This window comes from Oncorhynchus gorbuscha, linkage group LG03 (genome assembly GCF_021184085.1).
Source record: "Oncorhynchus gorbuscha isolate QuinsamMale2020 ecotype Even-year linkage group LG03, OgorEven_v1.0, whole genome shotgun sequence".
Classification (NCBI taxonomy): domain Eukaryota; kingdom Metazoa; phylum Chordata; class Actinopteri; order Salmoniformes; family Salmonidae; genus Oncorhynchus; species Oncorhynchus gorbuscha.
Window position 1 is genome coordinate 6,729,113 of NC_060175.1, and position 144,179 is coordinate 6,873,291.

Sequence of the window (144,179 nt, forward strand, 5' to 3'; positions counted from 1 at the left end):
CCCTGGTCATCCTTACTGCCTCTGATCTGGAGGACACACTAAACAGAGAACATCCCTGGTCATCCCTACTGCCTCTAATCTGGAGGACTCACTAAACAGAGAACATCCCTGGTCATCCCTACTGCCTCTGATCTGGAGGACTCACTAAACAGAGAACATCCCTAGTCATCCCTACTGCCTCTGATCTGGTGGACTCACTAAACAGAGAACATCCCTGGTCCATCCCTACTGCCTCTGATCTGGAGGACTCACTAAACAGAGAACATCCCTGGTCATCTACTGCCTCTGATCTGGAGGACTCACTAAACAGAGAACATCCCTGGTCATCCCTACTGCCTCTGATCTGGAGGACTCACTAAACAGAGAACATCCCTGGTCATCCCTACTGCCTCTGATCTGGAGGACTCACTAAACAGAGAACATCCCTGGTCATCCCTACTGCCTCTGATCTGGAGGACTCACTAAACAGAGAACATCCCTGGTCATCCCTACTGCCTCTGATCTGGAGGATTCACTAAACAGAGAACATCCCTGGTCATCCCTACTGCCTCTGATCTGGAGGACACATTAAAGAGAGAACATCCCTGGTCATCCCTACTGCCTCTGATCTGGAGGACTCACTAAACAGAGAACATCCCTGGTCATCCCTACTGCCTCTGATCTGGAGGACTCACTAAACAGAGAACATCCCTGGTCATCCCTACTGCCTCTGATCTGGAGGACTCACTAAACAGAGAACATCCCTGGTCATCCCTACTGCCTCTGATCTGGAGAACTCACTAAACAGAGAACATCCCTGGTCATCCCTACTGCCTCTGATCTGGAGGACTCACTAAACAGAGAACATCCCTGGTCCATCCCTACTGCCTCTGATCTGGAGAACTCACTAAACAGAGACCATCCCTGGTCATCCCTACTGCCTCTGATCTGGAGGACTCACTAAACAGAGAACATCCCTGGTCATCTCTACTGCCTCTGATCTGGAGGACTCACTAAACAGAGAACATCCCTGGTCCATCCCTACTGCCTCTGATCTGGAGAACTCACTAAACAGAGAACATCCCTGGTCTTCCCTACTGCCTCTGATCTGGTGGACTCACTAAACAGAGAACATCCCTGGTCCATCCCTATTGCCTCTGATCTGGAGAACTCACTAAACAGAGAACATCCCTGGTCTTCGCTACTGCCTCTGATCTGGTGGACTCACTAAACAGAGAACATCCCTGGTCATCTCTACTGCCTCTGATCTGGAGAACTCACTAAACAGAGAACATCCCTGGTCATCTCTACTGCCTCTGATCTGGAGAACTCACTAAACAGAGAACATCCCTGGTCATCTCTACTGCCTCTGATCTGGGGGACTCACTAAACAGAGAACATCCCTGGTCATCTACTGTCTCTGATCTGGAGGACTCACTAAACAGAGAACATCCCTGGTCATCTCTACTGCCTCTGATCTGGAGAACTCACTAAACAGAGAACATCCCTGGTCATCCCTACTGCCTCTGATCTGGAGGACTCACTAAACAGAGAACATCCCTGGTCATCTCTACTGCCTCTGATCTGGAGGACTCACTAAACAGAGAACATCCCTGGTCATCCCTACTGCCTCTGATCTGGAGAACTCACTAAACAGAGAACATCCCTGGTCATCTCTACTGCCTCTGATCTGGAGAACTCACTAAACAGAGAACATCCCTGGTCATCTACTGTCTCTGATCTGGTAGACTCACTAAACAGAGAACATCCCTGGTCATCTACTGTCTCTGATCTGGAGAACTCACTAAACAGAGAACATCCCTGGTCATCTCTACTGCCTCTGATCTGGAGAACTCACTAAACAGAGAACATCCCTGGTCATCTCTACTGCCTCTGATCTGGAGAACTCACTAAACAGAGAACATCCCTAGTCATCCCTACTGCCTCTGATCTGGTGGACTCACTAAACAGAGAACATCCCTGGTCCATCCCTACTGCCTCTGATCTGGAGGACTCACTAAACAGAGAACATCCCTGGTCCATCCCTACTGCCTCTGATCTGGAGGACTCACTAAACAGAGAACATCCCTGGTCATCTACTGCCTCTGATCTGGAGGACTCACTAAACAGAGAACATCCCTGGTCATCCCTACTGCCTCTGATCTGGAGGACTCACTAAACAGAGAACATCCCTGGTCATCCCTACTGCCTCTGATCTGGAGGACACTAAACAGAGAACATCCCTGGTCCATCCCTACTGCCTCTGATCTGGAGGACTCACTAAACAGAGAACATCCCTGGTCATCCCTACTGCCTCTGATCTGGAGGACACACTAAACAGAGAACATCCCTGGTCATCCTTACTGCCTCTGATCTGGAGGACACACTAAACAGAGAACATCCCTGGTCATCCCTACTGCCTCTAATCTGGAGGACTCACTAAACAGAGAACATCCCTGGTCATCCCTACTGCCTCTGATCTGGAGGACTCACTAAACAGAGAACATCCCTAGTCATCCCTACTGCCTCTGATCTGGTGGACTCACTAAACAGAGAACATCCCTGGTCCATCCCTACTGCCTCTGATCTGGAGGACTCACTAAACAGAGAACATCCCTGGTCATCTACTGCCTCTGATCTGGAGGACTCACTAAACAGAGAACATCCCTGGTCATCCCTACTGCCTCTGATCTGGAGGACTCACTAAACAGAGAACATCCCTGGTCATCCCTACTGCCTCTGATCTGGAGGACTCACTAAACAGAGAACATCCCTGGTCATCCCTACTGCCTCTGATCTGGAGGACTCACTAAACAGAGAACATCCCTGGTCATCCCTACTGCCTCTGATCTGGAGGATTCACTAAACAGAGAACATCCCTGGTCATCCCTACTGCCTCTGATCTGGAGGACACATTAAAGAGAGAACATCCCTGGTCATCCCTACTGCCTCTGATCTGGAGGACTCACTAAACAGAGAACATCCCTGGTCATCCCTACTGCCTCTGATCTGGAGGACTCACTAAACAGAGAACATCCCTGGTCATCCCTACTGCCTCTGATCTGGAGGACTCACTAAACAGAGAACATCCCTGGTCATCCCTACTGCCTCTGATCTGGAGAACTCACTAAACAGAGAACATCCCTGGTCATCCCTACTGCCTCTGATCTGGAGGACTCACTAAACAGAGAACATCCCTGGTCCATCCCTACTGCCTCTGATCTGGAGAACTCACTAAACAGAGACCATCCCTGGTCATCCCTACTGCCTCTGATCTGGAGGACTCACTAAACAGAGAACATCCCTGGTCATCTCTACTGCCTCTGATCTGGAGGACTCACTAAACAGAGAACATCCCTGGTCCATCCCTACTGCCTCTGATCTGGAGAACTCACTAAACAGAGAACATCCCTGGTCTTCCCTACTGCCTCTGATCTGGTGGACTCACTAAACAGAGAACATCCCTGGTCCATCCCTACTGCCTCTGATCTGGAGAACTCACTAAACAGAGAACATCCCTGGTCTTCGCTACTGCCTCTGATCTGGAGGACTCACTAAACAGAGAACATCCCTGGTCATCCCTACTGCCTCTGATCTGGAGGACTCACTAAACAGAGAACATCCCTGGTCATCCCTACTGCCTCTGATCTGGAGGACTCACTAAACAGAGAACATCCCTGGTCATCCCTACTGCCTCTGATCTGGAGGACTCACTAAACAGAGAACATCCCTGGTCATCCCTACTGCCTCTGATCTGGAGGATTCACTAAACAGAGAACATCCCTGGTCATCCCTACTGCCTCTGATCTGGAGGACACATTAAAGAGAGAACATCCCTGGTCATCCCTACTGCCTCTGATCTGGAGGACTCACTAAACAGAGAACATCCCTGGTCATCCCTACTGCCTCTGATCTGGAGGACTCACTAAACAGAGAACATCCCTGGTCATCCCTACTGCCTCTGATCTGGAGGACTCACTAAACAGAGAACATCCCTGGTCATCCCTACTGCCTCTGATCTGGAGAACTCACTAAACAGAGAACATCCCTGGTCATCCCTACTGCCTCTGATCTGGAGGACTCACTAAACAGAGAACATCCCTGGTCCATCCCTACTGCCTCTGATCTGGAGAACTCACTAAACAGAGACCATCCCTGGTCATCCCTACTGCCTCTGATCTGGAGGACTCACTAAACAGAGAACATCCCTGGTCATCTCTACTGCCTCTGATCTGGAGGACTCACTAAACAGAGAACATCCCTGGTCCATCCCTACTGCCTCTGATCTGGAGAACTCACTAAACAGAGAACATCCCTGGTCTTCCCTACTGCCTCTGATCTGGTGGACTCACTAAACAGAGAACATCCCTGGTCCATCCCTACTGCCTCTGATCTGGAGAACTCACTAAACAGAGAACATCCCTGGTCTTCGCTACTGCCTCTGATCTGGTGGACTCACTAAACAGAGAACATCCCTGGTCATCTCTACTGCCTCTGATCTGGAGAACTCACTAAACAGAGAACATCCCTGGTCATCTCTACTGCCTCTGATCTGGAGAACTCACTAAACAGAGAACATCCCTGGTCATCTCTACTGCCTCTGATCTGGGGGACTCACTAAACAGAGAACATCCCTGGTCATCTCTACTACCTCTGATCTGGAGGACTCACTAAACAGAGAACATCCCTGGTCATCTACTGTCTCTGATCTGGAGGACTCACTAAACAGAGAACATCCCTGGTCATCTCTACTGCCTCTGATCTGGAGAACTCACTAAACAGAGAACATCCCTGGTCATCCCTACTGCCTCTGATCTGGAGGACTCACTAAACAGAGAACATCCCTGGTCATCTCTACTGCCTCTGATCTGGAGGACTCACTAAACAGAGAACATCCCTGGTCATCCCTACTGCCTCTGATCTGGAGAACTCACTAAACAGAGAACATCCCTGGTCATTTCTACTGCCTCTGATCTGGAGAACTCACTAAACAGAGAACATCCCTGGTCATCTACTGTCTCTGATCTGGTAGACTCACTAAACAGAGAACATCCCTGGTCATCTACTGTCTCTGATCTGGAGAACTCACTAAACAGAGAACATCCCTGGTCATCTCTACTGCCTCTGATCTGGAGAACTCACTAAACAGAGAACATCCCTGGTCATCTCTACTGCCTCTGATCTGGAGAACTCACTAAACAGAGAACATCCCTAGTCATCCCTACTGCCTCTGATCTGGTGGACTCACTAAACAGAGAACATCCCTGGTCCATCCCTACTGCCTCTGATCTGGAGGACTCACTAAACAGAGAACATCCCTGGTCCATCCCTACTGCCTCTGATCTGGAGGACTCACTAAACAGAGAACATCCCTGGTCATCTACTGCCTCTGATCTGGAGGACTCACTAAACAGAGAACATCCCTGGTCATCCCTACTGCCTCTGATCTGGAGGACTCACTAAACAGAGAACATCCCTGGTCATCCCTACTGCCTCTGATCTGGAGGACTCACTAAACAGAGAACATCCCTGGTCATCCCTACTGCCTCTGATCTGGAGGACTCACTAAACAGAGAACATCCCTGGTCATCCCTACTGCCTCTGATCTGGAGGACACATTAAAGAGAGAACATCCCTGGTCATCCCTACTGCCTCTGATCTGGAGGACTCACTAAACAGAGAACATCCCTGGTCATCCCTACTGCCTCTGATGTGGAGGACTCACTAAACATAGAACATCCCTGGTCATCCTTACTGCCTCTGATCTGGTGGACTCACTAAACAGAGAACATCCCTGGTCATCCCTACTGCCTCTGATCTGGAGGACACTAAACAGAGAACATCCCTGGTCCATCCCTACTGCCTCTGATCTGGAGGACTCACTAAACAGAGAACATCCCTGGTCATCCTTACTGCCTCTGATCTGGAGGACACACTAAACAGAGAACATCCCTGGTCATCCCTACTGCCTCTAATCTGGAGGACTCACTAAACAGAGAACATCCCTGGTCATCCCTACTGCCTCTGATCTGGAGGACTCACTAAACAGAGAACATCCCTGGTCCATCCCTACTGCCTCTGATCTGGGGGACTCACTAAACAGAGAACATCCCTGGTCCATCCCTACTGCCTCTGATCTGGAGGACTCACTAAACAGAGAACATCCCTGGTCATCCCTACTGCCTCTGATCTGGAGGACTCACTAAACAGAGAACATCCCTGGTCATCCCTACTGCTTCTGATCTGGAGGACTCACTAAACAGAGAACATCCCTGGTCCATCCCTACTGCCTCTGATCTGGAGAACTCACTAAACAGAGAACATCCCTGGTCATCCCTACTGCCTCTGATCTGGAGGACTCACTAAACAGAGAACATCCCTGGTCCATCCCTACTGCCTCTGATCTGGAGAACTCACTAAACAGAGACCATCCCTGGTCATCCCTACTGCCTCTGATCTGGAGGACTCACTAAACAGAGAACATCCCTGGTCATCTCTACTGCCTCTGATCTGGAGGACTCACTAAACAGAGAACATCCCTGGTCCATCCCTACTGCCTCTGATCTGGAGAACTCACTAAACAGAGAACATCCCTGGTCTTCCCTACTGCCTCTGATCTGGTGGACTCACTAAACAGAGAACATCCCTGGTCCATCCCTACTGCCTCTGATCTGGAGAACTCACTAAACAGAGAACATCCCTGGTCTTCCCTACTGCCTCTGATCTGGTGGACTCACTAAACAGAGAACATCCCTGGTCATCTCTACTGCCTCTGTTCTGGAGAACTCACTAAACAGAGAACATCCCTGGTCATCTCTACTGCCTCTGATCTGGAGGACTCACTAAACAGAGAACATCCCTGGTCCATCCCTACTGCCTCTGATCTGGAGAACTCACTAAACAGAGACCATCCCTGGTCATCCCTACTGCCTCTGATCTGGAGGACTCACTAAACAGAGAACATCCCTGGTCATCTCTACTGCCTCTGATCTGGAGGACTCACTAAACAGAGAACATCCCTGGTCCATCCCTACTGCCTCTGATCTGGAGAACTCACTAAACAGAGAACATCCCTGGTCTTCCCTACTGCCTCTGATCTGGTGGACTCACTAAACAGAGAACATCCCTGGTCCATCCCTACTGCCTCTGATCTGGAGAACTCACTAAACAGAGAACATCCCTGGTCTTCCCTACTGCCTCTGATCTGGTGGACTCACTAAACAGAGAACATCCCTGGTCATCTCTACTGCCTCTGTTCTGGAGAACTCACTAAACAGAGAACATCCCTGGTCATCTCTACTGCCTCTGATCTGGAGAACTCACTAAACAGAGAACATCCCTGGTCATCTCTACTGCCTCTGATCTGGGGGACTCACTAAACAGAGAACATCCCTGGTCATCTCTACTGCCTCTGATCTGGAGAACTCACTAAACAGAGAACATCCCTGGTCTTCCCTACTGCCTCTGATCTGGTGGACTCACTAAACAGAGAACATCCCTGGTCATCTCTACTGCCTCTGATCTGGAGAACTCACTAAACAGAGAACATCCCTGGTCATCTCTACTGCCTCTGATCTGGAGAACTCACTAAACAGAGAACATCCCTGGTCATCTCTACTGCCTCTGATCTGGGGGACTCACTAAACAGAGAACATCCCTGGTCATCTCTACTACCTCTGATCTGGAGGACTCACTAAACAGAGAACATCCCTGGTCATCTACTGTCTCTGATCTGGAGGACTCACTAAACAGAGAACATCCCTGGTCATCTCTACTGCCTCTGATCTGGAGAACTCACTAAACAGAGAACATCCCTGGTCATCCCTACTGCCTCTGATCTGGAGGACTCACTAAACAGAGAACATCCCTGGTCATCCCTACTGCCTCTGATCTGGAGGACTCACTAAACAGAGAACATCCCTGGTCATCTACTGCCTCTGATCTGGAGGACTCACTAAACAGAGAACATCCCTGGTCATCCCTACTGCCTCTGATCTGGTGGACTCACTAAACAGAGAACATCCCTGGTCATCCCTACTGCCTCTGATCTGGAGAACTCACTAAACAGAGAACATCCCTGGTCATCCCTACTGCCTCCGATCTGGAGGACTCACTAAACAGAGAACATCCCTGGTCATCTCTACTGCCTCTGATCTGGAGAACTCACTAAACAGAGAACATCCCTGGTCATCTCTACTGCCTCTGATCTGGAGAACTCACTAAACAGACAACATCCCTGGTCATCTACTGCCTCTGATCTGGAGAACTCACTAAACAGAGAACATCCCTGGTCATCTCTACTGCCTCTGATCTGGTAGACTCACTAAACAGAGAACATCCCTGGTCATCTACTGTCTCTGATCTGGAGAACTCACTAAACAGAGAACATCCCTGGTCATCCCTACTGCCTCCGATCTGGAGGACTCACTAAACAGAGAACATCCCTGGTCATCTCTACTGCCTCTGATCTGGAGAACTCACTAAACAGAGAACATCCCTGGTCATCTCTACTGCCTCTGATCTGGAGAACTCACTAAACAGACAACATCCCTGGTCATCTACTGCCTCTGATCTGGAGAACTCACTAAACAGAGAACATCCCTGGTCATCTCTACTGCCTCTGATCTGGTAGACTCACTAAACAGAGAACATCCCTGGTCATCTACTGTCTCTGATCTGGAGAACTCACTAAACAGAGAACATCCCTGGTCATCTCTACTGCCTCTGATCTGGTAGACTCACTAAACAGAGAACATCCCTGGTCATCTACTGCCTCTGATCTGGAGGACTCACTAAACAGAGAACATCCCTGGTCATCCCTACTGCCTCTGATCTGGTGGACTCACTAAACAGAGAACATCCCTGGTCATCCCTACTGCTTCTGATCTGGAGAACTCACTAAACAGAGAACATCCCTGGTCATCTACTGTCTCTGATCTGGAGAACTCACTAAACAGAGAACATCCCTGGTCATCTACTGTCTCTGATCTGGAGAACTCACTAAACAGAGAACATCTCTACTGCCTCTGATCTGGAGGACTCACTAAACAGAGAACATCCCTGGTCCATCCCTACTGCCTCTGATCTGGAGAACTCACTAAACAGAGAACATCCCTGGTCTTCCCTACTGCCTCTGATCTGGTGGACTCACTAAACAGAGAACATCCCTGGTCCATCCCTACTGCCTCTGATCTGGAGAACTCACTAAACAGAGAACATCCCTGGTCTTCCCTACTGCCTCTGATCTGGTGGACTCACTAAACAGAGAACATCCCTGGTCATCTCTACTGCCTCTGATCTGGAGAACTCACTAAACAGAGAACATCCCTGGTCATCTCTACTGCCTCTGATCTGGAGAACTCACAAAACAGAGAACATCCCTGGTCATCTCTACTGCCTCTGATCTGGGGGACTCACTAAACAGAGAACATCCCTGGTCATCTCTACTACCTCTGATCTGGAGGACTCACTAAACAGAGAACATCCCTGGTCATCTACTGTCTCTGATCTGGAGGACTCACTAAACAGAGAACATCCCTGGTCATCTCTACTGCCTCTGATCTGGAGAACTCACTAAACAGAGAACATCCCTGGTCATCTCTACTGCCTCTGATCTGGGGAACTCACTAAACAGAGAACATCCCTGGTCATCTACTGCCTCTGATCTGGAGAACTCACTAAACAGAGAACATCCCTGGTCATCTCTACTGCCTCTGATCTGGTAGACTCACTAAACAGAGAACATCCCTGGTCATCTACTGTCTCTGATCTGGAGAACTCACTAAACAGAGAACATCCCTGGTCATCTCTACTGCCTCTGATCTGGTAGACTCACTAAACAGAGAACATCCCTGGTCATCTACTGCCTCTGATCTGGAGGACTCACTAAACAGAGAACATCCCTGGTCATCCCTACTGCCTCTGATCTGGTGGACTCACTAAACAGATAACATCCCTGGTCATCTACTGTCTCTGATCTGGAGAACTCACTAAACAGAGAACATCTCTACTGCCTCTGATCTGGAGGACTCACTAAACAGAGAACATCCCTGGTCATCCCTACTGCCTCTGATCTGGAGGACTCACTAAACAGAGAACATCCCTGGTCATCCCTACTGCCTCTGATCTGGAGGACTCACTAAACAGAGAACATCCCTGGTCATCCCTACTACCTCTGATCTGGAGGACTCACTAAACAGAGAACATCCCTGGTCATCCCTACTGCCTCTGATCTGGAGGACTCACTAAACAGAGAACATCCCTGGTCATCTCTACTGCCTCTGATCTGGAGAACTCACTAAACAGAGAACATCCCTGGTCATCTCTACTGCCTCTGATCTGGAGAACTCACTAAACAGAGAACATCCCTGGTCATCTACTGTCTCTGATCTGGTAGACTCACTAAACAGAGAACATCCCTGGTCATCTACTGTCTCTGATCTGGAGAACTCACTAAACAGAGAACATCCCTGGTCATCTACTGTCTCTGATCTGGAGAACTCACTAAACAGATAACATCCCTGGTCATCTACTGTCTCTGATCTGGAGAACTCACTAAACAGAGAACATCTCTACTGCCTCTGATCTGGAGGACTCACTAAACAGAGAACATCCCTGGTCATCCCTACTGCCTCTGATCTGGAGGACTCACTAAACAGAGAACATCCCTGGTCATCCCTACTGCCTCTGATCTGGAGGACTCACTAAACAGAGAACATCCCTGGTCATCCCTACTACCTCTGATCTGGAGGACTCACTAAACAGAGAACATCCCTGGTCATCCATACTGCCTCTGATCTGGAGGACTCACTAAACAGAGAACATCCCTGGTCATCTCTACTGCCTCTGATCTGGAGAACTCACTAAACAGAGAACATCCCTGGTCATCTCTACTGCCTCTGATCTGGAGAACTCACTAAACAGAGAACATCCCTGGTCATCTACTGTCTCTGATCTGGTAGACTCACTAAACAGAGAACATCCCTGGTCATCTACTGTCTCTGATCTGGAGAACTCACTAAACAGAGAACATCTCTGGTCATCTACTGTCTCTGATCTGGAGAACTCACTAAACAGAGAACATCCCTGGTCATCTACTGTCTCTGATCTGGAGAACTCACTAAACAGAGAACATCCCTGGTCATCCCTACTGCCTCTGATCTGGTGGACTCACTAAACAGAGAACATCCCTGGTCATCTCTACTGCCTCTGATCTGGAGAACTCACTAAACAGAGAACATCCCTGGTCATCCCTACTGCCTCTGATCTGGTGGACTCACTAAACAGAGAACATCCCTGGTCATCTCTACTGCCTCTGATCTGGAGAACTCACTAAACAGAGAACATCCCTGGTCATCTACTGCCTCTGATCTGGAGAACTCACTAAACAGAGAACATCCCTGGTCCATCCCTACTGCCTCTGATCTGGAGAACTCACTAAACAGAGAACATCCCTGGTCTTCCCTACTGCCTCTGATCTGGTGGACTCACTAAACAGAGAACATCCCTGGTCATCTCTACTGCCTCTGATCTGGAGAACTCACTAAACAGAGAACATCCCTGGTCATCTCTACTGCCTCTGATCTGGAGAACTCACTAAACAGAGAACATCCCTGGTCATCTCTACTGCCTCTGATCTGGAGAACTCACTAAACAGAGAACATCCCTGGTCATCTCTACTGCCTCTGATCTGGAGAACTCACTAAACAGAGAACATCCCTGGTCATCTACTGCCTCTGATCTGGAGAACTCACTAAACAGAGAACATCCCTGGTCATCTCTACTGCCTCTGATCTGGTAGACTCACTAAACAGAGAACATCCCTGGTCATCTACTGTCTCTGATCTGGAGAACTCACTAAACAGAGAACATCCCTGGTCATCTCTACTGCCTCTGATCTGGTAGACTCACTAAACAGAGAACATCCCTGGTCATCTACTGCCTCTGATCTGGAGGACTCACTAAACAGAGAACATCCCTGGTCATCTCTACTGCCTCTGATCTGGTAGACTCACTAAACAGAGAACATCCCTGGTCATCTACTGCCTCTGATCTGGAGGACTCACTAAACAGAGAACATCCCTGGTCATCCCTACTGCCTCTGATCTGGTGGACTCACTAAACAGATAACATCCCTGGTCATCTACTGTCTCTGATCTGGAGAACTCACTAAACAGAGAACATCTCTACTGCCTCTGATCTGGAGGACTCACTAAACAGAGAACATCCCTGGTCATCCCTACTGCCTCTGATCTGGAGGACTCACTAAACAGAGAACATCCCTGGTCATCCCTACTGCCTCTGATCTGGAGGACTCACTAAACAGAGAACATCCCTGGTCATCCCTACTACCTCTGATCTGGAGGACTCACTAAACAGAGAACATCCCTGGTCATCCCTACTGCCTCTGATCTGGAGGACTCACTAAACAGAGAACATCCCTGGTCATCTCTACTGCCTCTGATCTGGAGAACTCACTAAACAGAGAACATCCCTGGTCATCTCTACTGCCTCTGATCTGGAGAACTCACTAAACAGAGAACATCCCTGGTCATCTACTGTCTCTGATCTGGTAGACTCACTAAACAGAGAACATCCCTGGTCATCTACTGTCTCTGATCTGGAGAACTCACTAAACAGAGAACATCCCTGGTCATCTACTGTCTCTGATCTGGAGAACTCACTAAACAGATAACATCCCTGGTCATCTACTGTCTCTGATCTGGAGAACTCACTAAACAGAGAACATCTCTACTGCCTCTGATCTGGAGGACTCACTAAACAGAGAACATCCCTGGTCATCCCTACTGCTCTGATCTGGAGGACTCACTAAACAGAGAACATCCCTGGTCATCCCTACTGCCTCTGATCTGGAGGACTCACTAAACAGAGAACATCCCTGGTCATCCCTACTACCTCTGATCTGGAGGACTCACTAAACAGAGAACATCCCTGGTCATCCCTACTGCCTCTGATCTGGAGGACTCACTAAACAGAGAACATCCCTGGTCATCCCTACTGCCTCTGATCTGGAGGACTCACTAAACAGAGAACATCCCTGGTCATCTCTACTGCCTCTGATCTGGAGAACTCACTAAACAGAGAACATCCCTGGTCATCTCTACTGCCTCTGATCTGGAGAACTCACTAAACAGAGAACATCCCTGGTCATCTACTGTCTCTGATCTGGTAGACTCACTAAACAGAGAACATCCCTGGTCATCTACTGTCTCTGATCTGGAGAACTCACTAAACAGAGAACATCCCTGGTCATCTACTGTCTCTGATCTGGAGAACTCACTAAACAGATAACATCCCTGGTCATCTACTGTCTCTGATCTGGAGAACTCACTAAACAGAGAACATCTCTACTGCCTCTGATCTGGAGGACTCACTAAACAGAGAACATCCCTGGTCATCCCTACTGCCTCTGATCTGGAGGACTCACTAAACAGAGAACATCCCTGGTCATCCCTACTGCCTCTGATCTGGAGGACTCACTAAACAGAGAACATCCCTGGTCATCCCTACTACCTCTGATCTGGAGGACTCACTAAACAGAGAACATCCCTGGTCATCCATACTGCCTCTGATCTGGAGGACTCACTAAACAGAGAACATCCCTGGTCATCTCTACTGCCTCTGATCTGGAGAACTCACTAAACAGAGAACATCCCTGGTCATCTCTACTGCCTCTGATCTGGAGAACTCACTAAACAGAGAACATCCCTGGTCATCTACTGTCTCTGATCTGGTAGACTCACTAAACAGAGAACATCCCTGGTCATCTACTGTCTCTGATCTGGAGAACTCACTAAACAGAGAACATCCCTGGTCATCTACTGTCTCTGATCTGGAGAACTCACTAAACAGAGAACATCCCTGGTCATCTACTGTCTCTGATCTGGAGAACTCACTAAACAGAGAACATCCCTGGTCATCCCTACTGCCTCTGATCTGGAGGACTCACTAAACAGAGAACATCCCTGGTCATCTCTACTGCCTCTGATCTGGAGAACTCACTAAACAGAGAACATCCCTGGTCATCCCTACTGCCTCTGATCTGGTAGACTCACTAAACAGAGAACATCCCTGGTCATCTACTGTCTCTGATCTGGAGAACTCACTAAACAGAGAACATCCCTGGTCATCTACTGTCTCTGATCTGGAGAACTCACTAAACAGATAACATCCCTGGTCATCTACTGTCTCTGATCTGGAGAACTCACTAAACAGAGAACATCTCTACTGCCTCTGATCTGGAGGACTCACTAAACAGAGAACATCCCTGGTCATCCCTACTGCCTCTGATCTGGAGGACTCACTAAACAGAGAACATCCCTGGTCATCCCTACTGCCTCTGATCTGGAGGACTCACTAAACAGAGAACATCCCTGGTCATCCCTACTACCTCTGATCTGGAGGACTCACTAAACAGAGAACATCCCTGGTCATCCATACTGCCTCTGATCTGGAGGACTCACTAAACAGAGAACATCCCTGGTCATCTCTACTGCCTCTGATCTGGAGAACTCACTAAACAGAGAACATCCCTGGTCATCTCTACTGCCTCTGATCTGGAGAACTCACTAAACAGAGAACATCCCTGGTCATCTACTGTCTCTGATCTGGTAGACTCACTAAACAGAGAACATCCCTGGTCATCTACTGTCTCTGATCTGGAGAACTCACTAAACAGAGAACATCCCTGGTCATCTACTGTCTCTGATCTGGAGAACTCACTAAACAGAGAACATCCCTGGTCATCTACTGTCTCTGATCTGGAGAACTCACTAAACAGAGAACATCCCTGGTCATCCCTACTGCCTCTGATCTGGTGGACTCACTAAACAGAGAACATCCCTGGTCATCTCTACTGCCTCTGATCTGGAGAACTCACTAAACAGAGAACATCCCTGGTCATCCCTACTGCCTCTGATCTGGTGGACTCACTAAACAGAGAACATCCCTGGTCATCTCTACTGCCTCTGATCTGGAGAACTCACTAAACAGAGAACATCCCTGGTCATCTACTGCCTCTGATCTGGAGAACTCACTAAACAGAGAACATCCCTGGTCCATCCCTACTGCCTCTGATCTGGAGAACTCACTAAACAGAGAACATCCCTGGTCTTCCCTACTGCCTCTGATCTGGTGGACTCACTAAACAGAGAACATCCCTGGTCATCTCTACTGCCTCTGATCTGGAGAACTCACTAAACAGAGAACATCCCTGGTCATCTCTACTGCCTCTGATCTGGAGAACTCACTAAACAGAGAACATCCCTGGTCATCTCTACTGCCTCTGATCTGGGGGACTCACTAAACAGAGAACATCCCTGGTCATCTCTACTACCTCTGATCTGGAGGACTCACTAAACAGAGAACATCCCTGGTCATCTACTGTCTCTGATCTGGAGGACTCACTAAACAGAGAACATCCCTGGTCATCTACTGCCTCTGATCTGGAGAACTCACTAAACAGAGAACATCCCTGGTCATCTCTACTGCCTCTGATCTGGTGAACTCACTAAACAGAGAACATCCCTGGTCATCTACTGCCTCTGATCTGGAGAACTCACTAAACAGAGAACATCCCTGGTCATCTCTACTGCCTCTGATCTGGTAGACTCACTAAACAGAGAACATCCCTGGTCATCTACTGTCTCTGATCTGGAGAACTCACTAAACAGAGAACATCCCTGGTCATCTCTACTGCCTCTGATCTGGTAGACTCACTAAACAGAGAACATCCCTGGTCATCTACTGCCTCTGATCTGGAGGACTCACTAAACAGAGAACATCCCTGGTCATCCCTACTGCCTCTGATCTGGTGGACTCACTAAACAGATAACATCCCTGGTCATCTACTGTCTCTGATCTGGAGAACTCACTAAACAGAGAACATCTCTACTGCCTCTGATCTGGAGGACTCACTAAACAGAGAACATCCCTGGTCATCCCTACTGCCTCTGATCTGGAGGACTCACTAAACAGAGAACATCCCTGGTCATCCCTACTGCCTCTGATCTGGAGGACTCACTAAACAGAGAACATCCCTGGTCATCCCTACTACCTCTGATCTGGAGGACTCACTAAACAGAGAACATCCCTGGTCATCCCTACTGCCTCTGATCTGGAGGACTCACTAAACAGAGAACATCCCTGGTCATCTCTACTGCCTCTGATCTGGAGAACTCACTAAACAGAGAACATCCCTGGTCATCTCTACTGCCTCTGATCTGGAGAACTCACTAAACAGAGAACATCCCTGGTCATCTACTGTCTCTGATCTGGTAGACTCACTAAACAGAGAACATCCCTGGTCATCTACTGTCTCTGATCTGGAGAACTCACTAAACAGAGAACATCCCTGGTCATCTACTGTCTCTGATCTGGAGAACTCACTAAACAGATAACATCCCTGGTCATCTACTGTTTCTGATCTGGAGAACTCACTAAACAGAGAACATCTCTACTGCCTCTGATCTGGAGGACTCACTAAACAGAGAACATCCCTGGTCATCCCTACTGCCTCTGATCTGGAGGACTCACTAAACAGAGAACATCCCTGGTCATCCCTACTGCCTCTGATCTGGAGGACTCACTAAACAGAGAACATCCCTGGTCATCCCTACTACCTCTGATCTGGAGGACTCACTAAACAGAGAACATCCCTGGTCATCCATACTGCCTCTGATCTGGAGGACTCACTAAACAGAGAACATCCCTGGTCATCTCTACTGCCTCTGATCTGGAGAACTCACTAAACAGAGAACATCCCTGGTCATCTCTACTGCCTCTGATCTGGAGAACTCACTAAACAGAGAACATCCCTGGTCATCTACTGTCTCTGATCTGGTAGACTCACTAAACAGAGAACATCCCTGGTCATCTACTGTCTCTGATCTGGAGAACTCACTAAACAGAGAACATCCCTGGTCATCTACTGTCTCTGATCTGGAGAACTCACTAAACAGAGAACATCCCTGGTCATCTACTGTCTCTGATCTGGAGAACTCACTAAACAGAGAACATCCCTGGTCATCCCTACTGCCTCTGATCTGGTGGACTCACTAAACAGAGAACATCCCTGGTCATCTCTACTGCCTCTGATCTGGAGAACTCACTAAACAGAGAACATCCCTGGTCATCCCTACTGCCTCTGATCTGGTGGACTCACTAAACAGAGAACATCCCTGGTCATCTCTACTGCCTCTGATCTGGAGAACTCACTAAACAGAGAACATCCCTGGTCATCTACTGCCTCTGATCTGGAGAACTCACTAAACAGAGAACATCCTGGTCCATCCCTACTGCCTCTGATCTGGAGAACTCACTAAACAGAGAACATCCCTGGTCTTCCCTACTGCCTCTGATCTGGTGGACTCACTAAACAGAGAACATCCCTGGTCATCTCTACTGCCTCTGATCTGGAGAACTCACTAAACAGAGAACATCCCTGGTCATCTCTACTGCCTCTGATCTGGAGAACTCACTAAACAGAGAACATCCCTGGTCATCTCTACTGCCTCTGATCTGGGGGACTCACTAAACAGAGAACATCCCTGGTCATCTCTACTACCTCTGATCTGGAGGACTCACTAAACAGAGAACATCCCTGGTCATCTACTGTCTCTGATCTGGAGGACTCACTAAACAGAGAACATCCCTGGTCATCTCTACTGCCTCTGATCTGGAGAACTCACTAAACAGAGAACATCCCTGGTCATCTCTACTGCCTCTGATCTGGAGAACTCACTAAACAGAGAACATCCCTGGTCATCTACTGTCTCTGATCTGGTAGACTCACTAAACAGAGAACATCCCTGGTCATCTACTGTCTCTGATCTGGAGAACTCACTAAACAGAGAACATCCCTGGTCATCTACTGTCTCTGATCTGGAGAACTCACTAAACAGAGAACATCCCTGGTCATCTACTGTCTCTGATCTGGAGAACTCACTAAACAGAGAACATCCCTGGTCATCCCTACTGCCTCTGATCTGGTGGACTCACTAAACAGAGAACATCCCTGGTCATCTCTACTGCCTCTGATCTGGAGAACTCACTAAACAGAGAACATCCCTGGTCATCCCTACTGCCTCTGATCTGGTGGACTCACTAAACAGAGAACATCCCTGGTCATCTCTACTGCCTCTGATCTGGAGAACTCACTAAACAGAGAACATCCCTGGTCATCTACTGCCTCTGATCTGGAGAACTCACTAAACAGAGAACATCCCTGGTCCATCCCTACTGCCTCTGATCTGGAGAACTCACTAAACAGAGAACATCCCTGGTCTTCCCTACTGCCTCTGATCTGGTGGACTCACTAAACAGAGAACATCCCTGGTCATCTCTACTGCCTCTGATCTGGAGAACTCACTAAACAGAGAACATCCCTGGTCATCTCTACTGCCTCTGATCTGGAGAACTCACTAAACAGAGAACATCCCTGGTCATCTCTACTGCCTCTGATCTGGGGGACTCACTAAACAGAGAACATCCCTGGTCATCTCTACTACCTCTGATCTGGAGGACTCACTAAACAGAGAACATCCCTGGTCATCTACTGTCTCTGATCTGGAGGACTCACTAAACAGAGAACATCCCTGGTCATCTACTGCCTCTGATCTGGAGAACTCACTAAACAGAGAACATCCCTGGTCATCTCTACTGCCTCTGATCTGGTGAACTCACTAAACAGAGAACATCCCTGGTCATCTACTGCCTCTGATCTGGAGAACTCACTAAACAGAGAACATCCCTGGTCATCTCTACTGCCTCTGATCTGGTAGACTCACTAAACAGAGAACATCCCTGGTCATCTACTGTCTCTGATCTGGAGAACTCACTAAACAGAGAACATCCCTGGTCATCTCTACTGCCTCTGATCTGGTAGACTCACTAAACAGAGAACATCCCTGGTCATCTACTGCCTCTGATCTGGAGGACTCACTAAACAGAGAACATCCCTGGTCATCCCTACTGCCTCTGATCTGGTGGACTCACTAAACAGATAACATCCCTGGTCATCTACTGTCTCTGATCTGGAGAACTCACTAAACAGAGAACATCTCTACTGCCTCTGATCTGGAGGACTCACTAAACAGAGAACATCCCTGGTCATCCCTACTGCCTCTGATCTGGAGGACTCACTAAACAGAGAACATCCCTGGTCATCCCTACTGCCTCTGATGTGGAGGACTCACTAAACAGAGAACATCCCTGGTCATCCCTACTACCTCTGATCTGGAGGACTCACTAAACAGAGAACATCCCTGGTCATCCCTACTGCCTCTGATCTGGAGGACTCACTAAACAGAGAACATCCCTGGTCATCTCTACTGCCTCTGATCTGGAGAACTCACTAAACAGAGAACATCCCTGGTCATCTCTACTGCCTCTGATCTGGAGAACTCACTAAACAGAGAACATCCCTGGTCATCTACTGTCTCTGATCTGGTAGACTCACTAAACAGAGAACATCCCTGGTCATCTACTGTCTCTGATCTGGAGAACTCACTAAACAGAGAACATCCCTGGTCATCTACTGTCTCTGATCTGGAGAACTCACTAAACAGATAACATCCCTGGTCATCTACTGTTTCTGATCTGGAGAACTCACTAAACAGAGAACATCTCTACTGCCTCTGATCTGGAGGACTCACTAAACAGAGAACATCCCTGGTCATCCCTACTGCCTCTGATCTGGAGGACTCACTAAACAGAGAACATCCCTGGTCATCCCTACTGCCTCTGATCTGGAGGACTCACTAAACAGAGAACATCCCTGGTCATCCCTACTACCTCTGATCTGGAGGACTCACTAAACAGAGAACATCCCTGGTCATCCATACTGCCTCTGATCTGGAGGACTCACTAAACAGAGAACATCCCTGGTCATCTCTACTGCCTCTGATCTGGAGAACTCACTAAACAGAGAACATCCCTGGTCATCTCTACTGCCTCTGATCTGGAGAACTCACTAAACAGAGAACATCCCTGGTCATCTACTGTCTCTGATCTGGTAGACTCACTAAACAGAGAACATCCCTGGTCATCTACTGTCTCTGATCTGGAGAACTCACTAAACAGAGAACATCCCTGGTCATCTACTGTCTCTGATCTGGAGAACTCACTAAACAGAGAACATCCCTGGTCATCTACTGTCTCTGATCTGGAGAACTCACTAAACAGAGAACATCCCTGGTCATCCCTACTGCCTCTGATCTGGTGGACTCACTAAACAGAGAACATCCCTGGTCATCTCTACTGCCTCTGATCTGGAGAACTCACTAAACAGAGAACATCCCTGGTCATCCCTACTGCCTCTGATCTGGTGGACTCACTAAACAGAGAACATCCCTGGTCATCTCTACTGCCTCTGATCTGGAGAACTCACTAAACAGAGAACATCCCTGGTCATCTACTGCCTCTGATCTGGAGAACTCACTAAACAGAGAACATCCCTGGTCCATCCCTACTGCCTCTGATCTGGAGAACTCACTAAACAGAGAACATCCCTGGTCTTCCCTACTGCCTCTGATCTGGTGGACTCACTAAACAGAGAACATCCCTGGTCATCTCTACTGCCTCTGATCTGGAGAACTCACTAAACAGAGAACATCCCTGGTCATCTCTACTGCCTCTGATCTGGAGAACTCACTAAACAGAGAACATCCCTGGTCATCTCTACTGCCTCTGATCTGGGGGACTCACTAAACAGAGAACATCCCTGGTCATCTCTACTACCTCTGATCTGGAGGACTCACTAAACAGAGAACATCCCTGGTCATCTACTGTCTCTGATCTGGAGGACTCACTAAACAGAGAACATCCCTGGTCATCTCTACTGCCTCTGATCTGGAGAACTCACTAAACAGAGAACATCCCTGGTCATCTCTACTGCCTCTGATCTGGAGAACTCACTAAACAGAGAACATCCCTGGTCATCTACTGCCTCTGATCTGGAGAACTCACTAAACAGAGAACATCCCTGGTCATCTCTACTGCCTCTGATCTGGTAGACTCACTAAACAGAGAACATCCCTGGTCATCTACTGTCTCTGATCTGGAGAACTCACTAAACAGAGAACATCCCTGGTCATCTCTACTGCCTCTGATCTGGTAGACTCACTAAACAGAGAACATCCCTGGTCATCTACTGCCTCTGATCTGGAGGACTCACTAAACAGAGAACATCCCTGGTCATCCCTACTTCCTCTGATCTGGTGGACTCACTAAACAGATAACATCCCTGGTCATCTACTGTCTCTGATCTGGAGAACTCACTAAACAGAGAACATCTCTACTGCCTCTGATCTGGAGGACTCACTAAACAGAGAACATCCCTGGTCATCCCTACTGCCTCTGATCTGGAGGACTCACTAAACAGAGAACATCCCTGGTCATCCCTACTGCCTCTGATCTGGAGGACTCACTAAACAGAGAACATCCCTGGTCATCCCTACTACCTCTGATCTGGAGGACTCACTAAACAGAGAACATCCCTGGTCATCCCTACTGCCTCTGATCTGGAGGACTCACTAAACAGAGAACATCCCTGGTCATCTCTACTGCCTCTGATCTGGAGGACTCACTAAACAGAGAACATCCCTGGTCATCTCTACTGCCTCTGATCTGGAGAACTCACTAAACAGAGAACATCCCTGGTCATCTACTGTCTCTGATCTGGTAGACTCACTAAACAGAGAACATCCCTGGTCATCTACTGTCTCTGATCTGGAGAACTCACTAAACAGAGAACATCCCTGGTCATCTACTGTCTCTGATCTGGAGAACTCACTAAACAGATAACATCCCTGGTCATCTACTGTCTCTGATCTGGAGAACTCACTAAACAGAGAACATCTCTACTGCCTCTGATCTGGAGGACTCACTAAACAGAGAACATCCCTGGTCATCCCTACTGCCTCTGATCTGGAGGACTCACTAAACAGAGAACATCCCTGGTCATCCCTACTGCCTCTGATCTGGAGGACTCACTAAACAGAGAACATCCCTGGTCATCCCTACTACCTCTGATCTGGAGGACTCACTAAACAGAGAACATCCCTGGTCATCCATACTGCCTCTGATCTGGAGGACTCACTAAACAGAGAACATCCCTGGTCATCTCTACTGCCTCTGATCTGGAGAACTCACTAAACAGAGAACATCCCTGGTCATCTCTACTGCCTCTGATCTGGAGAACTCACTAAACAGAGAACATCCCTGGTCATCTACTGTCTCTGATCTGGTAGACTCACTAAACAGAGAACATCCCTGGTCATCTACTGTCTCTGATCTGGAGAACTCACTAAACAGAGAACATCCCTGGTCATCTACTGTCTCTGATCTGGAGAACTCACTAAACAGAGAACATCCCTGGTCATCTACTGTCTCTGATCTGGAGAACTCACTAAACAGAGAACATCCCTGGTCATCCCTACTGCCTCTGATCTGGTGGACTCACTAAACAGAGAACATCCCTGGTCATCTCTACTGCCTCTGATCTGGAGAACTCACTAAACAGAGAACATCCCTGGTCATCCCTACTGCCTCTGATCTGGTGGACTCACTAAACAGAGAACATCCCTGGTCATCTCTACTGCCTCTGATCTGGAGAACTCACTAAACAGAGAACATCCCTGGTCATCTACTGCCTCTGATCTGGAGAACTCACTAAACAGAGAACACCCCTGGTCCATCCCTACTGCCTCTGATCTGGAGAACTCACTAAACAGAGAACATCCCTGGTCTTCCCTACTGCCTCTGATCTGGTGGACTCACTAAACAGAGAACATCCCTGGTCATCTCTACTGCCTCTGATCTGGAGAACTCACTAAACAGAGAACATCCCTGGTCATCTCTACTGCCTCTGATCTGGAGAACTCACTAAACAGAGAACATCCCTGGTCATCTCTACTGCCTCTGATCTGGGGGACTCACTAAACAGAGAACATCCCTGGTCATCTACTGTCTCTGATCTGGAGAACTCACTAAACAGAGAACATCCCTGGTCATCTACTGTCTCTGATCTGGAGAACTCACTAAACAGAGAACATCCCTGGTCATCTACTGTCTCTGATCTGGAGAACTCACTAAACAGAGAACATCCCTGGTCATCCCTACTGCCTCTGATCTGGTGGACTCACTAAACAGAGAACATCCCTGGTCATCTCTACTGCCTCTGATCTGGAGAACTCACTAAACAGAGAACATCCCTGGTCATCCCTACTGCCTCTGATCTGGTGGACTCACTAAACAGAGAACATCCCTGGTCATCTCTACTGCCTCTGATCTGGAGAACTCACTAAACAGAGAACATCCCTGGTCATCTACTGCCTCTGATCTGGAGAACTCACTAAACAGAGAACATCCCTGGTCATCTCTACTGCCTCTGATCTGGTAGACTCACTAAACAGAGAACATCCCTGGTCATCTACTGTCTCTGATCTGGAGAACTCACTAAACAGAGAACATCCCTGGTCATCCCTACTGCCTCTGATCTGGAGGACTCACTAAACAGAGAACATCCCTGGTCATCTACTGCCTCTGATCTGGAGGACTCACTAAACAGAGAACATCCCTGGTCATCCCTACTTCCTCTGATCTGGTGGACTCACTAAACAGATAACATCCCTGGTCATCTACTGTCTCTGATCTGGAGAACTCACTAAACAGAGAACATCTCTACTGCCTCTGATCTGGAGGACTCACTAAACAGAGAACATCCCTGGTCATCCCTACTGCCTCTGATCTGGAGGACTCACTAAACAGAGAACATCCCTGGTCATCCCTACTGCCTCTGATCTGGAGGACTCACTAAACAGAGAACATCCCTGGTCATCCCTACTACCTCTGATCTGGAGGACTCACTAAACAGAGAACATCCCTGGTCATCCCTACTGCCTCTGATCTGGAGGACTCACTAAACAGAGAACATCCCTGGTCATCTCTACTGCCTCTGATCTGGAGGACTCACTAAACAGAGAACATCCCTGGTCATCTCTACTGCCTCTGATCTGGAGAACTCACTAAACAGAGAACATCCCTGGTCATCTACTGTCTCTGATCTGGTAGACTCACTAAACAGAGAACATCCCTGGTCATCTACTGTCTCTGATCTGGAGAACTCACTAAACAGAGAACATCCCTGGTCATCTACTGTCTCTGATCTGGAGAACTCACTAAACAGATAACATCCCTGGTCATCTACTGTCTCTGATCTGGAGAACTCACTAAACAGAGAACATCTCTACTGCCTCTGATCTGGAGGACTCACTAAACAGAGAACATCCCTGGTCATCCCTACTGCCTCTGATCTGGAGGACTCACTAAACAGAGAACATCCCTGGTCATCCCTACTGCCTCTGATCTGGAGGACTCACTAAACAGAGAACATCCCTGGTCATCCCTACTACCTCTGATCTGGAGGACTCACTAAACAGAGAACATCCCTGGTCATCCATACTGCCTCTGATCTGGAGGACTCACTAAACAGAGAACATCCCTGGTCATCTCTACTGCCTCTGATCTGGAGAACTCACTAAACAGAGAACATCCCTGGTCATCTCTACTGCCTCTGATCTGGAGAACTCACTAAACAGAGAACATCCCTGGTCATCTACTGTCTCTGATCTGGTAGACTCACTAAACAGAGAACATCCCTGGTCATCTACTGTCTCTGATCTGGAGAACTCACTAAACAGAGAACATCCCTGGTCATCTACTGTCTCTGATCTGGAGAACTCACTAAACAGAGAACATCCCTGGTCATCTACTGTCTCTGATCTGGAGAACTCACTAAACAGAGAACATCCCTGGTCATCCCTACTGCCTCTGATCTGGTGGACTCACTAAACAGAGAACATCCCTGGTCATCTCTACTGCCTCTGATCTGGAGAACTCACTAAACAGAGAACATCCCTGGTCATCCCTACTGCCTCTGATCTGGTGGACTCACTAAACAGAGAACATCCCTGGTCATCTCTACTGCCTCTGATCTGGAGAACTCACTAAACAGAGAACATCCCTGGTCATCTACTGCCTCTGATCTGGAGAACTCACTAAACAGAGAACACCCCTGGTCCATCCCTACTGCCTCTGATCTGGAGAACTCACTAAACAGAGAACATCCCTGGTCTTCCCTACTGCCTCTGATCTGGTGGACTCACTAAACAGAGAACATCCCTGGTCATCTCTACTGCCTCTGATCTGGAGAACTCACTAAACAGAGAACATCCCTGGTCATCTCTACTGCCTCTGATCTGGAGAACTCACTAAACAGAGAACATCCCTGGTCATCTCTACTGCCTCTGATCTGGGGGACTCACTAAACAGAGAACATCCCTGGTCATCTACTGTCTCTGATCTGGAGAACTCACTAAACAGAGAACATCCCTGGTCATCTACTGTCTCTGATCTGGAGAACTCACTAAACAGAGAACATCCCTGGTCATCTACTGTCTCTGATCTGGAGAACTCACTAAACAGAGAACATCCCTGGTCATCCCTACTGCCTCTGATCTGGTGGACTCACTAAACAGAGAACATCCCTGGTCATCTCTACTGCCTCTGATCTGGAGAACTCACTAAACAGAGAACATCCCTGGTCATCCCTACTGCCTCTGATCTGGTGGACTCACTAAACAGAGAACATCCCTGGTCATCTCTACTGCCTCTGATCTGGAGAACTCACTAAACAGAGAACATCCCTGGTCATCTACTGCCTCTGATCTGGAGAACTCACTAAACAGAGAACATCCCTGGTCATCTCTACTGCCTCTGATCTGGTAGACTCACTAAACAGAGAACATCCCTGGTCATCTACTGTCTCTGATCTGGAGAACTCACTAAACAGAGAACATCCCTGGTCATCCCTACTGCCTCTGATCTGGAGGACTCACTAAACAGAGAACATCCCTGGTCATCCCTACTGCCTCTGATCTGGTGGACTCACTAAACAGAGAACATCCCTGGTCATCCCTACTGCCTCTGATCTGGAGAACTCACTAAACAGAGAACATCCCTGGTCATCTCTACTGCCTCTGATCTGGAGGACTCACTAAACAGAGAACATCCCTGGTCATCCCTACTGCCTCTGATCTGGTGGACTCACTAAACAGAGAACATCCCTGGTCATCCCTACTGCCTCTGATCTGGAGAACTCACTAAACAGAGAACATCCCTGGTCATCTCTACTGCCTCTGATCTGGAGGACTCACTAAACAGAGAACATCCCTGGTCATCTCTACTGCCTCTGATCTGGAGAACTCACTAAACAGAGAACATCCCAGGTCATCCCTACTGCCTCTGATCTGGTGGACTCACTAAACAGAGAACATCCCTGGTCATCCCTACTGCCTCTGATCTGGTGGACTCACTAAACAGATAACATCCCTGGTCATCTACTGTCTCTGATCTGGAGAACTCACTAAACAGAGAACATCTCTACTGTCTCTGATCTGGAGGACTCACTAAACAGAGAACATCCCTGGTCATCCCTACTGCCTCTGATCTGGAGGACTCACTAAACAGAGAACATCCCTGGTCATCCCTACTGCCTCTGATCTGGAGGACTCACTAAACAGAGAACATCCCTGGTCATCCCTACTACCTCTGATCTGGAGGACTCACTAAACAGAGAACATCCCTGGTCATCCCTACTGCCTCTGATCTGGAGGACTCACTAAACAGAGAACATCCCTGGTCATCTCTACTGCCTCTGATCTGGAGAACTCACTAAACAGAGAACATCCCTGGTCATCTCTACTGCCTCTGATCTGGAGAACTCACTAAACAGAGAACATCCCTGGTCATCTACTGTCTCTGATCTGGTAGACTCACTAAACAGAGAACATCCCTGGTCATCTACTGTCTCTGATCTGGAGAACTCACTAAACAGAGAACATCCCTGGTCATCTACTGTCTCTGATCTGGAGAACTCACTAAACAGATAACATCCCTGGTCATCTACTGTCTCTGATCTGGAGAACTCACTAAACAGAGAACATCTCTACTGCCTCTGATCTGGAGGACTCACTAAACAGAGAACATCCCTGGTCATCCCTACTGCCTCTGATCTGGAGGACTCACTAAACAGAGAACATCCCTGGTCATCCCTACTGCCTCTGATCTGGAGGACTCACTAAACAGAGAACATCCCTGGTCATCCCTACTACCTCTGATCTGGAGGACTCACTAAACAGAGAACATCCCTGGTCATCCCTACTGCCTCTGATCTGGTGGACTCACTAAACAGATAACATCCCTGGTCATCTACTGTCTCTGATCTGGAGAACTCACTAAACAGAGAACATCTCTACTGCCTCTGATCTGGAGGACTCACTAAACAGAGAACATCCCTGGTCATCCCTACTGCCTCTGATCTGGAGGACTCACTAAACAGAGAACATCCCTGGTCATCCCTACTGCCTCTGATCTGGAGGACTCACTAAACAGAGAACATCCCTGGTCATCCCTACTACCTCTGATCTGGAGGACTCACTAAACAGAGAACATCCCTGGTCATCCCTACTGCCTCTGATCTGGAGGACTCACTAAACAGAGAACATCCCTGGTCATCTCTACTGCCTCTGATCTGGAGAACTCACTAAACAGAGAACATCCCTGGTCATCTCTACTACCTCTGATCTGGAGGACTCACTAAACAGAGAACATCCCTGGTCATCTACTGTCTCTGATCTGGAGGACTCACTAAACAGAGAACATCCCTGGTCATCTCTACTGCCTCTGATCTGGAGAACTCACTAAACAGAGAACATCCCTGGTCATCTCTACTGCCTCTGATCTGGAGAACTCACTAAACAGAGAACATCCCTGGTCATCTACTGCCTCTGATCTGGAGAACTCACTAAACAGAGAACATCCCTGGTCATCTCTACTGCCTCTGATCTGGTAGACTCACTAAACAGAGAACATCCCTGGTCATCTACTGTCTCTGATCTGGAGAACTCACTAAACAGAGAACATCCCTGGTCATCTCTACTGCCTCTGATCTGGTAGACTCACTAAACAGAGAACATCCCTGGTCATCTACTGCCTCTGATCTGGAGGACTCACTAAACAGAGAACATCCCTGGTCATCCCTACTTCCTCTGATCTGGTGGACTCACTAAACAGATAACATCCCTGGTCATCTACTGTCTCTGATCTGGAGAACTCACTAAACAGAGAACATCTCTACTGCCTCTGATCTGGAGGACTCACTAAACAGAGAACATCCCTGGTCATCCCTACTGCCTCTGATCTGGAGGACTCACTAAACAGAGAACATCCCTGGTCATCCCTACTGCCTCTGATCTGGAGGACTCACTAAACAGAGAACATCCCTGGTCATCCCTACTACCTCTGATCTGGAGGACTCACTAAACAGAGAACATCCCTGGTCATCCCTACTGCCTCTGATCTGGAGGACTCACTAAACAGAGAACATCCCTGGTCATCTCTACTGCCTCTGATCTGGAGGACTCACTAAACAGAGAACATCCCTGGTCATCTCTACTGCCTCTGATCTGGAGAACTCACTAAACAGAGAACATCCCTGGTCATCTACTGTCTCTGATCTGGTAGACTCACTAAACAGAGAACATCCCTGGTCATCTACTGTCTCTGATCTGGAGAACTCACTAAACAGAGAACATCCCTGGTCATCTACTGTCTCTGATCTGGAGAACTCACTAAACAGATAACATCCCTGGTCATCTACTGTCTCTGATCTGGAGAACTCACTAAACAGAGAACATCTCTACTGCCTCTGATCTGGAGGACTCACTAAACAGAGAACATCCCTGGTCATCCCTACTGCCTCTGATCTGGAGGACTCACTAAACAGAGAACATCCCTGGTCATCCCTACTGCCTCTGATCTGGAGGACTCACTAAACAGAGAACATCCCTGGTCATCCCTACTACCTCTGATCTGGAGGACTCACTAAACAGAGAACATCCCTGGTCATCCATACTGCCTCTGATCTGGAGGACTCACTAAACAGAGAACATCCCTGGTCATCTCTACTGCCTCTGATCTGGAGAACTCACTAAACAGAGAACATCCCTGGTCATCTCTACTGCCTCTGATCTGGAGAACTCACTAAACAGAGAACATCCCTGGTCATCTACTGTCTCTGATCTGGTAGACTCACTAAACAGAGAACATCCCTGGTCATCTACTGTCTCTGATCTGGAGAACTCACTAAACAGAGAACATCCCTGGTCATCTACTGTCTCTGATCTGGAGAACTCACTAAACAGAGAACATCCCTGGTCATCTACTGTCTCTGATCTGGAGAACTCACTAAACAGAGAACATCCCTGGTCATCCCTACTGCCTCTGATCTGGTGGACTCACTAAACAGAGAACATCCCTGGTCATCTCTACTGCCTCTGATCTGGAGAACTCACTAAACAGAGAACATCCCTGGTCATCCCTACTGCCTCTGATCTGGTGGACTCACTAAACAGAGAACATCCCTGGTCATCTCTACTGCCTCTGATCTGGAGAACTCACTAAACAGAGAACATCCCTGGTCATCTACTGCCTCTGATCTGGAGAACTCACTAAACAGAGAACATCCCTGGTCATCTCTACTGCCTCTGATCTGGTAGACTCACTAAACAGAGAACATCCCTGGTCATCTACTGTCTCTGATCTGGAGAACTCACTAAACAGAGAACATCCCTGGTCATCCCTACTGCCTCTGATCTGGAGGACTCACTAAACAGAGAACATCCCTGGTCATCCCTACTGCCTCTGATCTGGTGGACTCACTAAACAGAGAACATCCCTGGTCATCCCTACTGCCTCTGATCTGGAGAACTCACTAAACAGAGAACATCCCTGGTCATCTCTACTGCCTCTGATCTGGAGGACTCACTAAACAGAGAACATCCCTGGTCATCTCTACTGCCTCTGATCTGGAGAACTCACTAAACAGAGAACATCCCAGGTCATCCCTACTGCCTCTGATCTGGTGGACTCACTAAACAGAGAACATCCCTGGTCATCCCTACTGCCTCTGATCTGGTGGACTCACTAAACAGAGAACATCCCTGGTCATCCCTACTGCCTCTGATCTGGAGGACTCACTAAACAGAGAACATCCCTGGTCATCCCTACTGCCTCTGATCTGGAGAACTCACTAAACAGAGAACATCCCTGGTCCATCCCTACTGCCTCTGATCTGGAGGACTCACTAAACAGAGAACATCCCTGGTCATCCCTACTGCCTCTGATCTGGTGGACTCACTAAACAGAGAACATCCCTGGTCATCTACTGCCTCTGATCTGGAGGACTCACTAAACAGAGAACATCCCTGGTCATCCCTACTGCCTCTGATCTGGAGGACTCACTAAACAGAGAACATCCCTGGTCATCTACTGCCTCTGATCTGGTGGACTCACTAAACAGAGAACATCCCTGGTCATCTACTGCCTCTGATCTGGAGGACTCACTAAACAGAGAACATCCCTGGTCATCCCTACTGCCTCTGATTTGACAGACTCACTAAACAGAGAACATCCCTGGTCATCCCTACTGCCTCTGATTTGACAGACTCACTAAACAGAGAACATCCCTGGTCCATCCCTACTGCCTCTGATCTGGAGAACTCACTAAACAGAGAACATCCCTGGTCCATCCCTACTGCCTCTGATCTGGAGGACTCACTAAACAGAGAACATCCCTGGTCATCCCTACTGCCTCTGATCTGGAGGACTCACTAAACAGAGAACATCCCTGGTCATCCCTACTGCTTCTGATCTGGAGGACTCACTAAACAGAGAACATCCCTGGTCCATCCCTACTGCCTCTGATCTGGAGGACTCACTAAACAGAGAACATCCCTGGTCATCCCTACTGCTTCTGATCTGGAGGACTCACTAAACAGAGAACATCCCTGGTCCATCCCTACTGCCTCTGATCTGGAGAACTCACTAAACACAAATACTTTGCTTGTAAATGATGTCTGAGTGATGGAGTGTGCCTCTGGCTATCGGTAAATAAAAAAATTAATAATTAAATGCCGTCTGGTTTGCTTAATGTAAGGAATTTGAAATGGTTTATACTTTTACTTTTGATACTTAAGCACATTTGAGCAATTTACTTATAGACTATTACTCAATTAGTATTTTACTGGGTGATTTTCATTTTTACTTGAGTCATTTTCAATGAAGGTATCATTACTTTTACTCAAGTATAAAAATGGAGTACTTTTTCCACCACTACCCATTGCTGACAGGTCCCGTCAATATCCAGCAACTTCTCACAGCCATTGAAGAGGAGTGGGAGAACATTCCACAGGCCACAGTCAACAGCCTGATCAACTCTATTAGTGAATTTGATTTGAGCCACACCCGTTACTGACAGGTGTATAACATCGAGCACGCAGCCATGCAATCTCCATAGACAAACATTAGCAATAAAAATGACCTAACTAAAGATCTCAGTGACTGTCAAGGTGGCACAGTCATAGGATATCACCTTTCCAACAACCCAGTCCATCATGTTTCTGCCCTGCTCGAGCTGCCCCGGCCGACTGTCAGCGCTGTTATTGGCCACACAAGCTCACAGAACGGGACCGCCTAGTGCTATAGCGCCTAAAAATCGCCTGTCCTCGGTTGCAATACTCACTACAGAGTTCCAAAATGCCTCAGGAAGCAACATCAGCACAATAACTGTTTGTCGGGAGCTTCATGAAATGGGTTTCCATTGCCGAGCAGCCTGTGTGCAAGCCTAAGATCACCATGTGCCGCAATTGGACTCTGGAGCAGTGGAAACGCTTCACCATCTGGCAGTCCGACAGACGAATCTGGGTTTGGTGGATGCCAGGAGAACACTACCTGCCCCAATGTATAGTGCTAACTGTAAAGTTTGGTGGAGGAGGAATAATAGCCTGGGGCTGATTTTCATAATATCTATGTAGTTAATATCTATGTAGAGTTAATATCCATGTAGTTAATAACCATTCATAATATCCATGTAGTTAATTAACAATTCCGCGCGAGCGTTACGTAACTCAAAAAAACATGTCCTGCTTCAGTACTAGCCGATACGTCACATTTAGGTAGCTTGTCAATGATAAAGCAAAATAAAAATACAATATAAAAAATATAAAAAACGGATTACTACCAGGATGTTGAGCGTCTCCGTTATCTATGTATGCCTGGTCCTGTATGCAAGCAACAATCTTGTTAGTATGTAAATTAATTTACCTTGATAGTATGTTAACACAGTCCAATGTGTTTCCGTGACTGTTATAGTTTACATGTTTGTTTTTTCTCCCAGCAGGGCTTTTAATAAAACACAAGACGGTGCGGTTCACTGCGTCTAGCAGTATGACCAGGCAAAGTTTGAGACTAACTATATGATATAATATGGCCGGGGTCCGACATTTGCTAAATTAGCTAACAAAATATCTGATGAAGTTTATGCTAAACAATGCTGATCCTGGTGTCAGATTCATGTTGGCTGAATTTCTATAGCCAGTGATGAGAAACAGACCCTTCCACTGTAAACGAGCTGATAAACTTTACGATTCGGTAACAACACATGTCTAAGACAAAACAGTCACCTTGTAAAGGTTCAAACTCTGCTTGCAGTGGAAAAGGAAGTCCCGTCAAACGGTGAAATCTGGTTGAAAGGAGGGAAATTGGCTAGTAAAATGAGTATATTTAAGGACCGCGTTAAGTTAGCGTGTGTAGGTGTATATTTAGCGGCTGTAGGCGTTAACTTGACATGTGCAGGACCGCTTGCAGGCGTTTGTTCAGTACATGTTGAATTTAGCGCCCGCAATATTTGGTTAAAAACGTTAACGCTATTAGATGTTTGGACCATATCCAGCAGCCCTAACGTGTGGGAGAGGGTTGTCAGCTAAATATTTAGCAGTATGCGACAAAATAACATTTCATTTCACCTACATCACAAATGCCATCTAGTTTAGGAGTGAAGTTGTGGAATTATAGCTTTAAAAAAAAAAGACTGGTACACGGACTAGGAAATTGTGACTTTCTAGCTTGATTAACGTTTTTGTTAACATTTTCTATCAAAACATTTATATCTGTCGATTTGTGTAGGAGATAAGCGCTGTCGCCAGGGGGCGACGGTGGCCATTTTTAGAGCAGAATAACCCCCTGCACCCTATATAAATCTATGGGGATGTCAAAGTACAGCTTTTTTTGTAAACTGCACTGACATTCGGTGGCGATGGTAATTGTATGGGCAAGCACAAGCTACCAACAAACACAATTGCCTTTTACCGATGACAATTTGAATGCACAGAGATACCGTGACGAGATCTTGAGGCCCAATGTCGTGTCATTTCAGCATGATAATGCACAACCTCATGTCGTAAGGATCTGTACACAATTCCTTGAAGCTGAAAATGTCCCTGTTCATCCATGGCCTGCATACTCACCAGACCTGTCACCCATTGAGCATGTTTGGGATGCTCTGGAACTAAGTGTACAACAGCATGTTCCAGTTCCTGTCAACATCCAGCAACTTCGCATAGCCATTGAAGAGGAGTGGGACAACATTCCACAGGCCACAATCAACAGCCTGATCAACTCTATGTGAAGGAGATGTGTCGCGTTGCATGAGGCAAATGGTGGCCACACCAGATACTGACTGGTTTTCTGATCCAAGCCCCTACTTAGTTTATTAAAGTAATCTGTGATCCACAGATGCTTATCTGTGTTCCCAGTCATGTGAAATCCAGAGATTAGGGTCTAATGAATTTATAACTCGGGCGGCAGGGTAGCCTAGTGGTTAGAGCGTTGGATTAGTAACTGTAAGGTTGCAAGTTTAAACCCCCGAGCTGACAAGGTACAAATCTGTTGTACTGCCTCTGAACAAGACAGTTAACCCACTGTTCCTAGGCTGTCATTGTTCTTAACTGACTTGCCTAGTTAAATAAAAGCAAAACGCTCACCCACACAATGCCATAAACGTGGTCTGTGGTTGTTTGGACATACTGCCTAATTCTCTAAAACAACGTTAGAGGCGGCTTATGGTAGAGAAATGAACATACAATTCTCTGACATTCTCTGGGGTCAACATGTCAATTGCACGCTGCTTTAAAACTTGAGACATCTGTGGCATTGTGTTGTGTGACAAAACTGTACATTTTAAAGTGGCCTTTTATTGACCCCGGCACAAGGTGCACCTATGTAATGATCATGCTGTTTAATCAGCTACTTGATATGCCACACCTGTTAGGTGGATGGATTATCTTGGCTCACTAACAAATAACGTAATATGCTGGAACATTTCTAGGATCTTTTATTTCAGCTGACTTTGCATGTTGCGTTCATATTTTTGTTCAGTGTAGATATTAACTACATAGATATTAACTACATAGATATTAACTACATAGATATTAACTACATAGATATTAACTACATGGATATTAACTACATAGATATTAACTACATGGATATTAACTACATAGATATTAACTACATAGATATTAACTACATGGATATTAACTACATAGATATTAACTACATAGATATTAACTACATGGATATTAACTACATAGATATTAACTACATAGATATTAACTACATAGATATTAACTACATAGATATTAACTACATAGATATTAACTACATAGATATTAACTACATAGATATTAACTACATGGATATTAACTACATGGATATTAACTACATAGATATTAACTACATAGATATTAACTACATAGATATTAACTACATGGATATTAATAGATATTAACTACATAGATATTAACTACATAGATATTAACTACATGGATATTAACTACATAGATATTAACTACATAGATATTAACTACATAGATATTAACTACATAGATATTAACTACATGGATATTAACTACATGGATATTAACTACATAGATATTAACTACATAGATATTAACTACATAGATATTAACTACATGGATATTAACTACATAGATATTAACTACATAGATATTAACTACATAGATATTAACTACATAGATATTAACTACATGGATATTAACTACATGGATATTAACTACATAGATATTAACTACATAGATATTAACTACATAGATATTAACTACATAGATATTAACTACATAGATACTAACTACATAGATATTAACTACATAGATATTAACTACATAGATATTAACTACATAGATATTAACTACATAGATATTAACTACATAGATATTAACTCTACATAGATATTAACTACATAGATATTAACTACATAGATATTAACTACATAGATATTAACTACATAGTTATTAACTACATAGATATTAACTACATATATATTAACTACATAGATATTAACTACATAGATATTAACTCTACATAGATATTAACTACATAGATATTAACTACATAGATATTAACTACATGGATATTAACTACATAGATATTAACTACATAGATATTAACTACATAGATATTAACTACATAGATATTAACTACATAGATATTAACTACATATATATTAACTACATGGATATTAACTACATAGATATTAACTCTACATAGATATTAACTACATAGATATTAACTACATAGATATTATGAAAATCAGCCCCAGGCTATTATTCCTCCTCCACCAAACTTTACAGTTAGCACTATACATTGGGGCAGGTAGTGTTCTCCTGGAATCCACCAAACCCAGATGTGTCTGTCGGACTGCCAGATGGTGAAGCGCAATGGAAACCCGGAAACCCATTTCATGAAGCTCCCGACAAACAGTTATTGTGCTGATGTTGCTTCCTGAGGCATTTTGGAACTCTGTAGTGAGTATTGCAACCGAGGACAGGCGATTTTTAGGCGCTACAGCACGAGGCGGTCCCGTTCTGTGAGCTTGTGTGGCCAATAACAGCGCTGACAGTCGACCGGGGCAGCTCGAGCAGGGCAGAAACATGATGGACTGGGTTGTTGGAAAGGTGATATCCTATGACTGTGCCACCTTGACAGTCACTGAGCTCTTTAGTTAGGCCATTTTTATTGCTAATGTTTGTCTATGGAGATTGCATGGCTGCGTGCTCGATGTTATACACCTGTCAGTAACGGGTGTGGCTCAAATCAAATTCACTAATAGAGTTGATCAGGCTGTTGACTGTGGCCTGTGGAATGTTCTCCCACTCCTCTTCAATGGCTGTGAGAAGTTGCTGGATATTGACGGGACCTGTCAGCAATGGGTAGTGGTGGAAAAAGTACTCCATTTTTATACTTGAGTAAAAGTAAAGATACCTTCATTGAAAATGACTCAAGTAAAAGTAAAATACTACTTGAGTAATAGTCTAAAAAATATTTGGATTTAAATTTACTTAAGTATCAAAAGTAGAAGTATAAACCCCCTGCATGCCACTGCTGATACTTTTATTGAAATTAGGGTGGCAGTAGGGATGGACCAGGGATGTTCTCTGTTTAGTGAGTCCTCCAGATCAGAGGCAGTAGGGATGGACCAGGGATGTTCTCTGTTTAGTGAGTCCACCAGATCAGAGGCAGTAGGGATGACCAGGGATGTTCTCTGTTTAGTGAGTTCTCCAGATCAGAGGCAGTAGGGATGGACCAGGGATGTTCTCTGTTTAGTGAGTCCACCAGATCAGAGGCAGTAGGGATGACCAGGGATGTTCTCTGTTTAGTGAGTTCTCCAGATCAGAGGCAGTAAGGATGACCAGGGATGTTCTCTGTTTAGTGAGTCCACCAGATCAGAGGCAGTAAGGATGACCAGGGATGTTCTCTGTTTAGTGAGTCCACCAGATCAGAGGCAGTAGGGATGGACCAGGGATGTTCTCTGTTTAGTGAGTTCTCCAGATCACAGGCAGTAGGGATGACCAGGGATGGTATCTGTTTAGTGAGTCCTCCAGATCAGAGGCAGTAGGGATGACCAGGGATGTTCTCTGTTTCGTGAGTCCTCCAGATCAGAGGCAGTAGGGATGACCAGGGATGTTCTCTTTTTAGTGAGTCCACCAGATCAGAGGCAGTAAGGATGACCAGGGATGTTCTCTGTTTCGTGAGTCCTCCAGATCAGAGGCAGTAGGGATGACCAGGGATGTTCTCTGTTTAGTGAGTCCACCAGATCAGAGGCAGTAGGGATGACCAGGGATGTTCTCTGTTTAGTGAGTCCACCAGATCAGAGGCAGTAAGGATGACCAGGGATGTTCTCTGTTTAGTGAGTCCTCCAGATCAGAGGCAGTAGGGATGACCAGGGATGTTCTCTGTTTAGTGAGTCCTCCAGATCAGAGGCAGTAAGGATGACCAGGGATGTTCTCTGTTTAGTGAGTCCTCCAGATCAGAGGCAGTAGGGATGGACCAGGGATGTTCTCTGTTTAGTGAGTCCTCCAGATCAGAGGCAGTAGGGATGGACCAGGGAGGTTCTCTGTTTAGTGAGTCCTCCAGATCAGAGGCAGTAGGGATGACCAGGGATGTTCTCTGTTTAGTGAGTCCTCCAGATGAGAGGCAGTAGGGATGACCAGGGATGTTCTCTGTTTAGTGAGTCCACCAGATCAGAGGCAGTAGGGATGACCAGGGATGTTCTCTGTTTAGTGAGTCCACCAGATCAGAGGCAGTAAGGATGACCAGGGATGTTCTCTGTTTAGTGAGTCCTCCAGATCAGAGGCAGTAGGGATGGACCAGGGATGTTCTCTGTTTAGTGAGTCCTTCAGATCAGAGGCAGTAGGGATGACCAGGGATGTTCTCTGTTTAGTGAGTCCTCCAGATCAGAGGCAGTAAGGATGACCAGGGATGTTCTCTGTTTAGTGAGTCCTCCAGATCAGAGGCAGAAGGGATGACCAGGGATGTTCTCTGTTTAGTGAGCCCACCAGATCAGATGCAGTAGGGATGACCAGGGATGTTCTCTTGATAAGTGCGTGAATTGGACCATTGTCAAAAAATGTAACGTGTACTTTTGGGTGTCAGGGGAAAATGTATGTAGTAAAAAGTCCATTTATTTTCTTTTGGAATGTAGTGAAGTAAATGTAGGCAAAAAATATGAATGGTGAAGTACAGATACCCCATAAAACTACTTTAGTACTTTAAATTATTTTTACTGAAGTACTTTACACCATTGACTGGAAAGTATTGTGTGACCTGCAGAGTCAAGGGGATGGGCAGATGTCCGGCCCCCCACCTTCCTATCAACCTATCAGGGCACAGAGAGTTTGAGTGTCATGTCGTGATATTGGGATATTGGGATTAAAGGGAACACAATATTGGGATTCAAACCAGGGGCATATTCATTACACTGGTTGTGTTGTAAAACGTTTCTTAAACAGAAGCAAATGGAAAAACAAAATGGGGACCTACCTGAGTTTGTCCATGAGAAACTCTGTTTGCTTCTTAAATGTTTTCCTGGTGCATGTAGGATCTTCTGGGCCTTTTCCAGTCATAGAGGACAAAACTTGCAGCTGTGCACCTCATTGAAAACCTCTACTGAATTGTGGGTAGGATATGGTGGTGGTACTTCAGGGGGAGTTGGTGGTGCAGACGGCCTAGCAGATCTGAATGAAGCCCCTATTGGTTGTCACTGGCAAAGACTGTGTCCTACACCCTGATGGTCGGAAGGTGCACTGGTTTAACATAACATAACTAAAACCTAAAGAATAAATGGCTTGAAACAGAGCAATTACACATTACTTGGGTTAGTGTTGATTTCATGTTAGGCTCACCAATACCAAAGATTGTAAATGAACCCCTATCACAGGAGGTTGGTGGCACCGTAATTTGGGAGAATGGGCTAGTGGTAATGACTGGAGCGGCGTCAGTGGAATTGGTATCAAACACATGGTTTCCATGGTTTCCAGATGTCGGAAGCCATTCCATTTGCTCCGTTCCGGACATTATTATGGGCCGTCCTCCTGTGATACACTACATTATAATGACAGGCGAATGGGTCAAAATGGCCGAAGTTCTCATTTGTATACAACAGGCTGCCCCACTTCAAGAAACTTTTGGAAAGGAACTTGATTGTACTGAAATGTTTGAATATTTATTTTACCTTTATTTTACTAGGCAAGTCAGTTAAGAACAAATTCTTATTTTCAATGACAGCCTAGGAACAGTGGGTTAACTGCCTGTTCAGGGGTAGAACGACAGATTTATAGCTTGTCAGCTCGGGGATTTGAACTTGCAACCTTTTGGTTACTAGCCCAGCACTCTAACCACTAGGCTACCCTGGGGTAGCAGGGTAGCCTCGTGGTAGCCTAGTGGTAGCCTAGTGGTTGCCTAGTGGTAGCCTAGTGGTAGCCTAGTGGTAGCCTAGTGGTTGCCTAGTGGTTGCCTAGTGGTTGCCTAGTGGTTAGGGGGGGATGTTCCACCGGAAGTACAAAGAGAGAACTAGGTTCTAGTGAAATGCACAGCACTCCATTTAGGCAAGGAGGTAGAACATAAATAATATATAATAATAATATATGCCATTTAGCAGACGCTTTTATCCAACTAGTAACTGTCGCAGATCACAGTGGAGTCTGAATTTGAACACCTCGTCTTCACGCAGCCGGTCAGTCCACTCAGCCCGGAGGAGAACAGAGATTGGGTAGACAAACTGCAACAGCAATATACATTACAATACACACCAATAACAGTGTCAGTGAAAATAACAGTGAAAAGGGTGTGGCTTAATTTCATCAGAAATCTTAAATGATTGGCTGAAATGGACAATAGTTTAAATCAAATTTTATTTGTCACATGCTTCAGGAAACAAGAGTTGCGGAGTAACTGAAATGCTTACTGGCAATGCAGAGAGAAAGAAAATTGAGAAATAACAGAACTTAAACACGTGATAATAAGATATACATAATGTAGCCTGGTGGGTAGGAGCGTTGGGCCAGTAACCGAAAGGTGTCTGGATCGAATCCCTGAGCCGACAAGGTAAAAATCTGTTGTTCTACCCCTGAGCAAGGTGGTTAACCCCCAACAACAACTCCTCCCCGGGCACCAATGACATGGATGTTGTTTAAGGCGATGACTACAAGCTGACTGTAAATGGTTGCCTCACTGGAGCAGTAACACAAAGTGGAGGATTTTTCTTTCAGCGTAAACTGGAGGGCAACTGTTGATAAAACTGGATATGAGTCACGCATATCAGCAAGTGCAAATGGATGAAGCATCACAGTAGCGTTTTCCTTTAGTCTCATCTGACCAGAGTACCTTCTTCCATACGTTTGGAGAGTCTCCCACATGCCTTTTGGCGAACACCAAATGTGATTGCTTATTTTTTTCTTTCTTCTGTAAAGCCCAGCTCTGTGGAGTGTACGGCTTAAAGTGGTCCTATGGACAGATACTCCAATCTCCACTGTGGAGCTTTGCAGCTCCTTCAGGGTTATCGTTGGTCTCTTTGTTGCTTCTGATTAATGCCCTCCTTGCCTGATCCCTGAGTTTTGGTGGGCAGCCCTCTCTTGGCAGGTTTATTGTGGTACCATATTCTTAGCATTTTGGAAACACATTGTTGGAAACACATTGAACCTTTTTTAAATTAATTTATTTTATTTTATTCAGTCTAGTCTGACTCCTGAGATGTCTGAACAACAGAACAAGTTGTTCATTTCACTATAGTCTCAGTCGTTTGGTCCTTGTCCTCTTCTTGAAGTCATGAATGAACTCGTGCAACTGGTGATCAAATTCCTCCCAGAGTTTTGGCGATAGTGTATGTATGAAATCAGCTACAGATGCTGCAGGGGTGGAGGGGGGTTAGAGAAGAGGGCGGGGTTAAAAGAGTGTCTGATGAGAGCAGTATGCATGGGGAGGAGGTCAACAGAAGAGGGGGAATGGAATCAGAGTAAATGAGGAGAGTTTCAAATGATTTTCCTCCGGGACAAGCTGCTGGCTCCGGTGAGTGACGTTCTCCAGATTTTTGAGATCTGTCTTCAATCGTTTGCGATGTCTTTGCCAGTGATGTGTCAAGGGCTGAGTCTGCAGCTCTTTCCTCCTCTTCTCACACCCATGCTACTACTGCTGCTGCTCTGTGGCATCGCTGAGGAGCTCACAGCCCTGCTGCTACTGCTGCTCTGTGGAGTGGGTGAGGAGCTCACAGCCCTGCTGCTACTGCTGCTCTGTGGTGTGAGGAGCAAGCCAGTAGGTCTTTGAGATGGGGCCCAGGACAGGGGCCTGAATGGAAATGGTTTTCCATTTTATTTTTTATTTCACATTTATTTAACCAGGTAGGCTAGTTGAGAACTAGTTCTCATTTACAACTGCACTGCAGCTCAGTGCAGGAGATGGACGAGGACCAGTAAGTGCTGTGGGCTGGTGAACAGGCAGCTCAGTGCAGAAGATGGACGAGGACCAGTAAGTGCTGTGGGCTGGTGAACAGGCAGCTCAGTGCAGAAGACGGACGAGGACCAGTAATTGCTGTGGGCTGGTGAACAGGCAGCTCAGTGCAGGAGACGGACGAGGACCAGTAAGTGCTGTGGGCTGGTGAACAGGCAGCTCAGTGCAGGAGACGGACGAGGACCAGTAAGTGCTGTGGGCTGGTGAACAGGCAGTGCTGGGTGACAGAAACAACAACTGGAGTCCCCGTTCGATGGTGTTTTGTAAAATAAAATAAAAAGTAGAGGGCCATTTAGTACACATATCCAAACCAAACACAAGATCAAAGAAAAACATATCTAATATCATTAACCCGAGACTACCATAGACGAGCAAGCTATAATGCTGCAAGTGTTTGAGCAGAGTTGAGTAGGCCTGGCATAGCTACTTCAACTCTGCTCAAACGTTTTCCTCATTTTAGCTAGCTGGATCTTCCTACTGAACTTTGACTTCAGTGTAAACCAATTTTGGGAAGCTCATGATTATCTTTCTGTGACAAAATATTTGTAAAGACTGTGGCAATGAACGCAACAAAAACCACTACCATCTCTTCACTAGCATCACTTGTTTAGTCAATTATTTTGATCGCCCGAGGAGATTTGATTGACCGCTCTAACTTTTGCCAACTCAATTTCCATCCCCCTTACAGGGCACTCCAGGAACTCAGGATCACGATCCCCACCACAACACTGTCGTCCTTCTACACACCTTTCTTCATTATACTTTATTAATTGTGCTCCCAAGTGGCACAGCGGTCTAAGATACTGCATCTCAGTTCAAGAGGCGTCACTACAGTCCCTGGTTCAAATCCAGGCTGTATCGCATCCAGCCGTAATTGGGAGTCCCATAGGGCAGCGGGTTTGGCATCCTGGTTTGGCCGGGAAAGGCCGTCATTGTAAATAAGAGTTTGTTCATAACTGGCTTGCCTACTTAAATAAAGGTTCGATTTAAATAAAACATCTGCACACACTTGAAACATGGCCCAATCTTTACACAAACAGTGGTTTGGGAACAAAGATTTTATGGCATATCCAAGACCAACGGACTTTCTTAATTTCCTCCATTCACCCAGCGGGTCAGAGGCCGGGCACCAACCACAGGAGGAATTCTCATCAGGGATTCAACCTGAACATCCCTGAGATGACTCCTTTGACGGGCGTTCTACTCCGAAGTTCAAAACACAAAACCTTTGTTGTCCGGATTCTTTTGAAACCGACTGCAATATTCCTCTGTTCTTCAGAAATACAACGAATCAAAATAAGACCACTCCTGGTCGCTCTGATCACTCTGACAGACATTTCCAAGACATCACCATTTTCGACACCTCAAACGGGTTTCCCACATATGTATCTTTACTCAACAAACGCATCCCAACAAGAAACGATTCATTGTCATTTACACACGTGTCCTCCACTCCAATTTTAGACAATTTAGTTTTTGTTCCAGTTTTCGATATTACTGTTGTCCATTCAGAACATTCGTCTTCACCAAATTTACTCGACGCGCTACTTAATTCGAACTCCGCATCCACTTCCGCCAAACACTGAGTTTAGGGCTGAATGGAGTCCAGTCGCGGGTTAGTGGGAGAGGATGGAACTAGGTGAAACTGGGCCGACATTCTGCAAATTTTCTCATCGATTTAAACATCTGGGCCCAGATTCACACAAAAACATAAGAAGCTTTTAAAGAAAGAAAGAAAAAAGAGGTTCGTAAGATAGTAAGTGCAATTCCTCAACAATATCTTTTTTAAGATTTTATGATTTTCTTGGAAACTTCACAAATATCTTCTTATGAATCTTCTTAAGATGTTTGTTGCTAGACAACCAATTTAGCCAGCTATCTAGCTAGCATTGACAATCAAATTCTTTCTGTGACAAAATATTTGTAAAGACTGTGGCAATGAACGCAACAAAAACCACTACCATCTCTTCACTAGCATCACTTGTTTAGTCAATTATTTTGATCGCCCGAGGAGATTTGATTGACCGCTCTAACTTTTGCCAACTCAATTTCCATCCCCCTTACAGGGCACTCCAGGAACTCAGGATCACGATCCCCACCACAACACTGTCGTCCTTCTACACACCTTTCTTCATTATACTTTATTAATTGTGCTCCCAAGTGGCACAGCGGTCTAAGATACTGCATCTCAGTTCAAGAGGTGTCACTACAGTCCCTGGTTCAAATCCAGGCTGTATCGCATCCAGCCGTGATTGGGAGTCCCATAGGGCAGTGGGTTTGGCATCCTGGTTTGGCCGGGAAAGGCCGTCATTGTAAATAAGAATTTGTTCTTAACTGGCTTGCCTACTTAAATAAAGGTTCAATTTAAATAAAACATCTGCACACACTTGAAACATGGCCCAATCTTTACACAAACAGTGGTTTGGGAACAAAGATTTTATGGCATATCCAAGACCAACGGACTTTCTTAATTTCCTCCATTCACCCAGCGGGTCAGAGGCCGGGCACCAACCACAGGAGGAATTCTCATCAGGGATTCAACCTGAACATCCCTGAGATGACTCCTTTGACGGGCGTTCTACTCCGAAGTTCAAAACACAAAACCTTTGTTGTCCGGATTCTTTTGAAACCGACTGCAATATTCCTCTGTTCTTCAGAAATACAACGAATCAAAATAAGACCACTCCTGGTCGCTCTGATCACTCTGACAGACATTTCCAAGCCCAGACATCACCATTTTCGACACCTCAAACGGGTTTCCCACATATGTATCTTTACTCAACAAACGCATCCCAACAAGAAACGATTCATTGTCATTTACACACGTGTCCTCCACTCCAATTTTAGACAATTTAGTTTTTGTTCCAGTTTTCGATATTACTGTTGTCCATTCAGAACATTCGTCTTCACCAAATTTACTCGACGCGCTACTTAATTCGAACTCCGCATCCACTTCCGCCAAACACTGAGTTTAGGGCTGAATGGAGTCCAGTCACGGGTTAGTGGGAGAGGATGGAACTAGGTGAAACTGGGCCGACATTCTGCAAATTTTCTCATCGATTTAAACATCTGGGCCCAGATTCACACAAAAACATAAGAAGCTTTTAAAGAAAGAAAGAAAAAAGAGGTTCGTAAGATAGTAAGTGCAATTCCTCAACAATATCTTTTTTAAGATTTTATGATTTTCTTGGAAACTTCACAAATATCTTCTTATGAATCTTCTTAAGATGTTTGTTGCTAGACAACCAATTTAGCCAGCTATCTAGCTAGCATTGACAATCATGTTAGATTATTTCCTTCTGAGATTATTGGTCTAAAACGTGTTCTTGGGTTTAAAGTCATCAATACCGAAACTTTCAGATTAAGTTTGTGAGTGAATTAAACATGTACTGTTGCTTTCATGGTCTTATTCTCTCACTGCCCAGAGTTTAGGACAAGGGGTTGGTTATCTATCTTGGATTTAAGAACATTTCCATTAACTTTATTTTCAATAATTATTTTTTTTCTTAACTTTTTGCTTAAGGAGAAACATGAGAAATAGCTCAATACATTCCTTTTTGAGGAATAGCAATTTTGCTTAATTTCATTCTTAAGTCTATAGTTAAAAAAAAAAGCCAGTTATTTCTTCTTAAAAAGGTTTTGTGAATCTGGGCCCAGATCTCCTTATATTTTTCTGTTCCCAAAACATTTTTCTGTTCCCAAAACTACAAACACAATCCATTAAGTTTTATAGAATTAACGTTTTCCCAAAGTAAAAAAAAAATGCAATGTTTAGGAGTGCAAGGTCAAATAGAGTTTGTGCACACGCTTACTATACAGAGGAGGCGTTCCCTAACGAAATATGCAAATAGATGATACAACGCGCCAATAGGATCTCGTGCTTGGCTTTGCCCCACCTCCTTACTTGTTCCGCCCACTATTATGCTTCATTCGCTACCGCTCTAAACGACACATATGAACAAGCTTGGATTAGTTCAAATGTCTTTGCCAGCGTCAGCCTTTACAATTGAACCAATCACCGACGAAGGGGCGTTGACTAAAGGCTATCGAACTTCGGCTTGACTACAGAAGAAGAAGAAGAAGAAGAAAAATAAGAAAATAAGAAAATAAGAAAATAATGTCGTGTGCACGAACATCCGACAAAAACCGTTACCGAAAACCGTTACCGAGGACCAAAACCGTTACCGAAGACCAAAACCGTCACAAAATGTCGTCATAATATATGCCGTACTGAACTGTTTTGGATGCGAAGCATGCCGTTATTAGACGGGAGAGTGACACACATATATATATATATATATATATTGTTGCCTTAACTGAGGGACCCGAATTAGCTATTGTGCTAAACCGAGTCGCTGCTAGCTAGCTAGCTTGTTATCGTGTGTTTTAGTCAGACATTTAGCTAGCGTTAGCTAAGGTTTACAGAGTACCTACCACCTGAATACCCTTTCTCAGGTTGCAAGCACGTCCTAGCTAGTTAGCCATGTTGACTTGTAGCGAACATTAACTACATTGATTTAAGTCAACAGTAACCAGCTAAAATGCAGTCACACAGGCTACAAGTTATCTGCTAACGCGTTAGCTTGCTAAGGTTTATTTCGGTTCGGGCACAGTAGACCGGGGTCTGTCCTGCTTGCCCTCCGATTTGGGGTTTTCTTTCATCTGTCAAACTGAGGATTCACAAACCCGGTAAGTAAACAACGTTAGCTAACCTTGGTATAATGTGTAATGTTAGCGTAGTTGTAAAACTAGTTGGCGAGCATTGCAAAAAAAACAAAACGTTTTTTTAGCTACCTAATATAGCCAGATATGTTTATCTAGCTGAGCTAAAGTCTTCATTGGATTAAGCATACCTAACGTACATGTTTTGGTGGGCTAACTGGCAAGCTAACGTCATACTCCTCGCACAATGTAATCAGTTAACAATCTGGATCTTTGCCAGGGTTGGTTGTTGATACTGCAATGACTGATATAAACGTGAATGTTAAATAATGTTTGCTGTAGCTATCCATACCGCTTTTAGTGTTAGGGCAGTAAACAACTGCTCACACTCAAAGCCTCCATCGTGCAATGAAAACATGTTACGTCGGTATTCAGCTGTGACAACCTATATAACCTCATATGTAACACTGGAGGAGCAAGTGTGACTCGTATATTTAAATATGAAGGATTGTATTGTCAAAATAAAGCTCAGCCTGTACATACTCACAGATATTTGTCTACATATAGGCCTATCATATATTCATTCATGTGCTTATCCTTCCCATTTTCTACCCATGTATTTAGTGCCTCTGAGGATGTGGTAAAGGGATATTAGTTATCGAAAACCCTACTCCATATGTGTAGTATTTACAGCTGTTACGTTCACCCACATTTGGCTCCATGTCAACTACAATTCCGACGTGGTGTTTTTAACGTTTTAGAGCAGTTTTGCACATTTCCACAAGCAGTATGTGCCTCCAGTTGACAAACTACACTAACTCCCGAGTTGCGTTTACTCAGGTGTTCAGAGCACGCGAGATCACTATGAAAAGCCAACTGACATTTACTCCTGAGGTGCTGACCTGCTGCACCCTAGACAACCACTGTGATTATTATTATTTGACCCTGCTGGTCATCTATGAACATTTGAACATCTTGACCATGTTCTGTTTATCTCCATCTGGCACAGCCAGAAGAGGACTGGCCACCCCTCATAGGCTGGTTCCTCTCTAGGTTTCTTCCTAGGTTCCTGCCTTTCTAGGGAGGTTTTCTTAGCCAACGTGCTTCTACATCTGCATTGCTTGCTGTTTGTGGTTTTAGGCTGGGTTTTGACATCGGCTGATGTAAAAAGGGCTTTATAAATACATTTGATAGTTTGATAATTAGCACAGGTGGCTGCATATGTCTTCTGTCTGTCTTCCATAGTAACATGGAGATATGGCTTTGTGGGAACACAATAAAGGTGTGTAGTAATTTAACCTTTTCGTTTTTTTAAAGATACATTCCTTATGTTTCCAAAAACGTGTACAACAAGCGATTGCATGTTAATGTTTAGAGTAAGTGCCCGGTCAGAAGACGCCATCATCAGTAGGCGCTAAAGCAGTTAGCATCTATGAATGTGGTAGGGGGATATCAGTTGAATGATTTATGTGATCTCATATTAGGAGCCAATCCAGCGGTGGCTTTTGAAAAGCCAGTTGGTCCCGTGTCATTCTGTGGCCTGTCCTACCGGGACATCCTAGTGTTGCTGCCTGCCCCACTGACGGGCTGTGTCCCATCAATTAGCATGGGTCACCTGTTGAATGTGTCTCTGTGACAAATGTTATTCTTTCCACATGCAGCGCCCCTATACGTTCCCCTCTAGAGGTCACCCACCTAGCCAGTTTCTCTGGCTCCTGTGTACTGGCTGACCTCCCTGGAGTTGACTGTGGTGTTGAGATGGGGGGGGGTTTGAGTGGCATTGCGTAGCCATGTTATTAGACATAGCGGTTGTTGAAGGATATCGCTGACCCATTATGGTTGGTGTCTTGGGGAGGGACATTGTTGTTTTAACAGTATTGGTGTCTGTCACTCTGCACAGCTCTCTTTCTTCAAAAGCATAATCCCATGTAGAGAAATCACACGCCACTGACGAAACGACATTTTATGCTGGTAGAAAGACAACAACAACCGCATAGTAAACATTCGGTCAGCAAAAGCAATATACATTTGCAGACTTGCATGTTGTAAGTCATGACATGTCTGTGAGTGTGAGAAGATGTTGATTAAGCATTTTTTATTTTTTTAAATATATTTTTTTATAAAGCTATTCTATCAAGCTTCCCCAGCAGTTAAACTACATGCCCATTCAATAGGCCTACCTCCACCTAGCTACTACACATGTTCATTCAAATCCTCCACCTCTAGTCTAAATAAATTCTGTTTTTATTTGGGGGAGGGGGGCAAAAATAAGATTCAGACACAAGTTACATTTCATTGAGACTTCTCTCACACCAAGCCATAGTTCAGTTGTCCATGAGAAAGTCCACTCATGCAACACAGCCCCTCAGGGCCACTCCACATCACCGAGTCCAAATATAGAATGTACATATAGTTGCCTCCATTTTTAAGTGTGAATATGCAAGATGTCTACAACGAAAAGCATCAAGACAAAGAGAGCACAAAAATGAAAAATCATAAAAACAAAAACATTAAGACATTCAGTGAGTCTCAGGAATGCAGTGTCATAGATCAAAGGTCTTTGTTCTCAATTTTCCAATATTTTTCTCTCCAGTTTAAAAAAAATACAGTAACTATTAACAGGTGAACAGATGGATTGTATTACAGAGACAGATTTTTCCACTTTGACCATTAAACAAAATCAGACCTTAACGATGCTATATTACTCAATCCAGTTTGACAGTCACTATGAATCCATTTGTTCCCCTGTAGTCTCAGAGAAAAGGTCAGCCTCTCCATCACATAGATCACATGTTATCCACTCATCTACCACGGACGCCTTTGATTCTAACCGTTATAAGGGCTTTCTTACTTGTGATTGGGAGTATTACCAATCAAGCTTGTTCCCTGAATAAGAAAATAAAAAATGTAACCTTCTTTTATTTAACTAGACAAGTCGGTTAAAGAACAAATTATTATTTACAATGACCGCCTACAGGGAAACAGTGGGTTTAACTGCTTTGTTCAGGGGCAGAACGACATATTTTTTTACCTTGTCAGCTCGGGGATTTGAACCAGCAACCTTTCAGTTAGTGGCCCAAGTCTCTAACCAGTAGGCCCCTGAATACAGAACCTCACCTCGGCATGAGACATCAACCCTAAATATGCCTTCCATGCATCTTTGCACTTCCTGCCAGTATGAAACAAGCATTCACAAAATATGTGGTAATGGTTTGCCTCGTGGTTAGCTACTCATTATCTGAGCAGCTAACCGATCGCTGCAGCTGTACATAGTCTATCGGTAAATAGCCCACCCAATTTTACCTACGTCATCCCCATACTGTTTATATTGATTTACTTTTCTGCTCTTTTGCACACCAGTATCTCTACCTGTACATGACCATCTGATCATTTATCACTCCAGTGTTAATCTGCAAAATTGTAATTATTCGCCTACCTCCTCATGCCTTTTGCACACAATGTGTATATAGACTTTTCTTTCCTACTGTGTTATTGACTTGTTAATTGTTTACTCAATGTGTAACTCTGTGTTGTCTGTTCACACTGCTACACTTTATCTTGGCCAGGTCGCAGTTGTAAATGAGAATTTGTTCTCAACTAGCCTACTTGGTTAAATAAAGGTACAAAATAAAATAAATTGTACCCACATGATGTCCAACACCCCATTCCACTATTCTTGTCTTTTTTGCAGATGAGTAATAAAGAAGCGCATCATATTTTTCTACCTAAATTCCCTCCAAGTCAATGATCTTCTTAATTTCCATAGTGATTGGAATAAGGTCTCCCGAGTGGCACAGCGGTCTAAGACACTGCATCTCAGTGCAAGAGATGTCACTACAGTCCCTGGTTTGGAATCCGGGCTGTATCACATCCGGGCCGTGATGTGGAGTCCCATAGGGTGGCGCGCAATTGCCCCAGCGTCGTTCAGGTTTGGCCGGGGTAGGCCGTCATTCTAAATAAGAATTTGTTCTTAGTTGACTTGCCTACTTAAATAAAAACCGGTTTCCCACTCCAACACAGACCATGTTCTCCTCCCTTTCCCATTTCTCTTTTACATACAGTACCTTCACATCTCTTGACTTTTTCCACATTTTGTTACTTGAATTTCAAATTGATTAAAAAATAAATGTTTTGGTCAATGGCCTACTGCACACAAAAGCCCATAATGTTGAAGTGGAATGATGTATTTTTATATTTTTACCGATTAATACAGAATGAAAAGCTGAAATGTCTTTAGTCAATCAGTATTCAACCCTCTTTGTTATGGTAAGCCTGAATATGTTCAGGAGTAGACATTTGCTTAACAAGTCACATAACAAGTTGTATGGACTCACTCTGTGTGCAATAATAGTGTTTAACATGATTTTTGAATGACTACCTTATCTCCGTACCCCACACAAACAATTGACCTTTAAGGTCCCTAAGTTGAGCAGTGAATTTCAAACACCGATTCAACCACAAAGACCAGGAAGCTTTTCCAATGTCTCGCAAAGAAAGGCACCTATTGGCAGATGTGTAAAAAAACAACAGCCATTGAATATCCCTTTTGAGCATGGTGAAGATATTAATTACACTTTGCAAGATGTGTCAATCCACCCAGTCACTACAAAGATACAGGCGTCCTTCCTAACTCAGTTGCCAGAGAGGAAGGAAACCGCTCAGGAATTTCACCATGAGGCCACTGGTGACTTTAAAACAGAGTTTAATAGCTGTGATAGGAGAGAACTGAGGATGGATCAACAACATAAAAGCCTATTAGTCACATGCGCCGAATACAACAGGCCTTACAGTGAAATGCTTGCTTTCAAGCCCTTATTCAACAATGCTTGAAGAAAAGTGTTAAGTAAATAAAAGTAACAAATAGTTTTACAGCAGCTGTATAATAACAATAGCGAGGCTATATACAGGGGGTACCGGTACAGAGTCAATGTGGAGGCTATATACAGAGGGGGTACCAGTACAGAGTCAATGTGGAGGCTATATACAGGGGGTACCAGTACAGTCTATGTGCGGAGGTCTCTGAGTTCTCTGACCTCCGCACGTAGCTCAGTTGGTAGAGCATGGCGCTTGTAACGCCAGGGTAGTGGGTTCGATCCCTGGGACCACCCATACGTAGAATGTATGCACACATGACTGTAAGTCGCTTTGGATAAAAGCGTCTGCTAAATGGCATATATTATTATTATATTACTATAGGCTGTCTCATCGTTGTCGGTGATTAGGCTTACCACTGTTGTCATCTGCAAACCTTGATGATGGTGTTGAGTCGTGCCGGCCGAGCAGTCATGAGTGAATAGGGAGTACAGGGGGGGGGGGGGACTGAGCACGCCCCCCTAAGGGTAGGGCTGGGCGGTATACCGTATTTTACGATATACCGGTATTAATGCATGGACCAGTTTGGGTTTTTACTTACCTTCTATAATGGTATTCGAATGTGATTTAAAAAAAAATGTAATACGTTGTGTGTAACATCCGTTTTTATAGTTTACTTCGCTACATGAGTCATCTCTCGCTCTCTCTCCATGCTGCTTTCATTCTGCATGGTCAATGTTGATGGCAACATTGCTGTTTTCACTTTGTTTCTTCATATAAATCCAATAGTGTTCTATAATTACACCATTAGTTTGTGTTTCTTACATCAGCACAGAGCTAGTTTGTCTTTTTCTTTGCAAGTTGGGGCCTAAATTTTGTTAGCTGCTAATGCTAATCGCTAGGTAGCTAGCTAATGTATGGAGTCAGAGCAAACATAATTAGTTATACAGCCTGATACTACCAGTGATGGTATAGACCAAAATCAGCATGTTGTTTGTGCAACAGTATCTTCTAAATCAAAGAGGAATATCAGAAGCATTAATACGTTAGCTACATGAGGTAGCTAAGAGAACATACAATGTAGCCAAAGATTATAGGGTCCCCCAGGAAACAATTATCAACACTTTGGTTCCTACCCTAAGTGTTTGGTTCCTAAAAAAATCACTAACTCCTCCCTGGCATTTTCATTCATTTTCATGTCAAACAACACTATTCAATGTGCCCACTATCATATTCTAACTATAGAATTAGAATAATCATTCTATTTCCCTGATTCCAACATTTCACCCAAGTGTTTTGCTCAAAATCATAAGTCAAAGCGCTATTGCAACGTTTGGTTCAAAATAAGGTTTATTCATGCAGCCCTACATGGCAGTGTGACAATTATCTCAAATGAGTGCAACAAATGCAGAAAATGTATGAAAATACCCCAAAAATATTTTGGGTTGAAGTTGTATTGAACAGTATAAAACAATCAGAATGGAGAAAGACCCATTTTGAAATTACTTAATGTATGTGTTGTCACCCTAAGGTCATGCACTACTTATAAAGCACATTTAGAAATGTTCTAATTTAAAAACATAAAATACCGTCATACTGTGATTTAAAAAACTATATATATATATTTTTATTTTATTTTTAAATTCAATACCGTGATATGATGTTTTGGCCATATCGCCCAGCCCAACCTGAAGGGCCCTTGTGTTGAGGATCAGCGTGGCGGGTGTGTTACCTACTCTTACCACCTGGGGGCGGCCCATCAGGAAGTCCAGGATCCAGTTGCAGAGGGAGGTGTTTTAGTCCCAGGGTTCTCAGCTGAGTGATGAGCTTTGAGAGCGTTATGGTGTTGAACGCTGAGCTGTAGTCAATGAACAGCATTCTCACATACGTGTTCCTTTTGTTCAGGTGGGAAAGGGCAGTGTGGAGTGCAATAGAGATTGCATCATCTGGATCTGTTTGGGGCTTTATGCAAATCGGTGTGGGTCTAAGGTTAGTGGGATTATGGTGTTGATGTGAGCCATAACCAGCCTTTAAAAGCCCTTCATGGCTACAGACGTGAGTACTACGGGTCAGTAGTCATTTAGGCAGGTTGCCTTAGTGTTCTTGGGCACAGGGACTATGGTGGTCTGCTTGAAACATGTCCCTGTCTGAGTCTGTAACACCAACATGTTGAGATGCCAGTGAAGACACTTGCCAGTTGGTTAGGTCCAGGTCCAACATTGTCGTTACTCCACAATATGAACCTAATTGACAGAGTGAAAAGAAGGAATCCTGTCCTGGACCTGTTCTGTCACCACACTAAAGAGGCTTATTAGGGTCACCTCTTTCTCTCTCTCTCTCTCTCTCTCTCTCTCTCTCTCTCTCTCGCTCTCTCGCTCTCTCGCTCTCTCGCTCTCTCGCTCTCTCGCTCTCTCGCTCTCTCGCTCTCTCGCTCTCTCGCTCTCTCGCTCTCTCGCTCTCTCGCTCTCTCGCTCTTTCTCTCTCTCGCTCTCTCGCTTTCTCGCTCTCTCGCTCTTTCTCTCGCTCTTTCTCTCTCTCTCGCTCTTTCTCTCGCTCTTTCTCTCGCTCCTTTTCTTTCTCTCGCTCTCTCTCTCGCTCCTTTTCTTTCTCTCGCTCTCTCTCTCGCTCCTTTTCTTTCTCTCTCTCTCTCTCTCGCTCCTTTTCTTTCTCTCTCTCTCTCTCTCTCGCTCCTTTTCTTTCTCTCTCTCTCTCTCTCTCGCTCCTTTTCTTTCTCTCTCTCTCTCTCTCTCGCTCCTTTTCTTTCTCTCTCCCGCTCATTCTCTCTCTCAGCTGTCGCCTTTCTGTTCTGTTGGGTCCTGAAGCATGCCCTCAATTTTAGAGGGGACTGTCGCTACAAAGCAGTGTTTTGAGTTTTGAACTGATTTGGAGTGGGGATTGAACCAGAGGGTGAAGTATGACTGTACTTCTATGATTCCCTGGAAAATAGTGGCAAAAAAAAACAAACTGAACAGGAAGGAAGTTTATGCCAAACACTTAAAGGCTTTAATCCCTCCCTCTTTGAGCCCTAGGTATCTTTGAGCTGAGTGCCAGCCAGTCAGTCTCTCGTATAGGACTAGCACAGCACAACATGGCTAGCAAGCTCTGACTGGGACAACAGGAAGAGAAGGAAAACACTAAGGCTGGATACTACTGTACTTCTCTCATCACAAGGAAGATGTCAGAATGAGCAGGTAAAGAGTAGACTGTTATGTACCTACTGTTCTTCAGCCTTGTCTTTTCAAGTTGATAGTAGTTGATAGTTTCTTCATCCCTAGTTTGAGCCACAGTGGTGTGAATCTTCTCTTAAACATTATTTTTTTTATTTTTTGAAGCTCCGTTATAATTCCGTGGTGTTTGGGATAGACTGAGGTCGTAGCTTGGAATCCTATTCATTGTAGGCTAGGGTTGGAATCCTATTCAATGTAGGCTAGGGTTGGAATCCTATTCATTGTAGGCTAGGGTTGGAATCCTATTCATTGTAGGCTAGGGTTGGAATCCTATTCATTGTAGGCTAGGGTTGGAATCCTATTCATTGTAGGCTAGGGTTGGAATCCTATTCATTGTAGGCTAGGGTTGGAATCCTATTCATTGTAGGCTAGGGTTGGAATCCTATTCATTGTAGGGTATGTTTCATATCCGTTACACTGACACCAGCCGTCGGAGCATGCTTTTTATTGTTATGGTAATGTGGTCAAGCAAAAACAGTGTCAGATTATCGTGGTTGTCATGGGGAAATAATGTGACGTAGTAAAGATACATCTATATATGAAGAAAGTGTGTTGTTGTTGTGTGAATGATTGGCTGATGTTCTTGCAGTAGCCTAGTTTATTGCGACTAGAGACGAAGTGCTGTCTCCTTTAACAGGGATTCTTCTGCCATTGTAATCCTTGGGTTGGCCGCCTAAGCATTTTCTCGGATCGTCCAAGTGTAAAAATACCAACCAAAAAAAACCCCAACTAAACCAGATATAAATTATGTAGAAAAGATAATGGATCTAATATATATTTTTAAATTATAGTATCTTTGAGAACTAACAGTCATCAAAATAAATAAATTTCCCAAAATAATTTATTATAATTTATTTAGCAGTACTAATTTTGTTATTGTTTGAGCAAAATAAAACAGAATTAGCCTTGGCAAAATGCATAGAATCGCAGGAAACAAACTGCCACATTTTCTCTCAGCTGCATGGTAAAATGTGTGTAATTGCAGGAAATATGCTTGCTTTTTATTTGTATTTTTTTATGGAGGCCTCAAACCCATCACATTTGATTTATTAAGCCCTTTTTACATCAGCAGATGTCACAAAGTACTTATACAGAAACCCAGCCTAAAACACCAGAGAGCAAGCAATGCAGATGTCGAAGCACAGTGGCTAGGAAAAAAAAAACTTCCTTGAATGCCTGGAACCTAGAAAGAAACCTAGAGGAACCAGGTTCTGTGTGCCAGGTGGAGATCATAAGAGTACGTGGCCACTAAGGCCAGATCGTTTTTCAAGATGTTCAAAGAAGACCAGCAGGGTGAAGTAATAATCACAGTGGTTGTAGAGGGTGCAAGAGGGCAGAGTTAATGTCAGATGGCTTTTCATAGCCGAGCATTCAGAGGTCGAGACAGCAGGTGCCGGGGGGGGGGTGTCGTAAAAGCAGGTCTGGGACAAGGTGGTTAGGATTCCATAGCTGCAGCCTAACAACAGAAACTGGATCAGCAGCACGACCAGGTGGACTGGGGATGGGGACAGCCAAGTCAGTGGACAGGAATGAAGATCACGCCAGTGACTCAATTCACTTAGGCTGAGAAAGCCTGGTACGACGTGATTAACCCCTCCCAGGGGACGGGCATTGGAGAGCGTGAGCATTCTAGTGACTCGGCCCCCGTAATATGGTCAGAGATAAAGAATCCCAGTGGGCATAAGGGAACCGGCCAGGCAGAGAAGGCAAGGGTGGTTGGTCACTCCATTGCCTTGTCGTTCACTTTCGGTCCCCTGGGCAGGAACACGCTCAATCATAGGACCTACCGAAGAGATGAGTCTTCAGTAAAGACTTGAAACCGAGTCTGCGTCTCTCACATGGATAGGCAGACCATTCCATAAAAATGTATTTCTATAGGAGAAAGCCCTGCCTCCAGCTGTTTGCTCAGAAATTCTAGGAACAGTAAGGAGGCCTGCATCTCGTGACCGTAGCATATGTGAAGGTATGTACAGCAGAACCAAATCGTCTGGTAGGAGCAAGTCCATGTAATGATTTGTAGGGTAGCAGTAACACCTTGAAATCAGCACTGGCCTTGATTAACAGGAAGCCACTGTAGAGAGGCTAGCACTGGAGTAACATGATCAAATGTTTTGGTTCTAGTCTAGATTCTAGCAGCCTTGTTTAGCACTAACTGAAGATTATTTAGTGCTTTATCCGGGTAGCCTGAGAGTAAAGCATTACAGTAGTCTAACCTAGAAGTGACAAATGCATGGATTAGTTTTTCTGCCAGAAAATGTTAGCCAAAAAGTGTCTGATTTTTGCAATGTTACAAAGCTGGAAAAATGCTGCTCTTTAAATATTTTTGATGTTTGTCAGCAGAGATCCTTCAGTTTTATTTGAGCCGACTGTACAACTATCATTGTCAAACAGCAGATCTTTTTGTTTCTTGAGACCTGGAAATAGCATCTCTGTTTTGTCCAAGTTTAAACTTAAAAACATCTGCAACCATCCACTTCCTTATGTCTGAAACACAGGCTTCCAGGGTAGGCAATTTAGGTGCTTCACTATGTTTCATTGAAATGTACAGCTGTGTTTCGTCTGCATGGCAGTGAAAGTTGACATTGTATTTACGAATGACCACTAAGAGGTAGCGTATATAGTGAAAATAGTAGTGGTCCTAGAACGGAACCTTGAGGAACAAAGAAACTTACCATTTGATTTGTCAGAGGACAAACCATCCACAGAGATGAACTGACATCTTTCTGAACGATATGATCTCGACCAGGCAAGAACATGTCCATGTCGACCAATTAGGGTTTCCAAACTCTCCAAAAGAATGTGGTGATCGATGGTGTAGAAAGCGGCACTAAGGTCTAGGAGCAGGAGGACAAACACAAAGCCTTGGTCTGAGGTCATTAAAAGGTAATTTACCACATTTACGAGCGTTTAGTAGACATTATCTGTCTTCAGAAAGGCAGTGAGTTGCTTAGCAACAACTTTTTCTTAAATTTTTGAGAGGAATGAGAAATTCGGCACAGGCCATTTTTTTTTTCACTAAATATTATTTCAGGAGAGGCTTTGTTGCTGCCACTTTTAGTACATTTGGTACATATGTGGTAGATAGGGAGGCATTTATTATGCTCTGCAAGCACAGGAAGTAGCTCTTTCAGTAGTTTAGTTGGAATATGGTTCAGTAGGCAGCTGGAAGGTTTAGAGACCATTACTATTTGTGAATGTTTCAAAAGATGCATGATTTAAAAAAACAACTTGAGTGTCTCCATTGATCCTAGGTCCTCTAAAATGTAATGTAAATGTAATCTCTGTCACGCCCCCTGCTACGCCCACCACCTAAGCCCATAAAAGAAAATGCCTGTATAAGTGCAGTCTTTTTTTGTTCAGTGAGAACAGTTCATAAGGAAGGGCATTGGGGATCAACAGCTGTCTAGTTCTGCCTTGTGCCTCCTCCTACCCACCCCGGGGTTATTTTCACTGATAAGTTGCATCACCCTCGTCGACACGTTTGACAATACTACCATCTACTATTCATGTCATGGAGTATTCTGTTAATTAAAATCAACAACATTTTGACTACCGACCGTATTCACACCCCTTGACTTTTCCCACGTTTGTTGCTACAGCCTGAATTGAAAATGGACTACATTGAGATTGTTTTTTGTCACTAACCAACTACACACATTACCCCATAATGTCAGTGGAATTATGTTTTCTGTACGTTGTTTAAAAAAAAAAAATTGTACAACTTAATTAAAAATGAAAAGCTGAAATGTCTTTAGTCAATAAGTATTCAACCCCTTTGGTAATGCAAGCCTAAATAATTTAAAGTGTAAAAATGTGCTTAAGAAGTTACATACTCACTCTGTATTCAATAATAGTGTTTAACATGATTTTTGAATGACTACGTCATCTCTGTACCCCACACGTACAATTATCTGTAAGGTCCCTCAGTCGAGCAGTGAATTTCAAATACAGATTCAACCACAAAGACCAGGAAGCTTTTCCAATGCCTAGCAAAGAAGGGCCCCTATTGAAGAAAAAAAAGAAGCAACAATTGAATATCCTTTTGAGCAGGGTGAAGTTATTAATTGCACGGTTGCCGTGCGTGCGGTTGCCGTGCGCGCGGTTGCCATTGCCGTGCGCGCGGTTGCCTTGTGTGTGTGTGTGTGTGTGTGTGTGTGTGTGTGTGTGTGTGTGTGTGTGTGTGTGTGTGTGGTTGCCTTGAGTGTTTGTGTGTGTGTTTGCCTAATTGTGTGTATTTGTAGTTGCCTGTTTGTGTGTGTGTGTAGTTGCCTAATTGTGTGTGTAGTTGCCTAATTGTGTGTGTGTGTAGTTGCCTAATTGTGTGTATGTGTGTGTGTGTGTGTGTGTGTGTGTGTGTGTGTAGTTGCCTAATTGTGTGTGTGTGTGTGTGTGTGTGTGTAGTTGCCTAATTGTGTGTGTGTGTGTGTGTAGTTGCCTAATTGTGTGTGTGTAGTTGCCTAATTGTGTGTGTGTGTGTAGTTGCCTAATTGTGTGTGTGTGTGTGTGTAGTTGCCTAATTTTGTGTGTGTGTGTGTGTGTGTGTGTAGTTGCCTAATTGTGTGTGTAGTTGCCTAATTGTGTGTGTGTGTGTGTGTGTGTGTGTAGTTGCCTAATTGTGTGTGTAGTTGTGTGTGTGTGTAGTTGCCTAATGTGTGTGTGTGTGTGTGTGTGTGTGTGTTGCCTAATTGTGTGTGTTTGTGTGTGTGTGGTTGCCTTGAGTGTTTGTGTGTGTGTTTGCCTAATTGTGTGTATTTGTAGTTGCCTAGTTGTGTGTATTTGTAGTTGCCTGTGTGTGTGTGTGTGTGTAGTTGCCTAATTGTGTGTGTGTGTAGTTGCCTAATTGTGTGTGTGTGTAGTTGCCTAATTGTGTGTGTGTGTAGTTGCCTAATTGTGTGTGTGTGTGTGTAGTTGCCTAATTGTGTGTGTGTGTAGTTGCCTAATTGTGTGTGTGTGTAGTTGCCTAATTGTGTGTGTGTGTGTGTGTGTGTGTGTGTGTGTGTGTGTGTGTGTGTGTGTGTAGTTGCCTAATTGTGTGTGTGTGTAGTTGCCTAATTTTGTGTGTGTGTGTGTGTGTGTGTAGTTGCCTAATTGTGTGTGTGGTTGCCTAATTGTGTGTGTGTTTTGTAGTTGCCTAGTGTGTGTGTGGGTCTGTTTGTAGTTGCTTGTGTGTTTTTGTTTCTGTGAAATCTTGACATTTGAACTTATTTCTCCTTTGTAGTCTTTGATTTAGAGAAGCTAAGTTCGGTCTGTCTGTGTCTGAGGTTGTGTGTCTTCCTAAGTCTCTTTGAATATTACACAGTCTTTGGTATTGTGATATTTGATTAGAATAGCTCTTCCTAAAGCAACAGCTACTCTTCCTGGGCTCCACAATGAATCATGACATAATACAGAACATTTTAATAGACCAGAGTAGCTCAAGGACAGAGCTACATCCATTTTTTTTTTTAGAGGCACACGTAGCCTACATATCAATACACACAAACTTATCTAGGTCAAATAGGGGAGAGGCGTTGTGAGTGTGGTGAAGTGTTGCTTCATCTGTTTTTTAAATTTTTTAAAAACAGGTTTGCTGTTCACTTGAACAATAGGAGATGGAACAGAGTTACATCTAATAATGGCTCTATCTAATACTTGTACTCTTTCTTGATTTTATACTGGATTTGGGGACTCTGTTGCTCATAGAGGCTATATAGAATACTAATGTACTTGAAAGGGTAAGTATTTGTTTGGTTGATTTTAAACTGGCTGAGCGTATAGTATAGTTATGGGCTTGTATTCATTGTCTTGAGTAGGAGTTCTGATCTAGGATCAGTTTAGTATAGTTATGGGCTTGTATTCATTGTCTGAGTAGGATTTCTGATCTAGGATCAGTATTAGTTATCGGTTTGTATTCATTGTCTGAGTAGGAGTTCTGATCTAGGATCAGTTTAGTATAGTTATGGGCTTGTATTCATTGTCTGAGTAGGAGTTCTGATCTAGGATCAGTTTAGTATAGTTATGGGCTTGTATTCATTGTAATATATGCCATTTAGGAGACGCTTTTATCCAAAGCGACTTACAGTCATGTGTGCATACATTCTATGTATGGGTGGTCCCTAGGATCAGTTTAGAACCCACTACCCTGGCGATCTTTATCAGTTTAGCGCCATGCTCTACCAACTGAGCTACAGAAGGACCACTAGGAGTTCTGATCTAGGATCAGTTTAGTATAGTTATGGGCTTGTATTCATTGTAATATATGCCATTTAGCAGATGCTTTTATCCAAAGCGACTTACAGTCATGTGTGCATACATTCTATGTATGGGTGGTCCCGGGGATCGAACCCACTACCCTGGCGTTACAAGCGCCATGCTCTACCAACTGAGCTACAGAAGGACCACTAGGAGTTCTGATCTAGGATCAGTTTAGTATAGTTATGGGCTTGTATTCATTGTCTGAGTAGGAGTTCTGATCTAGGATCAGTTTAGTATAGTTATGGGCTTGTATTCATTGTCTGAGTAGGAGTTCTGATCTAGGATCAGTTCAGACTTATTTTTGTTGTTGTATAGATCCTGATCCTAGATCAGCATTCCTACTCTGATACGGTTGGTACTGGTATTGGTATTGGTACTGGTATTGGGTCCAGCTCTTTTTGGTGGAACATGCTATGATGATTTGCTTGCAGTTAGAAAGATGTAATTTAAACCATGTTTTACCATGTTATTTACAATTTATATCTATGTGTCTGTTTTTAGTCTCATCCTTGCACTTTGCAACTCCCACCCACCCACTCATCCCAGTTCCCAGCTGAGGTTGGAGCTCATGTCTTTTTGGCTTATTCCCTATACAATGCACTACTTTAGACCAGGGCCCATAGGGTATAGGGTGCACTACTTTAGACCAGGGCCCATAGGGTATAGGATGCACTACTTTAGACCAGGCCCCATAGGGTATAGGGTGCACTACTTTAGACCAGGCCCCATAGGGTATAGGGTGCACTACTTTAGACCAGGCCCCATAGGGTATAGGTTGCACTACTTTAGACCAGGACCCATAGGGTATAGGGTGCATCACTTTAGACCAGGACCCATAGGGTATAGGTTGCACTACTTTAGACCAGGCCCCATAGGGTATAGGTTGCACTACTTTAGACCAGGACCCATAGGGTATAGGGTGCATCACTTTAGACCAGGACCCATAGGGTATAGGGTGCATCACTTTAGACCAGGGCCCATAGGGTATAGGGTGCACTACTTTAGACCAGGGCCCATAGGGTATAGGGTGCACTACTTTAGACCAGGCCCCATAGGGTGCATTACTTTAGACCAGGCCCCATAGGGTATAGGGTACACTACTTTAGACCAGGGCCCATAGGGTATAAGGTGCACTACTTTAGACCAGGGCCCATAGGGTATAGGGTGCATTACTTTAGACCCCATAGGGTATAGGGTGCACTACTTTAGACCAGGGCCCATAGGGAATTGGGTGCCATTTGGGGAATCAAGCAAATTAAAAGTAATTTTCAATGTCTCACAGTGTAGCTGTAGGCTAGATCTGTGTTGATAATATACTTCTTGATATAATTATGTTGGTAGACCTTGTTACTATGAAGCCTAAACAGCCTGGAAAAGTAGGTTTTAAACTCTTTAAACCAGGGTCGCCCAGCTGGTGGCCACTTCAATCAGTGAAGATGAAAGGGGATGAGGCAGGTTAAAGAAGGATTTTTAAGGCTTGAGACAGTTGAGACATGGATTGTGTATGTGTGCCATTCAGAGGGTGAATGGGCAAGACGAAAGATTGAAGTGCCTTTGAGCAGGGTATGGTAGTAGGTGCCAGGTGCACCGGTTTGAACAGGGTATGGTAGTAGGTGCCTTTGAACAGGGTATTAGTAGTAGGTGCCTTTGAACAGGGTATGGTAGTAGGTGCCTTTGAACAGGGTATTAGTAGTAGGTGCCTTTGAACAGGGTATGGTAGTAGGTGCCTTTGAACAGGGTATTAGTAGTAGGTGCCTTTGAACAGGGTATGGTAGTAGGTGCGTTTGAACAGGGTATGGTAGTAGGTGCCTTTGAACAGGGTATGGTAGTAGGTGCCTTTGAACAGGGTATTAGTAGTAGGTGCCTTTGAACAGGGTATGGTAGTAGGTGCCTTTGAACAGGGTATGGTAGTAGGTGCCTTTGAACAGGGTATGGTAGTAGGTGCCTTTGAACAGGGTATGGTAGTAGGGGCCTTTGAACAGGGTATGGTAGTAGGGGCCAGGCGCACCGGTTTGAACGTGTCAAGAACTGCAACGTTGCTGGGGTTTTCACGCTCAACAGTTTCCTGTGTGTATCAAGAATGGTCCACCACCCAAAGGACATCCAGCCAACTTGACACAACTGTGGGAAGCATTGGAGTCAACATGGGACCAGCATCTTTGTGGAACGCCTTCAACACCTTGTAGAGTCCATGTTGCAACAAATTGAGGCTGTTCTGAGGACAAAAGAGGGGGCGGGGCACTCAATATTAGGAAGCTGTTCCTAATGTTTTGTACACTCATTGTATGTATGTCTCTCGGTCTCTGGAAAGTATTCATACTCCTTGACCTATTCCACGTTTTGTTAGTCTGAATTCAAAAAGGATTCAATAGAATTGTTTTCTTTCACCCATCTACACACACAATACCCCACCCATAATGCCAAAACTAAAAACATGTTTCTAGAGAGTTTTGCAAATGTATTGAAAATGAAATGGAGAAATATCTCTGCTACAATACATAACAGCTACTCCGAGCTTCACACATTCAAATAAGATCTTACATTCATTTCCTCCCATGCCTGTTACGCTCTGCATGCTGTAGCTTGAATCGAGGGTTTAGGTTAGCCAAAATCTCTCAGGGGAAATGTTGGATTTCCCCGATGGCCAGTAGGAGATATCCTCCCCGATGGCCATTAGGAGATATTCCATTTCTATGGTGGAAAGGCTGTGAACTGTTACGTGGTAGAATCAATCATTGATATATCGTCGTCTATATACTATACCCTATGTGATGTCTATCTATGCTAGGATACTCAGGCAACTGGAGTAGGGTTGCAAAATGTATAGGAAATCCTAAGAAATTTGTGGAACGGTACAACCCTTATCTTTCAGACATGGTTTTCCTGGAAGTCCTTGGCTGGTCTGAGGCTCACTGTGGCCTTTTGCATGGCGCGCCTGCGTCTCTACCGGACTACTGATAGAAATAGCTGATAATCTTGACCTGGATGTTACTGTAGCCCATAGAGTTGGATAGAGGGCACACTTGAACCAAAGCCTGTTTTTGTTTTGCCACTGAGTACTTTAACCATTTTGAAGTAGTTATTTCGATGGGACTATTTGTGAATTCCAATACACTCATAGAAGAAGAACTAAATAAAAAAATGTCTGATTTGTTGTGGGGTAATACTCACGTACTACCCATAATGCAATTAACAGTAAACAAAGTCATATCAAAAATGTTTATCTGACTCCATAAAGCTCTGCCTTATCTCAGTTCACTGGTCACGATAACAACACCCACCCGTAGCACACGTTCCAGCAGGTATCTCTCACTGATCATCCCTAAAGCCAACACCTCATTTGGCCGCTTTTCCTTTCAGTTCTCTGCTGCCTGCGACTGGAACAAATTGCAAAAATCGCTGAAGTTGGAAACTTTTTTTTATTTCCCTCGCCAACTTTAAACATCAACTATCTGAGCAGCTAACCGATCTCTGCAGCTGTACATAGTCCATCGGTAAATAGCCCACCCAATCTACCTACCTCATCCCCATATTGTTTTTATTTACTTTTCTGCTCTTTTGCACACCAGTATCTCTACTTGCACATCATCATCTGCTCATTTATCAATCATTTATTAATCTGCTGAATTGTAATTATTCGCTCCTATGGCCTATTTATTGCCTTACCACCTCATGCCATTTGCACACACTGTATATAGACGTAATTTGTTTTCTACTGTATCATTGACTTGTTTATTGTGTTATTGACTGTACGTTTCTTTATTCCATGTGTAACTCTGTGTTGTTGTTTGTGTCGCACTGCTTTGTTTTTATCTTGGTCCAGGTCGCAGTTGTAAATGAGAACTTGTTCTCAACTGACCTACCTGGTTAAATAAAGGTGTTCTCAACTGACCTACCTGGTTAAATAAAGGTGTTCTCAACTGACCTACCTGGTTAAATAAAGGTGTTCTCAACTGACCTACCTGGTTAAATAAAGGTGTTCTCAACTGGCCAACCTGGTTAAATAAAGGTGTTCTCAACTGGCCAACCTGGTTAAATAAAGGTGTTCTCAACTGACCTACCTGGTTAAATAAAGGTTAAATAAAAAAATTAAGCAATGCAAGAGACTATAGTTACAGGATTTGGCTCTCAATAAAGATTTGAACATTTGAATTCTAAAGGCATTTATATTTCATGTCATTGTAAAATGAATGGATTCGCATACGGCATAAATATTCAGTTACAAGACAATACTGACATTAACAAAACATTAAAGGTCCTCAGCAGAGAGAAATATCACCCCTATTTCAACGTAGTTGTTGTTATTATTATTATTATTATTTTTAATTTAAACTTTATTTAACTAGGCAAGTCAGTTAAGAACAAATTCTTAGTAACAATTAACGGCCTACCCCGGCCAAACCCTGACAACGTTTTTGCCAATTGTGCACTGCCCTAAGGGACTCCCAATCACGTCTGTGGTACAGCCTGGATTCGAACCATGGACTGTAGTTACTGTAGCTGTGCCACTCGGGAGCGTGAATTCCTGTTCTATAAGGGAAATTGTTGTTTCGTTTCCACCTCCGAAGAATGACGCAGGCTGCCAGAGACTGAAGAAGAAGAGCGACACCCCAATCACTTTTTTTGTTGTTTTGGTTCAATGATAGTCCATTAACAAAGTAGACCAGATCCAGCTGCTAATGCATTGGAGTGTATGGGAGACACACCCCCTTAAGTAGACTGGAACGGATTTACTTTTCAATGGTGAACGTCCTGAGTACACCATCTTCATTTATACACCATCTTTGCTGTAGCCAAAGATGATCTATTATATAGCTCAGCTATGACTCGTGAACTTTGCAGGTGTTTCTGATGAATAAACAATGCCACTCTGTTGGATGGTACCATTTTAAATGAATCCCAGCCTGTGAAACCCAGCCCTGAAACCCAGCCCCTAGTCTAAAAATATCAGTGGCAGGTAATTTAATAGGAAATTACACGTCATTGAATTAGCACAAAGCAGGTGCTTCGGGTTTGTCACATCAAGACCAAATATATCATACTTTAACTAAAAACAATGACTTATTGACTTAAATCGTCGTGCAACATCATGGGTCAGCATTCTACTGGTGTGGGTGGTTTTAAGTGAAGTATCTAGGCATTATCAGAGAGGGGGGAGAGAGACACATGGTCCATAGCTCTTGGGGGAGATGGGGAGAATGACAGTCTCTCACCACAACATCTGACTCGTTGGATTCAAAATATGAGTTGTTAACTCAACCGCTATGCTTTTGGTCAACATCCGATCAGATATCAGACCTACAGGATGCTATCACAACAGAACCTCTGCTACACAGAAGTGTGACAAAATTCCTGAGAAGACAATAGGAGTCACTTAGGGGGGCTGCTTTGCCCTACGAAATGGACTATTTTAAAGTTGGAGGCCAATTGCGCTGCCCAATGCTGTCAAAGAAGATGCTATTGCAAGGTTAGGAGGTGTGGTATCATTTCATCTCTATGTTGCAGTCTAATGACATGGAGGCTTCCTCTGTCATCCGTCCTGACCCGCGATGATGTAAGTGCTTAGATGGAGCTTAGCAGCCACACGAGGATCCAACCACATCGGACGGAAAATCTTAAGAGGCACACATTAATGCTTTTGTTTGCGTGAACGAAACAAAGCCTTTGCTCTTCTCCCTTTCTTGTTGTTGTTGTTGTTGTTGAGGCCTAGTGGTCTGTAATAATTCATTCCAAAACCCCACTTGACTTGACTCACCACATGTCTGTTTATACCATGATGCTATGGATGACTTAACAAAACTCTACCTACTTAACAAAACCCAAAACCCTACTGACCCTACTGCTAGGCCTGACCCTACTGCTGGGCCTGACCCTACTGCTGGGCCTGACCCTACCGCTGGGCCTGAGCCTACCGCTGGGCCTGACCCTACCGCCGGGCCTGAGCCTACCGCCGGGCCTGAGCCTACCGCCGGGCCTGAGCCTACCGCCGGGCCTGAGCCTACCGCCGGGCCTGAGCCTACCGCCGGGCCTGAGCCTAATGCTAGGCCTGACCCCACCGCTAGGCCTGACCCTACCGCCGGGCCTGACCCTACCGCCAGGCCTGACCTAGTGGTCTGAGGTCAGTGTTTCTCATTCAGTGTTAGTATATACCTGTTGTAAAGAGCTCTATGGAACACACAGTGATGGATAGCGCATGGACGCGGTCATGAAGTCGAACCAAGTGGATATTTGTAAAAAAATATGTTTTTTTTGTGTTCTAACAGGCCCACGATGTGGTTATTACTAAAATCAGATTCCGCTGCGTAACATTTTAGAAGTTGTCTAGGACAGAAGGGGGAAAAAAATGCTAACTCTCATTCGTGTTAAACTGGTAGCGTAGCGAGCCCTTATAGAAATCGGTGGAGCTAGTTGAACGCGTGCGTGACACACTGAACAGGGAGACTCATTTTCCATTGTTTTGGTCTAATTCCATTGATCTCTTTACCGTGTATCAGTGTGAATACTTTGAATACTGCAGTCCTATGAACAGAAATACAGTGGAGGAATTCATTCTTCTTTTTCCTGTCCTGTAAGGTCAAGCTATTCTGCTGGGGGAGACGACGACAACAACAACTGGTTTTGAGCAAATATTTGTCTCTTGACAAAGTGATTCCATCCAGAGTCAGATGTGGCCACAGCCACACACATATGTCTGTTTTAGTCTTTAAACACCCTGAGAACACCGTTTACTGACCAACACCCCTGAGACGTGTGTGTGTGTGTGTGTACTGTGTTGACCCCTGAGATGTGTGTGTGTGTGTGTTGACTGTGTTGACCCCTGAGATGTGTGTGTGTACTGTGTTGACCCCTGAGACGTGTGTGTACTGTGTTTACCCCTGAAGTGCGTGTACTGTGTTGACCCCTGAAGTGCGTGTACTGTGTTGACCCCTGAAGTGCGTGTACTGTGTTGACCCCTGAAGTGCGTGTACTGTGTTGACCCCTGAAGTGCGTGTACTGTGTTGACCCCTGAAGTGCGTGTGTACTGTGTTGACCCCTGAAGTGCGTGTGTACTGTGTTGACCCCTGAAGTGCGTGTGTACTGTGTTGACCCCTGAAGTGCGTGTGTACTGTGTTGACCCCTGAAGCGTGTGTACTGTGTTGACCCCTGAAGCGTGTGTACTGTGTTGACCCCTGAAGCGTGTGTACTGTGTGTACTGTGACACACTCTTGAGACTAGCGTTGTTTACTCTGTGGACTGTGGGAGGGAGAGATGCATATTTTTTATTTAACTAGGCAAGTCAGTTAAGAACTAATTCTTATTTTACAATGACGACCTAAGCTGGTCAAACCATCCCTTTTAACTGGACGATGCTGAGACAATTGTGCGCTGCCCTATGGGACACCCGATCACGGCCGGTTGTGATACAGCCCGGATTCAAAGCAGGGACTGTAGTGACGCCTCTGTGGTCCCTGTCTGATCACGTTCATGGATCTGTTTCAATGACTCTTTCCTCGAGTCCTCTCTTCTCGCCACCTCCTTCTTTAAAACGTATTGGAGGAGAGGAATTTCTCCCTCTTTTTGAAGAGGAGGAGGAGGTGATGATGAGGTGAGCAGATGTGAGGAATCAAGGAAAGATTCTTTGAGAGAAGGCCCAATCAGCGCATGGTACTGTCGTGGACAAACTGGGTGATGTCTTTTCCATGAACCTCCAGTAGTTTAGCTTTTTCACTGACCCAGCTGCTTCCGACCCGTGCCTAATGCAGGAACACATTGTCCACATTCCTCTGTCAACCACTCATGCAGACAAGATATCACACACACACACCAATGCAAATAGGGCTAGGCTACACGCAGCTGTTATCAATCTCGGTCATCTTTTAGTTACACAACAAGCCTTCATTGTAATTGTGTTTTCCATTAAAAACTAATATCATTGCTCAAGCTCTTAAATGTAATGATCTGTACAGGCTGTATTAAATGTAATGATCAGTACACTACGGGCTGTATTAAATGTAATGATCTGTACACTACAGGCTGTATTTAAATGCTCCATTCGCTTTCATTCTCCTAATTTATCATCTCTGATAGTTCTCTATGAAATGACCTGCTGTAAACAAGGAAATCGGAGCAGAGAATTTATCATCTCTGATAGTTCTCTATAAAATGACCTGCTGTAAACAAGCAAATCGGAGCAGAGAATTTAAAATCTTTTATATTGATTAGCGTTCAGGACAATGTGTATCCACATCTTTTTGGTGTGAATTAATTGCATATCTGCTTTCACTGGACATATTTATGTTTTAAAATCAGAAATAACAGCCCAAGGCAGAATGGTTAATTATGGAACGTTCACTGTCGTCATGGTAATTAACTCCAGTGTAGATTTGACCTTGTGTTTTAGGGTATTGTCCTGCAGAAAGGTGAATTAATCTCCCCATGTCTGGTGGAAAGCAGACTGAACTAGGTTTTCCTCTAGGATTTTGTCTGCGCTTAATTCATGAGGCAAATGGTGGTAACCAGAGGCGGGTTTTCTGACCCTACCATTTTTAAAGGTAGCTGTGACCAATAGATGCATATCTGTATTCCCAGTCATGTGAAATCCATAGATTAGGGCCTAATTAATTAATTTAAATTGACTGAGTTCTTTTATATGAATTGTAACTTAATAAAATCTGTGAAATTATTGCATGTTTCATTTATATTTTGGTTCAGTGTAGGTTAGTATTGTGGAGTAACTACACTGTTGTTGATCCATCTTAAGTTTCCTTCCTCCCCAGGAACTGAGTTTGGAAGGACTTCTGTATGTTTGTAGTGAATGGGTGTATTCATAAACTATCCAAAGTGTAATTAATAACTTCACCATACTCAGAGGGGGGTACTAGCTGATGGTCACCGGAAATGTATTCAACGTTGATATTGCTTGTGTCTGTAATGTTACCTAATCTCTCATTATGAAGCTCAGCACTGTTCACTAGAGCTGCGTGGACATAGAACTCAATTCAAAATGCTAGCTAATCAAACGCTAGCTAACCTGTTCACCAGAGCTGCGTGGACATAGAACTCAATTCAAAACGCTAGCTAATCAAACGCTAGCTAACCTGTTCACCAGAGCTGCGTGGACGTAGGACTCAATTCAAAACGCTAGCTAATCATATAGGCTGGAAAAAGGGGCTATTTCCATTCAAAGGTATCTTATGTCTCAACTGCATGGCAATACAGTGTACAGTGGGTACACTCTCCTCTTATTTTTCTCCCATCCTTCTCTCCTCCATGTTCTTCTGCTCGACTGTCTGTCTGATGACTCATCTCTGCTCTCTCTGAGAGCCTTGTGGTAATCCTGCTACAGCAGTCCTCCCCATTCCCTTCTCCTAATATAAACAGTATTTCTCTGCTTCTCTATTCCTCTTCTCCTAACATAAACAGACTCAATTCCTTCTCTCCCGCTTGCTCTCTCTTTTATTCCTCCTCCCTTCTCCTCCTTCTCATAAGTCTGTCTCACTCATTCCCCTCTGCTCTCTCTATTACCCCCTGATCCTGTGCTCATAGTGTAGTGCCCTTACTCTGGTTTCTTTGATTCCCTCCTCAGAGCAGTGTGTTAGGATTGCCAGTACCATGCTCAGTAAACAGTATTGACCATAGCTCTAACTAATGAGCTTCCTCTATAAACCTTTAAGTGGCCAGTCTCTGGATACGTGCCAAATAGCACCCTATTCCCTATTATAGTGCACTAATTTCGACAAGGACCTATAGGGAATAGGGTGCCATTTTGGACTCTCTGTCGGTGTCTACCTCTTTGACCCTGGCGACAACCTTTACAGTCTACAGGTGAAGAAGACATCTCTGGTGGAAACACAATACTGACCAGAGGAGAAGACATCTCTGGTGGAAACACAATACTGACCAGAGGAGAAGACATCTCTGGTGGAAACACAATACTGACCAGAGGAGAAGAAGACATCTCTGGTGGAAACACAATACTGACCAGAGGAGAAGAAGACATCTCTGGTGGAAAAACAATACTGACCAGAGGAGAAGAAGACATCTCTGGTGGAAACACAATACTGACCAGAGGAGAAGACATCAACTGTTCTGCCTTACTATTATTCAAAAAAATGACCATGCTGGTCATTTATGAACATTTGAACATCTTGGCCACGTTCTGTTATAATCTCCACCCGGCACAGCCAGAAGAGGACTGGCCACCCCACATATGCTCTCTCTAATTCTCTCTTTCTTTCTCTCTCTCGGAGGACCTGAGCCCTAGGACCGTGCCCCAGGACTACCTGACATGATGGCTCCTTGCTGTCCCCAGTCCGCCTGACTGTGCTGCTGCTCCAGTTTCAACTGTTCTGCCTTATTATTATTATTCGACCACGCTGGTCATCTATGAACATTTGAACATCTTGGCCATGTTCTGTTATAATCTCCACCCGGCACAGCCAGAAGAGGACTGGCCACCCCACATAGCCCGGTTCCTCTCTAGGTTTCTTCCTAGGTTTTGGCCTTTCTAGGGAGTTTTTCCTAGCCACCGTGTTTTTACACCTGCATTGTTTGCTGTTTGGGGTTTTAGGCTGGGTTTCTGTACAGCACTTTGAGATATCAGCTGATGTACGAAGGGCTATATAAATAAATTTGATTTGATTTGATCTCTGGTGGAAACACAATACTGACCAGAGGAGAAGAAGACATCTCTGGTGGAAAAATAATACTGACCATTGGAGTCCATCGGTGGTAAATTAAATTGATTGGACATGATTTGGAAAGGCAAACACCTGTCGATATAAGGTCCCACAGTTGACAGTGCATGTCAGAGCAAAACCAAGCCATGAGGTCGAAGGAGTTTTTCCGTAGAGCTCCGAGACAGGATTGTGTCGGCACAGATCTGGGGAAGGGTTACAAAATATTTCTGCAGAATTGAAGGTCCTCAAGAATACAGTGGCTTCCATCATTCTTAAATGGAAGAATTTTGGAAACACCAAGACTCTTCCTCAAGCTGACCACCCGGCCAAACTGCGCAATCGGGGGAGAAAGGCCTTGGTCTGGGAGGTGACCAAGAACTTGATGGTCACTCTGACAGAGCTCCAGAGTTCCCTCTGCCTCTCAGACATAAGAACCGTTGAGTCAAGGGGGGGACCTGTAGGGTGTCTCTTGTGTCAAGGGGGGCTGTAGGGTGTCTCTTGTGTCAAGGGGTGAGATGAGGGGGTGACCTGTAGGGTGTCTCTTGTGTCAAGGGGTGAGACGAGGGAGGGGGGGGGGCCTGTAGGGGGTCTCTTGTGTCAGTGGGTGAGACGAGGGAGGTGACCTGTAGGGTGTCTCTTGTGTCAAGGGGTGAGGAGGGGGACAGGGGGTTGTTATGTGGTGTTATTAGTGTAATCAGGGTGTCTCATTTAAAGACAACAACTCAAGTCTATCTCTCTACAGCCGATTCCTGTCAAAACATTTAGAATATTTTAAAGCAAATATATATAATTAAACGCATGTAAATCGAGTTGTGTTACGGATTTACATTTTCACCTTTTTGATAAGCTCTATTTCCTGTTGATATTAACACAGAGTGCTCTTGGCAATTAATTACTACTCTTTGGTTGCACCTTTTATAATGGTTCCCTATTCCCTTTTTACAGTGCACTACTTTTGACCAGGGCTCTGTATCGGGAATAGGGCTCTGGTCCAAAGGCCCTTTTTTATAAGGGAAAAGGGTGCCGTTTAGGATACATATTTGGCAGTGTGTAGGGAAGAGAGTGATTACGGTGGGAAGACTGGCACTGGGGCCAAGCTGCTCGTGTTGAGTCGACAATCTGTTGTCTCACATGGAAACCTGGTGCAAAAGACGTCAGCGACACACAGACCTCCACTGCTGGTTGGACGGCATCACCGTGATATCTCTGGAATCTACATTTGCTGATATGATTTTTATGGGTGAATTTTTATGATGTCACTGTCAGCTGAAGAAGATGCAGAGCCATAGCAACTGTCTTACCAGCTCCTGACCAATCCAGCTATTAGAAGAAAAACAAACAGCTTCTGGACATTCTAGAACAACGATCAATAACCTCGATTTGGATCAACATTCCTATTTCAATGAATCAACGGAGCTCTGGACGTTCTGCGGACCAGGCCGTAACCCCCGGGAATCGGGAAGGGGACTCGGAGGTAAAAGAGGCTGGTGAGGCGGTCCTAACGAGGCTGTCGGCGAGCAAATAGACCGCCATTGCCATTTTTAAAATATATTTTTTATTGGTGAACGTGCATTCAGAACAACCTGGATGAACCTCAATCTAGAGTATTCTATCAACGGGACCTGAAAAACTGTAATAGCCTATGTTTCTCAGAGTCGTGGCTGAATGAGGACATTTGATAATATACAGTGAATCTCGCTGGGTTTTCTTTGCGTCGTAAAGACCGGACGGCAGACTCCGGTAAGACAAAAGGGAGAAGGGGTGAGCGGTCTGATAAGGAAGTCTGACATTTTTGTACGCCTGAGTTAGTAAACCTCATGATAAGCTGTAGACCAGTGGTTCCCAAACTTTTTATAGTTCCGTACCCCCTTCAAACATTCAACCTCTAGCTGTACCCCCTCTAGCACCAGGGTCAGCTGTACCCCCTCTAGCACCAGGGTTAGCTGTACCCCCTCTAGCACCAGGGTCAGCTGTACCCCCTTTAGCACCAGGGTCAGCTGTACCCCCTTTAGCACCAGGGTCAGCTGTACCCCCTCTAGCACCAGGGTCAGCTGTACCCCCTTTAGCACCAGGGTCAGCTGCACCCCCTCTAGCACCAGGGTCAGCTGCACCCCCTCTAGCACCAGGGTCAGCTGCACCCCCTTTAGCACCAGGGTCAGCTGCACCCCCTTAGCACCAGGGTCAGCTGCACCCCCTCTAGCACCAGGGTCAGCTGCACCCCCTCTAGCACCAGGGTCAGCTGCACCCCCTCTAGCACCAGGGTCAGCTGCACCCCCTCTAGCACCAGGGTCAGCGCACTCTCAAATATGTTTTTTTTGCCATCATTGTAAGCCTGCCACACACACACTATACGATACATAAGAATGAGTGAGGTTTTGTCACAACCCGGATCGGGGGAAGTGACAAAGACCTCTTATAGGACTAGGGCACAAATAATAATATTATAATAATCAATAATTTTGCTCTTTATTTAACCATCTTACATATAAAACCTTATTTGTTAATCGAAAAATGGTGAATAACTCACCACAGGTTAATGAGAAGGGTGTGCTTGAAAGGATGCACATAACTCTGACATGTTGTATTGGAGAGAGTCTCAGTCTTAGATACATTTCCACACACAGTCTGTGCCTATATTTAGTTTTCATGCTAGTGAGGGCCGAGAATCCACTCTCACATAGGTACATGGTTGCAAAGGGCATCAGTGTCTTAACAGAGTGATTTTCCAAGGCATGATACTCTGAGCTCAGCACAATCCAGAAAATCTGGCAGTGGCTTCTGATTTAAATTAAATTTTCACAGAACCGCTTGTTGCAATCTCAATGAGGCTCTCTTGTTCAGATATCAGTAAGTGGACTGGAGGCATCCGTTTCGGGAAAGTACCTGTGTAATTGCGCACCCAGCTCACTCATGTGCTTCGCTATATCACATTTGACATTGTCCGTAAGCTTCAGTTAATTTGCACACAAAAAAATTGTACAATGATGGAAAGACCTGCGTGTTGTCCTTGTTAATGCAGACAGAAAAAGAGCTCCAACTTCTTAATCAAAGCCTCAATTTTGTCCTGCACATATAGTTGAGAAGAGTCCCTCTAATCCTAGATTCAGATCATTCAGGCAAGAAAAAAACATCACCCAGATAGGCCAGTCATGTGAGGAACTTGCCATCTTGCAAGCGGTCAGACAAGTTAAAAACATCACCCTGATAGGCCAGTCGTGTGAGGAACTTGCCATCTTGCAAGCGGCCAGACAAGTTAAAAACATCACCCTGATAGGCCAGTCGTGTGAGGAACTTGCCATCTTGCAAGCGGTCAGACAAGTTAAAAACATCACCCTGATAGGCCAGTCGTGTGAGGAACTTGCCATCTTGCAAGCGGTCAGACAAGTGAAAATGATGGTCAGTAAAGAACGTTAAACTTGTCTCTCAAAAAACCAAACGGGTTAATACTTCGCTCCTTGATGACCAGCGCACTTCTGTATGTTGTAAAAGCGTTACATGGTCGCTGCCCATATCACTACATAAAGCAGAATATACACAAGAGTTCAGGGGCCTTGCTTTAACCAACTTAATCATTTTCACTGTAGTGTCCAAAATGTATTTCAAGCTGTCAGGCATTCCCTTGGCAGCAAGAGCCTCTTGGTGGATGCTGCTGTGTACCCAACTGGCGTTGGGGAGCAACTGCTTGCACGCGTGTTACCACTCCCCTATGTCTCCCTGTCATGACTTTTGCACCATCAGTACAGATACAAACGCACCAAAACAACCAAAGTCCATTTGATGTCACAAAGATGTCCAGTACTTAAACAAATATCCTCTCATGTTGTCCTGGTTTGCAGAAGAGGATGTCTTCCTTAATATACCAGGAGCTGTGCCAGGCCCGCCTCGTCTGTTGACTCATCCAGCTGTAACGCATAGAATTCACTGGCTTGTATGCGAAGCAGTAATTGTTTCTTGCCAGGTCAATGATGTGTCGTGAAACAGTGTTGTTTGATGAAGGCGTTGTCTGTGTAGTGTTTTTGGCCTTTTCCCTCAGCATTGTCCCAGCCATATCCGCGGAAGCAGGAATAATGAAGTCCTCCACAATAGTATGGGGCTTGCCTGTCCTGGCCACTCGATAGCTCACCATATAAGATGCTTCTAGCCCCTTATTATCAATGGTATCTGTTGCTTTTATACAGTCTTACTACTTGAAAGTTGTCTTTATTCTCTCTCAAAAAACTCCCTTGGCTTATTTTTCAAATTATCATGTTTCGTTTCTAAATGTCTGTTGCAAGAGTGAAGGTTTCCCACGAGAGATTAACGGTTAATGTGATTGGATGAGTAACGGTTAATGTGATTGGATGAGTATTCGGTTAATGTGATTGGATGAGTAACGGTTAATGTGATTGGATGAGTAACGGTTCATGTGATTGGATGTTAACTATTTGACTAGGCTACCTGTATTTGACATTGTGTTGTTATTTCGTTATTAAACACTAGATGGTTTAATTTCATATTTGGCAGTGAAACGAGGCTACTCAGGTGAGGGGGGGGGGAAACTCACCAAAATGTATAGCCCCATTTAGAAAATATAACTGTACTGTTTGAAAATGTGAATACAAAAAAAAATGTGAATCACATTTACTTGGCAAACCCCCGACGGTGTTGCTCGTCCCCGAGTTTACTTGGCATACCCCCGACGGTGTTGCTCGTCTCCGAGTTTACTTGGCATACCCCCGACGGTGTTGCTCGTCTCCGAGTTTACTTGGCATACCCCCGACGGTGTTGCTCGTCTCCGAGTTTACTTGGCATACCCCCGACGGTGTTGCTCGTCTCCGAGTTTACTTGGCATACCCCCGACGGTGTTGCTCGTCCCCGAGTTTACTTGGCATACCCCCGACGGTGTTGCTCGTCCCGAGTTTACTTGGCATACCCCGACGGTGTTGCTCGTCCCGAGTTTACTTGGCATACCCCGACGGTGTTGCTCGTCCCGAGTTTACTTGGCATACCCCGACGGTGTTGCTCGTCCCGAGTTTACTTGGCATACCCCGACGGTGTTGCTCGTCTCCGAGTTTACTTGGCATACCCCCGACGGTGTTGCTCGTCTCCGAGTTTACTTGGCATACCCCCGACGGTGTTGCTCGTCTCCGAGTTTACTTGGCATACCCCCGACGGTGTTGCTCGTCTCCGAGTTTACTTGGCATACCCCCGACGGTGTTGCTCGTCTCCGAGTTTACTTGGCATACCCCGGTGTTGCTCGTCTCGAGTGCATACCCCGACGGTGCTCGTCCCGAGTTTACTTGGCATACCCCGACGGTGTTGCTCGTCTCCGAGTTTACTTGGCATACCCCCGACGGTGTTGCTCGTCTCCGAGTTTACTTGGCATACCCCCGACGGTGTTGCTCGTCCCCGAGTTTACTTGGCATACCCCCGACGGTGTTGCTCGTCCCCGAGTTTACTTGGCATACCCCCGACGGTGTTGCTCGTCTCCGAGTTTACTTGGCATACCCCCGACGGTGTTGCTCGTCTCAGAGTTTACTTGGCATACCCCCGACGGAGTTTGAGAATATCTGAACTGGAACTACAGTTGTAGGTAGGCCCCTACTATATGAACTACAGTTTATCTGCAGGCCCCTACTATATGAACTACAGTTTATCTGCAGGCCCCTACTATATGAACTACAGTTTATCTGCAGGCCCCTACTATATAAACTGCAGTTGAAGTCAGAAGTTTACATACACCTTAGCCAAATACATTTAAACTCAGTTTTTCACAATTCCTGACATTTAATCCTAGTAAAACAATTCCCTGTCTTAGGTCAGTTAGGACCACCGCTTTATTTTAAGAACGTGAAATGTCAGAATAATAGTTAAGGATGATTTCAGCGTTTTCTTTCATCACATTCCCAGTGGGTCAGAAGTTTACGTACACTCAATTAGTATTCGGTAGCATTGACTTTAAATTGTTTAACTTGGGTCAAACGTTTTGTGTAGCCATCCACAAGCTTCCCACAATAAGTTGGGTGAATTTTGACCCATTCCTCCTGACCGAGCTGGTGTAACCGAGTCAGGTTTGTAGGCCTCCTTGCTCGCACACACTTTTTCAGTTCTGCCCACAAATGTTCTATAGGATTGAGGTCAGGGCTTTGTGATGTCCACTCCAATAACCTTGACTTTGTTGTCCTTAAGCCATTTTACCACAACTCTGGAAGTATGCTTGGGATCATTGTCCATTTGGAAGACCCATTTGCGACCAAGCTTAAACTTCCTGACTGATGTCTTGAGATGTTACTTCAATATATCCACATAATGTTCCTACCTCATGATGCCATCTATTATGTGAAGTGCACCAGTCCCTCCTGCAGCAAAGCACCCCCACAACATGATGCTGCCACCCCGTGCTTCACGGTTAGGATGGTGTTCTTCAGCTTGCAAGCCTCCCCCTTTTTCCTCCGAACATAACAATGGTCATTATGGCCAGACAGTTCTATTTTTGTTTCATCAGACCAGAGGACATTTCTCCAAAAGTACGATCTTTGTCCCCATGTGCAGTTACAAACCGTAGTCTGGCTTTTTTATTTGTGGTTTTTGAGCAGTGACTTCTTCGTTGATGAGCGGTCCTTCAGGTTATGTTGATATAGGAATCGTTTTACTGTGGATATAGATACTTTTGTACCCGTTTCCTCCAGCATCTTCACATGGTCCTATAGATGAATGTGGTACCTTCAGGCGTTTGGAAATTGCTCCCATGGACGAACAGACTTGTGGAGGTCTACATTCTTTTTCTGAGGTCTTGGCTGATTTCTTTAGATTTCCCCATTATGTCAACAAAGAGGCACTGAGTTTGAAGGTAGGCCTTGAAATTCATCCACAGGTACACCTCCAATTGAGTCAAATTATGTCAATTAGCCTATCAGAAGCTTCTAAAGTCATGATCATTTTCTGGAATTTTCCAAGCTGTTTAAAAGGCACAGTCAATTTAGTGTATGTAAACTTCTGACCCACTGGAATTATGATACAGTAAATTATAAGTGAAGTAATCTGTAGGGAAACAATTATTGGAAAAATGACTTGTGTCATGTACAAAGTAGATGTCCAAACCGATTTGCCAAAACTATAGTTTGTTAACAACAAATTTGTGGATTGGTTGAAAAACGAGTTTTAATGACTCCAACCTAAGTGTATGTAAACTTCTGACTTCAACAGTATATCTGTAGGGCCCCTACTACCTAAACTGTCTGTAGGGCCCCTGCTGCCTCAAACTGTCTGTAGGGCCCCTGCTGCCTGAAGTGTGTCTGTAGGGCCCCTACTGCCTGAACTACGTCTGTCGGGCCCCTGCTGCCTGAACTATGTCTGTCGGGCCCCTGCTGCCTGAACTGTCTGTCGGGCCCCTACTGCCTGAACTGTCTGTAGGGGCCCTACTGCCTGAACTATGTCTGTAGGGGCCCTACTGCCTGAAGTGTGTCTGTCGGGACCCTACTGCCTGAACTATGTCTGTCGGGCCCCTGCTGCCTGAACTATGTCTGTCGGGCCTCTGCTGCCTAAACTGTCTGTCGGGCCCCTACTGCCTGAACTATGTCGGGCCCCTGCTGCCTAAAGTGTCTGTCGGGCCCCTGCTGCCTAAACTGTCTGTCGGGCCCCTACTGCCTGAAGTGTGTCTGTAGGGGCCCTACTGCCTAAACTATGTCTGTAGGGGCCCTACTGCCTGAACTGTCTGTAGGGCCCCTACTGCCTGAACTATGTCTGTAGGGCCCCTACTGCCTGAAGTGTGTCTGTAGGGCCCCTACTGCCTGAAGTGTGTTTGTAGGGCCCTACTGCCTGAAGTGTGTCTGTAGGGCCCTACTGCCTGAAGTGTGTCTGTAGGGCCCTACTGCCTGAAGTGTGTCTGTAGGGCCCTACTGCCTGAACTATGTCTGTAGGGCCCTACTGCCTGAAGTGTGTCTGTAGGGCCCCTACTGCCTAAAGTGTGTCTGTAGGGCCCCTGCTGCCTAAACTGTCTGTAGGGCCCCTACTGCCTGAAGTGTGTCTGTAGGGCCCCTGCTGCCTAAACTTGTCCAATAAGAACAGTCATTTTAAAATATGTCTTCTGCTTTCATGCCTGGTGAGCATTCAGGACCTACTTTCCAACCCAGGGTGTAATGGAGTCACTGTGATGCACAGTCTCTGTTAACCCTTCTGAAGCAGACAGCCAGTGTTTATCTCCTTCCTCACCTGTTTGTGGCTCTGTCACAAATGGCACCCTGTTCCCTACTTTAACCAGAGTGCCCTGTTCAAAAGTAGTGTACTAGAAAAGGGAATAAGAACAGTGCCATTTGGAATGCACCCAGTGGTCTACAACAAGACTGTCACGTGGTCACTTACCACTTTTCCTTTAGTATCTCTAGATTCGCTGTCATAATCTCCGATCTACCAGGGTGGCCCTAGCATAAAATAGGAATTATTCCACCCTGCCTTTAAAAAAAAAAACACTTCTATTTCGTCCCAGTGTTTTGCATGCACAAACAAATGCATACTGTGGTATACATGTAGACATAGCGATGGTTGTTTATAAGTACAAAGTGAATTGACTGAGAGGTGTCTGCATGGAGAAATGCTGCATAGTGCTTTACTAATGGACCCTGGACCATGTAGCCTGTACAGTTCTATGAGTCCTAAACTGGATGGGTCTTTTGTAAACTGACAGACGCTGTCAAGATCAATGTTTTTTCTTCTTTTTCTGCATTGTCTGCATGCACGGAGAATAAAAATTTGTTCTTAACCGACTCACCTAGTTATATATATTGTATTGATTTATTTATGTAGGCAGGATACAGTTCTATAAGTAGAATGTATATATCTATAGTAGTAGTCTAATGTAAACTGACAGAAGCGGTCAGTGTCTATTTGTGGTCCGTGTTTAATCCTTCGCACTCTGCCATTAGTCCTTTTAATGTTGTAAATTTAGTCCAGACTTTCCGCATTGCTGTCGCCGACCGCCAAAGGCTCACATGCCTCCAAGGTGATGCAAATTAAGCCGAAAGGGCCGAGGTCAACCCGGACAAAATTATGTCACTGTTGTTGACCGGCCAGAGCCATAGATAGACTTTTAGGTTGGTAGACTTTAGAAGAGCAAAGCAATAACTAAATCTACTGAATACTGCTGAAAAGCATTTCATGTTAATTATTTTAGAACCGCCAGTCAGGAGGATACAGACAGCTCGAGAGGAAGCCTATGCTTAGATAAGCAGAAACATATATAAATATATATAGAAACTGCACGCAGAGACATTAAAAATGTTTATCCGCAAGTTCATCTGCCTCTGGGGAAGTAAAGGGCCTCATTGCCTAAATCCCCAAGTATCCATTTAAACCTTTTTGTACCTTTCTTATGTCTTAACTCTCAAAATGTGTAACAGAGCAGACCGTACTAAGACGGGAGTATCAATCAAAATGATTGTGGAAAATGTATGTTCAGTTTGTCGCGGTACCACGTTCTGCTAGCATAATTTTAGCCACAGACTTGGGGCGGAAGGGTAGCCTAGTGGTTAGAGCGTTGGACTAGTAACCGGAAGGTTGCAAGTTCGAATCCCTGAGCTGACAAGGTACAAATCTGTTGTTCTGCCCCTGAACAGGCAGTTAACCCACAGTTCCTAGGCCGTCATTAAAAATAAGAATTTGTTCTTAACTGACTTGCCTAGTAAAATTTAAAAAAAATAATGTGCTAGCTGTCTAGTCTGTGTTTTTATAAATGTGCAAGGAGCATAAAAATATGCATTTGTATAAGGAATTGGGAAATCGTTCTCATTCGGGGGGAAAAATAATTTTATTTTTCAGGTCGGGCACTTGATTTCAACATCTGTTGACAGATAGAATAGTAGAATACACAAGGTGCCATTTCTAAACGTGGTTGTGTGTCAGCAGGGTTTCCTCTTATGTCAGCCACTAACAGTCACTAAATTAACCCTGTGTTTAGGTTGGTAAGTTAGTCTATCAGCCAGCTACCTACCCATACTGTAACCACCCACCCTGTACCCACACTGTACCCACCCACCCACACTAACCACCCACCCTGTAACCACACTGTACCCACACTGTACCCACACTAACCACCCACCCTGTACCCACACTGTAACCACCCACCCACACTAACCACCCACACTGTACCTACCCACCCACACTAACCACCCACCCTGTAACCACACTGTACCTACACTACCCAACCACACTGTAAACCCACCCACCCTGTACCCACACTACCCACCCACCCACCCACCCAGCCACCCTGTACCACACTACCCACCCCCACCCACACTACCCAACCACACTGTAAACCCACCCACCCTGTACCCACACTACCCACCTAGCCACCCTGTACCCACCCTGTACCCACACTAAACACCCACCCACACTAACCACCCACACTGTACCTACCCACCCACACTAACCACCCACACTGTACCCACCCACCCACACTAACCACCCACACTGTACCCACCCACCCACACTAACCACCCACACTGTACCCACCCACCCACACTAACCACCCACACTGTACCTACCCACCCACACTAACCACCCACACTGTACCTACCCACCCACACTAACCACCCACCTTGTAACCACACTGTACCTACACTACCCAACCACACTGTAAACCCACCCACCCACCCTGTACCCACACTACCCACCCACCCACACTACCCACCCAGCCACCCTGTACCACACTACCCACCCCCACCCACACTACCCAACCACACTGTAAACCCACCCACCCTGTACCCACACTACCCACCTAGCCACCCTGTACCCACACTACCCACGCTGTACCCCCCACCCACGCTGTACCCCCCACCCACGCTGTACCCCCCACCCACCCAGTTGTCACCCCCACCCAGGCCAGTTGTCACTGCTATGGGCCAGTTGTCACTGCTATGGGCCAGTTGTCACTGCTATGGGCCAGTTGTCACTGCTATGGGCCAGTTGTCACTACTATGGGCCAGTTGTCACTGCTATGGGCCAGTTGTCACTGCTATGGGCCAGTTGTCACTGCTATGGGCCAGTTGTCACTACTATGGGCCAGTTGTCCCAGATTACGCCTCCTCGCCTACTCCTGTACCAAATCATTGTATTTGTAACATCCTTGGTAAACAACAAGTGTAGACTAACAGTGACATTGTTACTTACGGGTTCTTCCCAACAATGCAGAGAGACAGAAAAGAGAAATAATAAAAAGATTAAACACATAATAATAAACAATAGCAGCGTATGTGATGAGTCAAAAAAAGTTTGGGCAAAAAGGGTCAATGCCGATATTCCGGGTAGCTGTTTAGCTAGCTGTTTAGCTAGCTGTTTAGCTAGCTGTTTAGCTAGCTGTTTAGCTAGCTGTTTAGCTAACTGTTTAGCTAGCTGTTTAGCTAACTTTTTAGCTAGCTGTTTAGCTAGCTGTTTAGCTGTTTAGCTAGCTGTTTAGCTAGCTGTTTAGCTAGCTGTTTAGCTAGCTGTTTAGCTAGCTGTTTAGCTAACTTTTTAGCAGTCTTAAGGCTTGTTCAGGTTCCTGTTGGTTCCAGACTTGGTGCATTGGTACTGCTTGCTGTTAAGTAGCAGGGTAAACAGTATATGACTTGGGTGGCTGGAATCTTTGAAATGTTTTGTGACTTCCTCTGAAACTGCCTGGTATAGAGGTGCTGGGTGGCTGGAAGCTTGGCCCCAGCTATGTACTGGGTCTTGGGTCGTATGCACTACCCTCTGTAGCGCCTTGCAGTCGGATGCCGAGCATTTGTCACACCAAGCGGTGATGCAGCCAGTCAACATGCTCTCTGGAAAACAGACCCCTGTGTCGTTTTAACAATTGATTAGCCTATATTTGGGAAAGCTTCTATTGGTGAATGGAAAAGACATCACCTGTCAGATGACTAATCCGGTAGGCCGGTGAGTCAGGTGAGCTATCTGTTTGTTCTGTTACATGGATAAGGAGTCCCGATTGGCTCTCTGCAGATTAACCTACAGATCCATACATTAATTTTTCCACTGGAAGATTTCAGGTGTGTCTCTCTCTTAAGCCTGGGCCTCCACTGAGACACTGCAGACTCCTATGTCCTAACGTTGTTGTTTTAAAGTGTATCTGTAACTCAAACATCCCCCTACTTACAGAGAGTAGCTAAGCCTGGGCCTCCACTGAGACCTATACATATTAATAGGGGGCCAGTAACCAAAAGGTCGTGGGTTTGAATCCCGGGGACGAAGAGCTTGCCCTTGAGCAAGGAAATGAAACCATAATTGGGGGCCCTGGACATTGGTGACCCTGGCCGTGACCCCTCTCCCTGCGCTTGTCTCAGGGAGAGTTACGATACGCAAGAAAGACATTTTCATTCAAAACACTTGTACAAGTGTGTAACAGGACAAATTTAAGCACCCCAGCATTATTAGAATGATATTTTATGAGGTAGTTGGACTTTATGAGGAATTATATTTTCCAGGTCATGTGGCTTTGACGTGTGTGCAGTTCTTGTGTTGTTGTTGTTGGGGGGGAATGTATGGCTGCGTTCCCAAATGGCACCCTATTCCCTATATAGTGTCTTATGGGCTCTTGTCAAAGTAGTGCACTATATAGTGAATCAGTTTGGATGCTGTCGGAGCCCTGGGATGGGAAATACTTCAAATGCTGTTCTGCTTACGGCTAGTTCACTCACTCAATTAACCCTCTCACTCTCTCGCGCTCTCCCTCTCTCGATCTCTCCCTCTCTCTCGCGCTCTCCCTCTCTCTCGCGCTCTCCCTCTCTCGCGCTCTCTTGCGCTCTCCCTCTCTCTCGCGCTCTCCCTCTCTCTCGCGCTCTCCCTCTCTCTCGCGCTCTCCCTCTCTCTCGCGCTCTCCCTCTCTCTCGCGCTCTCCCTCTCTCTCGCGCTCTCCCTCTCTCTCGCGCTCTCCCTCTCTCTCGCGCTCTCTCTCCCTCTCTCTCGCGCTCTCTCTCCCTCTCTCTCGCTCTCTCTCCCTCTCTCTCGCTCTCTCGCTCTCTCGCGCTCTGCTCACTCACCAACGATCCCAAATGTGTTTAAACATCACACCCCTAATAAGGCCTGAATAAGGAACAATTCTGACTGACGTTGTTCTCTTCTCTCTCTCCGTCTTTCTTTCCCCACCCTGCCTCACATCTCTCAGGTGGCTGTCGGAGGTGTGACGTCATCGCCCGGTGCTCTTCATCGAGGAGCCGGGATCTGATTGGTCCGTTTGGGTTGCGGCTGGCGGGCTGGCTCCTCCCCCTCCCGGCGGCAGCGTGCGTTCCCAGCTGCCTCCCTGCACCCCACGCTCGCCCGGCCTGCTCGCCCATGCCCCCGCCACCCCCACCAGGCCCTCCAACGCCATGTGCCTTCCCCACACCATGGAAGCAGCAACGGGGAAGCACGGAGCGAGTCAGGCAGGGTTAGGCCTCGGGGGGCTGGGCCAGGGGGGGCGGCGGTGTGGAGGGGTACCACTAGAGCCCTTCGTACACCAGGTGGGAGGGCACACCAGTATGATGCGTTACGACGACCACACGGTGTGTAAACCCCTCATCAGCCGGGAGCAACGCTTCTACGAGTCGCTGCCTCCGGAGATGAAAGAGTTTACAGCAGAGTACAAAGGTAAGAGGAGGAACACACACACACACACACACACACACACACACACACACACACACACACACACACACACACACACACACACACACACACACACACACACACACACACACACACACACACACACACACACACACCATTCATTCATTCATCTGTTCGTCGACACTCCTACCCCTCCTAGGGTCTCTCCACTCCTACCCCTCCTAGGGTCTCTCCACTCCTACCCCTCCTAGGGTCTCTCCACTCCTACCCCTCCTAGGGTCTCTCCACTCCTACCCCTCCTAGGGTCTCTCCACTCCTACCCCTCCTAGGGTCTCTCCACTCCTACCCCTCCTAGGGTCTCTCCACCTCCTACCCCTCCTAGGGTCTCTCCACTCCTCCTAGGGTCTCTCCCCCTCCTAGGGTCTCTCCCTCCTACCCCTCCTAGGGTCTCTCCACTCCTACCCCTCCTAGGGTCTCTCCACTCCTACCCCTCCTAGGGTCTCTCCACTCCTACCCCTCCTAGGGTCTCTCCACTCCTACCCCTCCTAGGGTCTCTCCACCCCTCCTAGGGTCCCTCCCTCCTAGGGTCTCTCCACTCCTAAACGTTGCAGACAGAAGACAATGAGGTCTGATTCTCAACCAACATTGTTCCTGAGTGTGTTCTCTTGACGTGTCACACAGACAGCCTAGTTTCCTGAGTGTGTTCTCTTGACGTACCCCAGGTCATCTTAGGTTTCATTACATACAGTCGAGAAGAACTACTGAATATAAGATCAGCGTCAACTCACCATCAGTACGACCAAGAATATGTTTTCCGCGACGCGGATCCTGTGTTCTGCCTTACAAACAGGACAACGGAATGGATCGCATGCAGCGACCCAAGGAAACGACTCCGAAAAAGAGGGAAACAAGGCGGTGTTCTGGTCAGACTCCGAAAAAGGGCACATCGCGCACCACTTCCCAGCATTCTTCTTGCCAATGTCCAGTCTCTTGACAACAAGGTTGACGAAATCCGAGCAAGGGTGGCATTCCAGAGGAACATCAGAGACTGCAACGTTCTCTGCTTCACGGAAACATGGCTTACTGGGAAGACGCTATCCGATGCGGTGCAGCCAACGGGTTTCTCCACGCATCGCGCCGACAGAAACAAACATCTTTCTGGTAAGAAGAGTGGCGGGGGCGTATGCCTCATGACTAACGGGACATGGTGTGATGAAGGAAACATACAGGAACTCAAATCCTTCTGTTCACCTGATTTAGAATTCCTCACAATCAAATGTAGACCGCATTATCTTCCAAGAGAATTCTCTTCGATTATAATCACAGCCGTATATATCCCCCCCCAAGCAGACACATCGATGGCTCTGAACGAACTTTATTTAACTCTTTGCAAACTGGAAACCATTTATCCGGAGGATGCATTCATTGTAGCTGGGGATTTTAACAAAGCTAATCTGAAAACAAGACTCCCTAAATTTTATCAGCATATCGATTGCGCAACCAGGGGTGGTAAAACCTTGGATCATTGTTACTCTAACTTCCGCGACGCATATAAGGCCCTGCCCCACCCCCCTTTCGGGAAAGCTGACCACGACTCTATTTTGCTGATCCCTGCCTACAGGCAGAAGCTAAAACAGCTCCCATGCTGAGGTCTGTCCAACGCTGGTCAGACCAAGCTGACTCTACACTCCAAGACTGCTTCCATCATGTGGACTGGGACATGTTTCGTATTGCGTCAGATGAAAATATTGACGAATACGCTGATTCGGTGTGCGAGTTCATTAGAACGTGTGTCGAAGATGTCGTTCCCATAGCAACGATAAAAACATTCCCAAACCAGAAACCGTGGATTGATGGCAGCATTCGCGTGAAACTGAAAGCGCGAACCACTGCTTTTAATCAGGGCAAGGTGTCTGGTAACATGTCCGAATATAAACAATGCAGCTATTCCCTCCGCAAGGCTATTAAACAAGCTAAGCGTCAGTACAGAGACAAAGTGGAATCTCAATTCAATGGCTCAGACACAAGAGGCATGTGGCAGGGTCTACAGTCAATCACGGACTACAAGAAGAAACCCAGCCCAGTCACGGACCAGGATGTCTTGCTCCCAGGCAGACTAAATAACTTTTTTGCCCGCTTTGAGGACAATACAGTGCCACTGACACGGCCTGCAACGAAAACATGCGGTCTCTCCTTCACTGCAGCCGAGGTGAGTAAGACATTTAAACGTGTTAACCCTCGCAAGGCTGCAGGCCCAGACGGCATCCCCAGCCGCGCCCTCAGAGCATGCGCAGACCAGCTGGCCGGTGTGTTTACGGACATATTCAATCAATCCCTATACCAGTCTGCTGTTCCCACATGCTTCAAGAGGGCCACCATTGTTCCTGTTCCCAAGAAAGCTAAGGTAACTGAGCTAAACGACTACCGCCCCGTAGCACTCACTTCCGTCATCATGAAGTGCTTTGAGAGACTAGTCGAGGACCATATCACCTCCACCCTACCTGACACCCTAGACCCACTCCAATTTGCTTACCGCCCAAATAGGTCCACAGACGATGCAATCTCAACCACACTGCACACTGCCCTAACCCACCTGGACAAGAGGAATACCTATGTGAGAATGCTGTTCATCGACTACAGCTCGGCATTCAACACCATAGTACCCTCCAAGCTCGTCATCAAGCTCGAGACCCTGGGTCTCGACCCCGCCCTGTGCAACTGGGTACTGGACTTCCTGACGGGCCACCCCCAGGTGGTGAGGGTAGGCAACAACATCTCCTCCCCGCTGATCCTCAACACGGGGGCCCCACAAGGGTGCGTTCTGAGCCCTCTCCTGTACTCCCTGTTCACCCACGACTGCGTGGCCACGCACGCCTCCAACTCAATCATCAAGTTTGCGGACAACACAACAGTGGTAAGCTTGATTACCAACAACGACGAGACGGCCTACAGGGAGGAGGTGAGGGCCCTCGGAGTGTGGTGTCAGGAAAATAACCTCACACTCAACGTCAACTTAAACTAAGGAGATGATTGTGGACTTCAGGAAACAGCAGAGGGAACACCCCCCTATCCACATCGATGGAACAGTAGTGGAGAGGGTAGCAAGTTTTAAGTTCCTCGGCATACACATCACAGACAAACTGAATTGGTCCACTCACACTGACAGCGTCGTGAAGAAGGAGCAGCAGTGCCTCTTCAACCTCAGGAGGCTGAAGAAATTCGGCTTGTCACCAAAAGCACTCACAAACTTCTACAGATGCACAATCGAGAGCATCCTGGCGGGCTGTATCACCGCCTGGTACGACAACTGCTCCGCCCTCAACCGTAAGGCTCTCCAGAGGGTAGTGAGGACTGCACAACGCATCACCGGGGGCAAACTACCTGCCCTCCAGGACACCTACACCACCCGATGTTACAGGAAGGCCATAAAGATCATCAAGGACATCAACCACCCGAACCACTGCCTGTTCACCCCGCTATCATCCAGAAGGCGAGGTCAGTACAGGTGCATCAAAGCTGGGACCGAGAGACTGAAAAACAGCTTCTATCTCAAGGCCATCAGACTGTTAAACAGCCACCACTAACATTGAGTGGCTGCTGCCAACACACTGTCATTGACACTGACCCAACTCCAGCCATTTTAATAATGGGAATTGATGGGAAATGATTTAAATATATCACTAGCCACTTTAAACAATGCTACCTTATATAATGTTACTTACCCTACATTATTCATCTCATATGCATACGTATATACTGTACTCTACATCACCGACTGCATCCTTATGTAATACATGTATCACTAGCCACTTTAACTATGCCACTTTGTTTACTTTGTCTACACACTCATCTCATATGCTGTACTCGATATACTGTACTCGATACCATCTACTGTATGCTGCTCTGTACCATCACTCATTCATATATCCTTATGTACATATTCCTTATCCCCTTACACTGTGTATAAGACAGTAGTTTTGAAATTGTTAGTTAGATTACTTGTTGGTTATCACTGCATTGTCGGAACTAGAAGCACAAGCATTTCGCTACACTCGCATTAACATCTGCTAACCATGTGTATGTGACAAATAAAATTTGATTTGATTTGAGACAGCCTAGTTTCCTGAGTGTGTTCTCTTGACGTGTCACACAGACAGCCTAGTTTCCTGAGTGTGTTCTCTTGACGTGTCACACAGACAGCCTAGTTTCCTGAGTGTGTTCTCTTGACGTGTCACACAGACAGCCTAGTTTCCTGAGTGTGTTCTCTTGACGTGTCACACAGACAGCCTAGTTTCCTGAGTGTGTTCTCTTGACGTGTCACACAGACAGCCTAGTTTCCTGAGTGTGTTCTCTTGACGTGTCACACAGACAGCCTAGTTTCCTGAGTGTGTTCTCTTGACGTGTCACACAGACAGCCTAGTTTCCTGAGTGTGTTCTCTTGACGTGTCACACAGACAGCCTAGTTTCCTGAGTGTGTTCTCTTGACGTGTCACACGGACAGCCTAGTTTCCTGTAGGATTCAGTCCTCGTCACCCACTCAGAGGCTTTCCCCTGCAGCCTTCAGAGAGAGAGAGACCTTGATGCACACTGTCACTAAGTCTCCTGGGAAAAACAATGTCACACCCTGCCAAAAGTAGGACAGACCAGGAGTTCTCATAGGCTTTGATCTGATTCTCCTGTTGTCACTGTGTGGGTGTGGCCTTTTCTTGGCAGGTTCGACAGGACACAGAGTTCTCTATTTGAGAGAGGAGACCGGATGTTATAACTATAATATCAGGCAGACGTTAACATGAGCCACGTTGTCTATGCATCTACGAGAGGACAGAGCTAACTAGAACAAAACAGGACCATGATTCTTTGGGATATTCACAAAATGAATCCATAGACTTGGAGCAGGGATTGTTGATATATATATATATATATATATATGAACGTAATCTACTCTACGTGCAAGGTGTGACTAACTGATGAGGATATTTTTCTTCGTTTACAGTGTGTCCGTGGTTCTAAATCATGAGTAAATCACAGTGTTCTAACGCACGTAGAGCAGCACGCCTGCCTCCCCAGCCAGCCATCTGTGTTTGGGATGGCATCATTTGGTCTAATCAATCATTTTGAGTTAGACAGCTATTAAAAGCACTGCAGTGGAAATAGCTGTGGTGTTGGCTCTCGTCTGACTGTGGTCGGTGGTTCTGCCTCTGGCTGTGGTGTTGGCTCTGGTCTGGCTATGGTATGTGGTGCTGGTTCTGGTCTGGCTGTGGTGTTGGCTGTGGTCTGTGGTGTTGGCTCTCGTCTGGCTGTGGTCTGTGGTATTGGCTGTGGTCTGTGGTGTTGGTTCTGGTCTGGCTGTGGTCTGGTCTGGCTGTGGTCTGGTCTGGCTGTGGTCTGTGGTGTTGGCTCTCGTCTGGCTGTGGTCTGTGGTGCTGGTTCTGGTCTGGCTGTGTTCTGTGGTGCTGGTTCTGGTCTGGCTATGGTCTGTGGTGCTGGTTCTGGTCTGGCTGTGTTCTGTGGTGCTGGTTCTGGTCTGGCTGTGTTCTGTGGTGCTGGTTCTGGTCTGGCTGTGTTCTGTGGTGCTGGTTCTGGTCTGGCTGTGTTCTGTGGTGCTGGTTCTGGTCTGGCTGTGTTCTGTGGTGTTGGCTCTGGTCTGGCTGTGGTCTGTGGTGTTGGCTCTCGTCTGGCTGTGGTCTGTGGTGTTGGCTCTGGTCTGGCTGTGGTCTGGTCTGGCTGTGGTCTGTGGTGTTGGCTCTGGTCTGGCTGTGGTCTGGTCTGGCTGTGGTCTGTGGTGTTGGCTCTCGTCTGGCTGTGTTCTGTGGTGCTGGCTCTGGTCTGCCTGTGTTCTGTGGTGCTGGCTCTGGTCTGCCTGTGTTCTGTGGTGCTGGCTCTGGTCTGTGGTTCCTGTAGGAGGAGGCAGTGAGAGATCTGTACCGTGTCTCTCAGCGGTTAATTTTTAGGAGAATGTACTGTTGTATTTCCTGACAGACGACTTGAGGTCACACTCTAACATACATATGGATACCTGGTATCCATCAGGAGGAGAAAGGGTACATGATGTCCTCGTAGGAGGCTTTATTCACAGACTTTATTGTTGCTCTAGGTGGATAGAAGTTGAATTAGGTCCAACTATTTTTTTTCCCCCTTGTAAAAATATTTCCATTGAGAGAGATGTGTTTTTGTTGTTGTCTTGCTTATTATACTGACATACATTGAAATCCAACATACATATATATATATATATACTAGAGATTATGATTTTTCAACGCCGATATCGATACCGACTATTGGAGGACCAAAAAAGCAGATACAGATTATTCGGCCTATTATTATTATTATTATTATTATTATTATTATTATATATTTTTTTTAATTATTAAAAAAATAAAAAAAAAAAAAAATAATGTATTATTAATTTTTTTTGTTTGTAATAATGACAATTACAACATTACTGAATAAACACTTATTTTTATCTTAATATAATACATCAATAAAATCAATTTAGCCTCAAATAAATGAAACATGTTCAATTTGGTTTAAATAATGCAAAAACAAAGTGTTGGAGAAGAAAGTAATGTGTGCCATGTAAAAATGTGCCATGTAATAAACGTTTAAGTTCCTTGCTCAGCACATGAGAACATATGAAAGCTGGTGGTTCCTTTTAACATGAGATTTCAATATTCCAAGGTAAGAGGTTTTAGGTTGTAGTTATTAATATAGTATTTATAGGACTATTTCTCTCTATACCATTTGTATTTCATATACCTTTGACTATTGGATGTTCTTATAGGCACTATAGTATTGCCAGTGTAACAGTATAGCTTCCGTCCCCCTCCTCGCCCCTACCTGGGCTCGAACCAGGAACACATCGACAACAGCCACACTCAAAACAGCGTTACCCATCGCTCCACAAAAGCCGCAAATCTAAAAGCGAGTGATGTTTGAAACGGTATTAGCGGACACCCAGCTAACTAGCTAGCCATTTCACATTGGTTACACCAGCCATTAGGCTGATAGGCTTGAAGCCATAAACAGCGCTGTGCTTGCAAAGAGCTGCTGGCAAAATGCACGAAAGTGCTGTTTGAATGAATGATTACGGGCCTGCTGCTGCTCAGTCAGACTGCTCTATCAAATCAGACTTAATTATAACATAATAACACACAGAAATACGAGCTTTTGGTCATTAATATGGTCGAATCCGGAACCGTTCTGTATTTTATCTAACGTGGTTGGCCATCCTGCAAACCCAGTATCTCTCCAGGAGGATGGTTGGCCATCCTGCACACCCAGTATCTCTCCAGGAGGATGGTTGGCCATCCTGCACACCCAGTATCTCTCCAGGAGGATGGTTGGCCATCCTGCACACCCAGTATCTCTCCAGGAGGATGGTTGGCCATCCTGCACACCCAGTATCTCTCCAGGAGGATGGTTGGCCATCCTGCACACCCAGCATCTCTCCAGGAGGATGGTTGGCCATCCTGCACACCCAGCATCTCTCCAGGAGGATGGTTGGCAATCCTGCACACCCAGCATCTCTCCAGGAGGATGGTTGGCCGTCCTGCACACCCAGTATCTCTCCAGGAGGATGGTTGGCCGTCCTGCACACCCAGTATCTCTCCAGGAGGATGGTTGGCCATCTTGCACACCCAGTATCTCTCCAGGAGGATGGTTGGCCACCCTGCAACAATGCAATTACAACCAAATAGTTTTTGTCTTCTATAAAATGATTCCCTCATTCAATGAACCAGGGATCAAATGGCTAAGACAGGCGAGGTAGCGAACTAAGATATTTATCTATTTGTAAGGTAAAAAATATTTCATGTTCAGGGGAGACCTTGACCTTATAGGAGTTACTTTAGGACATGGCACATGACATTGACCTTAATACACACTAATAGTTAACTAGCGAGAACCAGCCAAATGACACTATGTTTGGAATTGGTTATCTTGTTAGTCTGTTGTGTTTTCATTATTTTACCTGCTGTGTAATGTCTCTCTCCTCTGGCTATGGGCCACAAGCACACACAGGTGATGCACACATCACTTTCCCAGGATTTTCATTGCTGACCAAAAATGAGCTGCAACTGGACAAATAACTCACTAACTAGCAATGAATTTCTAAAATGATCAACAAAAAAACCCCCTGCATGATTTTTAAAAAACGGCATGATTTTTAAAAAACGGCATGATTTTAAAAAACGGCATGGTTTTAAAAAACGGCATGATTTTAAAAAACGGCATGATTTTAAAAAACTGCTTGTGCCTGTCAATGCAGGTCTACAATAATTATACTCTGAGATTGGGAGGACAGCGTGTAAAACAGTACATCTGGAGGCCACTGATCCAGTTCTGATGGGACTGGCCTAATTGTTTGATATAGTTTTTGTATATATATTTTTTTAAATATATATTTGTATTTTTACTTAACTATATTAATCTTGTCTGTTTTTTTTCAACTTCCCCCGGGCAATCGGACTAGCGAATTTTAAACTTTTTAAATGAAAAGTAACCTAGTTAATATGAAGTGGAAAAGTAGCTGGCTGAAAATGAGTAACCGGCTGATGAGGTAACTGCCGGTGCTAATAGAAAACACTGTCAACGTGGTCCTATTGAGTTTGGTAGGTAGCCTAGCAGTTAAGAGCGATGGGTTTTTGGTTCGAATCCCCGGGCCAAATAAGTGAAAAATCTGTATGTGCCCTTGAGCAAGGCACTTAACCCTAATTGTTCCTGTAAGTGGCTCTGGATAGGACTGTAGGCTAAATGCAGTAGTCTAAAGCACTGCATCTCAGTGCTAGAGGCGTCACTACAGACCCTGGTTCGATTCCAGGCCGTATCACAACCGGCCAGGGTTTGGGAGTCCCATAGGGCGGTAGCGCAATTGTCCCAGCGTCGTTTAGGGTGTCTCTACTGCAGAGACTTTGATATTACCGAACGCAATCGATATGGTGGAAAAAAGTGAATCGGTGGATCCAGGGGAATTAATTCTTATTGGAGAGTCTTTCAAAAGAGAACCATGCCCCCTTCCCTCAGGCTGTGCATGTTTCTAACACAAAACGGCAACGGCAAGTGTCCCCACTTGAGTGACGACTGCTCACCTCCAATGCTTGGATGAGCACTTTGGGACCTACTTCCCAATCCGTTTGACTGTGATCCTGGCTCAGTTGATATGCCAGTAAGTGAAATCGAACAGCTGATGGAACTGCATTCACAGGTCACTACGGGAGGAGCTTTGGTTTCTGACTAAAAGGGAATAAATACCCTGCTTTTTCTCTCTGAGCATTAATGCCGCTTTCAAAACAACTTGGAACTCAGATAACTGTGTGGTCCTTCTGTAGCTCAGTTGGTAGAGCATGGCGCTTGTAACGCCAGGGTAGTGGGTTCCAGTCCCGGGACCACCCATACGTAGAATGTATGCACACATGACTGTAAGTCGCTTTGGATAAAAGCGTCTGCTAAATGGCATATATTATTATTATTATTATAGATAACTCCGACTTCCAGCTTCAGTGTGTTCCAAGACAACTAGGAACTTGGGGGATGGGGGGACGGGGGGACGGACGGACCTCCGACTGGGGGAAATAATTTTGAATGGTCATCCAACTCAGGAACTCTGGGCTCTTTCTAGAGTTCCGACTTGAAGGTTAATGACATCATGATTTGACCTAGTTTTTTTTCCCCCGACTTGCCTAGTTGTCTTGAAAGCACCATAAAACTCATTAGTACCCTTCTCCAGCTCATATCTGTGTGAAGCTGGATTCAGCGCTCTCGTCTGCATTAAGACCACATATCCATCCAGGTTGGAGTTGACAGTAGAGATGAGGTGCGCGCTATCAACCACGCCCCCTGACATGCGTCAAACACACCCATCTCATTAGTGGAGGTGAGATAAGATGTGTCAGACTCATTTACAATTGACTGCCAAAGCCCCACATTAAAAGTATGTGATGGTGAGTTGAGAAGACAATCAGAAATACTGTTAGAATGTTTTACAATTAATTGACTGCCATAGCCCCAAATAAAAAAAGGTAAACATTGTCCGTTAACTACAGTGTATTTGGAAACGATCCAGCCTCAATCTACACACGATACCCCATAGTGACAAAGCAAAAGCAGGTTTTTAGAAATGTTTGCAATTTTTTTTTTTTTTTTTTTAAATCAACTGAAATATCACACAATGATTCAGAACCTTTACTCTGTACTTTGTTGAAGCACCTTTTGCAGTGATTACAGCCTAGAGTCTTCTTGGGTATGATGCTACAAGCTTGGCACACCTGTAGGTGTTTCCTCCAGATGTGACGCTTGGCATTCAGGCCAAAGAATTCAATCTTGGTTTCATCAGACCATAGAATCTTATTTTTTATGGTCTGAGAGTCTAGGTGCCTTTTGGCAAACTCCAAGCGGGCTGTCATGTGCCTTTTACTGAGGAGTGGCTTCTATTTGGCCACTCTAAAGGCCTGATTTGATTGAATGCTGCAGAGATGGTTGTCCTTCTGGAAAGTTCTCCCAACTACACAGTGGAACTCTGGTGCTCTGTCAGAGTGACCATCGGGTTCTTGGTCACCTCCCTGACCAAGTCCCTTCTCCCCCAATTGCTCAGTTTGGCCAGGCGGCCAGCTCTAGAAAGAGTCTTGATGGCTCCAAACTTCTTCCATTTAAGAATGATGGTTTGTCTTCTCGTTTGTCATGTTGTAGTGCTGATCTGGGATCAGGTCCCATCGGTCCATGTCGTCTTGTCATGTTGTAGTGCTGATCTGGGATCAGGTCCCATCGGTCCATGTCTTCTCGTTTGTTATGTTGTAGTGCTGATCTGGGATCAGGTCCCATCGGTCCATGTCTTCTTGTCATGTTGTAGTGCTGATCTGGGGATCAGGTCCCTTCGGTCCATGTCTTCTTGTCATGTTGTAGTGCTGATCTGGGATCAGGTCCCATCGGTCCATGTCGTCTTGTCATGTTGTAGTGCTGATCTGGGGATCAGGTCCCATCGGTCCATGTCGTCTTGTTATGTTGTAGTGCTGATCTGGGATCAGGTCCCATCGGTCCATGTTTACATACATTTACATTTAAGTCATTTAGCAGACGCTCTTATCCAGAGCGACTTACAAATTGGTGCATTCACCTTATGACATCCAGTGGAACAGTCACTTTACAATAGTGCATCTAAATCTTAAGGGGGGGTGAGAGGGATTACTTATCCTATCCTAGGTATTCCTTAAAGAGGTGGGGTTTCAGGTGTCTCCGGAAGGTGGTGATTGACTCCGCTGTCCTGGCGTCGTGAGGGAGTTTGTTCCACCATTGGGGGGCCAGAGCAGCGAACAGTTTTGACTGGGCTGAGCGGGAGCTGTACTTCCTCAGTGGTAGGGAGGCGAGCAGGCCAGAGGTGGATGAACGCAGTGCCCTTGTTTGGGTGTAGGGCCTGATCAGAGCCTGGAGGTACTGAGGTGCCGTTCCCCTCACAGCTCCGTAGGCAAGCACCATGGTCTTGTAGCGGATGCGAGCTTCAACTGGAAGCCAGTGGAGAGAACGGAGGAGCGGGGTGACGTGAGAGAACTTGGGAAGGTTGAACACCAGACGGGCTGCGGAACGGGCAGTCCTTCCCCGGGAGGAAGAGCAGCTCCGTCTTGCCGAGGTTCAGCTTGAGGTGGTGATCCGTCATCCACACTGATATGTCTGCCAGACATGCAGAGATGCGATTCGCCACCTGGTCATCAGAAGGGGGAAAGGAGAAGATTAATTGTGTGTCGTCTGCATAGCAATGATAAGAGAGACCATGTGAGGTTATGACAGAGCCAAGTGACTTGGTGTATAGCGAGAATAGGAGAGGGCCAAGAACAGAGCCCTGGGGGACACCAGTGGTGAGAGCGCGTGGTCCCCCCGCCCTGCCGTCCCCTCGTCTTGTTATGTTGTAGTGCTGATCTGGGATCAGGTCCCATCGGTCCATGTGTTCTCATTTGTCATGTTGTAGTGCTGATCTGGGATCAGGTCCCATCGGTCCATGTGTTCTCGTTTGTCATGTTGTAGTGCTGATCTGGGATCAGGTCCCATCGGTCCATGTCGTCTTGTTATGTTGTAGTGCTGATCTGGGATCAGGTCCCATCGGTCCATGTGTTCTCGTTTGTCATGTTGTAAAAGGTGAAGATTTTTGAATATGTGCTCATGCCAGGGGCTCACCTGGGATTGAACCAGTTTGTGTGTAAGAGCTCTGAACACACACACACACACACACACACACAGGCTGAATATTTAATGGTCATTAAACTGATCCCTGACAGAATTAGCTGTCTGTTTCAGGAGTACAGTTACACTGCTGTTTCTCACATAATCACGTTTTCTCCTCTTACGTTCTCTGGCTGTCTCTCACTTACACACGGAAGCACACATGGTCCTCCCCTGACATCAGCCCTGTCTCCATTGGCTAAGCGGTGTCGGATCCTGGTCGGCTGGTGACATCATCTAGGCCGGATCTGAGAGTCTAAAACCTTAGCTGCTGTCTAACCGTCCATCCATCCATCCATCTCTATCCATCATTCATCATCTATCTATCCATTATCCATCCATCATCTATCCATCTATCTTTCAAGAGTCGGCAGGAGAGGAGAGGCTAAGAGCATTTACCCACTGCTGCCCTTCCCCATCCAACCTGATACTTCCCCTGCCCTGTCGTACCCCTCCATGCTGTCCCCCGCCCTGTCGTACCCCTCCATGCTGTCCCCCTCCCTGTCGTACCCCTCTATGCTGTTCCTCTCCCTGTCGTACCCATCCATGCTGTCCCCCTCCCTGTCTTACCCCTCCATGCTGTCCCCCGCCCTGTCGTACCCCTCCCTGTCTTACCCCTCCATGCTGTCCCCCGCCCTGTCTTACCCCTCCATGCTGTCCCCCGCCCTGTCGTACCCCTCCCTGTCTTACCCCTCCATGCTGTCCCCCGCCCTGTCGTCCCCCTCCATGCTGTCCCCCTCCCTGTCTTACCCCTCCATGCTGTCCCCCTCCATGCTGTCCCCTGCCCTGTCGTCCCCCTCCATGCTGTCCCCCGCCCTGTCTTACCCATCCATGCTGTCCCCCTCCCTGTCGTACCCCTCCATGCTGTCCCCCTCCCTGTCTTACCCCTCCATGCTGTCGCCCTCCATGCTGTACCCCTCCCTGTCGTACCCCTCCATGCTGTCCCCCTCCCTGTCTTACCCCTCCATGCTGTCCCCCGCCCTGTCTTACCCCTCCATGCTGTCCCCCGCCCTGTCTTACCCCTCCCTGTCGTACCCCTCCCTGTCTTACCCCTCCCTGTCTTACCCCTCCCTGTCGTCTCCCGCCATGCCGTGCCCTGCCGTCCCCTGCCGCCCTGCCGTCCCCCCGCCCTGCCGTCCCTCGCTCTGCCGTCCCAGGCCCTGCCGCCCCCGCCATGACCCGCCATGCCGTCCCCCGCCCTGCCGCCCCCCCGCCATGCCGCCCCCCGCCATGCCCTGCCACCCCTCCCCCCCCGCCATGCCGTGCCCTGCCGTCCCCCCGCCCTGCCGTCCCCCCGCCCTGCCGTCCCCCGCCCTGCCGTCCCCCGCCCTGCCGTCCCCCGCCCTGTCGTCCCCCGCCCTGTCGTCCCCCGCCCTGTCGCCCCCCCCGCCCTGTCGTCCCCCGCCCTGCCGTCCCCCACCCTGCCGTCCCCCGCCCTGCCGTCCCCCGCCCTGTCGTCCCCCACCCTTCCCTACTCTTCTGTAGCTCAGTTGGTAGAGCATGGCGTTTGTAACGCCAGGATAGTGGGTTCGATCCCCGGGACCACCCATACGTAGAATGTATGCACACATGACTGTAAGTCGCTTTGGATAAAAGCGTCTGCTAAATGGCATATATTATTATTATTATTATTATTACTCCACCCCATCCTTCCCTGCCCTAGCTGTGTTTTTTGTAGCCCACGTGTTGGGAGAGTTTGTAAAACTGACAAGGCTACATTGTAGTTGCCATTTAATAGGGAATGTTTTTGGGAAAGCCTTTCCATCAACCAGAAGACTGTTTTCATTAGCATCATTGCTAACGGCTACACAAAGTGGTCGACGCTCATACCTCACACACACACAGGACATTCTCATTGTCTCTTCAGAAAGTTTCAGGAAATGCCCCTACTCTACCTTTCCCTACCTCGTCCGCCTCCGTCTCTCTCTGAGTGGCTAGCATCATTTATCCACTCTGGCCCCACCCTGCCGGTCTCTCTCTGTAATCTGTCACCTACACATTCTCTACCACTCTAGAATGATTCAAAGAGGAGATAGATGAGTCCTATTTCTGTCTCTCTCGCTCTCCTGTTCCCTCTCAACCTCTCCCTAACCCTGACGTTGTGACAGACTGCCTGGCCAGATGAGATGACATTCACCTCTATCTCCTATAAACCTGAACCCATATCGTTTCCCTTTCCCTGCTTATCTTACACACTGGTGGTATTTTCCTGTAGTTCCAGGTTTCTGACAGCAGGTTTCTGTCTCAGTCTTTCTCCCATGGAAGACCCTTATCATCATCAAAATATTTAATGCAGGCTTGTTTTTATCCCGTACACATTTTATATTTTCAGAAGATTTTCCATACTCTATAATCCAATTAAATTTGTAAAAATGTAAACATTAATGTATCCAGAAATATTTCAAATGTAATTGGGTAAATCACCCACCCAAGTGCATCTTCTGCCCTCTCCTCTAGGCATGGTGTTGGTATGTTTTGAGGGGGATATTGACGGATACATCAACTTGGTAGCGTACCCGTACGTGGAGAGCGAGATCCTGGACCACGAGGACCTACCGGAGAGGGACCAACCCCGGAGGAAACACTCCCGGCGCAGCCTCCTCCGCTCCACCTCCGAGATCAAAGAGGAGAGGCTACCACACGAGAGTGACAGCACTGAGAAGTGAGTAGAGCTGTGGGGATAGGGAATGGTGTGTGTCCACCTCCGAGATCAAGGAGGAGAGGCTACCACACGAGAGTGACAGCACTGAGAAGTGAGTAGAGCAGTGGGGATAGGTGATGGTGTGTGTCTACCTCTGATATCAAGGAGGAGAGGCTACCACACGAGAGCGACAGCACTGAGAAGTGAGTAGGACCCAGTTGCCTGATTTGTTCATATGATAGACTAAAATAATGTAGGTTGGCTATAACTTAGTTGAATTTGTTATGATGTCCCTGGGTTTGTGTTTCGGTGGCCTGCGTTAGTTGTTAACCTGTGTTCCCTTGTGTTGTACGACAGACCTACTGTAGGCCTGCTGAGACGTCGTGTAGGACAGGCCTGCTGAGACGTCGTGTAGGACAGGCGAACAGACGGAGACGTCGTGTAGGACAAGCCTGCGGAGAGAAATTAACATTAAATTATCTGGCAACAGCTAAGGTGGACATTCCTGCAGTCAGCATGCCAATTTCCCGCTCCCTCAAAACTTGAGACATCTGTGGCATTTTAGTGCCCTTTTATAGTCCCCAGCACAAGGTGCACCTGTGTAATGATCATGCTGTTTTAATCAGCTTCTTGATATGCCACACCTGTCAGGTGGATGGATTATCTTGGCAAAGGATAAAATGGCCGCTAACAGAGATGTAAACGCATTCGTACTGAACATTTGAGAGAAATTAGCTTTTTTTTTTTTGAGTGTTGAATCAAATCAAAATCAAACATTTCTGGGATCTATTATTTCAGCTCATGAAACACTGGTCCGACATTTACACGTTGAGTTTACGGGATCTATATGGGATCTATTTACTACTGTAAAATGGGTCCAATGAAATGTGGATGTTGTAGGTCTGCCTGTAGCCAACTTCACCAGCATGATCCACGAGTCAGAAAAAATGAGCAATTTATTCTGAAATGATCATGGAAATTAAATAGGAAATAGAAATATGAATCTAACATTTTTTTGTTGTTGCAATAATTACATCTTGTTATTATATTTACCTGTTGTTGTTTTTGTTGTTATGAATAGGCATGCCATCATATATCTGCACAAAATACTAATCTAATCTGCCTGTTTGCAATGGAATGCTTCAACCACTAGAAACCGAGCGTACACATGGTTTACCGTTACCAGGAAGTCAAGCACATTCTCACATCTATTTAGTTTTTAGAAATGACAACTTTTGAGTGAAAACTGGCACACGCATCTTTTGGGGGTCTATTTTTGTAGATTGCGTGTTGTTTCTACGTGAGGCCCCTGGAGCTCCAGATCCACACTGACATGTTGTGGTGCTGTAGTTGACCTGTTAGTTGACCTGTTAGTTGACCTGTTAGTTGACCTGTTAGTTGACCTGTTAGTTGACCTGTTAGTTGACCTGTTAGTTGACCTGCGGCTCCAGATCCACACTGACATGTTGTGGTGCTGTAGTTGACCTGTTAGTTGACCTGTTAGTTGACCTGTTAGTTGACCTGTTAGTTGACCTGTTAGTTGACCTGTTAGTTGACCTGTTAGTTGACCTGTTAGTTGACCTGCGGCTCCAGATCCACACTGACATGTTGTGGTGCTGTAGTTGACCTGTTAGTTGACCTGTTAGTTGACCTGTTAGTTGACCTGTTAGTTGACCTGCGGCTCCAGATCCACACTGACATGTTGTGGTGCTGTAGTTGACCTGTTAGTTGACCTGTTAGTTGACCTGTTAGTTGACCTGTTAGTTGACCTGCGGCTCCAGATCCACACTGACATGCTTTAGTTTAACCAGCGGTCTCTCCTGTATTAACCCTGTTGTCCCTGTGTCCTCTCCCTGCTGTTAACCCTGTTGTCCCTGTGTCCTCTCCCTCCAGTCTCCAGGAGCTGAAGAGTCCCCGTCTAGAGCTCCAGATCTACAGTGACATGCTTTAGTTTAACCAGCGGTCTCTCCACTGTTAACCCTGTTGTCCCTGTGTCCTCTCCCTCCAGTCTCCAGGAGCTGAAGAGTCCTCGTCTAGAGCTCCAGATCTACAGTGACATGCTTTAGTTTAACCAGCGGTCTCTCCACTGTTAACCCTGTTGTCCCTGTGTCCTCTCCCTCCAGTCTCCAGGAGCTGAAGAGTCCTCGTCTAGAGCTCCAGATCTACAGTGATATTCCCTTCCAGATGCTGGATAACAACAGTGGCCTGGGCTCAGAGAAGATCAGCCACAACCCCTGGAGCCTCCGCTGTCACAGGCAACAGCTCAGCCGCATGAGATCAGAGTCCAAGGACAGGAAGCTCTACAGTATCCCTTTTATTTAACTAGACAAGTCAGTTAAGAACACATTCTTATTTTACAATGGACGGCCTAGCCCCCGAGCCAAACCCGGATGATACTGGGCCAATTGTGCGCCGCCCTACGGGACTCCCAATCACGGCCGGTTGTGATACAGCCTGGATTCGAACCAGGGACTGTAGTGGCGCCTCTTGCACTGTGATGCAGTGCCTTAGACCGCTACACCGCTCGGCATCAAAACCTATTTAGCCATCTATTGATCTATCCATGCCTTGTTATATCTGCTGGGTTCTTTAGTTAGTATAGTAACACAAATCAAACCGCCGTTTGGAAGCGCACCAGAATCACGCACAAGAAAGATGTTTCTACTTATTCAGGAACAGGATGCACAATGGCTCAATGCTCCTGATAATGAGGTGATGTTTTCCTTATTGATCGTTACGGTCCTCATGTTGAGGTGTCTGGGACTGACTCAACCAATCAATGAGGATCCATCAGTCTCCTGTTTCCATGTTGTTGCCTAACCAGATAGATAGACGGGGTTAGATGGTAGATAAACAGAGGGTAAGTGCTAACTGGGTTAAGTTCAACTTTCCTTGATTAGGTACCTGGAACTGATCATTTCCCTCATTGATTAGTTAATTTAGTTCTCTATTCACGCTTACCTTAACCAGACAGGATGAGGATACTTACCTTAACCAGACAGGATGAGGATACTTACCTTAACCAGACAGGATGAGGATACTTACCTTAACCAGACAGGATGAGGATACTTACCTTAACCAGACAGGATGAGGATACTTACCTTAACCAGACAGGATCAGGATACTTACCTTAACCAGACAGGATGAGGATACTTACCTTAACCAGACAGGATGAGGATACTTACCTTAACCAGACAGGATGAGGATACTTACCTTAACCAGACAGGATGAGGATACTTACCTTAACCAGACAGGATGAGGATACTTACCTTAACCAGACAGGATGAGGATACTTACCTTAACCAGACAGGATCAGGATACTTACCTTAACCAGACAGGATCAGGATACTTACCTTAACCAGACAGGATCAGGATACTTACCTTAACCAGACAGGATGAGGATACTTACCTTAACCAGACAGGATGAGGATACTTACCTTAACCAGACAGGATGCGGGGGAAAGATCAGGATACTTACCTTAACCAGACAGGATGAGGATACTTACCTTAACCAGACAGGATGAGGGGGAAAGATCAGGATACTTACCTTAACCAGACAGGATGAGGATACTTACCTTAACCAGACAGGATGAGGATACTTACCTTAACCAGACAGGATGAGGATACTTACCTTAACCAGACAGGATGAGGATACTTACCTTAACCAGACAGGATGAGGGGGAAAGATCAGGATACTTACCTTAACCAGACAGGATGAGGATACTTACCTTAACCAGACAGGATGAGGGGGAAAGATCAGGATACTTACCTTAACCAGACAGGATGAGGATACTTACCTTAACCAGACAGGATGAGGATACTTACCTTAACCAGACAGGATGAGGATACTTACCTTAACCAGACAGGATCAGGATATTTACCTTAACCAGACAGGATGAGGATACTTACCTTAACCAGACAGGATGAGGATACTTACCTTAACCAGACAGGATGAGGATACTTACCTTAACCAGACAGGATGAGGAGACTTACCTTAACCAGACAGGATGAGGAGAAAAGAAAAGGACAGCCGCATGGAAGGATAAACGGAGGGAAAGCGCTGACAGGGGAGTTGACCAATGACCTGGTCAAGTTGAACAAACACGATCTATCTGACTCCATTACCTGAACGAGGCGTTGGTCAGGAGTAGTGTTACAACCCTCCTGTCCTTAACGGACCCTGGGAGTTCTCTGGTGATCTAACCTAGCCTAGTGGTTAGAGTGTAGGGGCGGCAGGGTAGCCTAGTGGTTAGAGTGTAGGGGCGGCAGGGTAGCCTAGTGGTTAGAGTGTAGAGGCGGCAGGGTAGCCTAGTGGTTAGAGTGTAGAGGCGGCAGGGTAGCCTAGTGGTTAGAGTGTAGAGGCGGCAGGGTAGCCTAGTGGTTAGAGTGTAGAGGCGGCAGGGTAGCCTAGTGGTTAGAGTGTAGAGGCGGCAGGGTAGCCTAGTGGTTAGAGTGTAGAGGCGGCAGGGTAGCCTAGTGGTTAGAGTGTAGGGGCGGCAGGGTAGCCTAGTAGGGGTGGCAGGGTAGCCTAGTGGTTAGAGTGTAGGGGCGGCAGGGTAGCCTAGTGGTTAGAGTGTAGAGGCGGCAGGGTAGCCTAGTGGTTAGAGTGTAGAGGCGGCAGGGTAGCCTAGTGGTTAGAGTGTAGGGGCGGCAGGGTAGCCTAGTGGTTAGAGTGTAGGGGCGGCAGGGTAGCCTAGTGGTTAGACTGTAGGGGCGGCAGGGTAGCCTAGTGGTTAGACTGTAGGGGCGGCAGGGTAGCCTAGTAGGGGCGGCAGGGTAGCCTAGTAGGGGCGGCAGGGTAGCCTAGTAGGGGCGGCAGGGTAGCCTAGTAGGGGCGGCAGGGTAGCCTAGTAGGGGCGGCAGGGTAGCCTAGTGGTTAGAGTGTAGGGGCGGCAGGGTAGCCTAGTGGTTAGACTGTAGGGGCGGCAGGGTAGCCTAGTAGGGGCGGCAGGGTAGCCTAGTAGGGGCGGCAGGGTAGCCTAGTAGGGGCGGCAGGGTAGCCTAGTAGGGGCGGCAGGGTAGCCTAGTAGGGGCGGCAGGGTAGCCTAGTAGGGGAGGCAGGGTAGCCTAGTAGGGGAGGCAGGGTAGCCTAGTAGGGGCGGCAGGGTAGCCTAGTGGTTAGAGTGTAGGGGCGGCAGGGTAGCCTAGTGGTTAGAGTGTAGGGGCGGCAGGGTAGCCTAGTGGTTAGAGTGTAGGGGCGGCAGGGTAGCCTAGTGGTTAGAGTGTAGGGGCGGCAGGGTAGCCTAGTGGTTAGAGCGTTGGACTAGTAACCGGAAGGTTGCAAGTTCAAACCCCCGAGCTGACAAGGTACAAATCTGTCGTTCTGCCCCTGAACAGGCAGTTAACCCACTGTACCTAGTCCGTCATTGAAAATAAGAATTTGTTCTTAACTTACTTGCCTAGTTAAATAAAGGTTACATTTTTATTTTTTAAAATAGGGTTCCATTTGGGACACAAGCCTGGAGTTTGAGGTGCTTCCCGAAATGTAGAAATCACACCAAGGGCACTCCTCGAGAGCTGCACCCTTCTTTCCCAACTGTCAAAGTAGTGTCAGGTTCTTCACTGACTACCTCACCACAGGAACCAAATATTATCAGAAGATAATATCATGTTGTACTTAACAATCTGGGGAATTCCTCAACTTTAGTCTACTGTGTGTTTGTCTCAAAATGGCACCCTATTTCCCTACATAGTGCACTACTTTTGACCAGAGCTCTATGGGCCCCGGTCAAAAGTAGTGCACTATGTAGGGGAATAGGGTGCCATTTTTGGAAGTTGTCCTGTATCTGCGACTGCGAGTGAACGAGCGGTTGATTGTTTAAGGCGCTTTGTTCAAGTTCACTGTGTACCTGACTGTCGGCCCTTTTTTGTTTGAAATTCTTAGCTGACGTGAGCCCCCACGTTAAAGGAGAACACTGTCCTGCGTCTCTCTCTCACATGTTCAGCTACAGCAGAAACTGGAGACGGCCGGGGGATTGGACTTTCCACTGTGCTCACACATTCTTCTTGCTCCTTTTAGTTGTTTTTTTTGCACACTGAGAGGGAAAAAGATTACAATTATATTTTACTGAGACTTGACTCCTGCACGTTAAACGGTTTCATTTGGGTTCAAACGTTAAGACAACCTAAAGGGATTGACTGTCTGAATTGTTTTTATATATTTTTTTCAGTCCTCAAACGTGGTTGAAAGTCGAGTTGAATGTCCACGTCTTACCAGGCCATCTGTTTTGTCGATCCAGATGTAGTCCTCTGGCCCAATCACCAATGAAGTTTAATTTAGACCTATAGAATGATCCAGCTTGTAGTCCTCTGGCCCAATCACCAATGAAGTTTAATTTAGACCTATAGAATGATCCAGATGTAGTCCTCTGGCCCAATCACCAATGAAGTTTAATTTAGACCTATAGAATGATCCAGCTTGTAGTCCTCTGGCCCAATCACCAATGAAGTTTAATTTAGACCTATAGAATGATCCAGCTTGTAGTCCTCTGGCCCAATCACCAATGAAGTTTAATTTAGACCTATAGAATGATCCAGCTGTAGTCCTCTGGCCCAATCACCAATGAAGTTTAATTTAGACCTATAGAATGATCCAGCTGTAGTCCTCTGGCCCAATCACCAATGAAGTTTAATTTAGACCTATAGAATGATCCAGATGTAGTCCTCTGGCCCAATCACCAATGAAGTTTAATTTAGACCTATAGAATGATCCAGATGTAGTCCTCTGGCCCAATCACCAATGAAGTTTAATTTAGACCTATAGAATGATCCAGATGTAGTCCTCTGGCCCAATCACCAATGAAGTTTAATTTAGACCTATAGAATGATCCAGATGTAGTCCTCTGGCCCAATCACCAATGAAGTTTAATTTAGACCTATAGAATGATCCAGATGTAGTCCTCTGGCCCAATCACCAATGAAGTTTAATTTAGACCTATAGAATGATCCAGATGTAGTCCTCTGGCCCAATCACCAATGAAGTTTAATTTAGACCTATAGAATGATCCAGATGTAGTCCTCTGGCCCAATCACCAATGAAGTTTAATTTAGACCTATAGAATGATCCAGCTTGTAGTCCTCTGGCCCAATCACCAATTAAGTTTAATTTAGACCTATAGAATGATCCAGCTTGTAGTCCTCTGGCCCAATCACCAATGAAGTTTAATTTAGACCTATAGAATGATCCAGCTGTAGTCCTCTGGCCCAATCACCAATGAAGTTTAATTTAGACCTATAGAATGATCACAATGATGACACATATGCCTGGGGTTTAAAGAATGCTGAACAATTCTAGACCAGAACAGCTGGGATCTGGATCTGACCCCTGGTCTCCCACTCAATAATCCAAGGTCTTGACCTTGAAGAGGAATTGTCCTCTTGGACCGAGGTTGCCATTGATTTGTAGTCACAGGCACGGTGTGAGTCCCAAGAGAGAGCGAGAGAGAGAGAGAGAATTCCTTGAGTGACTTTTTAAACGTTTAGATAATTAACCTTGGAATAGAGTGTTGTCTCCTTGACCTCTCACCTCTCCCAGAGTTTCTGCTCCTGGAGAACGTGGTTCACCTCTTCAGCTACCCGTGCATCCTGGACCTGAAGATGGGCACGCGGCAGCATGGGGACGATGCCTCGGAGGAGAAAGCAGCCAGGCAGATGCAGAAGTGCGAGCAGAGCACCTCCGCCACCCTGGGGGTTCGTGTCTGTGGGATGCAGGTGAGCCCAGAGTTTTTTTTTTTTTTTTTCAAACTTTTATTTCATCTGAAAGTTTTTAAAGCTCTCTCTTTTTTTTTTGCAACGGGAGATCTAGCCAAGAAAACAGAAAATAAATCAGCGTAGACTACCACTTAGAATGCATCCCAATACACTGCTTCCTTCTACATTTGTATGTTCCGTTTGGGTTTCAGTTTATTTATTTATTTATTTATTTGTTTATTTCACCTTTATTTAACCAGGTAGGCTAGTTGAGAACACCTTTATTTAACCAGGTAGGCTAGTTGAGAACACCTTTATTTAACCAGGTAGGCTAGTTGAGAACACCTTTATTTAACCAGGTAGGCTAGTTGAGAACACCTTTATTTAACCAGGTAGGCTAGTTGAGAACACCTTTATTTAACCAGGTAGGCTAGTTGAGAACACCTTTATTTAACCAGGTAGGCTAGTTGAGAACACCTTTATTTAACCAGGTAGGCTAGTTGAGAACACCTTTATTTAACCAGGTAGGCTAGTTGAGAACACCTTTATTTAACCAGGTAGGCTAGTTGAGAACACCTTTTTTTAACCAGGTAGGCTAGTTGAGAACACCTTTATTTAACCAGGTAGGCTAGTTGAGAACACCTTTATTTAACCAGGTAGGCTAGTTGAGAACACCTTTATTTAACCAGGTAGGCTAGTTGAGAACACCTTTATTTAACCAGGTAGGCTAGTTGAGAACACCTTTATTTAACCAGGTAGGCTAGTTGAGAACACCTTTATTTAACCAGGTAGGCTAGTTGAGAACACCTTTATTTAACCAGGTAGGCTAGTTGAGAACACCTTTATTTAACCAGGTAGGCTAGTTGAGAACACCTTTATTTAACCAGGTAGGCTAGTTGAGAACAAGTTCTCATTTACAACTGCGACCTGGACCAAGATAAAGCAAAGCAGTTTGACACACAACAATAGTTACAATTTTATTTTACCTTTATTTAACTAGGCAAGTCAGTTAAGAACACATTCTTATTTTCAATGACGGCCTAGTGGGTTAACTGCCTTGTTCAGGGGCAGAACGACAGATTTGTACCTTGTCAGCTCGGGGGTTTGAACTTGCCACCTTCCGGTTACGAGTCCAACGCTCTAACCATTAGGCTACCCTGCCGCCTCGGCAGTGGTTAGCAGATTAACCAAATCAAATCAAATTTTATTTGCCACATACACATGGTTAGCAGATGTTAATGCGAGTGTAGCGATTTACCACTGGAGTGATAAATGAGCAGATGATGATGTGTAAGTAATGATACTGGTGTGTAAAAGAGCAGAAAAGTATATAAAAACAGTATGAGGATGAGGTAGGTAGGTAGATGGCTTTACACACTAGCTACTGCACCATAGATCCCGTGCTCAGTATCTCTTCATATTGATCCGACTAACACACCTGTGCTGACACAGAGATCCCACAGCGGTGAGCTGAGCAGGACAGAAGAGATACTGGATATCTTATCAAGTTACAAATAAAAGAGAGAACTGGGACAATACTAGAAACTTTATTGTCCGTTTCGGTTGGAGCTGAAATTAACCTTCCGTTTCGTCAATCCCAACACACACGTTGAGAGGTACACCATGAATTACAGGAGGGACCGACGGCATGGTTGTCTTGTTTTACAATGTAGCGCTGGTACACGAGCAGGGACAAGAGCCCCAGCATTGATCCCAAGGTCCAGATTTACGTGTGGGTTTGGTTCTCTCTCTGACATAAATCGGAATGACTCACCACGTTCTGTTTTAATGTTTACAGGTCTAACCTCTGCACTCTCTGCCTGCATCACAATGGCATCCTAGTCCCTACATTGTGCACTACTACTATTGGCCGGAGCACGATGTAGGGAATAGGTTTTAATTTGGGAAGGAGCCTCTGTGTGTTGTGTAGTACCGGGTGTAGCCTCTTTTTCGCTGTGGTTCTATTGTCCAGGTGTAACCTTTAATCTCTCTATGGTCCAGGTGTAACCTCTGGTTCTCTTCATGGTCCAGGTGTAACCTCTGGTTCTCTTCATGGTCCAGGTGTAACCTCTGTTCTCTCTATGGTCCAGGTGTAACCTCTGTTCTCTCTATGGTCCAGGTGTAACCTCTGGTTCTCTTCATGGTCCAGGTGTAACCTCTGGTTCTCTCTATGGTCCAGGTGTAACCTCTGGTTCTCTCTATGGTCCAGGTGTAACCTCTGGTTCTCTCTATGGTCCAGGTGTAACCTCTGGTTCTCTCTATGGTCCAGGTGTAACCTCTGTTCTCTCTATGGTCCAGGTGTAACCTCTGGTTCTCTTCATGGTCCAGGTGTAACCTCTGGTTCTCTTCATGGTCCAGGTGTAACCTCTGGTTCTCTCTATGGTCCAGGTGTAACCTCTGGTTCTCTCTATGGTCCAGGTGTAACCTCTGTTCTCTCTATGGTCCAGGTGTAACCTCTGGTTCTCTTCATGGTCCAGGTGTAACCTCTGGTTCTCTTCATGGTCCAGGTGTAACCTCTGTTCTCTCTATGGTCCAGGTGTAACCTCTGTTCTCTCTATGGTCCAGGTGTAACCTCTGTTCTCTCTATGGTCCAGGTGTAACCTCTGGTTCTCTTCATGGTCCAGTTGTAACCTCTGGTTCTCTTCATGGTCCAGGTGTAACCTCTGTTCTCTCTATGGTCCAGGTGTAACCTCTGGTTCTCTTCATGGTCCAGTTGTAACCTCTGGTTCTCTTCATGGTCCAGGTGTAACCTCTGTTCTCTCTATGGTCCAGGTGTAACCTCTGGTTCTCTTCATGGTCCAGGTGTAACCTCTGGTTCTCTTCATGGTCCAGGTGTAACCTCTGGTTCTCTTCATGGTCCAGGTGTAACCTCTGTTCTCTCTATGGTCCAGGTGTAACCTCTGTTCTCTCTATGGTCCAGGTGTAACCTCTGGTTCTCTCTATGGTCCAGGTGTAACCTCTAATCTCGTATCCCCGTGTTGTATGGTCCAGGTATCACCCCGTGTTGTATGGTCCAGGTATCACCTTGTGTTGTATGATCCAGGTATCACCTCGTGTTGTATGGTCCAGGTATCACCCCGTGTTGTATGGTCCAGGTATCACCTTGTGTTGTATGATCCAGGTATCACCTCGTATCCCTGTGTTGTATGGTCCAGGTATCACCTCGTATCCTCGTGTTGTATGGTCCAGGTATCACCTCGTATCCTCGTGTTGTATGGTCCAGGTATCACCTCGTATCCTCGTGTTGTATGGTCCAGGTATCACCTCGTATCCCCGTGTTGTATGGTCCAGGTATCACCTCGTATCCCCGTGTTGTATGGTCCAGGTATCACCTCGTGTTGTATGGTCCAGGTATCACCTCGTGTTGTATGGTCCAGGTATCACCTCGTGTTGTATGGTCCAGGTATCACCCCGTGTTGTATGGTCCAGGTATCACCTCGTGTTGTATGATCCAGGTATCACCTCGTATCCCCGTGTTGTATGGTCCAGGTATCACCTCGTATCCTTGTGTTGTATGGTCCAGGTATCACCTCGTGTTGTCTGGTCCAGGTATCACCTCGTGTTGTATGGTCCAGGTATCACCTCGTGTTTTATGATCCAGGTATCACCTCGTGTTGTATGGTCCAGGTATCACCCCGTGTTGTATGGTCCAGGTATCACCTCGTGTTGTATGGTCCAGGTATCACCTCGTGTTGTATGGTCCAGGTATCACCTCGTGTTGTATGGTCCAGGTATCACCTCGTGTTGTATGGTCCAGGTATCACCCCGTGTTGTATGGTCCAGGTATCACCTCGTATCCCCGTGTTGTATGGTCCAGGTGTAACCTCTAATCTCTGTTCTATGGTCCAGGTGTAACCTCTAATCTCTGTGTTCTATGGTCCAGGTGTACCAGATGGATACGGGCCACTATCTGTGCAGGAACAAGTACTACGGCCGCAGCCTGTCCATCGAGGGCTTCCGCCACGCCCTCCACCAATACCTGCACAACGGGGCGTCGCTCAGGAAGGACCTGTTTGAGCCCATGCTGTGTAAGTTACGCAGCCTGAAGGCCATTCTGGAGAGACAGACCACCTATCGCTTCTACTCATCCTCCCTGCTAATCATCTATGAGGGGAAGGAGCCTGAGCTGGCCTACGTCTGGCAGAAAGCACCACAGGAGACCTGGCAGCAGAAAGCAGCATCACCACCACAGGCCCCGGCAGAGCCCTTAGAAAACCAAAAAACACCAGCACCACAACCAGCAGCTGAGCTGCCCTCAGAGAAGGGGGTGGCAGTCAACCCAGGGCTAGGAATCCAAGGTGTCCAAGGGCCAGGGATAGGAGTGGGGCTCCAAGGTGGAGTCCACCAAGGTGTCCAAGGACCGGGGTTAGGAGTGGGGCTCCAAGGTGTCCAAGGACCAGGGTCAGGAATGGGGCTCCAAGGACCGGGGATAGGAGTGGGGCTCCAAGGTGGAGTCCACCAAGGTGTCCAAGGACCGGGGTTAGGAGTGGGGCTCCAAGGTGTCCAAGGACCGGGGATAGGAGTGGGGATCCAAGGTGTCCAAGGACCGGGGATAGGAGTGGGACTCCAAGGCGGAGTCCACCAAGGCGTCCAAGGACCGGGGTTAGGAGTGGGGCTCCAAGGTGTCCAAGGACCGGGGATAGGAGTAGGGCTCCAAGGTGTCCAAGGACCGGGGATAGGAGTGGGGCTCCAAGGCGGAGTCCACCAAGGTGTCCAAGGACCGGGGTTAGGAGTGGGGCTCCAAGGTGTCCAAGGACCGGGGATAGGAGTGGGGCTCCAAGGTGTCCAAGGACCGGGGATAGGAGTGGGGCTCCAAGGTGTCCAAGGACCGGGGATAGGAGTGGGGCTCCAAGGTGTCCAAGGACCGGGGATAGGAGTGGGGCTCCAAGGTGTCCAAGGACCGGGGATAGGAGTGGGGCTCCAAGGTGTCCAAGGACCGGGGATAGGAGTGGGGCTCCAAGGTGTCCAAGGACCGGGGATAGGAGTGGGGCTCCAAGGTGTCCAAGGACCGGGGTTAGGAGTGGGGCTCCAAGATGTCCAAGGACCGGGGATAGGAGTGGGGCTCCAAGGTGTCCAAGGACCGGGGATAGGAGTGGGGCTCCAAGGTGTCCAAGGACCGGGGATAGGAGTGGGGCTCCAAGGTGTTCAAGGACCGGGGTTAGGAGTGGGGCTCCAAGGTGTCCAAGGACCAGGGATAGGAGTGGGGCTCCAAGGACCGGGGTTAGGAGTGGGGCTCCAAGGTGTCCAAGGACCGGGGATAGGAGTGGGGCTCCAAGGTGTCCAAGGACCAGGGTCAGGAATGGGGCTCCAAGGTGTCCAAGGACCGGGGTTAGGAGTGGGGCTCCAAGGTGTCCAAGGACCGGGGTTAGGAGTGGGGCTCCAAGGTGTCCAAGGACCGGGGATAGGAGTGGGGCTCCAAGGTGTCCAAGGACCGGGGATAGGCGTGGGGCTCCAAGGCGGAGTCCACCAAGGTGTCCAAGGACCGGGGATAGGAGTGGGGCTCCAAGGTGTCCAAGGACCGGGGTTAGGAGTGGGGCTCCAAGGTGTCCAAGGACCTGGGTTAGGAGTGGGGCTCCAAGGTGTCCAAGGACCGGGGATAGGAGTGGGGCTCCAAGGCGGAGTCCACCAAGGGGCCCATGGACTGACAGAAGCCCCTCTCCAGCTGCCCCAGGCAATACCACCTCCACCAAACCACCCCCCCATGCCCGTCCCAACCCCTCCACAGCAGCTCCACCAGGAGCCTCTCCAGCCCCTTCCACCCCAGCCCTCAGACCCCCACACCCCCCCTCCACCACTACCACTCCCCTCCAGCCCGAGCATCAGTGTGGACGTCCGCATGATAGACTTTGCCCACAGCACCTTCAAAGGTTTCCGCGACGACCAGACGGTGCACGACGGGCCGGATCGGGGCTACGTGTTTGGATTAGAGAGCCTCATCAAGATCCTAGAGGGCCTCCGAGAGGAGAACCTGTAGTAGCCGAACCTGGGACTGACGAATTGGTCTTGTCTCAAATGGATGGTACCCCCTATTCACTATGTAGTACACTACTTTTGAACAGGGCCCATAGGGTATTAACACGTATTCTTTCTCTTTAATTATTATTATTATTATATTATTATATATATTTTTAAAATAAAACCCAGGGTGCATCCAAAAAAGGGAAGCCTTAGTCCTATAAGGATCTGGTCAAAAGTAGTGTACTATGTAGGGAATAGGGTGCCATTTGGGATGTACCGATGATGGTGGTTCAGGAGAAGACTAACTGACACATCTTCAGATGTCCTCCTCCCTCAGTGCTACTACCCGCTACCCTGTCCTCAATGACTCTGTTTTGGAGCAAGAAAAGCACATTATCTGTAATAAGAAACCTGATGGAGCAGTAATCTGTAATAAGAAGGACCCGATGGAGCAGCGATCTGTAATTTGGACCTGATGGAGCAATGATCTGTAATAAGGACCCGGTGGAGCAGCGATCTGTAATGAGGACCTGATGGAGCAATGATCTGTAATAAGAAGGACCTGATGGAGCAATGGTCTGTAATAAGGACCTGATGGAGCAATGATCTGTAATGAGGACCTATGGAACAATGATCTGTAGTAAGGACCTGGTGGAGCAATGATCTGCAATGAGGACCTGGTGGAGCAATGATCTGTAATGAGAAGGATCTGATGGAGCAATGATCTGTAATGAGAAGGATCTGGTGGAGCAATTATCTGTAATAAGGACCTGATGGAGCAATGATCTGTAGTAAGGACCTGGTTGGAGCAGTGATCAAATGAGGACATGGAGCAAGGATCTGTAATGAAAGGACCTGATGGCGCAGTGATCTGTAATGAGGACCTGATGGAGCAATGATCTGTAATAAAGAGGACCTGATAAAGCAGTGATCTGTAGTAAGAAGGACCTGGTGGAGCAGTGATCTGTAGTAAGAAGGACCTGGTGGAGCAGTGATCTGTAGTAAGAAGGACCTGATGGAGCAGTGATCTGTAGTAAGAAGGACCTGATGGAGCAGTGATCTGTAGAAAGGAGGGCCTGATGGAGCAGTGATCTGTAGTAAGGAGGACCTGATGGAGCAGTGATCTGTAGTAAGAAGGACCTGATGGAGCAGTGATCTGTAGTAAGAAGGACCTGATGGAGCAGTGATCTGTAGTAAGAAGGACCTGATGGAGCAGTGATCTGTAGTAAGAAGGACCTGATGGAGCAGTGATCTGTAGTAAGAAGGACCTGATGGAGCAGTGATCTGTAGTAAGAAGGACCTGATGGAGCAGTGATCTGTAGTAAGAAGGACCTGATGGAGCAGTGATCTGTAGTAAGGAGGACCTGATGGAGCAGTGATGGAATGGATGGAAGGCCGGGGTATGTCTATGCTACTGTCTGACAGTAAAGGTGAAAGGTCGTGACCTTAGACTGTAAATGTCACTCCTTTCTGACTGTTGTGCTCCTAGAATAAGAGACAAACTTAAAGGGAGTGTCTACAGCCGTGTGTGTGTGTATCCTATCAATCCTCCTGGACAGAAATGGCTGCCATTCTGAGGGAAACATAAAAAGGACAATGTCTGCCTTGTGGGTTTTGTCGCCACTGAGTGGCCAACTGAAGTATTGCATTGAAGAAAAGGCACAAGATGGATTTGGTTTTGAAAGTTGTGAAGCCACTGCTCAGGGCAAGTCCAGGTCCTGTTTCGGGCCCAAATGGCATCCTATTCCAATTTTCTCGTGCACTACTTTTGATCTGGGCCCACAGGGAAATCCATAGGGCTCTGGTCAAAAGTAGTGCACTACAAAGTGGATGGGTGCCATTTGGGACATAGCCCCTGTCTCTGCTGTGGGACTAGTACAGAGACTGTCTCTGCTGTGGGACTGGTACAGAGACTGTCTCTGCAGACTGGTACAGAGACGTCTCTGTCTCTGTCTCTGCTGGGACAGGTACAGAGACTGTCTCTGCTGTGGGACTACAGAGACTGTGTACAGAGACTGTCTCTGCTGTGGGACTGGTACAGAGACTGTCTCTGCTGTGGGACTGGTACAGAGACTGTCTCTGCTGTGGGACTGGTACAGAGACTGTCTCTGCTGTGGGACTGGTACAGAGACTGTCTCTGCTGTGGGACTGGTACAGAGACTGTCTCTGCTGTGGGACTGGTACAGAGACTGTGCTTGGGAAGTATACGTCAATATGTGTTAAGGGACTGCTGTGGGACTGTGGGACTGGGGGTCTTGGGACTGGGAAGGGAGACTGTCTCCATACGGTCTCTGCTGTGGGACAGGTACAGAGACTGAAGTGTGTATACGGCAATATGTGTTAAGGGACTGTGGGGGGGGGTCTTGGGGAAGGGAAGTCTCCATACAGCCGTAGTCCCTAGTCTCCATACAGCCGTAGTCCCTAGTCTCCATACAGCCGTAGTCCCTAGTCTCCATACAGCCGTAGTCCCTAGTCTCCATACAGCCGTAGTCCCTAGTCTCCATACAGCCGTAGTCCCTAGTCTCCATACAGCTGTAGTCCCTAGTCTCCATACAGCTGTAGTCCTATCAGGGGTTTAATAGGTGAGCAACTTTGCTTACAGGCTGATGTTTGTCATGAAAGTGTTACTGTAAAGAAAGCAAGGGTTAATAAATTATTTTCCCTCCTTGATAAAGAGGTTGAAAAATAAATAAAAACCCAGGCTACCTCTGAAATTGGCACCCTATTCCCTAATGAAAGTGCACTACTTTTAAGACTCCAGAGTCCTATGGGTTATGTATCCCTGGTCAAAGCCAGTGCATTACATAGGGATTAGGCCCCAGCCTTCAGGCTTCAATTGAAATACAGCACAGCTCTGTGTCTCCCCAAATGGTTATCTAATTTATTAACAGGTCACAGTTTTATTATGTTGCTTTCTATGGTTAGTATCTTGCTTATTCTGTTCTAAATAGAGCCATTTAAAGGTATCCAGCTCATTTTCGAACGTTACAATGGGGGCGCAGCCAAACAACAGAAGTGATTCATTCGACTTCCACTTTATTTCCCTACTGCTGTGCGCCAGTGGCAAACTTGCCAGAGTTATTTATTGGAGTCAAAGAGAATAAAAGGCAAGTAAACAAGTGTAATGTTATATTATTGAATTTGAGTTTGCTAACGTTAGCTAGACCTACTGGTAGGCTAGTTCTGTTGTGATAATAACGTTAGCTAGACCTACCGGTGGGTTAGTTCTGTTGTGATAATGACGTTAGCTTGACTTACCGGTAGCATGGTTTTGTTGTGATAATAACGTTAGCTCGATCTACCGGTAGGCTAGTTCTGTTGTGATAACGTGAGCTTTACCTGCCGGTAGGCTAGTTCTGTTGTGAAAATAACGTTAGCTTGACCTACCGGTAGGCTAGTTCTGTTGTGATGATGACACAAGCTGGGCCTACTGGTAGGCTAGTTCTGTTGTGATGATGACACAAGCTGGGCCTACTGGTAGGCTAGTTCTGTTGTGATGATGACACAAGCTGGGCCTACTGGTAGGCTAGGTCTGTTGTGATAATAACGCTAGCTTGACCTACCGGTAGGCTAGTTCTGTTGTGATGATAACACAAGCTGGGCCTACCGGTAGGCTAGTTCTGTTGTGATGATGACACAAGCTGGGCCTACTGGTAGGCTAGGTCTGTTGTGATAATAACGCTAGCTTGACCTACCGGTAGGCTAGTTCTGTTGTGATGATGTGAGCTTGATCTGCCGGTAGGCTAGTTCTGTTGTGAAAATAACGTTAGCTTGACCTACCGGTAGGCTAGGTCTGTTGTGATAATAACGCTAGCTTGACCTACCGGTAGGCTAGTTTTGTTGTGATAATGACGTTAACTTGACCTACCGGTAGCATAGTTTTGTTGTGATAATATGTTAACTTGACCTACCGGTAGGCTAGTTCTGTTGTGATGATAACGCAAGCTGGGCCTACTGGTAGGCTAGTTCTGTTGTGGTAGAGTTAAGGCCCGGGCCATCAACCAAGCCAATAACTATAATGATAACCTATAGGCTACATAACTATAAAACGTTGGTGAGCATCCACGCTAGAGGGAATTTATCATTTTACAGTCCTACACCTGTCAATCAACTGATCGACGTATCCTACTGCAAGCCGCTATTAATAAAGTGGTGACACAAGACCATTCAGTGCTTTCAGGGTGTGTTTGTCATAGTGGGAACCGCATATAGTAGACGACTTCAATGTACATGTCCGCCTAATGGAAAAAAAAACAATGTAGTAACTCGTATTTAAATGTAGCATTTCAACAACAAACGCGGTTTAGCCTGCACATCTTTTACAGCATGTCATTACCTCATTGCTCAAGTGGTTTCCATTTCACTGTTCTCATCTCTGTTTGTCCTGTGCAAGTATTTGCAATGCATCAGGACATGAAAATTATCACGTGGCCAAAACTGATCCCATCAATGCCACGATCTCTCTTCAACTTTCCTCACCATCATTTTACATGCTCAAGGCCTGTTTTTACATTCAGCAATTAGCAAGATCAAAGGCTATTTCCTTCCCCAAATAGAATAAAAACAGATTTAAATTAATGTCCTGTCGCTTGTGTAGCCTATAGCTTTTCCTGGCATTTCACGAAGAGAGACAATGGCGTATTGCGGAGAGGCTTGTGTAGCCTATAGCTTTTCCTGGCATTTCACGAAGAGAGACAATGGCGTATTGCGGAGAGGCTTGTGTAGCCTATAGCTTTTCCTGGCATTTCACGAAGAGAGACAATGGCGTATTGCGGAGAGGCTTGTGTAGCCTATAGCCTGTTGCGCACAGGTACTTCTGGAAGGGAGAGGCTAGTGAATTGTAGTTGAAGGAAGAAGCAACATGTTAGCTAGATATTAACCTGCCAAAGTGCAAAGAAAAATAACTTAACAGATGATGAAACGGTAGATGCATGCTTCGTTCCTCCAGGCTGTGCTCTTGTAACGGATGTGAAATGGCTCGCGAGTTAGCGGTGGTGCGCGCTACTCTGTGGTCCCCGACTCGTAAAGCTTCACTATTGATCAGTCCTACATCCTTAGACAATAACATTATTCTACCCTGGGCTACAACAACAACAGTGCAATGAGGAATCTATTATTGTTATCTCGTAAGTACACCATTTTATTTTATTTATTTTTTTTGTCCATAGGCTGTAGTGATGTAGGCTCGTTTGAATAACCGCTCACGCTTCCTGCCGAAATAACAGCCTAGGTCATTTTTATGTAACCATCCAGGTCTATTCTTCACATTTGAGAAGGTCCAGAAAGGTTACATTAACAGGCCACTCGTATGGTGTTAGACCTATTTTGTCAGGATGAAACCCTGTGTTGAGATTCTACTATAGGAAAGTATGCAGCTTCCACGTTTTCACTACACTCCGCCCGTTAATGCTGTTTTACATTCAGCAAGCAAGGATGCAATCTCTCCTCCAGTAGGCTATCAGTAAGCTAAAGGCAATACGTGAGCAACAAGCTTTTGTTGTCAGGCTTTTACCCGGGACTCCGAATGATTTTTAGAGGAATCGCCGTGGCAGCGGAGAGGACAAGGCGCGTCGTTGCGCCACACAACAATGAAGACCTACAAGGCTCCAGATGTAGCCTGGACCCTAAATTAGAAGCGTATGCATATTAGCCAATAATTCATAAACTCAGTGTAAGGCTTAATACTGCAGTGAATAGACAGTTTCAAATGAGTGGGGAAAAATAGTTTTGACTGTGAACCTGCACTGAATAGCCTATGTCATTTTGAATAACAATTCAAAAGCCTGCCGTTTAAAAATGTTTTGCATATTGATTTGGAAATAAACTCATCTGGCCTGTCGGATTAGGAAACCATTTGGAACATTTGGGGGTTTGTTCTCGGCAGTTTAGTCTGAAAGGTCCAGGCAGGGTAGCCTAGTGTTTAGAGCAGTGGTCACCAAACTACGGCCCGCGGGCCGGATACGGCCCGTCAGCACATTTGGCCCGGCCCTCTGAACAATACCAGAGACGCTATCAAATTTTTTTCCTATTTGGCCTCCAGAAAAAAAAACCTAGGCCCGGCCCTGTCAAAGAGAGAACGGAATAATGGCGAAAGGGTTAGGTAAGAGAGAAATTGATTCAGAATGCAGGGTATTTAACCTGCAGTGGACAAACGATAATTTTTTTGTTCAATGCAAAGAAAAGGCTGTTTGTCTCATCTGTCAAGAGACGGTGGCGGTATTCAAAGAATACAATCTTCGCCGACACTATGAATCCCGTCACAAAGACAAGTACGATAGCTTGCAAGGCCAAATACGAGCAGACAAACTCTCAAAGCTAAAAAGTGGACTACTATCTCAGCAGAATACATTTGTACGCCAAGCTCAGCTGAACCAGGCATCCGTTCGGGCCAGCTTTCGGGTTGCTAAACTGATAGCAAGAAGCGGTAAGCATTTCACTGACGGAGAGTTTGTTAAGAAATGTATGGATGCTGTCGCGGAGGAGGTGTGTCCCGAGAAGAAAGATGCATTTAATGCCGTAAGTCTGTCGGCGAGTACAATCACCAGACGCGTTGAAGAAATCGGGAGTAATGTATATGCCCAGCTGCAGCAGAAGACGAAAGAATTTGACTTTTTTTCATTAGCACTGGATGAGAGCACGGACGTGCAAGACACAGCGCAACTGCTCATTTTTATTCGTGGAGTTAGCGCAAACTTTGAGATATGCGAGGAGCTGGCAGCCCTCCAAAGTCTCAAAGGGACTACAACGGGAGAGGATATTTTTGACAAAGTGTGCCAAACCATGGAGAAGTTGGACCTGGACTGGTCAAAGCTAGCTAGCATCACGACTGACGGGGCTCCTAGCATGGTGGGCGAAACTCGCGGTCTAATAGGACGCATGAACCGGGAGTTGGAAAAAGGGGTCTCACCGCCCCGCTACGAGTCCACTGCCTAATTCACCAGCAAGCACTGTGCTGCAAAGTGTTGACGTGGGATTCTGTAATGAAGGTTGTGGTGTCGTGCATAAACTTCATCAGAGCAAAGGGACTTAAACACAGGCAGTTCCAAGAATTCCTGTCTGAACTGGAGTCTACGCACGGAGATGTGCTGTACTACACAGAGGTCCGATGGCTGAGCCGGGGCAGAGTTTTGAGGCGTTTTTACGAGCTGCTACCCGAAATTAACGCATTTCTTCATTTAAAAGACAAAACGGTCCCAGAGCTGATCGACCCAGAATGGAAATGGCACCTCGCATTTTTAACAGACGTGACAGAAATACTTAACAGCCTTAACTTGCAGCTACAAGGCGAGGGGAAACTCATTTGCGACATGTATTCACACATAAAAGCATTTGAGGTGAAATTAGCGCTGCTTTTGGAACAAGTGAAAAAGCGCAACTTCGTCCATCTTCCTGCTACCCAAAACCTGTCGACAGAGAACCCAGCGGTCCCGTTCCCAGCTGAAAAGTGCGTGGAAGCACTGGAAATGCTGAAGGCGGAGTTCGGTGTGCGATTCAGTGAACTACATGTTCATGCAAAAGAAATCCGTCTTTTTCAGAACCCCTTTGTTGCCGACATTGATGAAGCCCAGCCTTCATATCAGTTTGAGTTGGCTGAGTTACAGAACTGTGATGTTCTGAAAGACGCATTCAAGCCCAACAGTCTCATTGACTTCTATGCCGCCCTCCCAAACGACACATATCCAAACATCAAAAAACACGCAATGAAAATGTCCACAGTTTTTGGCAGCACGTATATCTGCGAGAACCTTTTCTCGCATGAAACTGCTGAAAACCCAGATGAGATCAAGATTGACAGATGAACATTTGCATCAGTGCTTGAGACTGGCTGTAACTAGAATGGAACCTGATATTCAACTTCTCACCAGCCAGATGCAGGCCCACAGTTCACACTGATGAACATACATAGGTAAGCTCACTTTTCTGACTTGAATGAGTCATTCTGAGCATAAACAAATATAATCATAATAAAATCTACTGGGATAAAATCCATCTTTACAACCATACTGGTAGTGAAATGTATTGTGCTGTGTAGGTGCTGTATCACTTAGTTCAGTTTCTCAACCTGCTTCTTTTGTGGTTTTCACAGGGAAGTTGATGAGAGAGAGCTGCAAACAGCGGTGTCTACAAGCCTACTGGAACCTACAAAAGGATTATAAGGAAGGAACACAAGAACTTTAAGAGACTGCTCATATGTGTCAGAGAGATTCTGCTCTGACAACTGAGCTGAACTTTTATCTGTTAAGATTGTGCATGGCACGACAGAAAGTTAATGTTCCATGGCTTTTTTTTCTATGAAGAACCCAGAGAGAGTTATTTAGTTATTATTTATTTCATTAATAGTGTTATTATTTGTTTCCTGACTTTTTTTCTGTAAAGAACCTGGAAAGGGTTATTTGGTTGTGTGGCTTTCTGGAAAACAATAAAAATTTTAAGCTCCCCTACGATCGTCACACTTTTTCTGTTACAAACTGACACCGGCCCCCCATCAGAGAAGGGAAAAGTTATGTGGCCCTCACAGGAAAATGTTTGGGGACCCCTGGTTTAGAGCGTTGGTCTAGTAACCGGAAGGTTGCAAGTTCAAACCCCCGAGCTGACAAGGTACAAATCTGTCGTTCTGCCCCTGAACAGGCAGTTAACCCACTGTACCTAGGCCGTCATTGAAAATAAGAATTTGTTCTTAACTGACTTGCCTGGTTAAATAAAGGTAAAATAAAAATAAAAAATAAAATTAGCAGAACAGTAAAAGGTTGTATCAGCTATCAGGAACATGGAATTGCAGGGATATTTGTATATTGTTTTTTTTATTATGATAATGTTGAAGAAGTTGTATCCATAGTTTTGTCGTTTGGCTTCCGTGTTTAAAAAAGCGTTTGAAAATGAGGTGGATATAATATTATTATTGTATATTTTTTTCCTCCCTATAACAGAGTCTGGTAGTTAGGCCCGTCCCAGTCCAGGTATACCATTAGGACACTGTATCACACACATCCTTTAGTCCAGACACATCGATGCCCCTCTGTTTTACAAACTAAGCCTTTCTCTCATTTTAGGATCTTTTTTAAATTTGCGCTGTAGAAGGTGTATTGAAAGCCTGATTCTTTCTTATTTTTATAGTACTCGTTTTCTTTTGGGGGCGGTTAAGTCACGTCAAGGGGCAGACTAGAGACCTGGCTTCAAATGGGTTTCAAATCATTTCAAATACTTTTTAGCAGGGTTTTAATTGAAAAATAAACAAAAATCCAGTGTATGTCTGAAATTGCACCCTATTGCCTGGCAAAATGTAACCAATAGAATAGTCTCAAAACTGCAAATCCCGCCTATGACCTGGCCTTCCAGGCAAGCAGGCTAAAGAAAAAGCATTTGAACCCAGGTCTGCTACTCTCTCACCACCGATACACAGTGAACCCTTGTCCTCCATCTTAGCACATGTAGCAGAATGATTGATAGTAGAGACTCCTCCTTCACCACTCTCACCCTCTTCTTCTCCTGTGTCCTCTTCCCTCTGTTCCCCAGCCCACTCACCATAGTCTGTTAGTCTAGTGTCACCCAGTTGGTTAGGATGTCTCTCTCTCTCTGTAGATTGGTTGAACAATGGTGCACTGTAGCTTTAAGTCACTTTGATACATTTTTTTTTAATGTGGATTTTTTTTCTTCTTCTCTGCCCTGGCACGGTTGCAGGTCTTGTCTTAGTTTAATATCTTTGACAGGGTTTCAAAATTCCCAGGTTTTCCACATCCCAGTTAGAAGAATCCCAGACTCAGAGGATGAAATAGGCTGGTTCCTGCTTATCAGGACTTCTGGGGATATGGGGAAAGTTACCAGGAACACTTTGCTACCCTACTCTGACTACAAAGCACTAGGATGCTATAATATTGTATCTTTACGTATAACTAATATTATCTACTTCTACACAAGTACATGAACTGACTTGGATGTGGCCAGAACTGTAAAAAACTCCATTTCAACACATGCAATCCAATGTTGAAAAACAGACTGTAGAATTACAGGTTTTCTATTGGTTTAGAGTTCTATCTATCTACTACATGCATTCTGATTCTAGAACCAATTCTATGTGTGTTTCTATTTGGCATTATGGAGAAAATGTAGTCTCCCGCAAAAGTCACACTTCTCGTCACAACTGTTAAAAATGGTTGTTTTCTTACCCCCAGAGTTCCAAATTCATTCTTATTTATTCAAGACCTTTTCTTCAAACTAATTTATATGGAAAAATATGATAATGGAATTTCCACCTGTGGGGAAGGGTGGCCTCTTTATCAGTCTACTTGGCAGGGCTTTGTAATGTGTTATTGTCCAAAAATACATTTCTCAGGTTGATTAACCCAGAAAAAAAAATGCTTTGGAGGGACAAAGTCGTTTTTAGATGGGAGGGGGGAAAAAACTATTTCAAGATGCCAAAATAAATATATTTTCAAAGCAGCTTACTATCTTCCAAAAAACAGGAAATAGTTTGTTTGTTTGAACCTTTTTTTAAAAGTGGGCATTTGTGTTAAATTAATAAGTCTACATCGCAGCGATACAAACCACAAAACGTGTGCTGTGTCAGAGGCAAAGTATCCAATCGAAATGCCACCCTATTCCCCGCTATATAGTAGTGCACTACTTTTGTCCTGAACCCTATGGGTCTTCGGATTAAAAGTATGGCACTATGAAGGGAATAGGGTGCCATTTTGAACTCACACAAAGATAATAAAGGAATAATAAAGTCAAAGTAATACAAGAGGGGAAGAAGAATCCATAGGAGTCTATACAAAGGGATCTGGGAAGGAGAAGTGTCCTCCTCTGTGGGGGATGTTATTTGTCTTTACATAGATCTGAAAAATTACTTGTAGAAGAAAAATATATATATTACCCCCAAAGGTTTCTTTTTCCCTTTGTTGTTGTTGCATGGATGGATATTTTTTTACGAATTATAATATGACATCTTTATGACAACTTTGAATGTGAGCTATAAAACCATTTATTTAAGAAATAAATGTTTCTGTGTTTTTGTTTTGCTTATTTGTATTTAATTTATATTATCTAGTATCAGGGAAAATCTCAGACCGAGGGTAACTGCACTAGTGTGTGCTAGAACATTGTTCATGTGGGAGGCAACCTGTCTGCCCTAGGGCCGGCAGATAGCCTAGTGTTTAGAGTGTTGGGCCAGTAACCGAAAGGTTGCTGGATTGAATCCCTGAGCTGATAAGGGGCGGCAGGGTAGCCTAGTGGTTAGAGTGTTGGACTTGAACTAAATTCAAACGTTGCTAGTGTTTTAAGTAGTTAATTCGTTTTTTTTTTTTTTTACCTTGTAGTGGTGTAGCTAACTACACCACTACAACAAACAAGAAAACCATTTCCTTTCTTGAACGGCAATCAGACCTGCCTGATTCTCACTTTGCGTTTAATAGGCTAAAATCACACATTCTGTTTACATCGGACTCCAGAGTGATTTGAAGTCCATGACTTTTCAGATTTAGGTATAATTTTTTTTCACGAAGCAGATTGGAGAAAGAAAAAAGTTGTTAATTACATCCAAAGTAACTTTAGTTATTTTAACTGTGTTTCTTAACTTCTTTCAGTGTGAACTATATTTTCTTCCCCAACACTGGACACAGCCACACACAAAAAAAAAGGGTACGAGTCTTTTTTCATAATACCAAATGTTGCATAAATGCATTCCTACAAAACTAAAACTAACAATAGTACCCGTGTAATGTTGACACTTTCAAATCACTTGATTCGGGTGGTTGAGTAAAATAGGGACAAGTACTAGTTATGAACGTCTCGAAGCCAGCAACTTGTCTGGTTCCTCTGAACGTTTCTTCATCTGTTTTCTTTCTTGCAGCTGCCACCTCTGCTTGCTCTGAGGATATATAGGCTAGAGTATGTTCTACTTTGTGTGTATGCAACCTTTTCAGATAGCAGGTATAGTATAGTTCGAATCCCTGAGCTGACAAGGTACAAATCTGTCGTTCTGCCCCTGAACAGGCAGTTAACCCACTGTTTCTAGGCCGTCATTGAAAATAAGAATTTGTTCTTAACTGACTTGACTAGTAAAATAAAGGTTACAAAAATAATAATAATAATAATTTTAAAAAATCTGTTGTTCTGGCCCTGAACAAGGCAGTTAAACCCACTGTTTCCCAGGTAAGGCTGACATTGTAAATAATAATTTGTTCTAACTGACCAGTTAAATCAAGATACTAAAAAAGGGGGGGGGGGGGAGACTATACTATACCTGCTATCTGAAAAGGTTGCATACACACAAAGTAGAACATACATCTAGCCTATATCCTCAAAGCAAGCAGAGGTGGCAGCTGAAAGAAATAAACGTTCAGAGGAACCAGACAAAAGTTGCTGGCTTCGAGACATTCATAACTAGTACTTGTCCCTATTTTACTCAACCACCCGAATCAAGTTAGTTTTAGTTTAGTAGGAATGCATTTATGCAACATTTGGTATTATGAAAAAAGACACCAATTGTGCAAGTTCTCCCACTTAAAAAGATGAGAGAGGCCTGTAATTTTCATCATAGGTACACTTCAACTATGACAGATAAAATGAGAAAAAAAATCCAGAAAATCACATTGTAGGATTTTTAATGAATTTATTTGCAAATTATGGTGGAAAATAAGTATTTGGTCAATAACAAAAGTTTATCTCAATACTTTGTTATATCGCAAACCGGTATGCCTGGCACCTACTACCATACCCTGTTCAAAGGCACTTAATTAATTTGTCTTGCCCGTTCACCCTCTGAATGGCACCACAGACACAATGCATATCTCTATTGTCTCAAGGCTTAAAAATCATTCTGTAGCCTGTCTCCTCCCCTTCATATACACTGATTGAAGTGGATTTAACTTGTGAGGGATCATAAGAGCAGGTGTTTATAATGTTTTGTAGAGTCTTTATGACTCTGGTTGGCCTATCCCACTGCACTGGCACAGATCAACTACTCACAGGGATCCATCCTCTGCTTTCTTCAGCGTCTCAGCATACGACACATTCTGTGCTATTCTGAGCCTGGCCACCTCAACCTGCCTCTCTCGCACCGGACACCTCTGATCCCCAGCAACATAGGCACCCCTACAGTTGACACGGATAACTTTTTCCACCGAAACTACACATCCCTTTGTCCCATGCCCTCCTGCACTCTTCCCACATCTTGGAATCTCCCTCCTAGACACTGCTGTGACATGACCATAAACGTGGCACCTGAAACCCTGCAGCGGGTTCGGCACAAAAGCTCTAAAAGTAACTCATATATCCTAACATGACTTTGTCGGGTATCACCAGCTGTCTGCTACCTTAGATACGGATAACGTGATTTGGCAGACGTGATCAGCAGAGCTAGAGCTAAGCCTGTCCAGCTAGAAAACATAAAAGTAAGTATTTTGAGAAAAATTGACATAGCCAACGAACGGAAATGTGTTCAAAATAAATAAATGATAAAAACCAGCTCCTCCCTCGACGGAGATCGATCATCTCGAAAACAAAACCAGATTGCTTACTACGGCTCACCACTTAGTTCAAAACATCTGGCAACTTGGAAATCACGTTCAAGCGGATTACTTTCCCCTGTATATATAGCCTCGTTATTATTTTGTGTTACTTTTTAAACTTGATTTTTTTAATGTAAATATTTTTTAAACTTATTTTTTCTTAACTGCATTGTTCGTTAAGGGCTTGTAAGTAAGCATTTCACGGTAAGGTCTAAACATTTTGTATTCGGCATATGTGAAAAATCATATTTGATTTGATTTGAAAGTGTTTTGCTTTATGAGGATAAAAATTGTAGATTGCATTAATTTTACAAAAGTCGACTGCACGTTTCTGCAGTGGCTCTTCACCAACTTCATCCTGAAGCCATCGCCTGGATTGTGGGAGGTTCTATTGTCAACCAATCATTAGGTTGTTTTTGTTTGACCCACCCAAACGTGACCAAAGACGTGACTGAAACAGGAACAAACGTTGTATTCATGTTAGCTAGCAGTGGATATACAAACGAATGGGAAATATGAGGCTCTCGCTCACTAATTGATTGTGCAATCCACACACATATGATTTCAGTTTGTGAGGATGTGATATGGTAGTTGGAAACATGTTTATTTCAATCAAATTTATCTATAAAGCCCTTCTTACATCAGCTGATGTCACAAAGTGCTGTACAGAAACCCAGCTTAAAACCCCAAACAGCAAGCAATGCAGGTGTAGAAGCACGATGGCTAGGAAAACTCCATAGAAAGGCCAAAACCTAGGAAGAAACCTAGAGAGGAACTAGGCTATGAGGGGTGGCCAGTCCTCTTCTGGCTGTGCCGGTTGGAGATTATAACAGAACATGGCCAAACTGTTTAAATGTTCATAGATGACCAGCAGGGTCAAATAATAATAATCACAGTGGTTGTCGAGGGTGCAACAGGTCAGCACCTCAGGAGTAAATGTCAGTTGGCTTTTCATAGCCGATCATTCAGAGTATCTCTACCGCTCCTGCTGTCTCTAGAGAATTGAAAAACAGCAGGTCTGGGACAGGTTTCATAGCCACAGTCAGAACAGTTGAGACTGGAGCAGTAAGTCTACACAACACAGCCCTCTAAAATCCCCTTTGTGAAAAATGAATGGTGGAAAAATGTCCCTGTTTGACCGCTAGGTTTTATGGGTATTATGACACTTCCACTGTGGGGCTCTATACTCCACTCTACGAATGAGAGTCGTTGTCCACAAAGCAGCACGGTGGGCTGTCTTGCTCCCACCAATCCTTCCTTTGGATTGGTGGATAGTCGCCGTCATTGTAAATAATAATTTATTCTTAACTGACTTGCCTTGTTTAATAAAAAATTAAATACATTCCATTATTGTAATCACTTTTTGAATATTCGATGAGGGTTGTTGACGTCAGCCGCCTGTATTCAATGGAGAGAGATGCTACACTACACGCCTCATGACATGAATATGCATATACATCAAGACAACTCCGATATAAATAGTTTTTTTTCTCAAAGTTGCCAGGATGTTAAGTATCCTACATATATATCAATACACTCGTAACAACTTAAGCATGACACTTCTATTCGATCAAATAAACCTCACGTAGCAAGTAAGCCATTCATTTTTGTTGTTGACCAAATTCGACGCTCTCATTGACCTCCACACGAAAAAATTCCTTGCTAGGTGAGCGAAACAATGCCACGTCCTGGAGGGATAGTTGGGCCTCTCTCTATGTTAACACAACGCGCCCTTTATGACAGTTGAGCACCTGTCTTGTGTTGTGCCATTTTGGGGTTCCCAATCACTGTCGTTTACTCACATATTGGAGCAACTTTATGTTATCCAGATGATTTTCGATGTTAGTTATCATGTCCATTCACTTATATATATAAGTGAATATATATATATATACATATACATATATAAAAATATTGTAAGACAGAAATATATCTAAATAAATAAAGTGGCATTTTGACAGCACTTCCTAGCCACGTTGTTTTTCTGTGATTGGTCAAGAAACAAAGGGGCGCGGCCAAACAAGGATTTGAGACGTTCTATTATCGGCTATGGTTACTAATAAAACGCAAAATAAAACCCGCATTTTAGAGATCCTGATAATACTATGCACTCGTATAGGCTTAAATAAATTCATATTATATCCACAATTATGTTGTTGTTGTTTTTTTTTTAGCCCCAATGGCAAATGTGAAGGTGCATATTTTAATTCCAACGTCCCTTTTTTACGTCACGAGTTGTAGGCGAAATGCATTGTGGTCTTGATCCGCCCGGAAATAATGTTTTCAAGTGTTTCTTGTCATTCAAGGATTTAAAACCACGTTGTTTAGTGGTTACGTGTCATATTGATACATAGTCACTTCTAGCTATTTCTTGACCTTTTGAAGAAACAACTTGGCAAAGGATTTATTCACTTTTTGAGTGAGTTTTGTCTTTTTGTACTTTGTTGTTGATTTAGCTTTACCATCCAGCTAGCTAGCCAACTTAACGATTGTTGGCTATGAAGCTAACGTTACTTACTGTACGTTTTTAGCTAGGTCGATGTATGAAGTTTGACTAACTAAAGATGTACAGTTTATTTATAGTTTTTCTTTCTTTTCAAAGAGCTCGTTTGAAGTTCCTCAACTCTCCAGCAAAAAAAATGATGCTTGATGGTTATTGAATTTGCTGGTTTCATATTTCATTCATTTAGCTATCTTCGATAGCTAGTTAACCACTTAACTATCTAACTTGGGTAGTTAACTAAATACGCTTCCTGTGAGTTGAAACCACTGATTTGTTTACTCGTATCAGCTGAACATATTTTGTTGTTATCACGGTGTATTTGTCCAGTTAGCTAATCAGCTAACTTGCTACTAGGACTGAGGAAGGCAAAAGGTGCACGTAGTTAGCTGGCTGGGGTGTATTCAGGAACAATACATGGTTTCTAGTATGTTGTAAGGTTATTTACATTGTACCATCAAGGACAATCGCTTACTAGGGGAGTGAAGGAGGGTGACCGCCCGTGACACTGTCAACACTTGCTCAACTAGACTGTTATAAATATAACTGTTAAGGGGTAAACCAACGATTACACATTCTCAGCCATGGTTCGGTCATTATATTTCAATCTAAACAGCAATGGTTTCTGAACACACTTCTTTACAGCTACACCTCTGAATCCAATGTTGCATGTGTATGACTGTTCTAGTACAGTCATGGAGGATTCACTCATGTCACACGTTTTTTTATTATTGTATCTAGGCTCCACTATAACCTCAATCTCCCAGGACTTGATGCTCGCGGCCATCCTGATCTCTTTAACCCATTGATGACCCCATCTCGTACTGGGCCAAGATGAAAGCTCTGATCCTAGTCGGTGGCTATGGGACTCGACTCAGGCCTTTAACCCTCAGTGTGCCTAAACCACTGGTGGAGTTTGCCAACAAACCCATCCTTCTGCATCAAGTTGAAGCCCTGGTCAAGGTTAGTAACTCCAACAACCTGTCATTGTGAATATTAATTTATCATTGATGTGTAATCTATTTACTGTAACATTCACATGCGTAGTGTAGATACAGTATGCACAAGGACAGAATGTCAATGTATTATCAAATGTTTTAAACTAAATTGAAGTTTAAAAAAAAAGGAATTGTTTACACAATTGAACATCGGAGAACACCTCATTGACAACAAGCTGGAGTGCTATTTTGTTAGTAGTTTAAACAAGACCTGGTAGAATTGCTTCTCAAGGCTGTCTAGTGAGTCTATTGCTCTGACTGCTGTTGGAGCTCAAGGCTGACTAGTGAGTCTATTGCTCTGGCTGCTGTTGGAGCTCAAGGCTGACTAGTGAGTCTATTGCTCTGGCTGCTGTTGGAGCTCAAGGCTGACTAGTGAGTCGTACAACCTGCCATCATGTACATTCATAGATCATAAATCCATGCTCTATCTGGTAGATTATAAATCTGTAACATTCACATGTATAGTGACCGTACCTACCTACTCCAGTACAGTGTAAATGGCTGTGTCTGGGTTTCTGTACGGCACTTTGAGATATCAGCTGATGTAAGAAGGGCTTTATAAATACATTTGATTTGATATGTACAGTTGAAGTCAGAAGTTTACATGCACTTAGGTTTGAGTCATTAAAACTTGTTTTTCAACAACTTCACAAATGTCTTTTTAACAAACTATAGTTTTGGCAAGTTGGTTAGGACATCTACTTTGTACATGACACAAGTCGGTTAGGACATCTACTTCGTGCATGACACAAGTCGGTTAGGACATCTACTTTGTGCATGACACAAGTAATTTTTCCAACAATTGTTTCCCTACAGATTATTTCACTTATAATTTACTGTATCACAATTCCAGTGGGTCAGAAGTTTACATACACTAAATTGCCTGTGCCTTTAAACAGCTTGGAAAATTCCAGAAAATGATCATGGCTTTAGAAGCTTCTGATAGGTTAATTGACATTATGTGAGTCAATTGGAGGTGTATCTGTGGATGTATTTCAAGGCCTACATTCAAACTCAGTGCTTCTTTGCTTGACATCATGTGAAAATCAAAAGAAATCAGCTAAGACTTCAGAAAACAATAATTGTAGACCTCCACAAGTCTGATTCATCCTTGGGAGCTATTTCCAAATGCCTGAAGGTACCACATTCATCTGTACAAACAATAGTACGCAAGTATAAACACCATGGGACCATGCAGCCGTCATACCACTCAGGAAGTAGACTCGTTCTGTCTGTCTCCTAGAGATGAATGTACTTTGGTGCGAAAAGTGCAAATCAATCCCAGAACAACCGCAAAGGACCTTGTGAAGATGCTGGAGGAAACGGGTGCAAAAGTATCTATATCCACAGTCAAACGGGTCCTATATCGACATAACCTGAAAGGCCACTCAGCAAGGAAGAAGCCACTGCTCCAAAACCACCATAAAAAAGACAGACTACGGTTTACAACTGCACATGGGGACAAAGATTGTACTTTTTGGAGAAATGTCCTCTCGTCTGATGAAACAAAAATAGAACTGTTTGGCCATAATGACCATCGTTATGTTTAGAGGAAAAGGGGAGGGGCTTACAAGCAGAAGAACACCATCCCAACCGTGAAGCACGGGGGTGGCAGCATCATGCTTGTGGGGGTGCTTTGCTGCAGGAGGGACTGTTACACTTCACAAAATAGATGGCTTCATGTGGTAGGAAAATTGTGGATATATTGAAGCAACATAATATAATAATAATAATATATGCCATTTAGCAGACGCTTTTATCCAAAGCGACTTACAGTCATGTGTGCATACATTCTACGTATGGGTGGTCCCGGGGATCGAACCCACTACCCTGGCGTTACAAGCGCCATGCTCTACCAACTGAGCTACAGAAGGACAACATCTCAAGACATCAGTCAGGAAGTTAAAGATTGTTTGCAAATGGGTCTTCCAAATGAACAATGACCCCAAGCATACTTCCAAAGTTGTGGCAAAATGGCTTGAGGACAACATCAAGGTATTGGAGTTGGTATCACAAAGCCCTGACTTCAATACTAAAGAAAATTTGGAGGCAGAACTGAAAAAGCATGTGCGAGCAAGGAGGCCTACAAACCTGACTCATTGCACCAGCTCTGTCAAGAGGAATGGGTCAAAATTCACCCAACTTATTTTGGGAAGCTTGTGGAAGGCTACCTGAAACGTTTGACCCAAGTAAAACAATTTAAAGGCAATACACTAAATTAGTATTTGTTAGCATCTACAGTTCTGACCCACTGAGATTGTGATGAAAGTAAAATCTGAAATAAATCATTCTCTCTACTAATTATTCTGACATTTCACATTTTTAAAATAAAGTGATGATCTTAACTGACCTAAGACAGGGGATTTTTTTACTAGGATTAAATGTCAGGAATTATGCAAAACTGAGTTGAAATGTATTTGGCTAAGGTGTATGTAAACTTCCGACTTCAACTGTCCAGTGCAGTGTAAATGGCCGCGCCTACCTACTCCAGTGCAGTGTAAATGGCCGCGCCTACCTACTCCAGTGCAGTGTAAATGGCCGCGCCTACCTACTCCAGTGCAGTGTAAATGGCCGCGCCTACCTACTCCAGTGCAGTGTAAATGGCCGCGCCTACCTACTCCAGTGCAGTGTAAATGGCCGCGCCTACCTACTCCAGTACAGTGTAAATGGCCGCGCCTACCTACTCCAGTGCAGTGTAAATGGCCGCGCCTACCTACTCCAGTGCAGTGTAAATGGCCGCGCCTACCTACTCCAGTACAGTGTAAATGGCCGCGCCTACCTACTCCAGTGCAGTGTAAATGGCCGCGCCTACCTACTCCAGTGCAGTGTAAATGGCCGCGCCTACCTACTCCAGTGCAGTGTAAATGGCCGCGCCTACCTACTCCAGTACAGTGTACACCCAACATAATGAAACGTTTTGTATCCAGGAAAGGAATGTGTACTTTGTTTATTCTGTGTCTGACTGTCGACAGGCTGGAGTTAACCATGTGATCCTGGCTGTCAGTTACATGTCTGATCTGTTGGAGCGAGAGATGAGGGTTCAGGAAGAGAGGGTAAGGCTTTTTTTCTCCCTATTGTCAATGTATGTATTGGAGCTTTTTGTCTAAACAAATTACTAAGCACTTAACACACGTACTGTTTTCTGTTTTACAGCTCGGTATTAGAATCTCCCTGTCACATGAGAAGGAGCCACTTGGAACAGGTACAACCTGCTGATCAACTGGGGCGTATGCAGTCATCAGTCTGCTCCTACAAGTTAGGGAGAAATCTCCCCAGACCGTTTGTCTGTGTGCATAGTACAGGGCCGTTCGCTTGCTGTCGGCGCGGTGTCTTATTTTAATCATTTGGTTTTTTTTGGGGGGGGGGGTAGATCAGCTTTAATATTGCAGATAGATTGTAGCTTCCATCAATATAATTGTCTGCTTCACTTCCAATCCCCCATACATTTTTTTTGCATAAATATATATATATATATATATATATATATATATATTCACACACACACAATTAAAAAAAAAACAATATTTTCCTTTATTACTTTCTAACCCTACCTCCCCTAATTGGAGTTAACTAGTGAACAAAAACTCTTAGGCTTCTACTTCCTGCTTATAGATTTTATGGGCCCAGTCTATTTCACAATAGTTTTGTTATTTATTTTTTTACTCCTGTCCGTCCTCTAACTTCAACCTCTCCTATCTATTTCTTTCACAAAAGTAATGAACCAATATATGTTTTATGGACAGACTGTTTTACATGAGGTATCTTGTTGTTAGTTGTTGTTGTTCCTAACATTCAGCTCCACTCAACTCCTCCCATCTGTCTCATAACACCATCCAATCCCATCCTTCAGCTCCGCTCAACTCCTCCCATCTATCTCATAACACCATCCAATCCCATCCTTCAGCTCCGTTCAACTCCTCCCATCTGTCTCATAACACCATCCAATCCCATCATTCAGCTCCACTCAACTCCTCCCATCTGTCTCATAACACCATCCAATCCCATCCTTCAGCTCCGTTCAACTCCTCCCATCTGTCTCATAACACCATCCAATCCCATCCTTCAGCTCCGTTCAACTCCTCCCATCTGTCTCATAACACCATCCAATCCCATCATTCAGCTCCGTTCAACTCCTCCCATCTGTCTCATAACACCATCCAATCCCATCCTTCAGCTCCGCTCAACTCCTCCCATCTGTCTCATAACACCATCCAATCCCATCCTTCAGCTCCGCTCAACTCCTCCCATCTGTCTCATAACACCATCCAATCCCATCCTTCAGCTCCGTTCAACTCCTCCCATCTGTCTCATAACACCATCCAATCCCATCCTTCAGCTCGTTCGTTCAACTCCTCCCATCTGTCTCATAACACCATCCAATCCCATCCTTCAGCTCCGTTCAACTCCTCCCATCTGTCTCATAACACCATCCAATCCCATCCTTCAGCTCCGCTCAACTCCTCCCATCTGTCTCATAACACCATCCAATCCCATCCTTCAGCTCCGCTCAACTCCTCCCATCTGTCTCATAACACCATCCAATCCCATCCTTCAGCTCCGCTCAACTCCTCCCATCTGTCTCATAACACCATCCAATCCCATCCTTCAGCTCCGTTCAACTCCTCCCATCTGTCTCATAACACCATCCAATCCCATCCTTCAGCTCCGTTCAACTCCTCCCATCTGTCTCATAACACCATCCAATCCCATCCTTCAGCTCCGTTCAACTCCTCCCATCTGTCTCATAACACCATCCAATCCCATCCTTCAGCTCCGCTCAACTCCTCCCATCTGTCTCATAACACCATCCAATCCCATCCTTCAGCTCCGCTCAACTCCTCCCATCTGTCTCATAACACCATCCAATCCCATCCTTCAGCTCCGCTCAACTCCTCCCATCTGTCTCATAACACCATCCAATCCCATCCTTCAGCTCCGCTCAACTCCTCCCATCTGTCTCATAACACCATCCATATTGGATTTCTGTTTGCCATATATTTTTCAACTGTGCTGTTATCTTTCACAAGTTCTGAATCTTTCTATTCTCATAATTTCTACAGATTATAAATAAAAAAATTAACCTTTTTTGCTAAAATAATTATTATATTATTGATCAATTGACTTGATTTTTCTTATCAAAAAAGGTTAAATAAATAAATAAATATGGCCATTTTCAACCCAGCAGCAATAGATCTTTTCATTGGCATAAAAATCAAGTTGATTGAATAGTATTGAGTTGTACACCTCCAGTTTTGGTCCTTTATGCTTATGGATATTTAACAAAGTTAATAGAATTGTTAACTCAGAGTGTGTTTTATCTTGTCGTCGTCCCCCCCAGCCGGTCCTCTTGCTCTGGCCAGAGAGCTGCTAACGGACAACGACGAGCCATTCTTCGTCCTCAACAGTGACGTTATCTGTGACTTCCCCTTCGAGGACATGTTAAAGTTCCACAAGCATCACGGCAGAGAGGGGACCATTGTGGTAAGTGGAACTGCTACTGTTGGCCCTGTAGCTCCTACACCCTAGATACTCCTGTAGATCTGAGAGAATTGGCTGGGTTTAAGCCACATGGTGAAAAATACCACCCAGCCTATCGGATGGCAAGGTGGAAATACTACCACGTTGCTTATAAACTTATCAGGAGTGCTTAGAGGCAAGGGACCTCTGCTGTTAGAGCAGGCCAATTAACACTGTCAAACTGTTTCAGGGGATCAGCTTGAGCAAGACGAGACCTGAGTTATTGGTGATGCAAGGGGATTGGTAGACTGCAATGTAGTCCGTCTCAAACGAGCGCTGGTGACCGTGTCTGTTCCTAGGTGACGAAGGTAGAGGAGCCGTCGAAGTATGGCGTGGTGATGTACGAGGTAGAGAGCGGACGCATCCACCGATTTGTGGAGAAACCCCAGGTGTTCGTCTCCAACAAGATCAACGCTGGGATGTACATCTTTAGCCCAACCATGCTCAAGAGGATCAAGGTTAGTGCGGATGTGAAACCTCTTCGTTTTATCACAAAATATGATGTTTCAACACAGCTAGTAAAGAAAAACATTTTTTTTCTTCATGGATTTATCACAAAATATGATGTTTCAACACAGCTAGTAAAGAAAAACATTTTTTTTCTTCATGGATTTAGAGTCTATTAAGAGTCTATTAAGAGTCTATTAAGAGTCTATTAAGAGTCTATTAAGAGTCTATTAAGAGTCTATTAAGAGTCTATTAAGAGTCTATTAAGAGTCTATTAAGAGTCTATTAAGAGTCTATTAAGAGTCTATTAAGAGTCTTAAGAGTCTTAAGAGTCTATTAAGAGTCTATTAAGAGTCTATTAAGAGTCTATTAAGAGTCTTAAGAGTCTATTAAGAGTCTATTAAGAGTCTATTAAGAGTCTATTAAGAGTCTATTAAGAGTCTATTAAGAGTCTATTAAGAGTCTATTTAGTAACCTTAAGCCGATGTTCTGAAAATGTGTCCACTCACTGTACTGTAAGTCACGTTGGATAAAATGGTGTGCTAAAGTGGATTGTGGTACGTACACTGTGTGTACAAGACATGAGAAGCGCCTCGATTCGTCGGGGCATGGACTCTACAAGGTGTTGAAAGCGTTCCACCGAGATGCTGGCCCCTTGTTGACTCCAATGTTTCCCCACAGTTGTGTCTAGTTTGCTGGATGTCCTTTGGGTGGTGGACCATTCTTGATACACACGGGAGACTGTTTAGCGTTAAAATCCCAGCAGCGTTGCAGTTCTTGAAACACTCAAACCGGTGCGCCTGGCACCTACCGTAACCCATTCAAAGGCACTTTAAATCTTTTGTTTTGCCCATTCACCCTTGGAATGGTACCACATACACAATCCATGTCTCAAGGCTTAAAAATCCTTCTTTGACATCAACACGGGACATCAGTAGGGGACCATAACTTTAATCTGGCCCAGTCAGGTGTTATGTTTGTTTTGTCATGGAAAGAGCAGGTGTTCATTTTTGTTTTGTTTGTTTTGTATTTTTCAGGCCAGTCTGTCATGGAAAGAGCAGGTGTTCATGTTTGTTTTGTTTTTTACACTCTGTATTCTTCCAGCTCAGGCCCACCTCTATTGAGAAAGAGATCTTCCCCTTCATGGCTGAGGAGAACCATCTCTACGCAATGGAGCTACAAGGGTTCTGGATGGACATTGGTCAGCCTAAGGACTTCCTGACGGGGATGTGTATGTACCTGCAGTCTGTACGACAACACACACCTGACAGACTGAAGACTGGGCCTGGGTTCCTGGGTAACGTGCTGGTGGTGAGTCAACCAGTCTGACACCGGATCATATAACTCCTTTCAACAAGGCAGGCAGATCTGAAAAAAACATTAGCAGTAGCCCTCTGATTGGCTTGGCGGCGGCTCCTCCATTTAGCTGCCCTCTGATTGGCTTGGTGGCGGCTCCTCCATTTAGCTGCCCTCTGATTGGCTTGGCGGCGGCTCCTCCATTTAGCTGCCCTCTGATTGGCTTGGCGGCGGCTCCTCCATTTAGCTGCCCTCTGATTGGCTTGGTGGCGGCTCCTCCATTTAGCTGCCCTCTGATTGGCTTGGTGGCGGCTCCATTTAGCTGCCCTCTGATTGGCTTGGTGGCGGCTCCATTTAGCTGCCCTCTGATTGGCTTGGTGGCGGCTCCATTTAGCTGCCCTCTGATTGGCTTGGTGGCGGCTCCATTTAGCTGCCCTCTGATTGGCTTGGTGGCGGCTCCTCCATTTAGCTGCCCTCTGATTGGCTTGGTGGCGGCTCCTCCATTTAGCTGCCCTCTGATTGGCTTGGTGGCGGCTCCTTCATTTAGCTGCCCTCTGATTGGCTTGGTGGCGGCCCCTCCATTTAGCTGCCCTCTGATTGGCTTGGTGGCGGCCCCTCCATTTAGCTGCCCTCTGATTGGCTTGGTGGCGGCTCCATTTAGCTGCCCTCTGATTGGCTTGGTGGTGGCTCCATTTAGCTGCCCTCTGATTGGCTTGGTGGCGGCCCCTCCATTTAGCTGCCCTCTGATTGGCTTGGTGGCGGCTCCATTTAGCTGCCCTCTGATTGGCTTGGTGGCGGCTCCATTTAGCTGCCCTCTGATTGGCTTGGTGGCGGCTCCATTTAGCTGCCCTCTGAGTGGCTTGGTGGTGGCTCCATTTAGCTGCCCTCTGATTGGCTTGGTGGTGGCTCCATTTAGCTGCCCTCTGATCGGCTTGGCGGTGGCTCCTTCATTTAGCTGACACTTTTCAGGCCATGAGGTCCTAGGGTTTGTGTCTGGACTAAGCCACAAAATATAGACATTCACCGGGTGTAGGATTTTAGTCCATTCCATCAATTACTGTTTAAATAAGTTACACATGTGGTATGTTCCTGCAGTTACAGACACATCCCACCAGAGGGAGCCTCGTCAGAAGATCAGATATAACCAGGCTCTTTGTCATCGGTGTGCTGATCTAGGATCAGTTTAGCCTTTAGATCCATAATGAATACGAGTATATGAACAAAATGGACCTGATCCAAGATCAGCTTTACATGTACATGCCATATTCTAACCTGGCATTGCTCTGTGTTCTGGCCCAGGATCCTACAGCCCAGATCGGGGAGAACTGCACCATCGGGCCCAACGTGACCATCGGGGCGGGGGTGGTGCTGGAGGACGGGGTCAGGATTAAAAGGTGTACGGTACTGAAGGGGTCAAGGGTCAGATCACACTCTTGGCTCGAGTCCTGCATCGTAGGGTGGAGTTCCTCAGTAGGACAGTGGGTGAGGAGACACACACACACACACACAGTGGGTGATTAGAGAGGAGACACACACACACACACACACAGTGGGTGATTAGAGAGGAGACACACACACACACACACACACACACACACACACACAGTGGGTGATTAGAGAGGAGACACACACACACACACAGTGGGTGATTAGAGAGGAGACACACACACACACACACAGTGGGTGATTAGAGAGGAGACACACACACACACACACAGTGGTGATTAGAGAGGAGACACACACACACACAGTGGGTGATTAGAGAGGAGACACACACACACACACACAGTGGGTGATTAGAGAGGAGACACACACACACACACACAGTGGGTGATTAGAGAGGAGACACACACACACACAGTGGGTGATTAGAGAGGAGACACACACACACACACACACACACACACACACACACACACAGTGGGTGATTAGAGAGGAGACACACACACACACACAGTGGGTGATTAGAGAGGAGACACACACACACACACAGTGGGTGATTAGAGAGGAGACACACACACACACACAGTGGGTGATTAGAGAGGAGACACACACACACACACAGTGGGTGATTAGAGAGGAGACACACACACACACAGTGGGTGATTAGAGAGGAGACACACACACACACACAGTGGGTGATTAGACCCTGTTGAATATAGTTATATCTGTGTAATAATACCACAGAGATATTATTTTTAAGAGTAGAGGACTGTGAAGGGAGTAGTACACAGCGTTGTTTGAGATCTTCAGTTTCTTGGCAATTTCTCGCATGGAATAGTCTTCATTTCTCAGAACAAGAATAGAGTGACAAGTTTCAGAAGAAAGTTCTTTGTTTCTGGCCATTTTGACCCAGTAATCGAACCCACAAATGCTGATGCTCCAGATACTCAACTAGTCTAAAAAAGGCCAGTTTTATTGCTTCTTTAATCAGAACAACAGTTTTCAGCTGTGCCAACATAATTGCAAAAAGTGTTTTCTAATGATCAATTATGCTTTTTAAAATGATAAACTTGTATTAACTAACACAATGTGCCATTGGAACACAGGAGTGATGGTTGCTGATAATGGGCCTCTGTACACCTATATAGATATGCCTATGTAGATGCCTATGTAGATATTCCATAAAAAATCAGCCATTTCCAATAGTCATTTACAACATTAACAATGTCTACACTGTATGTCTGATCAATTTGATGTTATTTTAATGGACAAAGTTTTTATTTTCTTTCAAAAACAAGGACATTTTATTTTGAACATTCGTGTATATTAATAGAATAGCTGTGGGGGGGGGGCTGCTTCATTAACTCCACTGATGGTGACACACAACCCTGCCTGAGTAATATGGAGGTGTGACATCACCAATACTTGGTGTGCTTGATTCCGTTGGTCTGGTACACAGGATATGACACAACGGAATTGTCCCAAAAGACTACACATTTCCAAGTCATACTTTCCAATATACTACACGTAAACACAGTATGGCTGCGTTTTACACAGGCAGCCCAATTCTGATCCTTCAGCCAATTGTTTGCATAACAGCTGAATCTGGGCGGCCTGTATAAACGCAGCCTGTGTGACTCAGGGTCTGTTTCGATCTAGGAGAAAATATCCAGCGACACTAACAAAATATTTGTTGGGTTTCTCCCTGTCGTGATCATATCTGTCCCTGACTGTGTGCTCTTTTCCCTCTCTGAAAGTATTTCACATAATGTCCGGTGTGTGTGTGACCGAGGTCTGTGAGCAATGATTAGTCCCAAACGCCAAGCCAAAATCATCAAACGCACATCAGCTCAAACATTTGAAATAACGTTTTTGAAAAAAATGTCTATTTCACATGTATACAGTATGTGTCCTAGGGCTTTATCGAGCTCTCTTTAACTCTTCCCCCCCCTCTCTGTCTCCCCCTCTCTGTCTCCCCCCCTCTCTGTCCCCCCTCTCTGTCTTCCCCCCCTCTCTGTCTTCCCCTCCCCCCTCTCTGTCTTCCCCCCCTCTCTGTCTCCCCCCCCTCCCCCCTCTGTCTCCCCCCTGTCTTCTGTCTCCCCCCTCTGTCTCCCCCCCCCCTCTGTCTTCCCCCCTCTGTCTTCCCCCCTCTCTGTCTTCCCCCCTCTCTGTCTTCCCCCCCTCTGTCTTCTCTCTTGGCTCCCCCCTCTGTCTCCCCCCCCTCTGTCCCCCCCCCCTGTCTGTCCCCCCTCTCTGTCTCCCCCCTCTGTCTCCCCCTCTGTCTCCCCCCCTGTCTCCCCCCCTCTGTCTTCCCCCCCCTGTCTTCCCCCCCTCTGTCTCTTTCCCCCCTCTCTGTCTCTTTCCCCCTCTCTGTCTCTTTCCCCCCTCTCTGTCTCTTTCCCCCCTCTCTGTCTCTTTCCCCCCCCCTCTGTCTCTCTCCCCCTCTCTGTCTCTTTCCCCCCCCTCTGTCTCTTTCCCCCCCTCTCTGTCTCTCTCCCCCCCTCTCTGTCTCTTCCCCCCCCCCCCTCTCTGTCTCTCAGGTGCGTATGGAGAATGTGACTGTCCTCGGGGAGGATGTTATTGTGAACGACGAGCTCTACCTCAACGGTGCCAACGTGCTTCCTCACAAGTCCATCACCGACTCAGTGCCTGAACCGCGCATCATCATGTAGTTCTAGAACAACAGATAGGCCACCAGCGCTTTCTTAGAACCGGGCCTCAAGCGCTTGAAGTGCCACAGAGATGGGTTTCTAGTAGTACTGGGTGCCGGTCCGATTCTGCTGACATTCTACTCCTTGTCCTCTGTCATATGCTATATGTTTAGCATGGAGGAGTGGAACAAAGGCAGAAACAGACTAGTACCCAGGCTAGGGTACCCAGGCTAGGATCTGGGTAGTGGGGGCTTACATTTTAAACCAAGGACAACTAGCTAGCTACGGCCTGGTCTAGAATCAATTCCTAGCTCCTCCACCCTAGACTCTTAAGTAGATCTGAAACAGTTTGTCAGTTGAGGTCCACACACAGTATGATAGCAGCATCACCTTGCCTTCTGGTGGGTGTTTTTTATTAAACACTTCTCTTTTTCAAAATACATGTTTGTGTTTCAATGAGGCAACCCTGTATAAATAAAGGATCCATTTTTGCCATATTGCTGACCCCTATCCAATCCTCTTATATGTACACTAGGGGTTGATTCTGGTCTGGGTTGGCTACCTGTCAGTACGGTGGATAGCCAGTCAGGGTCTGAAATGGCACCCTATTCCCTATTTAGTGCACTACATTTGACTGGTGGCTCTGGTTGATAGTAGTGCACTAAATAAGGAATATGGTGCCATTGGGGATGATTCCAACCTCTTCTTCTGCTGCCAGTCTACTGGCTCTACTGTTGATTTGATTAGGACCCTCATTGGTCAATATATTTGTTTTGTTTTGATCTTAAGGATTCTGGTTAAGCTGATCATTTTGGATGCAACCGTGTCTGTAAAACTATCCCCTTTGTGAGCCGTTCCATTTGATTTAATAATCACAGGATACTCTTCAAAAGTCCTTCTTCGCATCCTGTCTCCTGCTTTTGTTTCTGGGAGGAAAGGATGTGAGGAATCAAGGAAGCACTTTTGAGATTCATTCAAACCCTAAACATATTATTGCCTGTTTTTTTTTTTTTTTTAAGAGGAATTGTTTTATCAGTAACTGATCTGATTGTATTTTCCCCCAAGACCACTAGAGTACTGAGTTAAACGTCCAGATTGTAAAATATATATCTTTCTCTTCTGAAGGTGAGCGGTAGATTTTGAATATTCCTGTTAACTTTCCTCAAATCTGCCTGTTTTCCAGAAATCCTTGTTTGGAATATTCCTGGAATTACAATGGAATAACTAGGAAATCCAGCCAGGATTTTGATGAAAACCCAGGGAATTTTTGCAGAAGTTAGCGGAATTTTGCGACTTGTCCAATCGATTTGTGATGTGTCAATCACCATGGAAGCGATCAGTGGAGCTGTCAATCAAACAGTAACTACTGATGATGTCACAATCAAGTGAACTCCTTTTAATTAAGTAGTTTTATCATATTAATATAATTAAACTTGTTTTTGTTTTTTTCCCTAATTTTTCTATCACAATTGTCTAATGTATGTAATATTGTTTGAGATTTATTGATGACCAATATCAATAAAAGTGAGAAATGTCTCAAGTCGTATTTCTGGATAGTAATTCTGTATGAATGGGTCATTAATGGGACTTGTGACAGCAATCAATAACTGAAATTGATTCTACATTTCTTGGACTAGCATGAGAATACTTTTGTCCAGCTGAAGCAAGTCTGGAACATTTTGTTCCATGGAAAATTACTTTCTAGTTTCTCAATGATATCATTTATTTGGGGCGGCAGGGTAACCTAGTGGTTAGAGCGTTGGACTAGTAACCGGAAGGTTGCAAGTTCAAACCCCCGAGCTGACAAGGTACAAATCTGTCTTTCTGCCCCTGTACAGGCAGTTAACCCACTGTACCTAGGCCGTCATTGAAAATAAGAATTTGTTCTTAACTGACTTGCCTGGTTAAATAAAGGTAAAATAAATTATTCAGGAAATGCAAAGTGATGTTATGAAGGGAGTGTTTTGTTTGTTGTTTACCTCGCCTATAGGTGACAGTGTTTGTGTTTTTGTTGTTTACCTCGCCTATAGGTGACAGTATTTGTGTTTTTGTTGTTTACCTCCTATAGGTGACAGTATTTGTGTTTTTGTTGTTTACCTCCTATAGGTGACAGTATTTGTTTGTGTTTTTGTTGTTTACCTCCTATAGGTGACAGTATTTGTTTGTGTTTTTGTTGTTTACCTCGCCTATAGGTGACAGTATTTGTTTGTGTTTTTGTTGTTTACCTCACCTATAGGTGACAGTATTTGTTTGTGTTTTTGTTGTTTACCTCACCTATAGGTGACAGTATTTGTTTGTGTTTTTGTTGTTTACCTCGCCTATAGGTGACAGTATTTGTTTGTGTTTTTGTTGTTTACCTCACCTATAGGTGACAGTATTTGTTTGTGTTTTTGTTGTTTACCTCGCCTATAGGTGACAGTATTTGTTTGTGTTTTTGTTGTTTACCTCACCTATAGGTGACAGTATTTGTTTGTGTTTTTGTTGTTTACCTCCTATAGGTGACAGTATTTGTTTGTGTTTTTGTTGTTTACCTCCTATAGGTGACAGTATTTGTTTGTGTTTTTGTTGTTTACCTCCTATAGGTGACAGTATTTGTTTGTGTTTTTGTTGTTTACCTCACCTATAGGTGACAGTATTTGTTTGTGTTTTTGTTGTTTACCTCGCCTATAGGTGACAGTATTTGTTTGTGTTTTTGTTGTTTACCTCGCCTATAGGTGACAGTATTTGTTTGTGTTTTTGTTTACCTCGCCTATAGGTGACAGTATTTGATAAACGTTTACAAAGGTTGTTCCTGAAATGACAACCTATTTACTATGTAGTGCCCTTAATTTGACCAGGGGACCCATAGGGCTCTGATGATAAACGGTGTACTAAAGGATAAAAGGTGCCATTTCAGTTCATGTTCTCTGAAGTGTGATTTCAGGATT

The 144,179-nt window shown here is 45.5% G+C and overlaps 2 protein-coding genes across 5 annotated transcripts; both read left to right on the top strand.

Annotated features, from left to right (window-relative positions):
• The first annotated feature begins 45,221 nt into the window (after positions 1-45,221).
• LOC124025340 (spidroin-2-like) lies at positions 45,222-114,807 on the top strand. Of its 4 annotated transcripts, XM_046338867.1 has the most exons (7): positions 45,222-45,945; positions 83,964-84,424; positions 99,065-99,269; positions 101,372-101,553; positions 106,783-106,958; positions 110,821-111,559; positions 111,647-114,807. In XM_046338867.1, the coding sequence occupies exons 2-7, from the start codon at positions 84,166-84,168 to the stop codon at positions 112,909-112,911; spliced, it is 2,826 nt and encodes a 941-aa protein (XP_046194823.1). In that variant the 5' UTR covers positions 45,222-45,945; positions 83,964-84,165; the 3' UTR covers positions 112,912-114,807. The 4 variants fall into 4 exon arrangements, with proteins under 4 accessions (XP_046194823.1, XP_046194821.1, XP_046194822.1 ...); XM_046338865.1 differs by having other exon boundaries at positions 110,821-114,807; XM_046338866.1 differs by lacking the exon at positions 45,222-45,945 and adding an exon at positions 53,540-53,921 and having other exon boundaries at positions 110,821-114,807.
• Positions 114,808-128,651: 13,844 nt separating this feature from the next.
• On the top strand, positions 128,652-142,788 carry gmppb (GDP-mannose pyrophosphorylase B). Its single transcript, XM_046338879.1, has 9 exons — positions 128,652-128,819; positions 129,642-129,863; positions 132,871-132,951; positions 133,052-133,100; positions 135,237-135,379; positions 135,715-135,873; positions 136,967-137,173; positions 138,458-138,640; positions 141,142-142,788. The coding sequence occupies exons 2-9, from the start codon at positions 129,735-129,737 to the stop codon at positions 141,271-141,273; spliced, it is 1,083 nt and encodes a 360-aa protein (XP_046194835.1). The 5' UTR covers positions 128,652-128,819; positions 129,642-129,734; the 3' UTR covers positions 141,274-142,788.
• The last annotated feature ends 1,391 nt before the right edge of the window (positions 142,789-144,179 follow it).

Coding starts and splice junctions, on each gene's coding strand:
- gmppb (XM_046338879.1), top strand. CDS start 129,735: ATGAAAGCTCTGATCCTAGTCGGTGGCTATGGGACTCGACTCAGGCCT. Junction 133,101..135,236: donor GAAGGAGCCACTTGGAACAG/GTACAACCTGCT, acceptor CGTCCCCCCCAG/CCGGTCCTCTTGCTCTGGCC. Junction 135,874..136,966: donor CCATGCTCAAGAGGATCAAG/GTTAGTGCGGAT, acceptor GTATTCTTCCAG/CTCAGGCCCACCTCTATTGA.
- LOC124025340 (XM_046338865.1), top strand. CDS start 84,166: ATGTGCCTTCCCCACACCATGGAAGCAGCAACGGGGAAGCACGGAGCG. Junction 101,554..106,782: donor CAAGGACAGGAAGCTCTACA/GTATCCCTTTTA, acceptor CACCTCTCCCAG/AGTTTCTGCTCCTGGAGAAC. Junction 106,959..110,820: donor TTCGTGTCTGTGGGATGCAG/GTGAGCCCAGAG, acceptor TCTATGGTCCAG/GTGTACCAGATGGATACGGG.